The sequence below is a fragment of the Physcomitrium patens genome, chromosome 19 (genome assembly GCF_059467195.1).
Source record: "Physcomitrium patens ecotype Gransden chromosome 19, ASM5946719v1, whole genome shotgun sequence".
Classification (NCBI taxonomy): Eukaryota; Viridiplantae; Streptophyta; class Bryopsida; order Funariales; family Funariaceae; genus Physcomitrium; species Physcomitrium patens.
The window spans coordinates 3249820-3385805 of NC_143428.1; the positions used below are offsets into that span (position 1 = coordinate 3249820).

General features: G+C 35.1%; 16 protein-coding genes, 2 long non-coding RNA genes and 1 other non-coding gene across 59 annotated transcripts; 9 read left to right on the plus strand and 10 right to left on the minus strand.

Moving 5' to 3' along the window:
* The first annotated feature begins 15312 nt into the window (after window positions 1–15312).
* On the plus strand, window positions 15313–19590 carry LOC112295736 (NEDD8-activating enzyme E1 catalytic subunit). The gene is made up of 9 exons (XM_024547640.3): window positions 15313–15649; window positions 16595–16758; window positions 17184–17386; window positions 17713–17945; window positions 18160–18222; window positions 18480–18536; window positions 18646–18767; window positions 19005–19122; window positions 19228–19590. Exons 1-9 carry the CDS (start codon window positions 15500–15502, stop codon window positions 19501–19503), a joined length of 1386 nt encoding a protein of 461 aa, XP_024403408.1. The 5' UTR covers window positions 15313–15499; the 3' UTR covers window positions 19504–19590.
* Window positions 19591–22146: 2556 nt separating this feature from the next.
* LOC141044480 (uncharacterized) lies at window positions 22147–23865 on the plus strand. 2 transcript variants are annotated; one of them, XM_090244781.1, is made up of 3 exons: window positions 22147–22233; window positions 22363–22872; window positions 23031–23865. In XM_090244781.1, the coding sequence occupies exons 2-3, from the start codon at window positions 22713–22715 to the stop codon at window positions 23645–23647; spliced, it is 777 nt and encodes a 258-aa protein (XP_090100907.1). In that variant the 5' UTR covers window positions 22147–22233; window positions 22363–22712; the 3' UTR covers window positions 23648–23865. The 2 variants fall into 2 exon arrangements, with proteins under 2 accessions (XP_090100907.1, XP_073384968.1); XM_073528867.2 differs by lacking the exon at window positions 22147–22233 and having other exon boundaries at window positions 22295–22872.
* Window positions 23866–23953: 88 nt separating this feature from the next.
* On the plus strand, window positions 23954–26625 carry LOC141044481 (homeobox protein knotted-1-like 2). Its single transcript, XM_073528868.2, has 4 exons — window positions 23954–24177; window positions 24446–24569; window positions 25702–26012; window positions 26319–26625. The coding sequence occupies exons 1-4, from the start codon at window positions 24079–24081 to the stop codon at window positions 26505–26507; spliced, it is 723 nt and encodes a 240-aa protein (XP_073384969.1). The 5' UTR covers window positions 23954–24078; the 3' UTR covers window positions 26508–26625.
* Window positions 24265–30148, minus strand: LOC141044482 (uncharacterized). 12 transcript variants are annotated; one of them, XR_012216038.2, is made up of 7 exons: window positions 28910–30148; window positions 28381–28660; window positions 27624–27707; window positions 26817–27424; window positions 26337–26597; window positions 24998–26079; window positions 24265–24870 (listed from the first exon to the last, which is right to left on the minus strand). It is a non-coding gene; the product is annotated as an uncharacterized LOC141044482 (long non-coding RNA). The 12 variants fall into 12 exon arrangements; XR_016498669.1 differs by having other exon boundaries at window positions 26817–27390; window positions 27585–27707; window positions 28381–28737; XR_016498668.1 differs by having other exon boundaries at window positions 27585–27707; window positions 28381–28737.
* Window positions 30149–34503: 4355 nt separating this feature from the next.
* On the plus strand, window positions 34504–37456 carry LOC112295786 (guanylyl cyclase 1). The gene is made up of 9 exons (XM_024547732.3): window positions 34504–35211; window positions 35375–35499; window positions 35883–35994; window positions 36188–36262; window positions 36366–36454; window positions 36653–36714; window positions 36817–36889; window positions 36994–37069; window positions 37256–37456. The coding sequence occupies exons 1-9, from the start codon at window positions 34999–35001 to the stop codon at window positions 37334–37336; spliced, it is 906 nt and encodes a 301-aa protein (XP_024403500.1). The 5' UTR covers window positions 34504–34998; the 3' UTR covers window positions 37337–37456.
* Window positions 37457–37617: 161 nt separating this feature from the next.
* TRNAR-UCU (transfer RNA arginine (anticodon UCU)) lies at window positions 37618–37690 on the plus strand. The gene has a single exon. It is a non-coding gene; the product is annotated as a tRNA-Arg (tRNA).
* Window positions 37691–38666: 976 nt separating this feature from the next.
* Window positions 38667–41878, plus strand: LOC112295782 (uncharacterized). 2 transcript variants are annotated; one of them, XM_090244849.1, is made up of 4 exons: window positions 38789–38899; window positions 39033–39132; window positions 39335–39943; window positions 40176–41878. In XM_090244849.1, exons 3-4 carry the CDS (start codon window positions 39710–39712, stop codon window positions 41331–41333), a joined length of 1392 nt encoding a protein of 463 aa, XP_090100975.1. In that variant the 5' UTR covers window positions 38789–38899; window positions 39033–39132; window positions 39335–39709; the 3' UTR covers window positions 41334–41878. The 2 variants fall into 2 exon arrangements, with proteins under 2 accessions (XP_024403495.1, XP_090100975.1); XM_024547727.3 differs by lacking the exon at window positions 39033–39132 and having other exon boundaries at window positions 38667–38899.
* Window positions 41879–42553: 675 nt separating this feature from the next.
* On the minus strand, window positions 42554–44605 carry LOC112295783 (uncharacterized). 2 transcript variants are annotated; one of them, XM_073540922.2, is made up of 2 exons: window positions 44356–44480; window positions 42554–43922 (listed from the first exon to the last, which is right to left on the minus strand). In XM_073540922.2, the coding sequence occupies exon 2, from the start codon at window positions 43848–43850 to the stop codon at window positions 42915–42917; it is 936 nt and encodes a 311-aa protein (XP_073397023.1). In that variant the 5' UTR covers window positions 43851–43922; window positions 44356–44480; the 3' UTR covers window positions 42554–42914. The 2 variants fall into 2 exon arrangements, with proteins under 2 accessions (XP_073397023.1, XP_073397022.1); XM_073540921.2 differs by having other exon boundaries at window positions 42554–44605.
* Window position 44606: 1 nt separating this feature from the next.
* LOC112295784 (RING-box protein 1a) lies at window positions 44607–46518 on the plus strand. Its single transcript, XM_024547730.2, has 6 exons — window positions 44607–44842; window positions 44990–45303; window positions 45527–45577; window positions 45761–45820; window positions 45953–46024; window positions 46157–46518. The coding sequence occupies exons 2-6, from the start codon at window positions 45144–45146 to the stop codon at window positions 46192–46194; spliced, it is 381 nt and encodes a 126-aa protein (XP_024403498.1). The 5' UTR covers window positions 44607–44842; window positions 44990–45143; the 3' UTR covers window positions 46195–46518.
* Window positions 46224–52079, minus strand: LOC112295780 (uncharacterized). Of its 2 annotated transcripts, none has more exons than XM_024547725.3 (15): window positions 51841–52079; window positions 51251–51407; window positions 50736–50954; window positions 50475–50586; window positions 50244–50352; window positions 50054–50111; window positions 49696–49764; window positions 49167–49274; window positions 48806–48898; window positions 48510–48614; window positions 47929–48135; window positions 47529–47623; window positions 47273–47363; window positions 46960–47139; window positions 46224–46583 (listed from the first exon to the last, which is right to left on the minus strand). In XM_024547725.3, the coding sequence occupies exons 1-15, from the start codon at window positions 52059–52061 to the stop codon at window positions 46494–46496; spliced, it is 1914 nt and encodes a 637-aa protein (XP_024403493.1). In that variant the 5' UTR covers window positions 52062–52079; the 3' UTR covers window positions 46224–46493. The 2 variants fall into 2 exon arrangements, 1 of the variants encoding a protein (XP_024403493.1); XR_016498726.1 differs by having other exon boundaries at window positions 46348–46583; window positions 47516–47623.
* Window positions 52080–56017: 3938 nt separating this feature from the next.
* On the minus strand, window positions 56018–59596 carry LOC112295836 (uncharacterized). Of its 9 annotated transcripts, none has more exons than XM_024547832.3 (7): window positions 58646–58788; window positions 58329–58498; window positions 57840–58136; window positions 57513–57638; window positions 57137–57367; window positions 56748–56947; window positions 56018–56251 (listed from the first exon to the last, which is right to left on the minus strand). In XM_024547832.3, exons 2-6 carry the CDS (start codon window positions 58401–58403, stop codon window positions 56753–56755), a joined length of 924 nt encoding a protein of 307 aa, XP_024403600.1. In that variant the 5' UTR covers window positions 58404–58498; window positions 58646–58788; the 3' UTR covers window positions 56018–56251; window positions 56748–56752. The 9 variants fall into 9 exon arrangements, with proteins under 9 accessions (XP_024403600.1, XP_024403599.1, XP_024403602.1 ...); XM_024547831.3 differs by having other exon boundaries at window positions 56018–56260; XM_024547834.3 differs by lacking the exon at window positions 56018–56251 and having other exon boundaries at window positions 56461–56947; window positions 57840–57914; window positions 58029–58136.
* Window positions 59597–61428: 1832 nt separating this feature from the next.
* On the minus strand, window positions 61429–63133 carry LOC112272675 (ATP synthase subunit gamma, mitochondrial). Its single transcript, XM_024500672.2, has 2 exons — window positions 63004–63133; window positions 61429–62860 (listed from the first exon to the last, which is right to left on the minus strand). Exon 2 carries the CDS (start codon window positions 62822–62824, stop codon window positions 61838–61840), a length of 987 nt encoding a protein of 328 aa, XP_024356440.1. The 5' UTR covers window positions 62825–62860; window positions 63004–63133; the 3' UTR covers window positions 61429–61837.
* Window positions 63134–63415: 282 nt separating this feature from the next.
* Window positions 63416–66511, minus strand: LOC112272676 (plant intracellular Ras-group-related LRR protein 7). Its single transcript, XM_024500673.3, has 9 exons — window positions 66006–66511; window positions 65769–65838; window positions 65542–65588; window positions 65254–65362; window positions 64951–65036; window positions 64567–64657; window positions 64341–64426; window positions 64137–64223; window positions 63416–63891 (listed from the first exon to the last, which is right to left on the minus strand). Exons 1-9 carry the CDS (start codon window positions 66105–66107, stop codon window positions 63766–63768), a joined length of 804 nt encoding a protein of 267 aa, XP_024356441.1. The 5' UTR covers window positions 66108–66511; the 3' UTR covers window positions 63416–63765.
* A 4729-nt stretch (window positions 66512–71240) lies between these two features.
* On the minus strand, window positions 71241–76161 carry LOC112272674 (uncharacterized). Of its 8 annotated transcripts, none has more exons than XM_073528947.2 (11): window positions 76139–76161; window positions 75368–75580; window positions 74623–74788; window positions 74118–74318; window positions 73715–73817; window positions 73344–73423; window positions 73016–73096; window positions 72492–72583; window positions 72242–72353; window positions 71958–72083; window positions 71241–71762 (listed from the first exon to the last, which is right to left on the minus strand). In XM_073528947.2, exons 2-11 carry the CDS (start codon window positions 75511–75513, stop codon window positions 71652–71654), a joined length of 1218 nt encoding a protein of 405 aa, XP_073385048.1. In that variant the 5' UTR covers window positions 75514–75580; window positions 76139–76161; the 3' UTR covers window positions 71241–71651. The 8 variants fall into 8 exon arrangements, with proteins under 8 accessions (XP_073385048.1, XP_073385047.1, XP_090100977.1 ...); XM_073528946.2 differs by having other exon boundaries at window positions 76032–76152; XM_090244851.1 differs by lacking the exon at window positions 76139–76161 and adding an exon at window positions 75850–76072 and having other exon boundaries at window positions 73016–73093.
* Window positions 76162–76201: 40 nt separating this feature from the next.
* LOC112272677 (cell number regulator 8) lies at window positions 76202–78446 on the plus strand. Of its 3 annotated transcripts, none has more exons than XM_024500676.3 (4): window positions 76202–76321; window positions 77021–77295; window positions 77717–77919; window positions 78033–78446. In XM_024500676.3, the coding sequence occupies exons 2-4, from the start codon at window positions 77040–77042 to the stop codon at window positions 78243–78245; spliced, it is 672 nt and encodes a 223-aa protein (XP_024356444.1). In that variant the 5' UTR covers window positions 76202–76321; window positions 77021–77039; the 3' UTR covers window positions 78246–78446. The 3 variants fall into 3 exon arrangements, with proteins under 3 accessions (XP_024356444.1, XP_024356443.1, XP_024356442.1); XM_024500675.3 differs by lacking the exon at window positions 76202–76321 and adding an exon at window positions 76411–76519; XM_024500674.3 differs by lacking the exon at window positions 76202–76321 and adding an exon at window positions 76687–76838.
* Window positions 78447–78490: 44 nt separating this feature from the next.
* Window positions 78491–79915, minus strand: LOC112272679 (uncharacterized). Of its 2 annotated transcripts, XR_016498728.1 has the most exons (3): window positions 79704–79915; window positions 79149–79600; window positions 78491–78991 (listed from the first exon to the last, which is right to left on the minus strand). It is a non-coding gene; the product is annotated as an uncharacterized LOC112272679 (long non-coding RNA). The 2 variants fall into 2 exon arrangements; XR_016498727.1 differs by having other exon boundaries at window positions 78491–79600.
* Window positions 79916–80070: 155 nt separating this feature from the next.
* Window positions 80071–83259, plus strand: LOC112272678 (uncharacterized). Of its 4 annotated transcripts, none has more exons than XM_024500680.3 (8): window positions 80071–80269; window positions 80995–81200; window positions 81341–81404; window positions 81729–81806; window positions 81931–82007; window positions 82489–82555; window positions 82691–82798; window positions 83002–83259. In XM_024500680.3, the coding sequence occupies exons 2-8, from the start codon at window positions 81124–81126 to the stop codon at window positions 83029–83031; spliced, it is 501 nt and encodes a 166-aa protein (XP_024356448.1). In that variant the 5' UTR covers window positions 80071–80269; window positions 80995–81123; the 3' UTR covers window positions 83032–83259. The 4 variants fall into 4 exon arrangements, with proteins under 4 accessions (XP_024356448.1, XP_090100986.1, XP_024356445.1 ...); XM_090244860.1 differs by having other exon boundaries at window positions 80995–81195; XM_024500677.3 differs by having other exon boundaries at window positions 80995–81083.
* Window positions 83260–86520: 3261 nt separating this feature from the next.
* Window positions 86521–88764, minus strand: LOC112295725 (tetraspanin-8). Of its 5 annotated transcripts, none has more exons than XM_090244856.1 (3): window positions 88562–88764; window positions 87535–88358; window positions 86521–87266 (listed from the first exon to the last, which is right to left on the minus strand). In XM_090244856.1, exons 2-3 carry the CDS (start codon window positions 88027–88029, stop codon window positions 86952–86954), a joined length of 810 nt encoding a protein of 269 aa, XP_090100982.1. In that variant the 5' UTR covers window positions 88030–88358; window positions 88562–88764; the 3' UTR covers window positions 86521–86951. The 5 variants fall into 5 exon arrangements, with proteins under 5 accessions (XP_090100982.1, XP_090100984.1, XP_024403383.1 ...); XM_090244858.1 differs by having other exon boundaries at window positions 88614–88763; XM_024547615.3 differs by having other exon boundaries at window positions 88557–88763.
* Window positions 88765–93402: 4638 nt separating this feature from the next.
* On the minus strand, window positions 93403–98941 carry LOC112272772 (sucrose synthase 3). Its single transcript, XM_024500867.3, has 14 exons — window positions 98562–98941; window positions 98025–98145; window positions 97751–97905; window positions 97298–97490; window positions 97033–97151; window positions 96530–96746; window positions 96260–96355; window positions 95942–96115; window positions 95641–95757; window positions 95336–95502; window positions 94973–95197; window positions 94102–94665; window positions 93835–93973; window positions 93403–93636 (listed from the first exon to the last, which is right to left on the minus strand). The coding sequence occupies exons 1-14, from the start codon at window positions 98663–98665 to the stop codon at window positions 93490–93492; spliced, it is 2538 nt and encodes an 845-aa protein (XP_024356635.1). The 5' UTR covers window positions 98666–98941; the 3' UTR covers window positions 93403–93489.
* Between the last annotated feature and the right edge of the window lie 37045 nt (window positions 98942–135986).

Consider the following 135986-nt stretch of genomic DNA (forward strand, 5'->3'; position numbering starts at 1 on the left):
GATTGGATTCTCGAAATTGGATCCAATTGGCTCTTCAAACCCGTCGTGTGAATTGGTCCTTCTCATCCTGCTAACTCCCGTTATTAGAATCGAATGGAGCATTTCAGTATGCCCCGGCTGACTGTAACGGGGTGACTGAACCTGACCACTCAGTATTTGCGCTGGAGTTGGTCGATGCTCCCAATATTCGAGGTAACTGAATATTAATAAAATTCCCCTTCTTTTTTTCTTTTTTTTTTTATTTTCACTGTATACTTGTGTTACAACACGACACCTGGTACATCTGTAGAACAATCTGGTCCTGATTTTTTCTAATTATTAATGTGCCTCGGCCCCAATCATTCTTAGCTTTGGCTTGATAAAGCCAAGGTTTGCCCAATAAAATGGGATACGATAACGTAGAACTCTGTAATCGAAATACAATATAATCGATTTTGTATGTCAATCTCACGATTATAGTGGCAATATTGCGTAAGATTTCCATTGACTTTACCCGACTATGATCTGTCATTCGCAAGACCAATGTCGTAGGTAGTAATTGCTTTAGATGCAAGTCCTCCATTGTATCCGCATTCATTAAATTCATACTGGAGCCACCATCGACTTGTACCCCTAGAATTAAAATGCCATTGATTGATACATCGATTGTTGGTGCTCCCGGATGTGGGTTTAAGCTAACTTCATGAATTTCTTTAGTGCGGGATCTTTGTCGTATTAATGCTAAATTCAATGTAGATCGACATTCAGGTGCTATAGCCAAAACTTGCTTCATTGTAATTGAAGGCTGAATAACATCCAAATCCCTCAGAATGTCGTAGGGTTCCATATTGAGAGTAATTCCCATTGCTCTTTTACGTTTTATTGGTTTCAATTTTACTCCATATGGCAGCAATTCCTTCGTGGCGATTGGAATTGCCGTTGATAACTTCGCCAACTTGTCTACCACTAAAGGTTCCTTTAATGCATAAGATCTTTTATTGGGCTGTACAAGTATTGGTACTTGGTCAGTTGGAATCGATCTTGATGGTCTTGGCAAATTGGCACGTGGGACCAAATTGGGTTCCTTAGTCTGTTGAGGTCTCAATATTGGGATACGTCTCAATACTGATATTGGTTTGTTTAGCCCCGTGGACGGCGCTACTTGCTCTCCTGCAATTGGTTCATCCATGTCCTGAATTGGATTCTTGTCTTTTTGTTGGCCTCTAGTAAGCACTACGTTCACCACCTCGACACGATGTACTGGTGAGTCTCGTTGAACAGGGCCTTTGTCCTCCGTCGGTTGGCTTGTTTGCATTTGTTGGTCTTGATTATTATAATTAAAGGGCGCATTGCACTGCTGATAAGTGTAACCAGACTGCTTACAATTTCAACATATTGGAGCATAATCATCACTGGCCCTTAAATTAGGACATTCACTCGCATAATGTCCGATTTGTCTGCAATGATAGCAACAAAGTGGTCTCCTGCCAACTCCTTCAGGGATAATGGATGTCTCTACTGGTATATAACGGCTAGGTCTATTCCATGTCGGATGAGTAAAGGATCTTGGTTGACCCATTGTTACTGTAGAGTCTGGCATTGGCTTTGTTATGGCTGGATATTGATGGTATCCTGGTTGGTTCATTGCCAATCTGTGAGTATTGGATACACCTTCTTGGTGAAATTCAGAGTTGAGGAAATTAGAATAATTCATGTTTTGTTTATTCGCTCGATTTCCATTCCAACCAAACCTATTATTCGTCTGTACTTGATTGACGTCCCACGAAGTTAGTTGAGTCATTATCTGATTACCGAGTTGTTATTGCTTCCGTAAATTCCAATAGTTGGTGGTAATATGCTTGCCTCCGCAATAGGTACATTGTACAGTCATTTGGGGTGGTGAAGGACATTCTGTTACTAAATGACCTTGCCCCTTACAATTGCTGTATTAGACATTGGGACACATATTGGTTGGTTTATGCTTTTTTTCTTTATCCTTGGCCAGATTCATAGCCAATTCATCCATTTTTTTCATCAATGTTAACAACAATGACTCATTGGGATCCCTTGATATCAATGCATTTGGTAATTCCTTGGTAGGTATTGATTTCTGATACACGGAATAAGGCGCATACAAGTGTGATGATGATGGTGGTACAGTTTGCAATAGAACGGCATTCACTATTCCCTGTGGAATTGTACCATAATCATTCCTTCCTAGATAACTTCCCGATGTGTCATTCTAATTTGTCATTTGATAACCTCCTTGAGATGGAATCATCGTGGCTCCAACTGTTAAGTTCTGGTCATAGTGACATTCCTCCCATACTTTTGCTTGCTCAAGAGATGATGCAATGGTGGCTGATTGGGCCTCCTTTACAAACATTTTCAATTCTGGTGGGTGTAGTCTATTAACCAATATGGACAATACAAATGATTCCGGCATTTGGTTATTTGGCCATTTTCAAAGTATATCCACTACACGACCATAATATGACTGTACTACTTCTCTTGGTACCATTTTGCTGTTCATTAATTTTTCTCTAAGACGTTCTTCAAAACCAATTGGTCGAAAATGGGCTAAAAATGTATTTTTCAATGCCTCCCAATTGATAAATTGTCCCATAGGTTGGCGGTTATACCACTCAAATGTTGTGTCTTTCAATGTCGCTGGCAGCCATCTCAGCCAAATGTCTTCTGTTTTTCCATTATTGGCTATATACGCTGTCAAGAATTGAGACAAATATTGATCTGGATCCGCACTTGGCAAATCTCGAAAAGTAGGTAATGGCGTGATGCTAGTCTTCGATCGCCCACTGCACCCATTTGAACTACAATCAAAACTGCTGGTCCTTCGGACGTCATTAAAGATGCCGGTGTTCCGCTCAATTTCTTATTAAAATTAAAATTGTCTTCCACAAAAGTCTTTTTCGAACTTCTAGGCCTTCTCGATTGACTATTATTATCCCCAAATAATTTTACTAGTTGAATATGAGGTGAAAACAACAGATTTTGATATACTCTGAATTGGTCTTTATTGGCAAGTAATTTATGCCAATCTTCAGAACCAATCTTGTTAGGATCGGATGTATTTCTAATTGAGAAGATACCCAGTGGAGTACCTAATTCCTCTGTACCTTCCTCGTTTTCCATTAACAGCTTCGAGAGGTTTGCTGGACTATTAGCAGCGCTCCTTGCAAGTGCTCTTGGCAATTTCTTTAATGGTATGTATTTCTGAAATATTAGAGGTCGATCGTCTTCTGGGTACAATCAAATATGCTGACAGGCATGCAACCACGGCTTAATCCAACTTTGCTGATGCTTCTTTTTTAATTTGCGATCTCGCTCATTACGCAATAAATTTCTTGCTTGCGATTGCTCTGTTCTTTCCTTTGATTGCTTTATTCTCTTTGTTGTTAAATTCTCATTCTTAATAACCATACTCTTTCATTATTTCTACTGAGTTTACTTCCTAATCTCCTTTACTGCTTTGACAGTTAATTCCTAACACTCAATAATGTTGTCAATCCACAGCAGCAGTGCCAAAATGTGATTGGTCATTTTACTTATTCCGGAAGAAACCTCCCAGCATAAACCCGTATAAGGGGAATGACCATGTATATGAGCTCCAATTATTAGGGTCACGCAATTAACCGCTACTGCTGAATGCTTACCATACTGAAGTACACTTAACTTTTCCTCCTACTGTCTACTCTCTCATACCAATACAATAACATCCACGACAATGATTTTAGTATCCTGTGTAATTCACGAAGACACAAGCATATTCCAAACCCTGGAACGAACAACTTCCAATCCACATAATCTAATCAAGACAATTCCTTCGATTACAATTCCTCTCCACTAAACTTACAACCTTGCAATAAATAGTGACTAGAAACTTCTATACGTCCTCAATCTTTCACAATAATTGATAAACAGTGATCCATAAATAACTTCGTAAATCAAACATTAATTCATTAAATTGATTCTCTTCACTAGAATCAACACTAACACAAAAGAAACAAGAAAACTAATAAGAAGAGATAGCACCAAGCTTATCCTCGATTCAGTACTATCGCAGTCTAGTATTTTCTTCCCCTCTCTCATCTTCCTTATACTACCCCGAGATACCAACTCCTATACTACAGATGATAACTACTTTTCCTGACTATTCATCCATTCTACCTGCTGAACCACCTTTTCAGCAGTTATCTATCTCTGTTTATACTATACACTAGGTATCTACATTCTGAAAATAACTACTTATTCTACAGTCATGTTACAACATGACAATGGACAAATTAACTCATATGAGAATATTGAGATGTCTTTCCAACTGACCTATCTAGTGGCATGTTTCATGATTGACGTGCCTCCTTTCAAATAGAATTATTGCTTACAGTCAAGCTACCAAGTCCATCAATTTATTACCTAGTACTAAAAGAACTTGAAAATCTTCAAAAGATATTGGACAAATTCTTGGAAAAAAGGCCTTATTTGAAAAAACACATTACTATAGAGAGCACTTGTATTCTTTGCATCCAAAAAAGATGGTCGACTTCACCTTTGCATCCAAAAAAGATGGTCGACTTCACCTTTGCATCAACTATCAAGGCTTCAATAAGCAGATTGTTAAGAATGTGTGAGTGAAAATTTTCACTCTTCAACCTGAGTTACAAGATGGCATCAATTAAGAGTTACTTGTAATTAGTGGCATGAAGTGAAATAAGCAAATAATAAGAACAAAAGAAGAACAACCACATAGCAATTGAAATAAATGACATGAAGTAATTACAACATTCAAAACTAAGTTACAGTTTGTTTACTATATTTTCATCCAATAAAAAGTAAAACTGAAAAATAAAAAATATATTTTTAGATAGGTAATTTTATTATCTTTCCAATGACGTAAGAAACATATAAATCCAAATTGTTATGAGTAAGTTATGAAGTTTTAAAGATATAAAGTAAATAATTAAAAAGTGAAGTGAAAATATTTTACCTCAAAAGTAATTTGCTTATAGATCGACGCTTCGAGCCTCACCAAGGCTCACATGTAGTATATAAGGGTGTCTAAGAAAAGCTACGAGGCCTTAGTCTTATCCTCCTAAATACCTTCAAGATGCTACAACTCATATGGGACTTGTGCACCCCCCTTCTTACAAGGACTATACTAGCTATTGATTATCTTATTTTCTACTAGAAGGACCAATATTTTTATAATTTTGACCTCATCATGATGTTCAAAAATACTCAATTAACGTAGGAACCTTACGTGGCCTTCAAATTTTGCTCCATTTCTTCATAAAGACTCTCAAAGTGGTAAAACTCATTTTATTAAGATCTTGAAATTGCTCTAAAAATTCCTAAAAAACTCTAAATAAATTCTAATTTAAATTTTAAAAATTCTAATTTTTTTTAATAATACTAATATCCATTTGATGATTTTTTGTAATAATAAAAATTAATTTAAATCCACTATAAATCTTATTTTTTATATCAATAACTAAAATGACATGAAGTTCTTTCTCATGCTTCTACTAACTACTAACATTTATAGTTTCTATAAGTAGTACATATAGATAAAAGACCAATATAAATATTAGTCTTAATAAATAATCCTTAATATTCAACAATGAAATAAAAATACTAAATCAACAAGGATAATTACCTCCAAGACTTACCAAGACTCCATTTCCACTACTATCATTTTAATTTTCTATTTCTCTAAGGATTTCTACACTACTTACTATATATTGTGATTTAAAGCATTCTAAATACATATTTTTATCCAAAAAAATAAGTGAGTCAATTTGATGACTCATAGAATGCATATCCACTTCCAAGCATAGATGATCTTCTTGACCAACTTTGAGGTAGGACCATCTTTAGTAAATTGGATCTTTGAAGAGACTATTGGCAAATACCTATTATAAGAGAGGATGTAGAAAAGACAACATTTTATATCCGCTATGGATATTTTGCATGATTGGTTTTACCTTTTGGCTTCACCAATGCTCTAGCATCTTTCATGGATCACATAAACAAATTATTTTATGACCTGTTGAACAAATATGTAGTCGTCTTCATTCATGATATCCTTGTATATAGTAAAATCTTTGAAGTGCATGAGTAATACCTACAAGAAGTGTTATATTGGCTATAAGATAGTCATTTTTATTATAAGTAATCAAAATATGAACTTTAGAAGTCAGAAGTACTCTTTTTGGAGCATGTGGTGTCCTCCAAAGGCATGCATATGGAAAAAAATAAGATGAAAGTAATGGAAGATTGGCCAACTTTCAAGGATATTTTTGAAGTCTATTCATTTTTAGGCTTTTCTGGATATTATTGCCATTTTGTTTGGCAATTTGCTCACATTATTGCCTCATTGATAAACCTATTAGAAAAAAGTACCTTCATTTGAATGAAAATTAGAACAACAAAGTGTCTTTGATAGATTGAAGGAGGCACTCATTATTGCTCCAATATTATAACCATATGATTCTAATTTTCTTTGTATGCTTTATATTGATGCTTTTAACTTTGCTATTGAAGTGGTCCTTCAACAAAACTTTGATAGGAGCCTTCAACTTGTGGCATATAAATTATGCAAGCTCAAAAGGATATGGCATAATTACTTTGCATGTAATTGAGAGCAATTAGAAATTTTATACACCACAAAGGTGTAGCAATACTATCTGTTGGAGAAGTTAGTTATTGTTCAGACTGACTATCAACCCTCGCTGTATGATTTGCATCTCAAATATATGAAATCACAACATCATTCTTGAGAAGAATACTTACAATTTTTTGATATCCAACTTGAGTACAAGCAAGGGCGACAACATATTGTACCAAATAGCTTATTGCAGAGACGAAACTTGAAAGACAAATTAAAAGATAAGGCAAAAGTTGCTACCATTAGTAATATCATTTCAAATCTAATTAAAGAGACAGAATGAAAGGAAGCTATGCATTGAGATGTTTATTTCAAGATGATTAGTAATCAATTGAAGGTAGGTAATATATAGTATCAAGATTACAATCTTAATAATAGATTATTTCATTTCAAGAAGCAAATTTATATATCCAACAATGCTATATTCTGGTATAGTAATACATAAAGTCTTGCTTAAGAATGCTCCGAGCACCTAGCTAATGAAAGTAGAATGAAAATTGCAACAACAAAATCCTGATTCTAATAGAATACTAACAATGCCAAATAAGCTTTAATCAAATTCAGAGAAACCTCAAAGGAATTCCAAAGAAACAATAAGAAATCTTAAAGAAATATTAGAATAATTACAAACATATCTCAAATACATCTCAATTCAATCTTAATTTAATCCTAGTTGAAATCTTATTGGACTTCATTCAAACTTTAGGCCAAAAACTAACTAAATCTTTAACCTTAAATCAAATCCTGATCAAATCTAAACCAAACCTTAAACCCTAAATCAAACCCTTAACTCTAAACTAAATCCTAAATCCTAAATCAAATCCTAACCAAACCCTAGTCCTAAATCAAATCCTAATTAAGCCCTAAATTCTAAATCCTAAACTAAATCCTAATCCTAAATCAAACCCTAACCAAATCCTAACCCTAAATCAAATCCTAACCAAATCTTAGTAATTTCTACAATAAAATTAAACCTCAATAACTAATGAATGAACCATTGATCTTAAGTCAAATTTTGCATACTTCTTAAAAACTAAGTTGAAAACAAGTAAAATTTTTTTTTAAAAGGATCGAAATTACCAAATAGAGAATAACCTCAAAAACGTGCTCAGGTATTGGCCGGTTTCCTTCTCTTCCTTCTCTTCCCAAAGCCAATATCTCTCTTTTTCACCATTCGATTGATCTTAAAATTTCTATGTATATAGAAAAACAAGTCTAATATCCTCTCCCATAAATTTCACTCCAATCCAACTAATAGATTGCAAGAAATCTTAAAAAACCCTCACTAGACCTAAAATTCTACTTTCTAAGACCTTGACTCACTTAAACCTCAATAACCCTCAATTCAACTATTAGATCAAGCTCAAATTCACAACATATTTTGAAAACAACTATAACCATTAACCTACAAAATTTCATTTATAGATCTATTACAAAACTCTTGAAATTATCCAAAATGTAAACCCTATTTTATTTCACAAAATTCAAGTCATCCAAAACAAACCTTGACTTTGTAAAGCTCTTACAAAGTCAATACAGATCCAAATCATCCAAAACTAATGCTCATTAAAACCCTATTAAGTTTTTTCTCTAATCCCACTCTTCAATCTTCAAAAGAATCCTTGAGTTGCCATAGGTACTCGGTTTTGTGCCTCAGGGTCTGATTTTGACCCAGGTTGATAACCGGCCCTCCTTGAGTATCAATATGTAGTTTTTTTAAGTAATTTTTGCTAAAATTTACTCTTAACTTCCTCCTAAAGATGTTTGTATCATTTAATTTTCCAATCTACCTTATTTTGTCTTATTTTTGGCCCTACAAAGTAAGTAGAAGCTATTTTTCTAAAAGGGCAGCATTACTATTGAAAGTTATATTACCTTCCTATCTTTTATCCATATTTTTCTATTTTTTCTTTTAACTTGGCTTTTCTATAATAAGATCATTATTATTATCTTTTACCATATGGTCATATTACAACATGACACCAGATGTGCATACTTCAAGAGAAACATGATATTCCAATATTTGGATATCTTGAACAAGAAAGGACTCTAGAATGGATTTCAAGGACATGATTGTGGGCACGTTTGGATTGTCATGTTTGAACCTTTGTATGTTGTCGTGATGTAACATGGCTAACAAGTGAAAGGATGAAGAAAATATCATGTTTTGAGGATCTCACTTCAAAAATATTATAGCAAATTATCTTGGAAAAATAGATATTAGTCAAAGGGTAGAAAAATTAAAGGTGCTAATGCTGCCTTTTTACAAATTATGCTTCTATTTACTTTGTAAGGCCATAAATAAGACAAAACAAGGTAAATTAGAAAAATAAAGGATATAAGCATATGTAGGGAGGAGTTAGGAGTACAAATTAGTAAAAATTATTTCAAGAAGACGAAAGTTGATACCCGAAGAGGACCAGTTATAAACCTGGGTCGAAATCAGACCCCGAGGCACAAAACCACACTCTAACGGCGACTCAAGGGTTCTTTGGAAGATCGGAGAGCCGAATTAGAGAGAAGACTTGTGGAGGGATTTTTGAGAGGTGATTTCGTATGGTTTGGATTAGTATTGGATTTTTGAGGGATTTTCAAAGCAAATGATGTTCTCTGTGAATTCAGATCTTTGAGAAATAAAACCGGTTTACAAATGTTTGGATTTCGTGTCTTTTGTTGTATTTTTACAAGTGAAAATTTAGAGACTTATTGATATGCTTGTTGTAAATGTGTGTAAGAGATTTGAGGTCAATCGAATGGCTAGATCAATACATATGAAGGTTTTTGTGGACTAAGGTCTCGAGATTTAGGGTTTTAAGGACCAATAAGGTTTTCTTAGATATCTAGCAATCTCCGTATTGGATTGGAGAGATTTTTGGTTTTATCACTAAAAGACTTGATTTTCTATATATAAATAAAATTTGGAAGCAATCGAATGGTGGAAAAGGGAGATATCAGTGCTGGAAGTTGGCATCAAGATTGGAGAAGGAGAGACCAGCCGACATCTGAGCGGAATTTTGAGGTCATCGACTAATTGGTAAGTGCAATTTTCTTCAAAATTTGTGTGCTAGTTTCTAACTTAAATTCCAAGAAGTGTACAAATTTTGAATGAGAATCAACAGTTCAATCTTTAGTTATTTAATTTTCAAATCTGTGATTAGGGTTTGGTTTGGATTAGGATTCGATTAGGGTTTAAAATTAGGGTTTGGTTAGGATTTGGTTTAGGATTTAGGATTTTTTAGGATTAAGGTATGGTTTAGGATTTGGTTTAGGATTTAGGATTTAGAATTTGGTTTGGGATTTGATTTAGGATTTAGGATTTAGATTAGGATTTGGATTAGGGTTTAGGATTTGGTTTAGGATTTGATTAAGAATTGATTTAAGGTTTAAGATTTGATTAAGGTTTGATTAGGGTTTAGTTTAGGATTTAGGATTTGTCTAGGATTTTATTAAGGTTGGATTAGGATTAGGGTTTGGTTAGAATTTAAGATTCTATTAGATTTTTGTTAGGATTTGACTAAGTTTTCTTTAATATTCTTTTATATTTCTTTAGGATTTCCTTGTGTTTCTTTTATAACTTCAATAAAATTTAATTGAGCTTGCTTAATGTTTGATTATGATTATTAATGTTTAATTGTAAATTCTTTATAATCCTATTGGATTGTTAAAACCTTTTGTTACAATTTTTTTTTACCTTCGACAGCCAGATGCTCGGTGCATTCTCAAGCAAGACTTCACGTAATACAACAATGCTCCTATAAGTCATGTTAACATAATAAAGCATGCAACGCAGTGTCTCATAGACTATTGTATCCAATTCTACTTATGGTATGTTGAAAGCAGAAGACTATGGATCTCATTGTGTGTTTGCCACAGATGCCTCATAATCATACTGCGATTGCCAATTTTGTAGATCGACTCTCAAAATAACTTTATTTAGATGTGGTGCACTCAAATATTGATGCCCCAACGCTTGTATAGGTCTTTCTTAATACTATCTTTTGTCACTATAGATTATCTCATGTCATTATTTTAGATCAAATTCCATGCTTCATGAAAAGTTTTTGTCAAACATTGTTCAAGCTACTAGGCACATGACTTATCATATTTATAACCTTCCATCCTCAAACAAATGGGCAAACAAAGTATATAAATCAAACCTTGGAAGATATGTTGTAGGCATTTGTGGTGGTTCATCATAATGATTAGAATGAATACTTGTCGACCTTGGAATTTGCTTATAATGATAGTATTCAAGCAAGTATCAATCATTTATCATTTTTTTAAAATATTAGTCAACAATTGATTATGCCAATAATTCTCTATTGTCTCATTGACACTAACAACCTAACCATGGAAGAATTTATATAATGGCTTATAACGACCTTACAAGAGGCATGACATTGCCTCCTTATCACAGAAAATTGATAGAAGCAATATCCAAATAACCACCAGTAATACAAGATCTTTCGAGAATGTGATCAAGTGTTACTCTCTAATGCCAGCTTGCCACTTGCTACATTAACAAAAATCTATAAACTAATACCTTAATGGCTTGGACCTTTTCACAATTCTGTAGTGATTTTTTATATCGCGTACCGCCTTGAGCTTCCGCCACATATTCAGATCCATCTAGTGTACCATGTTTCACAATTGAAGGAATTTCATATTGAGCCAAAAAGCTTTTTGGATCGACACTAATCACTACTACCACCAGTTGTAGTTGATGACCAATAAGAATATAAAGTAGACAACATTTTGGAGTGTGACTACATTTGCCATGGTAGCGGATATCGACAACTTTAGTACAAAGTTCTTTGAAAATGTTATCTCATTCATGATGGAACAAAGGAACCTATACAAAACTTCACCCATTGCCAAGAGACAATTCGGAGATACCATTGGGAGCAAAATGAGGACGTTTCGCATTAGTGGAAAGAGATTAACTGTAACATGGTATTCATAAGATATTTGTATTATTGACACATAAAAATAGATAGTTAAAACCATGGAAGTTTCTAGAATTGGAGTTAGGTTAGTGGACTAGGTAAGATCTACCATAGAACATTTTAAAAAGAATTTAGGGTAGTTATTTAAGTGGAGCCCAGCATGAAACCTTCTTGAAAAAACTTATGATGGTTATCTAGGTGGGATCTATCATAGAATTTTCTAGAATGAATTTAAATCAATTATTAAAGTGAGATCCACCACCTATGAACATTCTAGAAAGTCCAAGGTGGTAGAATAAAGTATAAATAGGACTGACCAAGGCCTTTTGAGGCATTTGGTGAAGTATGGCTTTGGACCCTTTCTCTTAATACAATTGAATTTTATATCTTTTTATTTTATTTTATTCTATTTTAATTTTGATAGCTCAATTTTGTCTTCCATGTTCCATTCTATTAAGTTCTATTAAGTTTTATTTTGGTCCAATTTGTTATACCTTATGATGAGATTTTATGTTATTGTAGATTAAAAAGATCTTCGACACTAGAAATAGATCAGTCTTGTTTCATGTCCCAAGTATTCTTTAATGCTACTTTTTCATCTTTCTAGAAAGTGACTCCTTATTCTACCATATTATTAAATTCATTGCAATCCATGTTAGTATGAAAAATATAATCACACCAAATGCATCTTTGTATATATTTTTATTTAAATATAGCCTTCAAATTTTTTGTAGAAGTCTTTTTTTCAAGTCTTACCAATTTGATTTGAAGATCTTATATACCACATATAATCTCTTCAACTCCCATATCTTCTTTCTTTGATATAAATATTGGAGATTGAATAATAGGCATTATTAGTTATGTTGTATGAACTTGAGTTTTAGGTACTTGTATTACTCTTAGAATATTAATCATATCCTTCTTCTTCTTTCATTTTATAAGGAAATCTATATCATCTTCAATATTTTTCCACTTCATTGTCAATCCTTCATCTTCTTCTTTGTCTTCACAAAGCAATTCCAATTTTTCTAATAATTCTCTATCAATTGCTTGAAGAAATAACTCAACCTTATTTGGCTTCAATATTAACTTCTCTACCTTGAACTTCCATAAAAATATCTCCCATGAACTCCCATAATGCTTTATAATTGATATAATATGTTTTTGTATCTTTGATATCATAATAAGTTCAAATATCTCAATAATCTTCTTTTTAGAAATGTTGTCATGATGTAAAATGGCTAATAGTTGAAAGGATGAAGAAAATATCATATTTTTTTAAGATCTTATTTCAAATATATTGTAACAAATTAACTTGGAAAAATAGATTATAGTCAAGGGGTAGAAAAATTAAAGGTGCTAATACTGCCTTTTTTACAAAATAGGCTTCTATTCACTTTGTATGACCACAAATAGAGTTAAATAAGGTAGATTAGAAAAATAAACAATGTAGGCACTTTTAGAAAGAAGTTAAGAGTAGTTTGTAGCAAAAATTACCTTAGAAATCCAAGAGTTAATATCCAGAGATGACTAGTTATGAACCTAGGTTGAAATCAAATCCCATGGGACAAAATTGAGCTGGTATGGTAGTTCAAGGATTCTTTTGGAGATGGGAGACTAAAATTTGGGAACAAACTTGATAAGGTTTCTTTGAGCATTGATTTTGAGTGATTTGAGTGTATATTGACTTTGTAAGACCTTTGCAAAGTGAGGGTTTGTTTTGGATGACTCTGGATTTGTGAAATAAAATAGATGATACTTTTTGGACAATTTTGTAAGTCTGGTAGTAGATCTACAAGTGAAATTTTAAAGATTTATAGATATATATGTGCTCAAAATATACTATAAGTTTGAGCTTGATTGGAGGGTTGAATTGACAATTATTGAATTTCAAGTAGATTGAGATCTTGAAAATTGAGCTTTGAGAGGCAATTAGAGTTTCTAAGATCTTTAGCAATCTACCTTTCGAAGCATTGTTTTTGAGTTGCATTTTGACTTCCATATAAAGGCCTTATGAAGGCGCCTTTAGAGCATTGATTTTGAGTGATTATGAGCACTGAACAGTGTTCCCTCCCGAAGATAATAGCACTTTTGTTGGACCTAACAAATTGACCTATGGACATTAAATTGTGTTTGAGACTTGGAACATAAAAAATATTTTGAAGTTTATTGATGTCACAAGAATTACTAGGCAAAGCTACATCTCCCTGTCCTTTAACAGTGTGCTTGTGTCCATCAGTAGTTGCAACATTAATATGTTGTGAAGGTCGTTCTAAGGATGTGAACTGATCTATGTCACTCGAAAAATGTTTCAAGGCACTACTATGAATGACCCAGTCACTTTCGGAGTAAGAAGCTAGAAATAAAACCTTAAGAGCATTCTTGATTTCCTTTGGAGAGGGTATGTAGGACTCACCCGTGAAATGTTCAAGGAGATGAGCTTGAGTTTTGTAACGGCTACCTTCTGGCAGTGTTGTTATAGTCGGCTCTAGACAGTTCCGAGCCAAATGTCCTTGCTTTCGACACCTATGGCACTAAATGTCCTTTGTCCTCCTCAAGGTATTGAAGCGCTCATAGTGTCGAGGGCGATTGAAGATCCTTTGACGGTGCTGACCACAAATGGCATTCCTGATGCAGAACACCAACACTTCTTCATGAGGATCTGATTTGAGATTTGAGGCGCACTTCAGTTTCTTCCATATGAAGGCGAGTAGAGAGGCTGGACAATGTGTGAGGTTTTCTCTCATTTCGAACGATACGAATTAGTGTTTCAAATTTAGGTGGTAAGACCTTGAGAATCTTGTGAATGATCATTATCACCTCTGTTTGAACTCTAATCAATATGACTCGAAAATTACCTGGCATCCTCAAGGTCCCCACAACAATTATATAATCCCCACCAACGATCACTCCCTGCGCAAACCGTCAATTACGTGCCTCGTCGCGTCTCACAAGAACGTATATCCAAAGGAAGCCAGAAGGTCAACTCCTACAACACACCCATGTCAATTCCAGACACAAATACAGCGACTCAAGAGCTGAAGTATCTGAAACTCGGCGAGAAGCTTTATGTGCGCGCCGTTGATCATTCTCGCTCCATCACGAGGTTCTCTCTTCCGCTCTAACCTTCAGTTCTCAGAGGTCAGTCGGTCGGTCGTACACTTCCAACGGCCGAACAAGTGATGCGCAGAATAAACTAATCCAGCTGGTGACGATGGAAAGGTAGGAAAAGGATTAGCGTGAACATGAGCTGCTGATCCATTTTAATAGAAGAGAGCTGGTTCTGAGGAAGGTTTTTGGGTCATTTTCAAAGAGCACTTGGGAAACAGTCAACATAAACAAAATCCAGCTACAAATTACCACATCACGTGCACACATTCACGACAAATTTTCACCCACTTTCATATTTTTAGTTTTACAGCTCTGTGACCAGAGCATGCTTCCCATCGTGACAATTCTTAGCTTTACGACCAGTCATATTTTGCTGCATTTCCTCAAAATGACTTCGAATTCTTGTGACTTGTCCCTTACGGCAAGACGAAAATCCACCCTAGTAGCACATATTGTGTATTGTAATATAAATGAGCGTAGAAAAGTCTTCACGAACAGAAAGAACATAAGAATCAACCAGGCTTCGTGGTTGAGCGATGCTCGCGCTTGAAGCTGGTTCCCACGCAAATCTTCACACCAGATTATGTTCACTCGCGAAAGATTTTCTGCAAGGGATCTAAACTAAGGCGAGATGTTGAATGGGTGTGAGATGCATTTGGAATGGGAGAATCGGACGAGAGAGAGAGCGAGAGAAAGAGAGCGAGATAGTGAGAGTGGAGGGGAGGATGGAATGAACGAGTGGAGGATGGGGTGAAGATGGTGGTGGAGGGGACTTCATATGGGTGCCGCAGCAGACTCACAAGCGCTGGGTCTTGCCAAGCTCACCATGGCCGACTCGCTCGGTGGTTCTTCTCGTTGGGTTGATCTCGATCGCCTCCTGGTGCGCCCTGGCAACCTCGTCGGACCGGGCTTCGAGCCCGGCCCTGAGGTAATTCCTCTTCTTTTTTGGCTCACCAATTTCAGCTCATTGTGGTTGTATCTGGACAGTTTCGTGTATGACTGTAGTGATTGGGTGGATTGTATTGGCGATCTACTTATAGTTTGTAGAGTAGAGCATTATTCATGATTTTGAAAAAAAGAAAAAAGGTAACAAAAATTTTGAAATATGATTTGTAAGATTTGACCTGATTTTGAGTATTGAGTGATTGCGTTGAGTTTAGAAGAGCCCTTGTACTGGGTTGTTGTGGTCGCTGAAGATTCTTATAAGTATGTGGTCGAAGCTCGCATGTGTGCGAGTAGCATGTAGGTGTTGTCTTCGTGAATGCATGGATTGTTGCTGATCGTTGTGATGGGAGGTGATGGAAAATGGATTTGATTCAGAGCATCATCATCAGCTTGTTTGTAAGCGGATTGGGATGCTAGTAACAATCAAGGTCTTTAATGGATCGCTTTAGAGTATGTTTGAATCGTTGATGCCGTGACAAGTAAGGAATTCCGAGTGAGCATATGTCACTGCAGATAAAGTTCGTGTTTAAGGCTACACGATTATATCAACATTCTTGGTTTTCGAGTCCGTTAGTAGGGTAGAGAATATTGCTGTCTTCTTGTATTCTGGCTTGTTTTTTGAGTTCTTACGAATTAGGGTTGTGTTTATGTGGCAATGAGTGGCAAATCGTCGTCAAAACCGTCCATTCTACATCGCATTTTTTACTTGAGTGTACTGGAGTTTCTTAATGTTGATCTGAAAATGCACCCTCATGTGTTAACAATGAGCGTGTGTATCCTGTGTTTTGACTTTCTGAGCTGGAAGTGGACTTAAAGGACGGGCACTGAAACAACTTTGTTTTTCGTCGAAGAAGTAGGCATATGCTAACTTGTGACCTGGTCAGTGTTATCCTGGTTATAAGCTCTACCTGGTTTTGGTGGGTTGCAGCTACTCGAGTCGCTGCAGAATGATTTTCGAGTGCTGGTGATTGGAGCGGGGGGTCTGGGATGCGAGCTTCTCAAAGACCTTGCTCTGTCAGGGTTTGGTCTCATTCATGTCATTGATATGGACACTATCGACGTGTCCAACCTCAATCGACAATTTCTTTTTAGGTCTGCGCTCTCTCCAATAAATTTAGGATATTTATTCGTGAGCTCAGCTCATCTAGTTTTCACACAATATTTTATTTGAGGATTTTACGTTTTCTTGACTAGCTGTTTAGGGCTTTAGTGTCATTTAATGTTGGGGTTGGTTGAGCATCGAGATGGGTCCTAAATTTGATTTTGTGAAAATACTACTTCAATGATTCTTTTCCTTTTGTTGACAAAGTGGCTTCTTCACGCCGAATTGCCGAAGAAGCGATTTTCTCGTAGGTGCCTTTCTGTCTTGGAATTCACAGATTTGGGGTGTATGACATTGACAAAAATAAGTTGTGCTCACTGTTTGACCACCTAATTTACAACAATCTCGTATTTATGTTACCATAATTTTAATAAGGAAGCTTTCATCAACCTAAACCTCACTGTTTTCTATGCAGAATTCAAGATGTTGGGAAACCAAAAGCTGAGGTAGCTGCTGCAAGGGTGATGCAAAGAGTGAAAGGTGTTACAGTGGTTCCTCATTTTTGCAGAATAGAGGAGAAAGATGTTTCATTCTATCAAGACTTTCAAATCATCGTCTTGGGCCTGGACTCCATTGAAGCTCGAAGCTACATCAACTCTGTTGTCTGTGGATTTTTAGGTCAGTTGGATAATATTTTACTCCACAGGGATTGGATATTTTTATGTCATTGAACAGTATTTCTCAAGTTTGTATACTTGTAAATTATGTCCAGTTTATATGTACTTGAACATAGTATTGATACTTATATCATAACCCCTTCTCAGACCTGGTTTGTGCATTCTTCTGCTCCCAATGTGGTGTGGGGTGGCAGGGCAGTTCTTTTGAAAGTTTTACCCTCTTTCCACATGCAATTTGAAGCTATAGTTTAGCGACTAGATCTCTGTATTTGTATTGCTGTTAATTTACTGATGTCTGTATGTGTGCTCTTTCCTGGGATTTCGAAGTTTATGAAGAAGATGGTTCTCCAGACATGACCACTATTAAGCCTCTGGTGGATGGTGGCACTGAAGGGTTCAGAGGCCATGCCCGTGTCATTTATCCTGGGCTGACACCTTGTTTCCATTGTTCTCTTTGGCTATTTCCTCCTCAAGTCACGTTTCCACTCTGCACTTTAGCTGAGACTCCTCGATCACCAGCTCATTGCATCGAGTACGCCCATCTCATTCAATGGGGTCAGGTAGACCAGTTGAACTCAAAGTTTACTTTTACTCTATTTATTGTTTTTATTTTGGTTTGGAATATAGCATCCGGTTTGACATAAAAAAATTACTAATCTGGCTTTCTTACATGAAAGGAATGCGCTTGCATTGTATCTGATAAAGAAAGTGCTACGCTAGAATGACCTGCATTGTGCACCATAGAATTTCTAATATATGTTATAGTAATTGCAGGAACGACAAGGAGAGACGTTTGATGCAGATAACCCTGAGCATATGAAATGGATCTATGATCAGGTGTGATTATCTTTTTGCTTGGGATTGCAACGATGGTCGTAACGATGTTATGGTGAATTTGAATAAGATAACACGCACGCCTTGTTATATTGCTGTAATTTTCTACGATGGAATTTAGCAATCAGTTTTAACTCAAGTACTCTCTATTCAAGTCTATTTTTGGGGACAAAAAACTTGTTTCTAGTCAGAATTTTTTATTTTATTTTAAGAGTTGTATTTAGCTTTTCATTAACGACTTCTGAGACATCTGGTCGTAGGCTTTGAAGCGGGGAGCACAATTCAACATAAGTGGAATAACATATTCTCTTACTCAGGTCTGTAGTCTCCATCCACAACTTCTTTAGCTACATGTTTACTGAGGCTTGAAAGAACATTCTGAACAAGCTACCTGCGTTCTCAAGGCTTGTTTATGTCTTATACCAGGGAGTCGTGAAAAATATCGTGCCTGCTATTGCTTCGACAAATGCTATAGTAGCGGCTACATGTGCTTTGGAAATCCTCAAGATAGCTACCATGTTCAGCACAGGCATGGACGTGTACATGCAGTACGTATCTTCTTCCTGATGCATTGCCTCCGACAGTTATTAAAAAGAATATTGGTTCTGAAACTGTTTTTGTAGATGAATTTTTCTGATGCGAGATGTCTCACTTGTTCCTAGTGATAGGGACAAGTTAATTCTTGCCCTCTGCAAGGACATTTATCTGCAGTAAGCTCTGCGCTGAACTTGGCTCCAAACTTTCACTGTTGAAGAGAACTGTCATTACAGCTTATTGACCTGCAGGTATACGGGGACAGAAGGAATTTACATGCGGACCGTGCCGCACGATAAAGATCCCAACTGCACCATGTGCAGCGCAGGAGTTCCTGTCGACGTTGACAATACCATTACGTTGCAAAAGGTATTGTTCTTTTTCTAAGATTATTGTTAAGTAAAGTATTGATGGTCGATACGTGGATTTGTTCCCCGTATCTTCTCCATTCTGAACATGTTTCAACTTTCGCAGTTCATCGATCAACTCCTGAAGGATTCGAGATTCAAGCTGAAATTGTCAAAGCCAAGTGTGTCATATCATGGCACCAACCTCTACATGCAGGCACCTCCTGTTTTGGAGGAAATGACCCGACCAAATTTGCAGCTGCCTCTTCTTGGCCTTATGGATGGCAACACATCTGGGGTGTTAAATATCAATGACAGAAGATTAACTGGAGTTTTGCGAGTGCGTGTCACATTTAAGGAGGGGCCGGATTCAGTAGACATGGATACAGTTGGAGGGGTTTGATGTACCTTCTACAACCCCTTGAATCAACTTTGCTGAGTGTAAATTCTTTGCTCTTTCATGATATTTCCATGCTTTTTGTTGCACGACTATTATTGGGCTACGAGTGCAACATATATATTTGAGGTGGACTTGCTAAAATTGGATATTGAATCTGCTAAAATTGTTTTCCACCAATACTAAGGTGAAGTTTGAGTTATAAACTAGAAGTGGGTACAGACACTGTAGGACTGTCTTCATAAGATCTTTAAATTGGGGTGTTACATGTATACAATTGTTTGAGTATTTATAGTTAGTAAATTTTGTTTTTCCAGAAGACTTGAATCATGTGGTTTAATTTTTATGTCAATGGAATTGTCTGGGAACATGTAGAATGAAAAACGAATGAATTTGGAAATGAACTCATTGCTAAGAAATAAACATTGCGATAAATGAACTGAACATTCAAAAAAAGATGAAAACAAAGTTGAACATTGAAATAAAGGTCAATTGTACTTGCTTTAGTATAGTTTATGTATTAAACATAAGTTAAGTTAATCTTAACGGATAAAAAGTGATGTAATTTCACTAATACATAATACATGTTGCATATAGCTTATAAATCAATCTTTACAAATTTACATCCATTATTTTGAGTAGCTTTGAATTAATAAAATTTGTAGAACTCTCTTTAAAATTACGTTTGACTCAAAAAAATAAAAAACACCCAATTTCAACAATTTATTTTGGATTTTGAAATTGCAAATTAGTATTAAAAATACACTTTGACAAAGACTGATTATTCTTATTTATCAATGTTTTGTTAAAACTACCATCAAGTATATTTTAAAGTTTTTTTAATAAAAAATTTACAGAAAAGATTTGAAATCAATATAACTGAACAGTAAGTAGCAATATTCAACAGTTAGATAAACCAAATCAGATTTGTATTGAACAATTAAAAAAAAAAACAAAAAAAAAAAAATCATGAAGAAGATTATACTATATGTTATATTTTTAGAATGACATTTACACTATAGAATTTCATGACAAGTTAATATTACATATTGACCATAATTTGCATAACACTATAATAAAAGCCCTTTATTAGAAAAGAATTTAAAATCATTCAAATAGAAGAGAATTAGAATTTAGATTTGGATGTAAAAAGTGGTATGTGAAGTCTAAGAAAATAATTTTTGAAGGCCTTAAAGATTATAAATAAATAAATAAATAAATAAATTCAAAAAATCTAAATATTAAATAACATGAACTTATAGTATATAATTTTTAATGTATTTTTTTTGAATATATGTATTATCAATCAAGAATCACACAACATCTACTCTTATGAGATTCCTTTTAATGCCATTTCATTTACAAATCCATCTTGCAGATTCATATTTTAATATTCTTCCAAACATTTCTCACAATTTCAATAATAATAAGTAAAAACACCATTTATTCATGTATATCTTATATACTTAAGTAATTATGCCCCGTATCAGTCTATTTCCATGATGATATTATAGAAAGTTTACCTTTGTTTCCATATTGATCATATATATTTCTTTGATGATATATGTTTTTATCCATATATTTGTTTCATGTTTTTAAATAGTTGCATTTCATATTTCCTTCCTGTATCATTTGTACAGTTTTATGCATTTTCTATTTCATGTATGTATGCATATATGTGTATATTTATATATAGTTCCCTTTTGAGTAGTGCTAATGAAATATGTTAGTGTAATTCTTGGTTACATTGTTTGCACAGTGATTCATATTACATATTATTATACAACAATAACTTTCTCTAACACATTGAAGTGATGGCCTCTAATCCTAGTATATATCCATATACATATATATATATATATATATAGATGTATAAACACACACACACATATAAAATCAACCAAAAGTTAAGGATGAATTTGTGCACAGTAACAATCATCCTAATGCTGATCGAAAACACCTCATGGCAACTCGATTCAGTTTCGGACACCGTCTATCCATAAATTGATGTGTATGAATCAACACACACACACACACAGAGACATTCAAATACACATAAACATGAATAAAAGCAAGGGGGTCATCGTCATGTAGAGAAGAGTGAACGCACAGGCAAATTAAGAGATCAGAGCAAACATGACAACAGCGGAGTTCAACTTCAAAACATTAATGCCACGACTAACCAAGCTCAGCAGATCCGCACACCAACACTGCAAACACAAAGCTGGATGGAGGAGGAGTGGATTGGATTCTAAACAAGGAGAACCCGAAGCTGAGCAGCAAGATGAAGGGAGGGAGGATTGCTCATCATCGGCAACGCACTGTCCCAGCAGGGCAGAGATTAATACGCTGGGGGAGGTGGACTCGACGTGATTGTGAAGCTTGAGGGCCTGATTTGCTTCACTTGGGGGCATTGAATGGAAATGGGGGCTCCCTGTCTCCTGGCTGTAAGTTTGATGCGATGGGGAAGACATCGGCAACCATAACAATAATTGCATTTTCCCCTTCTTTTTTTTTCTTTTTTTTCTTTTTTTTTTTCAATGTGTTTGTTAGACCCACTGATTCGAGACGAGGCCGATTACACACTAGACGTGTCCGACTGGAGGTCGTGGTGCAACTGCAAGCAGATTCTTCACTGGAAATCACTGCAGGTTCACACCTACTTAGTGAACACCGCCGCCGCTTGTTATTCCAGTCCCTGAACTTGGCCGTCGTATGCATTGTGTGCTAGTTGAGGTGAACATGCTCATGTTGTTAAGAAAACGATATGTATGATATTATCTGCAGTGGTGTTGTTTTGTTTTGTTTTGTTCTGATTTTTTGTTTTTTTCATCTGAGCTGGAAGTATGTGTGAGTTGCGGACAGGTTGCGCACCGGTTTCTCTATAGAGAGCTGTCAGTTATGAACTCGGAGAAGTTAGTCAGTCGTCGAAGCAATGCAGATCGGCAGCAGCATCTGTTATAAAACTTGTGGAAGTGTGAGGTTGTGACTCAACGTTGCAGGTCGGAGGAACAGAAACGGCTCTGGATCTAGATTGCTGTATTGTTGAGACTGGGATCTTTGGGTATCTGACCTCCCGGTCGAATGAGATCAGAAACAGTATTATGTGATCTTTCAACCATTTCTAGATATATGTACTGGCTCCATCCTGTTTGACGTGACTAGCTATCTATCCAGGTTATAGAGTTGATCGCCTGTGTTGGACTTGAAACATCATGGGAGGGAAGGAGGAAGAGTACTGTCTGGGCAAGCTGGAGACCATGCCAGATAATGAGAATGACAGTCCCTTTCCCGAGGGTTCCCATATAGGCTCTTTGAGAGATTTCTGGAGGGCATCTAGCGGAATTTCCAACCAGAATGATCGACTCCTGCAAGGTGTGTTCGCCGAGATATCTGACAAGTTTTGCAACAATATCTGCAAGTGATGATCACAGAATTGTCACATTTCGATGCGCATCAGTATTGCCATCTGGTTTCTTTCGAATTTCCCTTTATGATCACACCAAAAAGTTTGCTTCATTCTGTTGTGCTAGATACGCATGAACCGGGACATGGTGGGCATCGTTTCGTCCGCTTCAGCCGTCTCGAGGAGAATCCACGACTCGAGTCTTACATTGCGTCGACTGGAGAGCTAGCGGGCTGGGTGGAGAAGTCTGCTTCTGTGGAAGCAACCCGGTCCAGTTTGCAATTATCTCAATCCCAGGCGTTCTTCGAGCAGTATTCTACTCAGTACCCACAGTCGGACATATCCTCAAGCTCGCAAGCTGACATATCTGCTCATGACTACTTGAACATTTTCAAAGGCACACATGCCCAAGCAAAGGCCGATATGAAGCCCAGAATCACTCAGTTTATGATTCCTGTCCAAAACCAACTTGAGGCGGGGAGCTATTTGTTACCTCATATGGCACACGACGACAGCAACAACTTTTCAACTTCCAGTAATATAGGGCGGGCCACGCAATCTCTGTGTACCATGCACCAAGACATGGAGACACTCAGGCAGGTCCCCAAATCTAATGACCTCTTGATAGCCATCACAGCTTCTGCGGCAGCTGCCGTTAACCAGGAACGTGGGTCGGGGTCCGAGACTGGGCAACATGATCGTGACGACGATGAGAAGAACAAAGCTACCGATCGGGCAAGTTGATCGAAAGATTCTTACAAAATGGGTCATTCCGTAGTACAGAAGTGCGCTGCTCTCAAACAGTTGATGTTACACGGTTAGGTGTGTTAAGAGAATCGCACCAGTTATCCAGACCATGAAATTTCTTTTGTGTTTCACAGGGTAAATTACCCGAAAATGAGGAAGAACAGCTGCTCAGGGATGCCATCGTTGACCATCCTCTCTATCCAGAGTTAGTCGTCGCACACATCAGTATCTTCAAGGCCCGTCCTCGACTCTCTGTTCAATCTTTTGACTGATTCATTGTACCCTTCAGCCTTCATCTGAAATTCCTTACGCTGATGAGTGATACTCAGCGAGCCCTTTAAATTTGCAACCTGAGGGAAATTGTTGTTTTGGTTGGTAATTCACTGCAGATTGGTGCGCCGAAAGGTCTTCTTATCAAACTAGACGAGATGGAGAAGAAGTTCCAACGATTCCAATACGGAGAATCATCTTGGAACGTCTTACATGTTACGAAATTTGGCCAGGATCCTTCACTTGATTTCTTCATGGTATTTTCGTGATCCTAAACTCAGCGTTATCAGAACTCGTCCATTTTGACATTTTGACATTATCACATTTTGATGTTTCGCGGAATGCCAAACAGAATAGGTGTTGCTCTGGAAGCATTTTGTTGAGTTTCCACATGAACTGGTGCAATACAGCGTTGGCATGAATTTTTTGTGTTGGGAACTTGTCAATGTTCATGGCAGCCGCAATTGATTTTCTCTCGGTTTCACTTTGCTCACATTAGTGGTATTCCAACTGTTTTTACCACAGAGATCGTACATAGACTTGCTAACAAAATTTCGAGAGGATTTGGAGAACCCTTACAACAAATTCGCGCAGTATAAGGATAAGGTTACCAAGGATTTGGAAGATCTTTGCGGCCACTATATTGAAAGTAAGTCTCTCTCTTGTTCCTGCTCATCACAAAATATTGTGTTACCTAGTCCCAATTCTCCGCAGCCTTTACCTTCTTTACAAACTTAACGCAAGGGTTCTTCTAAATTAGCGATAGTACCGTCTCGGGTCCTCAGCGTTGCAGTTCGTGTGCCGTCCTCCTTGGAAATGAGGCTATCTGGCCTATTTGACTGTCCCCTGAAAGTCCTGCGGTACAGAACATGGGAAAATTCCCAAGTCTGTTGAACCTGACTGGAACAGTGACAACCGCATCTAGCATCCCCATCAGTCCTCTTCTTTTCCTGCAGTGTGGCGGAAGATAATTCAGACTTCCATGTAGGTCTCTGTAAAGATCTTTACATCAGTTGAGAGTATCAACGCTATTGATTTGAGTAGAATTGAAATGTTTCAATCAGACAAGATGGGTACCTGAGCATACTGCTAGGAGAATTAACTTGATAAGCACAGCGGATGGGAGTTAAAGCTCATTCTGTACTGTAACTCATCACTTCATCACTTGACGTGAAAGATGTACGTCTATTAGACTGGAGATAGAGAGATATCAGAATTGCTGTCAGTCCTGATGTCAGAATGACCGAAAGTACTACCACACCTCTAATCTATCAGGAACCATTCCCTTAATCCAAGAATTGGTTTAAGAATTAAAAAAAAAAAAAAAAACACACGTTTCTTTGTTTGTATTAGTACGTGTTTGCAAACTACGAACAGTTACAAAGATCCCAGAATTTTCTTATTGCTTTTCAGCGCCACATTAGGGGGGATATCGAAAACCGAGGGATCTAGCTAAGAAAGGCACAGTGCACCAAAGGCGGAGTTCATTGGGCTGCGGTGAGAGCATTCAGATTTTACAAAACTCCACGTGATTCTGAAGTGGAATCTGTTCCCCTCTCAAGAGTTCCTTCCGCGATATTGGCATATTAGTACATCAATTCATGCTTACATATGTTCATATATCTAATCAATACTCCACACTCTCAAGCAGACATGGTTCCTCGCGTTAACCATCCGCTTGACCAGGACACGGGCTATTAATTATGGAAACAAAACCCAGATTAACTATACGGGTTGTATTATGTTTAGAATGAACTGACTCGAAGTCTGGAAATGTGCAGCTACACCGGATGAGGAAGATAACTTCGGGTCTGATATTGGCACCAAAGATATGTCACAAGACCTCAATGATCTGGAGATACTGGGTGAGGAGAACCTGATGTATACTGCAGACATAGACGAGAGCATAGTAATCGATCCTGACGCAGCGGACGAAGAACTCAAGAAAATGCTGAGGTTGAAATACGGTAAGCACATTGCAGGTCTAAAAGCTGAGTTTAACCGTGTGCGCAAGAAAGGGAAGCTGCCCACCAATGCTCGTCAGATCTTGAAGGACTGGTTTAGCCGTCATTCTTACTGGCCTTATCCTTCGGTACGCTCATATTCTACTTGTACACTCCCCTTCTCATTGTAAAGTTGGGACCTCACTGATGAAATGTCTGAACAAAATGACCATACATCTATCAGTAGAAGTTGCATTAATGTGGTGGTTAACGCCATGCATTCACCTGGAAACTAACACCCCCTGAACGACTCCCTGTGAACAATGTGTGACTGCAAACGATGCAAAGCCATTCAATATTTGTTTTCAAAGAGAATTAATAAATATAAATATGATAGATGGACATTGTTCCCCATGCCGCTCCGATTTTTAACCTCTGAAGCTCATTCTGGGCAGGAAATGGAAAAAGCATACCTGCAGCGACTCTGTGGCTTAAATTTGAAGCAAATCAACAACTGGTTCATCAATGAGCGCAAGCGACACTGGAGCTGCGAGGGTAAATGTATGTACCCCAACACAAAGTTTTACCCCCGCGATGGCCACGTCGATCCCAACAATCATGGTGAGGGTTATCTGGAGCAGTAAGAGCTGACGTAAATATACCCCTGGTTGACACAACCCATGGGTGTCGAAGTGCAAGTAAAGTCCCACTTGATACGTCATTTTGAAATCTTCCTGTATAAAATTATACACGTCAAAGAAGTCCATTAGCGGTTCCTGAGGTCTGTCACGTCCTGAAGACAAGTACATGCCTTCTAGAGGTAACTAGCATCAGACTGGAAAAAGTCAGGAACATCAATTGCAGATCTTTGTGATCAACTTCTTTCGCATGCAAACTAAGTGCCATGTGCATGAGCTATCCTCGCATTACTAATGGGTGAATCCGTATATTACCTACTCTTGAGCATGCAATTGGTCAAATCAGCATTACTGCCTGAGACGGCATTTGCATGCACATCTGCTCAATATCCCCGTAGACGTTCGTCCACCAGAATCATGACCTTTTGCCAAGTTATTGAATCCAAAGAATTGTACTTGCAACAGAAACATCTTCATCAACTTCAAGTGAAGAATATTACATCATACTGGTTGTTACCGAATTGAAACCAATACTTGGACAAGTATGAAACTTGAAATCCGCAACATGTACATGCTGTAAAGACTTGAGAGATGTCTGACTGGGAAAGACCATGCCTAAAAAGGGTAATACAATATTCATCAGTCAGGCTGTTCTATTTAGGAGGTCGCTCAGCGCAATCAAGCATCTTCGATAGTTACATTCCACACCAACATTGCAAAATTAAATCCTAACATTCTGAGTCTTCAAAAGGTTCCTAAATATTCAAGAAGCTTGAGCTTTGGCAGCAATCTTCTGTCAGTTTTTTTCCTTTTGCTTAAAAGAATTCATGTGTGCCTTCAAAACAGTTGCATACGAAGCTTGAAACCTCTAGTGGTCCTTGGCCGTGAGCTGCAAACATGAAATCGAACCTCAAACATACATCCTACAAGGACATGAAAACTCGACCATCAGTTGTTGTCAAGAGATAGCAATACTCTTATGAATCACCAAACAGAGAAAGAAACAGTAGGCACCAAATCATCAAGCATTTTCAGTCACAATCAAGAAGAAAGTGAACTCTGGTGCAGAACGAGAGAACTTACAGAACAGCAAAGCTTTCTCTTGCCATTTGCAGCACGTACCTAACGTCAGTATTCTCTAAGGCTTCAGACGTCTGGGCATGTTTTTCTTCAATAGTTTTACTTCTCTTCTGCCACTGAGAACAGCTGCAACAACGACAGAGAAAAAATGAGGTAACTATCATCAGACAAAAGGGTACAAGAATCCTCAAGAAGATTATAGGTACGTCAAAATCATAACTAACTAAGCAAAAACAAATCTAGCCTGTAACAAAAACCTAACTGAGCTACAAGAAGACATGCACATCGTCTAAGTGTGACGCATACAGTGCCCGACTTTTCGTGTGCTCGTATAGTTTAGTTAGCTCGTTCAAGAAGGGATCTAATTCTAAAAGAACCTGCATCAATGTACGCATAAGTACAAAGGTTCTCAAGAAGTCTGCGGACAATTAAATCAGAGCAAAAACAATTCTGCACGGGCTAATCGGGAGCTATCCTCATAACTTAATTATCAGATACTTCATTCTTCAGACAAAAACATCGTTCCGATCGTTGACCATGTTCCACAAATGCAAAACCATTCAAAACCAAACCTTAATTTATTGATGACGATAGAAACCACTTATCTCTACTGTCCCCTGCGCCACCATAGCTATGCTAAAGAATGAAACTAAGAAAACCAGGATAGACGCGAAAGCGTAATCGCCCATCGTTGCATACCCGCATGTGATGATTCAACTCAACCAGAACCTAGAATCACTTAAGGCATCCAAGGGGATTCAGATGGGTTATATGCAGGAGAAAGAAAGACGAGACATACCATTATTGTAACTCATTGGTGAGGCGACTGGTCTCCCCTGCTGCTGCAAGCAATTGCGAAGTCGAATGCGAAAACTCCCATCTACAAGCTCGCTTCCCTGTCCATCAAAGAAGACGAAACGTGGTTCCGTTCTTTTTCTCGATCGACGACGTCAACTTCTCAAACCCCACAACAACTTTCTCTATGTTGCAATCGCAGGGTTCACAACCCACAACTGGTATCCGCAAATGTATACCGCATTATCCCTTTCGATTAAGTGATTCACGGCTGTGAACTGCTGCTGTTGCATCAAAACCTCGACATACCAATCGGGTCTGGATTTAACTTCGGAAGATCGATTTTCAATATCACTTGGATCTACAAAATAGGTAAAGCTTTCGTAAATGTAAACGGACGTTTCAAAGCATGTTTTGCAAGTTTTGCTTATAATGTTGACAATGTGAATTGGGAAAACTCTGCGTTGCAAAGTGGGGTATCCACGCGACGCAATTTTGCAAACTATTCCACATCCAGATGCAGGACAATGTACCATGGTTGGTTTCAAGCCCTGCACTCCTTTGGATTCCGAGAAATACGTGTCGTAGTTTAGCGCCACTCTTGTAAACTTTTAGCAAGTGGATACAGTTGTTGATTAATTTTCTTCAATTGCACTGTGAAACCTAGGATTCTACTGCTATCTATGCCCGCAGCAGGCTGATTGCCAGCGCTTCAGTCCTCTACTCAAGGTACCAATGCCATTTTTGATCCTTGTCCTATAATATTGCAGATATTGCAGATATTGCAGAAGTTGTTCCTCTCCGGAGGTACCATCCCTAATCTTGCAAATTCGTTCTACTTTCAAGGTCAGAGGAAGATTGGTAGTCATCGTTTTGCGTGGAGGAAAACCTCATTCTAATCCAAAGCAATCATACTTGGGTCTACTCTGGAGTTGCTCCGATGAAGACATTAGCAGCTGCAGGCAATGTTGCGATGCTCCACATTAAACCCTGAACCCTAAAGAGAATGCTTTTAGGGCTAACATCCTTCGACATTCCTCTATGTAGATGTCATGGATCGATTTCGAAACAGTTCCCGATATCACCAATCAGTTTGGGCTTTCTTGTGGAAAAACAGACCTAATTTCCCCTATTCCACATGCAATCAAAATATTTTCAAGGTGCACAGAATGCGGAAAGTTGCCGAATTTTGTTCGAAGTCAGGTCTTCTCTCTTGTTACATTGTTGTTTTTATTGTTACAAAATGTTGGTACCTAGTTGGGTTGTTTTGTTGGTACGAAAGGGGACTCTGGAGTTTTGTATGAGTAGCAGCAGAGTAGTTGTGAAGCTGTTTTCTTGTGCAAACTTCGGAAGATATGATGCTTATCCAGTGATTTGTACAGTTCTGGGATGGGTACTGTACAAACTCAACCTGGATTCACAGTACATTTTTCATGGTTGTTGAATGCTGTGCTCCATTGAATCATTGAAGTGGTGGAAAAATGTTGTGCAAAAGCAACACAGAGTTGAGGCGGATTTGAAGTGGTGACGGTAGAGAATTGTTCCATGGTGATAAATTAATAACCTTTGATTTTTAATAGTTAATTGATTGTCATTGACTTCTATTAATAGAGGCCGGGCATGGCCACATATTGCCATGGTAGAAGCGAGCAACCTTTCATTTCTATACCATCTTCAACTCACCACCTCAAACAATTAATAATCTTTCATAATTAATATTTTTTCATATAAAAAGATAATAATTAGTGGAAGAACACTAACTATATTATAATAATAATAATAATAATAATAATAAAATTTTAAGAATATGTAAAAATTTAAAAAAAAAAAAAAAAAAAAAAAACTAAGAAAACCTTGTTTATTTGCATTTACTCCTGATTTTGTTTAAAGTAAATCTAATTATAGAAGTCACAATAATTTATTATCCTTATTGTTGTGGTTCTTTTAATTCAGTGGTGTTGTATTTTCAGTGATTTAAGTAAAAATCAGAAGAATTTCACATGTTTGGAAAAAGCATAAAATTTGGATTGTATTTAAACTAATTATAATATATGAAACATAATATTCTCATATTTATCAGGAAATCTTGAAATAAGAAAGTTTTTTAAATGCATTATTTACATGAGGGATATGGTACCTAATAAAGTAATGTTATGTAAATTTCTTACAAGAAGAATAATAAATTATTGTGAATTATTGTGAATATTAATTCCTCACAATAATTATCATGAGAACAATAATTTCTCGTTTTTATTCTTATTTTCTTAGAATAATATATTTTTCACTATAAAATAATGTTCTCAAAATATAAGAAACTTTAAAATGTGGTCTTTAATGAATAATGTTGTGAAAATTCAGGCACTTTTGTTTTTGCACAACATCAATGTCATTTTCAAAAAATACTATTTTTAACAGTTCAATAATAATATCAAAACATTGATCTTTAGAAAAAGATGTTTAAATTTTGTATATTTTGTATATTTTTTTAAACATATTTATCAAAAAAGACTCATCGTCATCTCTTTTTAATATTATAATATTGGAAAAGTGGTCGTGCTTTTAATATGAGAGTTTAACAGAAAGATTTAAAATTGGTGACCTTAAAAAAAATATGTTAGAATGTTGGTTTGTTTCAAAAGAAATTAAAGATTTACTTTATATGCAACAATATTACATAACATCATGTTTAAACAACCATCTATGGATTTATCTTGTGTTGGTATCTATGTAAGTAATTTTTTTGAAAACACCTTTGCTTTATTTTTGAACCATTTAAATCATCTTAACTTCCCTGTAAACATAACATATGATTTTTTTGGAAAATTATAAACATTTAAACTTGATCTTTTATAGTACAATTTCTTTTTTCTTTTTTCTTTTTTCTTTTTCTTTTCTTACAAAACTTTATTTATGATACTTGAAATTTCTGAACTTTAGACAACTTAACACAAAAAATATTAACTTAAAAACGAAAAAAGAAAAGACGAAATTGTTTTAAGTTTAAAATTGCTAAAGTTTATTTTTAAAACATTATATGAAATTGTTTCGGTTTCAGTTTTCATAGGTAAAACATATTTTCCTGAAACAAAATCCCATTCCTTAAGATGTTAAAAACGTTTGACATTAAGTTAAAAAAATAAATAATAAAAAAGTAGTTGCCTATTTATGTTTTAAATATTACTAAATACTATTATTTCAAACTCATGTAAAACTTAATGCAAAAATGTCTTATTTAATGTGGTTTTAAAAGTGTCCCAAGTAATTATTTTGTTGTGATTTACTTGTCACATAAATATTGATTAAATATTTCCTTGTTCTATTGTAATTAATTTATTAAAACATTGGGAATCTCTTGAGGAATTATACAACTTTGCTCTTTCAAGTTATCACCACTTTTGGTGACCCTTAGCTTTTCACCTATGCATTGAAAAGAAAATTTTAATTAATATAGAAATTATACTACAATACAAAAAAAAAAAAAAAAAAAAAAAACAAACAAACAAACAAAAAATAATAATAATAATAAATATAATATAATAATCATGTGGATATTTTTGACCAGAATGTTCCAAGTTCCAATCATTATTTTTGAACACCTCATTTATTCTAACTTTAGGATGTTGTTGACACTTTTTGAAGGAAGGTGTCAAAAAGACATTTTGGATTTTTCATTCTTTAAATATTTAGTGCATTGAACATATTCATTGCAGTGTCTTCCAGTAGTCTCACCTTACATAAAAACAGAACAAACATTATTAATCTTTGTTGTATGAAATACACAATCTTATATTTTGAATATACACTTACATTTCAACATGTAAAATTAATTCATTTTTTTATTTACAATGAATAAATAAATCATGATTAAGTATTATCACAACATTTGTCTATTTTTTTAGCCATGAAATTTTACAATTTCGTGGGCACAATCCCTCCCCAACTCATCTTACAAAGATCCCTTAGTACCCACTTTTACACTCTAAAACTAACATGGTACATTCGATGAATACCATGCCTTATTAAAATGAAATCAAGTTAATTATGAGATTAAGCATGCAACTACACAACTATCAAGTAATAGTGTAATATGCCAAATGTAAATTGTATACTGACTTAAAATCCAGCAACACAAAGTGCACATTAAACTTTAATTAATGGTTAAGAAATGTAGCCTAGACTCATGGAGACGCGTTCACACCCGGAACTAACCCAAATGCGTTCACACGAGGGGCTCACCCAAAACCGTTCACATGACAAATTCAACCTAATGTGTTCACACTGTGGCCTCATCAAGATTTGTTCACACCTAATGCTTGATAGTTGTGTTTTTCGAGTCCTAATGCTGCATATAATGCAACATTCATGGCTCACATTGCAACATTGTTAACATTGTCTTGTGCAGCATGCAACCTCTTCTACGGCAATCCCGTTTGATTCCTTCTTGCAGTTAGTTTGCACTTCTATTCTTCGTCGTCGAAAGCATATTCCTCATGTTGTCTTCTCCTCTTCGTGGTTGTATTTTCTGGTTGTAGCCTTGTTGATCTTCGTGGTTATGTTAGTCACATATGGTAGTCGCCTGTGGTGGTGGTGTTCTTTCTCGCTGTCTTTTCGGTTGTGCTCGCCATGCCAGTCTCCTTGTATTGCGCTACTCCTCTTGGTTGTGGTGGTAATATTGCTAATGATCTTCGTGGTCGTGTTCGACACATTGACCTTCTTGTACAAGGTCTTGTTGCTCATGTTGGCGGCACAAGTCTTCTTGCTTGTATTCAAAACTGTATTCTTCTTGTTTATGTAAGAAGGACTAGATTTCTTGATTGTGGCTGTATTCTTGTATGTGGCCTTTTTTCTTGTGTTGGCCGAGCTTGTCTACTTGCTTTTAATCTTCTTGCTCAGATTTGCTCGTCATCGTTTTTATTGAATTTGTTGTGCGTTGTACTTGCTTGTTGTTGTCGTCTCTGTATGTTGCATTTACTATAATGTTAAATACCTTTCTAGTGTTCTTTTAATTAATTTCTATCTTCTACTGTTCATTTGATTCTTCTACGAGATCTATACTGATATATATATATATATATATATATATAAACACATCTGGTTTTAAATCTTCATATGTATATAATAAAGAACATGCACTTAGAATATGAAAGCGGCCTCTACTGGCAAAAATTACAACGCTGGTGTAATTATTTCGTAAGATTATCATTTAAAATTGTTATTAATTTTACATGTGGTACTTGAAAATCTTTTCTACCAATCCTCTTAAGATCATTTTTTTACATGTAGTGGCTGAAATTGGTGAAATATTTTTGTATGCTGAAACTAATTTATAACAATTTTGGATAAACTTTGCATCTTAGAAGGTTATTTATTAGATAAAATAGATTATATTACTCTATTTTTTTTTAAAATGTACTAAAGCTACAATTCATTAGTATATTAACTTAGAGCAAATTTATATTTATCTTCATGCATTTATTTCTTTAAAAAAAGACTTAGCATTGAATATTGACTTTAAAATGAATTTAATTCAATGCCAATAGCATGGATTTTTGCTAGTTATATATAAAAGTGAACAATAAGAAATGGAACCAGTATAGACTTTACATCAAGTAATGAACAAATGATATTTCTAATTCTGATTCAAAAAAAATAATTTCAAAGATTTATTAAAAAAATATAAAATTCATGTTATATCATGACATTTTATGTACCAACCAACTACTGCTTAGTACATATATATATATATATATATATATATTATTTTTTGGGAGATTAATTGTTAGGGGGGCAAATATATATAGATAGATACTCATACACAATTGTTCTATTTCATCTTGTATCCAATGAATTCTTTTGATAGGATTTCTTTTATCAAAATATTACTAATAAATGTATATATATATATATATATATATATATACATACTTTAGAATAAATGTATATACATACACACAATACTTTAGAAGAGCTTCATGTTGAGAATTTATCACCGCGAGATTCAAATGGAATAGGAATCCACGGGTGCAGGATGAGACTGCACAGCCACCGGTGCCCGCGGAGAAAGAGCCATCCTCCACCGTGGTGATGGGCATCGACCCGGAGCCACGAAGAAAGTCAGCCAGGAAGAACAGGGGAAGATGAAGAAAGGAGAATCGGAAGAGGAAGGAGATTCGAAAGAAGCAGAAGAAGAATGCGCAATGGCACGAGAAGAAGAAGAAGAAGAAGAAGAAGCAGAAGCAGCAGCTGCAAGATTGCGCCCTTGATGCTGAAGGAGTTCAGAATCAGGCCCCCACACCTACCACCCCAACCCCAATCTGCCTCCATCATCACGCGCCGCCTACGAATGCCGCACACGCTTGCTGCTGCTGCTCGTGCACCATGCTTGCTGCGAGCGGCAATCTGTTCTAGGGTCGTGGCGTATCCAGTGCAGCAGCAGGCAGTTGGCGTGCGTGTAGTCATGTATGCCAGCTTCTGAGCCGGAGCAGGAAGGGTTTGGAGGCATAATTTGAGGGGTTGCGAAGCGTGTTGCATTTTGAGATATTGTGAGGAATTTGGGTGGAGAGGAGGGGTTGCTGAGATAGATTAGTTGTGGGTTTCCCTCCTCGGCCCTGAGTTTGCATCCATGGAGATCGCCGTGGCGGGGCGGGCTACCCGAGTTAGGCCGCCTCGCCCAGCGCCTGAAACCAACGGGCTTTCTAGCAGCAGCCAAAGTGTGAGCCATAGTGGAAGTAGTGGGTGGGTTGCGGCGTCGCTTATTGAATCTAACGTGTGGAGTACGCCGCCGACGCCATTGATGGACCTCAGTACGCCTGTTCCTCGCACCCGCTCCATTCAGGTTAGGGTCTATGTTGGTGTTGGTTTTGCAAAATACTGGGCTCATATATATATATATATATATATGATCATATATATATATATATAAGGGATCATAAGAAGAAGTTGTGTAGGGATTGTACGTGAAAGTGCAAGAGATGCGTACTGAGAGGTGGTATCCACAGGTTCCACATGTGCGGCAGCTTTGCAACTGGGACTGCGGGTTGGCATGTGTCTTGATGGTGTTGAAATTCTTGGGTATTCAGGGCTGTGATCTCAAATATTTGAGCCAACTGTGTCAAACCACGAGGTATGGCTCTTGAATCTCGAGAACTAATCATTATAATGGACAAGGCATCAGTACAAAGAACTTAAGTCTTGGAGAGATGCGAATAAAATGTTTTTTTTTTTTTTTTTTTTTTTTTTTTTGTAGGCGCAATAACCCTTGCATTCTTGTATGTTTACAGCACAAATTGTTTGGACACGTCAGAATTAGATTGACGACTGAGAGTGACAATCGCATTGATACTTGCTTCCTCGATTGTTTTTTTATTTTTTTATTCTTTTTATTATTTATTATTATTATTATTTTGCCTAATGGGATGTGCAATGGCTCTGCTGGATTCTCCTCAGAAACTCGTGTGTATGTTAGTGGGTAGAAGCTGTTTAATATTCATTTCTGCTATGGTACAGCATATGGACAGTGGACCTAGCTCACTTGTTGCGGCATTTTAAGGTTGATGTGGCGTTTCTAACTGTCACAATCGGAGCCAATCCTAGTTTTGCAGTTGAAACCTTTTACCAAGTAATTTGCCTTACTTTTTTGACATCTCAAAGCACTTCCATAAGGATGCGATGCAAATTCTATTCGCTGTATTTATGTGGGAGGTTAGTATTGTGCTCAAATGAGAGCACTTGTACATTAACTGATTTTGTTTGTGGGCAGTGTGATGTGGTTTTGACATGATAGTGGATGTATCGTGCATCCGTGGATGCAGGGAAATATGGAAGAAGATGGTGAGCGCGTCAATATGCTTTTTGCGAAGGCTCCCCAAGTTGGCATCCGAGTGCAGGTACACAAATTTGTTGATTCTCCTGCATGGCACGTAATGGATGTGTGCAAATTTTTTTGTGCGTCTTCACATTCTGATTTACTACGTTCTCTCTTTGGTGCAGTGGAGATCAATAACCGGTGAAGAACTTTCACTGATGATTTTGTCCGGTGGATTTTTGGCCATTGCTTTAGTTGACAAGCGCAAGCTTAGGTACTTGTCATGGTCGACTTTCCTTATTTGGATTTAAAATTGCTTTAAATAGTATGATAAGAAGCATGTTACGGGCAGTTGAGTTTTTGTAGAAACTATAGCGGTGTTTGATGCACAAGATTGTTGAAGGAATGCGAGGTGATGTACCCATAAATACAACTTGAGTTTATGTGGTTGATTTGGTTCGTGTTTATGCAGTCACCCATGGTTGGACGAGCTTTGCCTTGCTGACTGCTGTGGTCTCAACACAGGATACACCGGTGAGATACTCTTAAGGTATCTTGCGATGCTTTGGTTTATCTCGTAACATCTAGTGGTATCTCACAACAAAACGATTTTTAATGTCAACGTTGATGCTGTAGGTCATTACGTTGTGATATGTGGATATGACATGGATGCGGATGAGTTTGAAATACGAGATCCAGCAAGCGGCAGGTAATTTCCACCCCTTCTCCAGACATTCCATCCTTGATCTTTTCCCGACAACAACGTAGTCAAGCTTTTGATTTGTTTCTGATCGAATTTTCTTTTCTGTACAGCACGAGTGAGCGAATTTCATTGGATGCACTAGATGAAGCTCGCAAAGCCTTTGGCACAGACGAAGATATTCTTTTGGTATATGCATCTATTCTTCTGTCACCTCTTATTTGGTAACGCAAACAAGGAAATGTGTTATTTGTCGCTCCACCAGCTTGGATAAGACCACGAAAATTAGCTTTTTTTTTTTTTTTTTTTTTTTTTTTTTTGAAAGGGGTACAAAATCACATCCTGATTATATAGTGTGTATTTTCTCCTATGCAGATATCACTCAACAAGCCTGAGCGAGATTCTCATGCAGCAGCAGGGAAGCTTTCCGTGAATTGTTCCGAGAAAATCTTGTAGCATTCGTAAAAATCTGGATCTGCAATGTAGAAAGTCTAATAACTCCCAATTCCCTCAATAGAGCTGTATTTCATCCATGTATTTTATTTTTCCTCAAAATAGAGTACGTTTTGAAAGGTCTTTGGTTGTTGGTAATGTACGATTAAACTTAAACCGTAACACAAATGGGCAATTAAAACGAAAGACAACGATTTAGCCGTCACAAAAAAAATATCGCAATCTGGAACTACCAGATATGTCTCTATTCAAAAACTAAAGTAGATACTACCTGAACATGGGTTGCTCCCGTGGCCTAATGGATAAGGCATCTGACTTCTAATCAGGGGATTGTGGGTTCGAGTCCCACCGGGAGTGCGTTTTGTTTTTTAACTCCCACAGGATTGTCCGATGAGGTTTGGTTTCTTCGGCTTGGTCATGTTGGAAAGCTTTGCTCCGTTAACGTTAGTCGTTGTGTTTCGTTTCATTTATTGTATTTAATGTCATGGTTTCTAATTCAAACCAAAATTACAGTGATTCAGATAGGTCATCCAAAAAATTACTACGATTGGCTTTCTGTAACAATTATCATTTAAATGATTTGTTAAAAAAACAATTAAAAATATATTGATTGTATTTTAAACATTCTATAGAAATCATGCAATAAAATAGATAAACTAAGTAATGATCTAATTTTTCATTTTTGCACACATTTGTGTTTTTGGGCAGAATGAGAAAACAAGAAGTTCATCAATTATATTTAGTACGATTGTATTGATTATTTCGGATAACCTCTAATTCTTGTGGCTGCAATGCAATTTACAAAGTTACACTAACTTATTCCGCACACCACAAAAAAGAGTCTTTCTAAAACAAAACCCATAATCTTCTCATTGGAGGAATTATTTGAACACGACCATTCCTTAATCCAAAGGTGTAGGAAAAAATAGGAAAAAACAAAGAAAAAGAAAGGAGAAAAAAAAACCCCATTCTACTTCTCATCAAGAAGGGACTTCAATAAGGAAATACAGATAAGAATTTTCAAATACGTTACGACTACTATTACACAATACATACGATTATACTACCCGATACGCTATACAAAAGCGATTGGTACGAGGCGTTGCCAAGCTGGCGAGCCATCAGTGGGGCTAGGCGCGGAGCTGGACAAGTTTAGAACCCTAGGTGGCAATCCTAGTCAGCAGAGTCACCCGGGGATGCCAAATCCGGCAGCGCAGATGATCGAGCGGCTTCAGCTCTCTCTACTCGCTCGCTAGTACTGTTGCTCGATCTCGCACAGCTCGCCACGGATGCGGAAACTCGGATCCAGGACAAGATGGGGACTCCCACAACAAGACGAAGCTGGAATTCCGCAACCGGGGATCGCAGCCTGGCACTGATTCGGCACCCTGCGATGTTGCTGGCGTCATCTGTGGAGGCTTGCAATAGGGTAAACCTCAGCGCAGAGGGACGGAGAATCGTATAGTAGCTGCTGGAGGTGGTGGGAGTCCGACAATTCGCAGCAGAGCATGCACGAATGGCAGTGGTCTGTGGCAGTGATGGCGCCCTCCGTCTGACAAGCTGGTGGTGAGCGCACATTGCACTATGGAAGCATTACGTTGGGTTGTTCCGCTGGTGTGGGTAACCTTGTACTAGGAGACTGGGATGGGCATATTGTGGGTTCCATCTGAGCGGGACTTGTGGTTTTTGATGCTGCTAGAGATTTGTTTGCACGCCAGCCGTAGGGTTTTTGTCGAGTGTGCAGTGGTGGGAGTTACCCCTTGGGGTAGAATTATTGCGGTAGCTTGCAACAACGGACGGTGAGTTGCTGGAGTTTAGTATCTCGTGGTAGTGATTAGTTGCAAATTGACAATGGGATTCTTTTGAGTGGACAGCAGAGCCTGATCATGGTTTCGGTTGGAGTGGGATGTTCAGCTTCAACGTTCAACTCGCACACTCTTCTGATCTGTCGTGGTTGTGTCCGAATTATGACCCTGTGCTTCTTGTTTCTGTCTGCTTCAGGGGTTTGAGAATCTGAAGTGGTAGTAGAGTTGGTGTGATCGTTTATCTATTATCAGCGGAAATGTGCCAGCAGGGAGCAACAGGAGGATGAAAGCAGTGACTGGTTGAATTGCACTTCTGCATGAAAATTGTCGCTCCATAATTTGGATACATTTTGAATTGGGTTTGACTTCTTGCTGAGAGGTTGCATACAGGTTTTGGGTTTAACACATTGGGAAGAAGGTACTAAGGATGCCGTCTACTTGCAAGACTTTGGCATTGCCATCTCACTTACAGTTGCTCGTAGAAATGCCACTACCATGAGAAATTACAGCTTTCACTTGAAAAAGGTACTGAGTAGAGGTTGTGAAGGACTTTCAACAGAGCTGCATTCCTATGCATGCTTTTGTCATCAGCAAGCAATTTGAAGATCGGAGAAGGGTAGGGAAAAGGCTCCCTGTCTTTGAAACATCATTCACAATGGGTTCTGGAAGCCAACAATCGGGAGTTAAGCATTCCAGGGGAGTGCGGGGTTTATTGTTAATGGTGATGGTGTTTGTCACCATCACCCAAAGCTTAATGCATGTTCAGGCTATTACTCATCCTGGAGATATTGAAGTTCTGAAAGAGGTAAGATCCACTCCATGCGACATCCTGTGAAATTCATCCGATCATTCAAGCTGAAAGATTTGAAGTTTGTATCTTAGTTCCTTCTTGAGAGGACACGAACATTGAGAAGAGTGAAGTACCTGATGCTACAAGCGCAGTTTTGCATCTCCGCAGCATCCATCACTACGTGGATATAGTGCAATGTAAGACACATGAGTTATATGGATACTGAAACCGTGTTTGTTTTGATCAGGTGAAGATGGCGCTGAATGCATCCTCCATTATGAACGCCTCATGCATGGGCTCATGGGACTTTGCTTTTGATCCCTGCGAAGCTCGGGCAAGTGCCCATTTTACCTGCGGGATAGATTGTAGCCTACCCGTGTCCGGCGTTTCTCGCATCATAGGGATTCGTCTCGAAACTGGCGCTGGGTACACGGGCCTCCTCTCACCTGCTGTGGGCAACCTCACTGCTCTTCAACGGCTCATAGTCTCTGGAAACAACCTCCACGGTCCCATTCCCGACACTTTAGGCAATTGCATGGAGTTGTTTCAACTGGACCTTTCAAAGAACGCGTTCAGTGGGCAATTGCCAGCATCTTTAGGCCTCCTTTCCACTCTCTCTTTCTTCTCGGTTGCCAATAACTACTTGGAAGGGCCCATCCCAGATTCTTTCAACCAGATGAAGAATTTGACCTACATGTACTTGGACAACAATCGTCTGATGGGAAGCATCCCATCTCTTGCAGGGATGTCCACTCTCTCCTTCCTTGACGCAAGCAACAACAACCTTACCGGCTCCTTGCCTTCCGTTCCCCCTCAACTCTCTTTGCTCTCATTGCGCAAAAATCAATTGACTGGCCCCCTTCCCCTAAGCTTGAAGAATTTAACCTTTCTTCAGGTCCTAGATGTGCGGGAGAATAAGCTCAACGGTTCTGTATTCTCGTTCCTCTTCAGCATGCCGAATTTGCAACAGATGAACTTATCTTACAACCAGTTCACGGATGTGGAGCCTTACAATATGTCGACGGGGGAGAAAAGTGAGCTTTTGTCCATGGATTTGAGCTTCAACGAGATTGGGGGAACGTTACCCGAGTTTCTAGCGGAGATGCAGAAGCTCATGGTTCTTGCTCTGCGGTCAAACCTGTTCACGGGGTCCATTCCTTACTCCTATGCGCTCAAAGTGGCGGACCCACCCAATGGAACGGTTCGATTGGGGCAGCTGTACATGGACGACAATTATCTGACTGGGAGTATTCCGTCTCCTCTTCTGAATCTGACCTTACCTGATTTCCGTGCTAATTTTGTGAGGAACTGCCTAGAAAGTTGCCCGGACACTCTCTCTTTCTGCCAAGGGGCCACTCAAAAGACTCCAGCGGAATGTAATGTACCGATTGTGTTGCCAGGCTGATCATTCGAATCCACTCGTTCCGTTTCTGTTTTCAACACCCAAGAACTGGGGCGAGTATGATTTTGTTTATTTATTTATTTTTTTTGTCTTGTAGAGGATTACATTTGAACAGACAGGCTGCAGATGGTGCGTGTGTATATAGGTTAGTAAGGCAGACAGTGGAATATTAGATGTTGGTGACGCATACAATACCAGTATTCCACATTTGTGCACAGTTTTCAAATCGCACCACATTGAGATTGGCTTTGTACGCAGATTTATCTTTACAGATACCTCGAGATTGTATGCGATAGCATGTACATCTAAGTCGTGATATTGCAAGGCGGTGCTTGTGAAACTCTACTGGTAAAGTGGAGCTATCTTCTGTCCAAAGATCTGGCATGGATCTAGACTTGCTCTGAGTATCATGCAAATTTCACTAGCAGGGCAGTCCTAACAGTAACTTATGTGGACTCCAATGGAAAGCAAAATGTGCCCGGCCCTTGTGTAGCAGCATATTCTGTCATTCTATAATCCTAATATTCTGGCCTACTTGTCTTGATTCATATTCAACATCTCGAGTGTAATTAGAGTCATGGGTTGTGGGTACTATAGGAGGTGTCAAGGAGGAGAATGGGTGAGTGAATGACAAAGAATTGAGAAGTCAATGAGAGTGCCAACATAAAAATCAATAAAGAATATAATTTGTTAAGAGATATTAGCAAAATTGAGCATAATTTTTGGAGAATTTTAATTGAGGACATCAAGATTGGGTCCAAAAGAAAGGATCTTCTTATTTATAAGTTAGCAAAATTAATATTAAAAGGCATCAATATTAAAGTGATTAGTTTCCTTTCAAAGGTAATGTTTTATTTTGAAATATTACATTGTATGTTTATTTGAGCTACATATATTATCCTAGGATTACTTTTATCATTTTTGAACTATATATTTTTGAACATATATTTTCTAAATTTAAGAGTTCAAGAATTGGATGAATATTTGATTTAAATACTTTTCTTTAATTTATGATTTAGAAACTATTTCTTTGTAATCAATTATCTCTGTTTTAATAAAAAGATTGTTAAAGGATTTTAATAAGTCTTTGATTCATGATTTAACTACTAGTTTATATAGCATTTATGCTAATATTTTCTCTCTCGTTTTCTTTTTATAATGTCTAGAATTAAAATATTTTCATAATGACACCAGGATTATGCGCACAAATTTAGTCAAGAAAAGATGCTAAATTTGAATTTCTATAAATCGCACCTGGTATCGTCCTTGTGCTCTATATGTACAATATCATTAACCAGTACCAGCTGCTCAATAAAGCCAACGTACATGCTTGCTTCTTGGTGATTTAACAACCTGCATCCGAGTCAATGCAAAAGCAACCCCCAAGGAACAATGAAGATCTATGGTTTTGGAAAAGGGGTCAGTAACATCAAAAATGGAATCGAGAGTTAACCTTGCAACCCCCTCGAGGTTAATAATAATGATAATAGTAATAAAATCAGAAACCAGAACTTTAGGGCTAAGACACAAAAGCCTAAAACCCTGGGAGGATTTCACTTCAATCGCTGATTGACTGCCAAGCAGCTAACGACTTCGAAGATTCAAAGACGATAATCCCTCGATCTCCTTCACCAGAAGCTCTTTCTCCTCATCAAACTGCTCATCTTCTTTGTCAATATGGAAATTGTCCAGAAACCTCAGCAGCTTCTCACGGTTCTTGGCGAGTATACTGACGATCTGAGGCGGTTTCTGTGGATTTGCAACGAAAACTTTGAATACGTGGAACGCAGATGCCTGGATGTTTTTGCTAGGATCTGTTATCAATGTCATCATCACTCGCAGGTTTCGAACATCAGAAATGTATAGCATCATAATTGCGGAGTTTGAGCGCTCCAACAAAATGTCGCTGAGAAGCTTTAAAGATTGCCGCCTCGTAACATAATTCGTAGACCGAAGCAATTTGTCGAAGTTGGCGAAGAAAGAAGCGTAGCGAGAGGACAAATATGCCACCACCACTGGATTATGTCTGGTAAGGAGCTCCTTGAATGTAGCGAAGGCGTCTGATGCGACATCGAAGTTAGGAGTCTCCACAAACTTGAAAAACATCTCGAAGCTCACAGACTCCAGCATGTATTTCGCCAGGGTCACATACCTGGCGCACTCCCGCAGCATAGTACCACAATTCAGAGCAACTTCTTTGTTTTCGTAGCACAAAACTAGGTAGTCCAGGAGCTCGGTGTGACTTTCCAGATACTCAAGTCCGCATTGTGTAGCACCGACTTTCTGCCTCAACACTGCACCCCAAATGTGTACGCAATCCTTGCGCGCTTCCCAATCCATTGTCGGAATCTTCTGCACAATGAGCTCTAGGACATCAATCTTGCATATCTCCTGAATGACCTCGGCAACAACCTCAGCATTGGGCTCCGTATCGCTATCCCCCAAAAGCAGATCCTTCATCGCCTTGAGATTCTTGTCCACCTCCTCCATCGATTTCTCCAGGAGTCGTGTGTCGCCCATTGTCTTCGTGTCAAGTGACGACAACGATTCTTTCACCTGCCGCACTAGCTCGGCGGGTGTCTTGGGCTTCAACTGTTTGAAGAAAGAAAACGACATAGCTGAAGAATTGTACTAACTAACTGAAAGAAGTGCTAATCCCGCAATTTATAGAACATAACGGCTCCACCGTTGCTCTCGTGAGAGAACACGGCGACCTCAACCACACCGAGGATTTCAACCCTTAAGAGCTCTTTCCAAGACAACGAAACTCCCATTCCCATACCTAGAAACAGAGCTACACTATCATACTCAAACGAACAACGGAAGCACAAGATGTCCCACTTCCAGAACTTTCGCAATCCCAGAAACCAAATAACATTCGGAATTCTAACATCACAACGAAACACACAAAAGCAATCAAAACCACCTGATCAAGCATGCGCCGACTTTAGCATCGATCCAAGGATCAGCAAAAATGAACTCAACAACTTCCAGAATGCTGCACAATCGGACAGGCAACACTCACACAACTTTATGAGCGGAGGACACATCCAACTTTTGGCAATCCGATGAATAGAACCCCGTTCGTCAGAACCCAACTATCGAACGACCCATACACATCATGAGAATCTCGAAAACAAGGAAACGAAGGAACGTCGTGTCTGAGGCCCGCATCCGAAAGAAGGCGCGACGCCTTCCTTGGAAACGGATGAACAGACACTGCGAAATGCCGTCGTCGAAGGTCATTGCGTGTGTGCCCGAGGTTTGACGTCTCCCATCCAATAGAAACTTTGATGTTGTTCCATTTCCACTTAGCCTTTGTTGTCGTCACCCAGCTTTCCCTTGACCCTTCACTTCAGTTATTTAAATATAGATCTCCAGATGTATTGTAGTTGTCTGCGCATCCTGCTCGCTCACTTAAGATTTATCTGTTCATATATTTCCACCAGTCTGTAAACTGTTGGCTAATTGACTTCTCGGTCTGCATAAAGTCTGAGAACTATGCTTCTACGGTAAGTTCCAAAGAATTCTGACCCTTTTTCTGTTCCTGAAGTTTACCGGTTTTCTCGAAGTATCTTATAGCGTTGCCGCAGCACCGAATTATTTGTATGAACTTCTTGCCTCTTATCGCTCGTGTAATTACGGTTTTTTATGTGAAGATTTGAGTTGGGGGCTCACGAAGAGCGAAGCGAAGGCCGCTCACTCAATTCAGTCGCAGCACACTGGGATCAATTTCGATCTCTCGCGACGAGTTTGGTGCGGTGGGTAACCTAGACTTACTAGCTTGCAGAATAGCAGTCTTTTGTAACGACCATGCCCGATCGAAGTCGTAAGATGGCCGGCACTGACACCGACACGTTGACGGTGCCATCCGGCGAGGGATTGAGCGCGGGTGCTAGTTCGAGTGCGGTGACCAAGCGGGCTAAGCGGTTTGAGATCAAGAAGTGGAATGCGGTTGCACTTTGGGCTTGGGGTAAGTGATTTGTTTCTTGTCGCCAGTATTGCGTGCTTTTTGTAAATTGGTTCTGGGATAGCCAAAGTTTTTAGTGAGGAGAGGGAACAAGGATTTCGATGAGTTTGGGTCGTGGTCACAATTTGGAATGTCGGTAGAAATAGGTACGTCTGGCTGCGTTGGATTTCTAGGGACTAGAAGTGACGTGTGGTCGACTGGATGGTGTTGTTCGTTTTGTTTGCAGATATCGTCGTGGATAATTGCGCTATTTGCCGTAATCACATCATGGACCTATGTAAGTTTTTTGCACTCAAATTGCCATGATTTTCCCTCCGGTGCACTTGAGTTTTCCTGCATCTCAATAGCTTAGTGTTTTATTTGATAAATAAAATTATTTTGTTTGTAGATAGGATCCTGGATTTCTTTGTTACAATCGTCTGTTTCGGCCGTTCTAATGGTCTGGCCACTTATTTTGCAGGTATTGAGTGCCAAGCAAACCAAGCAAGTGCCACCAGTGAGGAATGCACTGTAGCGTGGGGTATGCATCTCTTTTCTTACTGAATGTACTGTCAGTGGAGTGCTTTTCTGGCATGTTTCCAGAGAGTCAATCGAATGTTTTTTTGTGTTATTCCTTACATCCTATGCGACTCATAATCTGTGTAATTGGCAGGCGTTTGCAATCATGCATTCCATTTCCATTGTATTAGCAGGTGGCTAAAGACCAGACAAGTTTGCCCTCTGGGTAAGCTACTAAACCTTGTAATGCTGTGATTTGTACCTGGCCTTGATCAACAGTTTGTGCCTGTTTTGTTACGGACTCTGATTCAAGTGATCATGTTATTGATATTCGCCCTGGCGACCTCGTTGTATGCAGACAACAGTGAATGGGAGTTCCAGAAGTATGGACGTTGAAGCCTGGACCTTGTGTACATTCTCGTGAATAATGAAAACGATGACACCCTCAAGTTTTCAGAATTTCCGAACTTCTGTGTCACAAGCGTGATTTGGTCCTAATTTGGGACCGTTCAATTTCAGATCTGTCACTAGCAGGAGGTGACTGGTATATACTAGGCAAAGAAAGATTCTTTTCTCTGTGTTCATAAATGTTGAGGATAAACACAAATTAAATTCCATCCATGCTCTGTATCGACCCAGAACTGAGTAGTACAAAATTGAATCCCTGTCTAGCATCCATGCCCGACAGAGGACTTCTATTGAGACTTCATCACAGGAAAAGCGATGACATCCCGAATGCTTGCACTGTCTGTCAAAAGCATCACCAGGCGGTCGATTCCGATTCCCTGCACAACACCCAAACAATACCACAGTACTAGTTCAGATGAAAGACTCATTTTGTATTTGGTGATTTACCGTTGGATCTGACAGCACCCAATCTTCCAACAGAAAGTTCCACAGTCCTGAGGCAAATATCTCATTTTCGACGGTCAATCAAAATTTGATACAAGTGCATGGCCTAGTGTTTATAACCAGACTCCACTTGTCCGGTTGCTTACCACTTCCGTCTCCTAAGAATTTAAAGCTGGTCCAGACTCCGGCTGGTTAGTTAAGCACTAAATTAACCAGTTAACACGTCCCCAATCAACGAACCACAACAGGAATATAAGTAATGCAGAAGATGCACCGAACTGTGTAAACTTATATTGGAAATATGCTCACCATTCCAGCAGTCGGAGGCATTCCGTATTCCAACGCAGTTACGAAGTCCTCGTCCATGCCAACCTCATACGCGTCATTTATAGCGCTCGTAAGTGCAGTGTCGCCCTTAGCCTTTGCAGCCTCAGCAGCAGCGGCCATTGCAGCATTGTGCGTTCGCACTTGTGCTTCGAATCGCGACCTCTGCACAATCGGAAAAATATCATACGATTAAGTGCCAGATCACATTTCCTGCGACAAAAGATTCTAAAACATACACGTAAAGCAGTCAGGATTCGTTTTTAAAACCACTTCAATACATCGTTATTAAGCGTACCTGCTCAATGGGATCCGTCAACTCTGAAAACGCATTAGCCATTTCCCGACCATATACAAAAAGCTCAAACCTTTCAACAAGCCCAGGTTTACTGCACAACCCAGATGTACCACATAATTCACCGTCAGATGCGAAAGCAGGCAAACCTATTCCGTCATCCCTGCTTTCAAAGTATTTGAAATTCAACGTGATTGAATGATAATCCGCACCATTTAAACCTATAGAGCCTAGTTTGGGCCACACCTGATATGCATACCTTCTATGTGGTTTAGCCAGCGGTGAAATTTCTACGGGATGGTCCATCACAAACGTTGGCTGTATTAAAGTCTTTTCCACTACCATCTCAAACACCTGCGTAAGGGACGTTACCAAGGGGTCAGTTGAAAACAAAACAGATACAACAAAAAGCGCAGGAGATCAGATTAGGACGGTCTCAACAAGAAGTCACATCTTTTTCTATGTTTCTATTTGCCAGTGGAAAATTCTGAGACAGAAAACGCTGTTGTGTCCGAACCTTCACTCTACTACTCAACATATTTGCAGGTTTTCATTTACATCCTACTTCCTTCTATTAGAAACTTGAAATTACGAAGTGCAAGTACCACTGAGTGGGACAAAAGAGCGACATGAGAATGTTCCAGATAGGCAGCTATTACCTCATTGACGAGATGGCCTATTGAAGGGGCCTTTAAGATGGTCCCAGTGTCATGCCTCTCAATGTGACCTGCAAAGAAACTCACGGCTGCATTTTTTGCTGCCTCTATGTCATCACCAAAGCTAGCGAAGTTAATGCCAGTGACCTCCTCTACCAGTGAATGCATACTTGCCCGCTTCCATGGCCTTTGCAGAGAAATTTCTGTGCCCTGCACTGACCAATTACAGATGTCTTAGGATGAAGGATAGCTAGGGTTCTGGCTACCTACAATAGTCGTCTAAGAACAACTACTATGAAAATTTTCCTCTGAATGATTTGCGGTTAACTCCGCGATTCTAGGCTGTAAAGAAAAAGCTTGAATTCTTAATTTTTTTCAACGAGCATAGGCAGGACAGAAGAGACTACTTCCAATTCTTTACTTCTAAAGATGCTATTCTAAAAGGCTCGGTGTAAAAGTCAACATAGTTCAGTTGTAATCCTCGCAGCATCAAGGATCTCCACCACCTCATAAAAAGCTTGATGACAAATCTCCTGTAGTAAAGACGATAAAATAAACTAAATTGAACATATAATAAAGCAAACCTGGTAAGTAAGGGAAAGGCTGCCATTGACTGTTAGTGCGCATTTTTCAACGATCTCCTCAGCAAGGTTCATCATGTCATCATAGTCGGCATACGCTTGATATAGCTGCAAGTAATAGAAACGTTGGATGAAACATATACGTTTCCAAGTTTGTAAAAACACTTCTAAGATATCGAATCTTCTTATAAAATTTCATATATATATATCACCATTACAGTTGTAATTCCACAGCTAGTACCGAACTTGAGTTATAAAAGCCAGAGAAGGTATCCCAAATAATTTTGACCCTTGAGTACCTCAATAGATGTGAACTCGGGATTGTGACGTGTTGAAATGCCCTCGTTTCGGAAAATTCGGCCAATTTCATACACCCTCTCAAAACCTCCCACCTGCAGGGTACCGCATGTACATCAAACTACAAACTTTTCCAGCTCTCTATCGACATGCCCTTAGCAATGATAGCGAAAAAAATTTAGAGTTCATATTTCTTAATAAAATATAGACGGTCATCGTAACAACAAGCCCCTTAATCAGTCACATAGGGTTATTATATGATTAATCTGGAAGCCGGAGGTGAAACCAACAGTTGACCCTGGATTGCTAAATATGTATCCACCAGTAGCGTCTACAGGAATCCATACACTTTTCGCAACTTACCACCATGCGCTTTAGATGAAGTTCGGTGGCTATGCGGAGATACATATCCTGTCCTAAAGCATTGTGATGAGTCACAAAAGGCCTTGCATCAGCTCCACCAGCTTCTCCCTGTTTATATCCCATGCAAACCCATAACTCCAATTCGGTAAAGCCGATTCGGTGCTCTTCTTAAATCCTAATAACATAGATCATATTTGAAGGATCGAAAATAGATGAAAGTAGAAGAAGGGGTTTGAGTATCGAGTAAGCCTCCACTTTGCGCACATGAAGGTTGGGCATGATGTGCATATACGTGATTTCATCAAACAATGCATTTCGCTCTGAACTAACACACACTTGAATAGACACGCTTTCCTAATTGGCATAGAAACAACCAGATGATTCCAGAGCTGATGAAGATGATGGATAAGTTGCCTATCTGGCTCTGCTCTACGATTTGCTACTATGGAAAAGAATGACATAATATAACAAGCTAAAAGCATGAAATTGTCAAATACTATGTTCAGGTGCATGTTTTTGAAGTAAATACCTGAAGAACTGGAGTTTCGATTTCCAGGTATCCGAGACTTTCCATGTGTCTTCGTATCTCTGAGATGATCTATCCTCACGCAAACCATATCAAGCCACAGACAGTTTAATCAAAATACTCTTTTGCGAGAATTGAGCAAAATATTTAACTAAATTGATAATGACGAAAACTCTTGTCAATATGGAAATTCTCCTTAACGAGAGCATGACACCAACAGAGAGTTGCTCAAAACTGATTTGACTTGGTTTCATGATCTGAAAAGCAGGGGACTACCATGATACATGCTGTGTAAGCCAACAATGCTCCAAATTATGGAGTTATAGAATGCGATGACAAAGTAAAAGTTCATTGTCCTGACCTTAGCCCGATCACGGAATACAGTGGCAACATCTGGATTCATAATCATGTCCACATACCTGCCACTCACACCGACACGTCAATAAAGAAAAAGAAAAAAAAAAAAAAAAATCACGTACTTTAAACGGACAAAAAGCCCATTTCGAATCAAGTGCGATGACTGATACGTGCGAGTCAAGTGAAGAACCTACCGCTGGCGATACCGCTTCTCAACATCAGTAAGTCCGTGCCATTTGTCGGGTAGAGGGAGTAAAGACTTGGTGAGGATAGAAAGCTCTCCAACAAGCACAGACAGCTCTCCTGAAAAATAAAGAACACTAGTTGCTTAAAGATTTTACCACTAATACACTATCACATGAGTTACCCTAAAGAACCAACTGGACCCACATTAACTACAAAAATAGCCCACCAAAACTGCTAACCTTTCTCCGTCCTCTTCATTGTGCCCTTGGCACCAATGAAGTCACCAATATCCATTAAAGTCTTCAATTGGTCAAAGGCTTCGTCGGTTAGTTTCGCTTTCTCACAATACAACTGCCAATATCATCCAGTCCAGAGCCGGGATTAAGTTAGCCATGATCGAATAGTTATGTACATAAGCATAATGACATCCATATCCGTATCAGAAAAAATACGATCTCTACTTTATCTTGTAGTATCTGCAGATAATAATGGCGTCAAACCTGAATGTCTCCTGAATCATCTCGCATCGTGAGGAAGGCAAGCTTTCCAAACACTCGCCGAGCAATGATGCGACCTGCTACGGCCACATGGTCCTTCTCTTCGTTAGCTTCTGTTGCACTGGGTAAGTCCACATACTGTTTTTGGAGCTCAGCAGCTGTGTGCGTCCTGTCCCATGTATAGCCATACGGTTCAAATCCTCCCGCCCTAAGATCTTCAACCTAAAACAGCCCAAAGAAGGGATACACATGGCAACACGTGAGATGAAACTTAAATAAGAACCTCCACGCGATTCATTCTGTTACCATGGACAAGTAGGGATCGACCGAAATCATAGAACTATCGCCGGATTTGAATATGATCGATGACTAATGTGTCCCACAAACGGAAAGAACTTTTCTAGCCAAAAGCACATTACAGACGCAAAAACCCCACCGAAATGCTCAGCAATGTGAAATTAAAGAGCAGCGCTCAATCCATTTATCCAATGCTCACGTGAAAGCAAAAGATGATGCACCTTCTTCAAGCGGAGAGTGCGAATGTCCTCCCTGGAAGATGTGCTATCTACTTCAGCGCTTTTCTTCCTCCTGCCCCCTTCTGAGACCCTTGGGTTCCTTGAGTTCTTAGACTCCGGTTTCTCAGACGTTTGTGGCGCTGAGGATGAAGCATTGCACCTGCAGTCATACCCAGAAGAAGAATTAACAACCCACCTCCACCTTCTACAGTATACTATACAATTGCAGGTGAAAATTCTCAACACCGCCCACAGGAACCATCCAGGTCACCTGGCCATAAGTGATTTAAACCAAACACATTACTCGTCACGGAATTGACCATGGAAACAGAATGAATCAGTCATGATTACACTCAGAGGTTTCACACACAACCACAATTCTCTCAAATGTCGGCACCCACAAGGATTCACGACAACCACCAGAAACCCAATTACGCCAAACACGAATTCCACAAAAAGCTAAAACCCACGCGAGATTCAATGCGCCTCTCATTCAACAAAAAACCAACCAAGATTCATCGATCAAAACCCTGCAGAAACCTCTACATGAACATCATTGGGATGGTTAATATAATAGTAGCTTCATTGCTCACCTAATAGAGTGCAACAAGCTTCTCTCGCATCGCCTGAAGCCAGGAAACCTAGCAACATGGCTCACTCTAGCCAACATGGCCAGCGGCGACTTCACACTCTTGTGAGAAAAGAAAAGATTGGGGGGTTGAAGGAAGTGCGCGGCAGTTGAAAGAAAAGATAAAGAAGGAGATGACAAGCATGCAGATGATTTTGCGAAACAAATGTGGCGCCCCAGCGCCATCGCTCGCGGATTGCTTGCAAAGGAAGGAGCACTTGGAGCTCGCAGCGCGTGAGCCTTCTTCCTCCAGCGAGACAAGACAGGCAAGAGTGGGCCGGGTGAGGTTTCCTTGGTATTTCCATTCACCCGGCCCACTTTATAGCGAGGCTTTTGTTTTAAAGGGGATTCATGTAGAGCTGATTAAACCCCGTCCCCCATCTTTTTGTTAAAATTGAAGGTAGTTTGATTGGGAGGAGGTGGACTCACATATGCCTTGCATTCTTGGCAATAGTGACCTTGACATTTGTATTGATAAATTTAGGTGTGTGTATGATATTTTGGTTGATAGATTAAATTTAAATAAAACCTACAGCCAATGCTAAATTAACAAATTTATCAATACAAATATATTTAAACTTGTTATGGTCATTTTGGTGTGAGGAAATGCCCCCTCTTAGGTGGTATTTGTGGATGCATGGGAAGTGAAGAGTTTCCCAAACCAATGAATTTCGTATTTTTATCTTTGTATGTGTGTGTTTTTTTAAAAGCTTCATTTCCACATGAATTCTTGTCATGGTTGATGCATAAAAATTGATTTTAGGATTGATCATTGGTAATCATTGTTAGGATTATTTTGCTCAAAATTTCCAAGTCTATTAAAATATATTTATTTTAGCAATAATATTCATGATATGCAACATCATACAATTAAATATAATATAAAATATTAAGTCCTAAATAATGACCTTAATATTTCTACATGACAAGCAAAAGATATAAATGTTTTTATTCAATGCAATTATGTCCAACATCAAAGTTATTTACATATGTACAACTATGTGATACAACCAAAGACAAGACTGTAATCAAAATTTCATTTACATAATGTTCCTAAAGCTTTAGAATATCCTATAACCAATGGATTGAGTAAACTTTTCCAAAGTTTATCAAAGGTCTACTTTTAGTAGAAAAAGGATACCAAGGTAGACATTAGAAAATAATCTCTTGTGTTCAAAACTGTAATTCAAACCCTAAAGTTTAATTTCAAAGTTTCAAAGCATAAGTTACTACAAAAAGCAGCAAGCAAATTCACAATACAATCAACTTAGATAAGATACGAGACATATATTAGGTGAAGATATTTAGACTAAGCATAAAAATCAATTATAAACCCTAGTTTTATATTAGGAAAACCTGATGAACATCCAAATGAAGAAGATTAATTGAAAAAAATAAATTAACAAAGAGCTTTTCTTGTTGACTCATATGCCAGACAGCAATCTGCATTTGCAAGAACACTTCATGTCATTGTTGGATCAAACCCTAAATAGAGTCCTTTCACTCCTTTGGCAGCAAAAGTCTTTCTAAGCGGAGCATTGGTGCCTTTGTACTTGGGGGTTCTAATTATTGTCTACTTGAATGATACTCTTGATAACGTCCATTGGGTAGACAGATATTCAGAACATAGAAATATATATATATATATATATATATCTTTTATTCATCTCATATATATATATATATATATATTTATTCATGAAACCTGCATAAATATTTTTTTTAAAATTAAATATATGCAAGTTTATATCATTGGATATTGATATCAAGGAAATCATCAAAAATTAATAATCCGTATTTTTTTGTTATTTTATTTATTTACACTTTGTATTCAATGTATAAAGAAGCAATAAATATAAACATTGTTTTTAAAATACTTAAAAAGTACTAAAATTGCTCTCAATGAATTTTGTAATTTTTTTTAAAATAAAATAAAACTCAAATTTACCTACAATAATAAAAAAAATATTTAAAAATATATATATATTTTTAATATTTAAAAAATATCTTTGAATTATTTGATTTGGTTTAAAAAATTATTGAAATTTGGCTTATTTGTTGCTAACCTAAGATACTATTGTAAGATTTTTAATAAAAAAAAAAAAAAAAATACATAAAATTTTCATTATTCAAATTATCTTTCTCTTTTTCACCTTTTTATTTATTTCTTTTAATTTTTTTTAATATTTTCTTCTTTTCATATTAAAAGCAAGGAACTAGCAAATTTTTACCTTTAGATTTTTTTTTAAAATCACTAAATTACATATACTTCCAAAAAAAAAATTAATATGTAAATTTTAATTGCATTGTACTTGAAAGAAATTGAACATTGTAATAATTACTACAATAAAGGCAAATTAAGTGACTACAATGAGTAAGTGGTTGTAGACACACAAAGGAATTTAAAGATGAGACAAATTTTATATATCAATTATAAGTATATATATAATTTTTTTTAATACATACTCTGTATCATAAAATATAAATTTTATTTAAATAAAATATAAATAATTAAGTTAAAAAATTATATTAAAAACCATTTATTATATAATAATTCAAAAAATATTTATATATGTTTATGTTTTGTTAAATATTATTTTATGTTTTAAGTAATTTAATTAATATATAATTAAAATAAAATCTAAAACTTTAACTTTATTACATAAGTATTTCTAATGGATAGTTATTATTTTTAAAGTATTATAATATCAATAAATTCATTACAAGATCAATCAATTTTATTGTAAATGTAATAATCATCTCATTTGCTATTAGTTCGAAATCAAATATAATATTACCTCTTGTAAGTTTTAGGATTAGTTCATCTCTCGAAACATAACCTATAGGAGGTTAAAACTTACTAGGTTTAGCCAAAATCATGAATCTGCTCAAGTGTCCACTTGTTGCTAGCCTAGTGCTTTTCCTCCTATATGACCAACACTTGCATACTCCATATAATGTTGTGCTTTACAAATGTCCAATGACTGTTGATCTACAAGTATAGGGATGCAAAACTTTTGATCTCATAGAGGGCTCTTGTAGAGTGGACCAAAATCGAGTTTAAGTTTGCAAAAGCACTCTCACAAGTTGCTATTAGAAAAATTCTATAGAAATTCAAACCATTGCTCAACAAAAAATTGTTGGCTATAAGAAGGAAATCGCAGGGATCACCATTGTATTCAAAGCCAATGCCAACGGAACCCACAAATTGCCATTGATTTTTTATCAGCCATGCCTAAAAGCTCTGCTGCTTCAATTGTTGCACAAGCAAACAAATAGTTTTTTTTTTTTTTTTTTTTTTTTTATTATTATCAATCCAATAAGAAAGCATAGATGACCAAGGTTTTTTTTCCTACGAAGGTTCAAAAATCTTGACAAAGAGATGGGAAGGGCACGCGGGTGGATCTTGCTCCTTGTAGACAATGCACTATTGTATATTATAAATGACCAAATTTCTCCAAAAATGGATATTTGTGTGCTTTTTCCAAATGTAACTTCAAAGATCCAACCAATAGATGTTGGAATCATTGCAGCATTCAAGCAACACTATCAATGCTTCCATATGTGGACAATCAAAATGAGATTAAGATACAATTGTGGTAGTCACTTATAGCTTAGGCAAAACTATCTCCAAAAATAATATAAAATTGTTTCCAACATTTTAGATTGTTTGAGTAGACATCCAAAGTTGATAGACAATCAAAGAAAATGGTGCACATATTGAGCTTGGTGATTGCAAAATTGTTGAGTTTGTCTGTCATCAATAAGCAGAAGGAGGTGAAGGTATTAACAACACCTTCAAAGAAGACTGTGTACTAGCGTTATTTATATGCAAGGAAAAGCTATAGAGCCTTTTTGTGGTTATTTCCATGTTGGACATTGGAGATGTAGGTAAAGAAACTATCTACAAGACTCTTTGCAACATTCAAAAGAAGTTGTATACAAAAGTCCTTGAATAGACCATGTTAGATTCTTCGCTAAGCTAAATTCTCTACTATTTACACCCTCTTCAAAGTTATAGCCTTCTAGTTTTTCCCTCCTTGGCCATAACTGATAACTTATGAGAATTATAACTTCACTATAGTGTAACCAAGTCAGTTCAATTTATCAAAACTTATCACCGGTTATAACATACTGAAAGGTAACTTAAAAGAAATAATACTATATATTTCTTTGTACAAAAAATACATTAATTATCACATATTAAATTAACATGTGTAAAAACACATTTGCAAAAGGGTCATCATTGAGAAAAGATAATATTCTCATGAGAATACTGGAAAATTCTTCCTGCAAATTCGAAGTATTGGAGGGCATCCTTTGAGGATTGGCTAGGGTGATGTCAATGCCAAGTCTTGTGCACAATATTTTTACACCTGTGTATGCTATCAAGACGAATCACAGCATCTCTGAGAGCTACTATACCAAGATTATGATCTATTGTTCCACACAGAAGAAATACGAGGAAAAACAAAAAAGCAAAAAACAAAAACAAAATAAAAGAAAAAACAAAACAAAACAAAACAAAAAACAAACAAACAAAGAAAAACAAAGAAAAACATATCAGACAAAAAAAGCAGAAAAATAAAAATGAACCTGTCACTCAAAAACACTATCATCCCTTTAGCTGTGTCAGATGATTGAATGCAGTAAAACCAGTTTCACTAGGTGAATGTAAAGCATGTCCTTGCCCAGTGGTACTACTTCCGAAGAACTAAGGCAGCTTTGAAGCTCTGAACAAGGATTTCATGATTAGAGTTGTTCCTTCATCGTCAACTCTGAAATGTCTCCAAATACTGCTTCCTCTACATACATGCAACCATTGTTGCAACTGCACCTGGCCAAATTTAATTTAGACCAAGAAGCTTGTACCTGGTCTAGAAACCTTGCAGGTGGGTTCGAGGGAAGCAAGGAACGTTGGGGTAGAGTGTATCATCACTCAAAGCATCGTCATCAACCACAAGGTCCTTCGGCAACAGCCCGAATTCAAGTTCGGGTTTATCTGCTTGTTTATCCTCCCATTTTCGCAACTGCAGCAAGGAAGGGTGAAGTACTTTGGGCTTTGGTACTACCTGCATTCATTCCAGAAGACGATTCATGGTGTGCATCATCCAGAACTGAGAAAGGCGGAGGAGGGAATGCTGAAGAGTTCAGTCTTCAATAGTCAAACAGGCGACCATGACTGGGTTCAAAGTCTCAGTTCAGGAAGAGCCTAGCCAGAGAATTTTCAAGTAATGGTGAGTAAAAGTAGACCAACTCACATAGAGCACTGGTCTCTCGTAATTGACAAGGGTGGGGCAATCAAGGAAGAGGACTTGTAGCTTTTTCGAATCGTACAATCCTGTCAGAGTTGTGAGCTGTTGACTCCATACCATAAGGCTGGATAGCTCGAGGCAATTGTCAATAACAAGGCTCTGTAAATTGCGAGCTTCTATCAATGCCTTCGTGAGGGATTTTGAGCGACTTAGAGATAGCCACTCCAGCGATGTGCACTGTCCCACAAATACATCTGATAAGACATGAGAAACCCGACACAGTAAACCATTGTTCACACACTTGTGCGGTAGATGAAGTTGGAAACATCAGGTTCAATAGTTATTCTGAAAATTCGAAAACTATTCGTGCAAAGAGCAGTACCTGTATTAGGACAAACTCTAGAGCATCCATGCAACCAATGTCGAGACGTTTCAATCCCGTGAGAATCTCATATGGTGATAACACAAATCTCTTTAAGAGATAAGCTCCTCGTATACAGAAAAATTCCTGGAACCCGTTCTTGAACCAAGTTAGATGTCCTATGACTTTTAAATGATATTTTCCAACCAAAGAGAGGGTTAGACTATTCATTGCAGAAAATGGCTTTTCTAGAATACTTGGTCAAACAAAATAGCGTTCTCAAGAGAAACAGTAAATCACAAACAAAAATATGTCATTACACACGAGCATACCATTAGGGGCACTGACCAGGTTAGGTCGTGGGATGCTAAATAGCTCTTTTAAGAAATCCTCTGCAAGAGTCTTGCTCCATATCATGTCTAACTGCAGGCACTTGGGGATTAGAGACACGGCTGCTTGCAGAAGAGTTCGGTGCTTATATTTGCTCTTGTACACATAAGAAACGGTAGCAAAAATATGTAGCAAGATTTGCCAGACCTCTTTGACAGCTGCAAGAAATTCTATTCGAATGACACCAAACTTTGGCGATAACGCGGAACTTGGCATCGACTCATATGGTCTACTCCAAGTTCCCCACCGTACAGTCTGTTGTCAACCACCAACGTGATTAATATACGATCAAGGATTACTGAAAAGAACAGGATTGAGGGAATGGTTACTGAGTTGAGCACATAGTTATATCAGCACTCATAAATAGCAGCAGCTACCCTTTAGATCTTTGAGAATAAAATCCAGCTGACAAGCTCAGATAAAGCATGCAGTCGGAATGTCCCATACCTTCGCCCAACCAGGGTCAGGCTTCCGTTTTTTTCCTTTTGCTTTCTTCCCCTTCCCTTTCTTTTTGGGACCCATCTCCTTTGGAACCTTTTCAGTTACACCCTTGTAGAAACGCTATGACCAGTTCAAGCCATGGTAAGGCCATAGCCAGCTCGGGCAAACTCTTCGCACTGCATATGGTTCCACATCAAGGCACTACGAATCAGCATCTCGGGAATGAAGGATGAGATCTATACCATAATTATCTTGGAAAACGAAATTGACTGCAGCTAATTGGTATGAAAATTAATGAATTGAATCGCTTCATCTCCACTGACTCTAGAATTTCGAAGGAAAATTGTCATCCATTGCTGGAATTAGTTCACAGCACTCCGAGGCGTAATTTTTAGGTCTGATGTGATCTGTTTTATGTAACAGTTTCCCAGCTGCTAACGCTTCATTTCTCTCAACGTGCCATTCACAGCGTCTGCCTGCCAATTGAAAGATTCAAAGATTACCTCAAGGGCCAACTTCACTCCTATCGGTTTCAAAATTTTCAAAGTTTCTCATGCACCAACAGTCGAAATCGTAACGCAAACAATATGGCTAATTTCGTGGCTATGGCGTGGAGGACTTTTAGTTCACCCAAAAGGTTTAGAGCTACTGTTATTTCGAACTACTACTCGAACCTCAAGCAGGTCATCAGTCTGATAGCTAGGTCTGCATGATTTCCCTCCATCCATTGCAGAAAATCACAACACAACTTCTCGTCAAACGCAACTACATCAATGTAGGATCTAAAGCAAAAATTTCACTCACACCTATACCGGATGTGCAGCTCTAAACACAATTTCCCAAGAACCCAACAACTTAAACCTTCCTTACAAATTTCCCACTCTCTTGAACTGCAACTCTGGCCCTGGTCGACGTCCAACGAATTCTCCCTAACCAAGTAGAATCGACTGCAAGGCAAGGTTGAAATGAAGAATACACACGAGTAACCAACAGCGAGAGATTGCCAGAGCACAGCGCAGCGAAAGTATTTGCGACGCTGAGCTTCCACGAGGAAGTCCTCCAGATACAACGACTAGACAGATGGGGAAGTAGCGGAGGAGGGGGAGGAGGCGGAGATTGTGTAGCCTGGTGTAATACATTGATAGAAAGCCCCAGAAATCCTAGAGCTCCGGGAGATGGAGAGTGTTGCATTCGGTTACGACGCATCGCGATGGTTGAGATCAGCGCAAAGCGCCGCGATGAAGCCAAACGTCGAGGCTCAAGCGATGGTGATGGGACTCTCTCAACCAACCGAAACCGAGAACCATGCTTCGAAGTTTCGAACTCGCGTGGTTTGCCACTAAAATTTGGATAAAGAAAATGTGAAAAATCAATCAAATTTTCACTTTGGGAATGATGGTTATAGCAGAAATAAAAATAAATAAATAAATAAAAAAATCCCACTATCTATATAATAAGGAAATTTATATATAAATATAAGACAAAGAGATAAAGAAGCCTTCTCATTGGCTAAAATCAAAGAAATTGTTAACCAGCATAAAATCTTACATAACCAATAGAAAGACCTCAAGTTTATTATTTGTAAACAACTTTCAGCTAATTGCACAGTGGCACAAGTTTTGCCCAATGGCACAAGTTTCCACTAGTCTTATAATAAAAAGATTTGAAGTTGTTTCACCAATTTCAAAATAACTTGTGATTTTATGTGATTATGGGTGATTTACTTGTGTTTAAGTGTATTAGTAATATGAAATCAAAATTCATGATTTTGTAATCACTCATATTTTTTAGAGAACGTCCATAGGTGTCATATGTTTAACATAAATTAACGTTTTAGTTTTACACCTTATGTGTTAAATTTAATACAAAAAGTCTGAAATAAATTTTACATTTTTTTAAAATTTACAATGTAACTCAATGAACAGTTTTCGACATAATTTTATTAAAGATTTTTTACAGATTTTTTTATGGCTTTTATATATAGCTTTTTGAGAATGTATTTTTAGTAATTTTTAGTAATTTAAAAAATGCTATGTTGCTACCTTGCCACTACATACTTTTATATAATATTATTTGATTTTTTATTCAAATGGATGGATTAAGTAGCAATCATCAAGGAACACTCGACTGATTAAAAAGTTAAAAACGTAAATTTTTCTTTTTTTAATAACATCTATAATAATACTGTTATGTTTGACATTTTTGAGAGAATTCAGTTTATTATTGTAGCATATTTTAGTTACAACCTTAGTTACTAAAAAAAATTAAAAGAAAGTTACTTTTTTGTATATATATGTACATATTGAGAATTCAATTGATATTATCTATATTTTAAATTTTTGTTAAACAAAGTTTTTGTTGCTTTAATCTACAGTACCACTATACATCTCTTCTTAATATTCTAAAAGTACAAGTTTTCATAAACATGATTTTTCTAAAAACCAGTTGCTAAAAAAATGATGTTACAAACAATGAATTTGAATAAGTTGAAAACCTGCTACAACTTTGTAAAACCTTATAAAAGCTTCTAGTAACTTTTGATACAAGCATTTAGAAATATGTTACAATTTTAGATAAGAAATCAAATTGTTGATTTTTTAATTTAAAAAAACTTCTTCGAAGCTTGCTTAGTGATACCAAAACCCAAGTAAGAATCGATTTGTTTCATGAATCTATGCATTGCATTACGAGGTTTCGATTCTGTAAAACACCTCAGTAAAGCACCGAAGTTGGAACAAACAAACTTGACTCCACTGGGCCATCAAAAATCAGAGTAGAAAAGCTGCTGTGATAGCGCATGCTCAGCTTTATCCAGGAATAGCAGGTGCCGAGTAAAAGAAGTAGAAGCAGCAGCAGCAGAAGAAGTAGAAGCAGAAGAAGTAAAAAAAGAAAAATAGGAGCGCAAAAACACACATGTGATAAGGCAATGCTCACACTCAACGTGGCAAAAACGAAGCACAAAAGTGTCGGTGAAGACAGCTTGGCTCGACATTCTTGCAGTTTTCGAGCTGTGACAGTAGATCACATCTCCTTCACAGTGATTCTCGAGTGTTGTTAGTGTAGCATCAACAAACATCTGATCTGAAAAAGCGGCTGAAACTACAGCTTCAAGTGGAAACGCTGAGGCGTGACTCTATGCACAACCAGATTAGAAAACATCAGTTCCATCGACACAGAAGGATAGCAACCCCGTAGAAGGGGTTCACCTTGTTCATGGGTTCAGCTTGCAAGAACAAATGACCCAACAGAGCAAATCCAGGCCGTCGAGCTATCTGTCAAAAGCAACAGGTAATTTTTTTTTTCTATTGTGCTGCTAATGAGATCACAGTGCCACGCGACAGCTCTCAGACCTGACTGATTCTACCTGAAAACTGTAAAATGAAAGAACAACATGATAAAAACCTCTGATCTTGTTGCCGAAAATAGGGGTGAGTTGCCGATTCTTGCCATAAACCACACTGATTGCAGCCAACGACGTGAAGGATGCTCACTCTCTTTCGCTCACTCTCGCTGAGTTAGCCTTCCAAAGCAGCGGCTCCGGAGATAATCTCGATGAGCTCGGTGGTGATGGCGGTCTGCCGTGATCTGTTGTAACTGAGCGTGAGTCGAGAAAGCACATCACCAGCGTTACGAGTGGAGTTGTCCATGGCCGACATACGAGCACCCAACTCACTCGTGGCATTCTCCAGCATGGCATTGTAAATCACCGACGCCATTTGAAACTCCGCCAAATTCATGAGCATGTCGCTAGGGATTTCGTCTCCCTCGAATTCATACGAGTTCAGGTTGCAAACTTTCTGTCCTTCTTCAGTTTCGAGCGTGGCCGTGGACAGGATGGTGGCGACGGTGGGCATAAAGGACACAGCCGACTCGAACTTGTTGAACACCAAGTGAAGGGCGTCGTATTTGTTGTCCTTGAGGATCGCATCCGAAATCATGGCGCACTGCGTGAAGCTGATGCCCTCTTTCTGCGTCTCCGTGAAGAAAGATGAGAAATGATTGCTGTACTCCCGCTGTAACTGCGCCTTGCCCTTATCCCCGATCAGCACGAACTTGGTCTCGTTCGACTCCGCCGCCAATTTGTTCATCTTGAACAATGTTCGGGAGTATTTCGCCGACGTGGAGTTGATGCCGCCGCACAGACCCTTGTCAGAGGCCAACACGACCACCAGCTTCTTCGGGGAAGTGATCGACGGCTCGTCGCCGAGGAGCGCTGTGAATGGCTGCCACATGCCGCGCGACTTCTCAGCCTTGACCTGCATCGTCCAGAGCTTGGACGCTGCCACCATCTTCATTGCCATGGTAATCTTCTTGATGTTGTTCACTGATTTCATGCGGGCTCGCACAATCTGGTTGGACACGCAACGAGCCCCAAACGGCGTAAGGTCCTTGCGCTCCAGTGCCACAGACCAGCCCCGTGTCGGCACAGAACCCACATGACCCTTTCTTTCCAACAACCGGCGCACCGCGAAACTTGACAATGATCCGGCTCTTGTCGCCATCGCTGCCGCTCCCTGATCTGCGTCTGAGCTCGCTGCCTCTATTGGCAATGCAGCCGAAAAGTTAGGGTCCATGTGAAAAAACTCGGCAACAGACACGCATATTTACATGCAGCGCATGCAAACGTTAACGTAACTGTACACGGCAGTCATCTTTATACATGTAGACGTACGAAACAAACCTTAAATTGTTTCAAGTTTAGCTGCCCGGCTTGTGAGACACTGTGTTGGTCAAGACCTGGTCATCACCCTGCCCACCTTTGAAATTTGCAGCCCTCGGAGTGGATTCGATCATTTCTTCCTCAATAATGCAGACCGCGGTTTATCAAAACCTGAATCAGATCCATACTTGAGAAGGTGATGAAACAATAATACTTGCTGTGATAAAGGTGGAGAAATGAGTGATAGCCGTTGCAAACCACAACTGAAGTGGACTTGGACTGAAAATTATATTTAATGCATGGAACTGTAAAGTAGAAGATGAGAGTAACCAAGGATAGTTCAGAAGTGGACATCGTGTAATGGTTTGCAGCGTACCAGTGAAGTACGTGGAAATTGAATTCATGCAAAGGTGGGGAATGAAACACCAGTAAAGAGGATAAAACTAAAGAGTGGCATTAAAAACTTAGTACATAGATGACTGCTGCAAATTGTGGTACTGCTTAACCGGTCTCAGTATTATGCTCGAGTTGAGCAAAGAACAAGCTAACGCAAGGACTTCCTCTTCGCGAAGTACAGTCTCTCCCTTATTACAAAAATTTGTTTCCAACCTCTCTACTTGCTCAAAAGGGAGGAAACTCAAAAGCATGACCAGTGAGGAAAACATCGGCGAACTGTTCCATTCAGTAGGTAACAAATTTTACCACAGAATACCTGCTTTCTCTTCTATTCAGCATTTCTCTCTCGAAAGTAATGTAATTTTTCTTCAAATGAAGAAATTGAAATCACTTGGCTCCAGAAGGAATATCCACTCCTTCGTCAAAACCACGAGAGTCTAGAATTACATTGGCATCAATTTGCTTGTCATACTTCCGTCTCCTTCTCTGCTCGTACCCTTCAAAGCCTTCCATCTTCAGAGGACATGGCACCACACACATCGAAGGCACGGTTCGTCAAAGCCATGAAGAATCCCACATGGACATGCAAAAAGTGCTGAAAAGTTTGGGAGCTTCTATATTTTGAGTAACCATTTTGAGTAAACCTCAATAATCACCCGAACTTTTCATTTGTAATCCAGTGGTAATGCCCGACAGTCTGCGTGAATAATACATAACTAAGTGTTCTAAAACTTTGAACTAGATAGGGAGTTACTGACCTGATGCAATTGATCAGCAGGTATGAGTGTATCATGCAGCATCAGGGTTTGGAGAGCTGTGCAGTCTCGAAGTAGAAACGGAGGAAGCTGTTTAAGTCACAGTCGAATATTAACTTCAAGATTTGTATAGAATTCTGAAACATCAATATGCAATAGTTTCACATGGACCCAAGCTGGCATTGAAAGGTTAAGACGAGAAGAAACCTGCTTTAATTTTTGGTTACTCAAAATGAGAGTTTTCAAATGCGATAAGCTGCCCAAAGGGTCTGGCAGCTCCTGCAGCATGTTATCTGGCACAATAGAATATTGTCAGATTCTGGTTCTCACAGACGTCATAATTGTGAACTACGAGAACTTTTCTACAGAGCATTTTATGACACACAGAAGTTCTAATGGGATTGTCACGTCCTAGGGGGGTTTTGTGATGTACCGTTCGCAATAAGTTCTTCTAAAGACTTGCAGTTGCCAATGGACTCAGGAAGTGTTTCCAGGCTGTTTTTGCTCACATCCAACTGTATCAGCTGGGGCCAAAGAAACCAAGAAGATTAGATACCGAAACGATAACGATGACGATACAGAACCTTAATGAATCCGTCATTTCCTGCCGAAATTCTAGGCATCAACGATGGCCCACGCCAAAAACACCTGCAGAACGACCCTGCCGAGCTCCTGAGAAGCGCATATGCAACACCAGGTATTGTGCTGGAGGATATTAAAGGGTTCAGTTTGGACGTACCACAATCCACAACGTCTGAAACTACCACGAAAATACAATGCAGGATTTTAGGAATAAGATATGATGTTTGAACTGTACATTGGAGAGGTTTCCGATGGTGGAGGGCAACGACTTCAGGTTGTTGCCAGATACTGAAAAACGCTCGAGCCGCTGTAGTAGTCCGACTGCGCACATGGTGCTGAGGTTAAGGGCATAACTTGTAAAAGAAAAAGAAAAAGAAAAGCATGTTAAAGCAAATTCCTATAGCTTACAAAATGAAACATGGCTTCTTTCATGGTTCCCCTAAGAAAACATCATTTAGTCGTGTATTCAAACTATACGGCATACAAGATGAAACAGTCAAAATAAGACGAAAAAGATGCAACAATTTTAGGATATGACCTTCTTCCGGAAGCAGGCTAAGGCGGTTTGAATCAAGTAACAGAACTTTGAGCGATCGAAGTTTACCGACTGTCAACGGCAACCTCTCCAACAAATTCTCCACCAAAATCTATACATATCCATATAAGAGGAAAGTGTACACCACAACTTATGCTGGAAGCAAATCAATTTGTTTTAAAGAATATTCAAAAACACTGAGGAACAACATGATACAGCAACCCCAAATGTTACATGGCAATCTAGATAATCCCCCTCTGCAAATATATTTGACAGGAAAGGAAGTCTTACCAATCTTTGAAGGTTGACAAAATTCTCAATCTCCTCTGGAATAGAACCTGTCATACATAACAGCAGAAAGCTTTATAACAACCTAGTAACACGAGATAGGTGGAACCCGACGCAGCGACGAGAAGGCTTCGAGATGCAATTCCATGTTTGTTAATGCACAGCTTCACAAATACCACAAACTTTCAGTAAAATCTCAGAACGAAGAACAATTGGAAGAACAAACCAACCCAATTTGTTGTGAGTAGCATCCAACGTCCGCACAGAAGCAGCGATGCTAACCACGTCCACAGGCAGCTCCTACAAAACCAAACAACATCCGATCATACCTCAGAGCTAAAATTCAACACCCTGGTCACAATTCTGAATCGCGGAACCTTTTCAAAAGGTAAGAGCTCCCAAACCACCCATTCTCACAATCGCAGGTCGAGAAAAATAAATAGATAAAAAAAGGAGAAATTGGGTACCTTGAGCTTAGAATCGCGAAGAGCAACAATGCCAGTGCTTCGCCATCGGGTAGCTCGGTCGTCTTTGCTCAATCCGCCAGGTTTGGCCTGGCAGCACCCCATTGATTCGACCCCAATTCAACAAGAAACCAAATCAAGCAACCCAGAGTGACAAATTCTCTGGTAATGGGCCAGATTCGAGTCGTGCCCACCTTCAGAAATAACTAGATCCACCTGTTCTTGAAAGCTAGAATCTGATCAAACCCTAAACATAGAATAGACGTAAGCCAAGCAGACACGACTTCGGCGATTTCAGCATGACTTGTGTTTCGATCTCGGCGTAGATGAGAGATATGGGAATCCACCACAGGCTTGGTGGCTACTACAACTGCCGATCGGGATATCAGAATCAGAACCCACGCACACTTTCGATCCGTGGATCGATCGATTAGTTGCTTTCCGGATGTTGCAAAAGCTGCGTCGCGACGCCGAAAACGTAAGCGACGTCGGTACCGACAAACCTTTGTTCTCATATGTGCAGTGTGAAGGTAGTGTGATTATTGTAATATTGTTGATATATTCTGTTGTTGTTGTGTACGTAAATTTATTTAATTATTATGAATTTGATTAATCAACCATCGTATAGTAATGTGCGCAATTTTTATTTTTTTTCAAATTGGATTGTGGACGACATTTGTTACGACAATGGTAAGAGTTATATATATATATATATATATATATATATATATTACAAAATTAAACGCTTGTTAAAATTTTATTTTATTTTAAAACCTGGAAAAGAATTGTAAAGGTTTTGGTATACTTACTAGTTGGATATATATATATAAATATATAGTTTTTTTTTTTTTTTTTTTTTTTTTTTTTTAATTCAAGAAATTGAGTTGTTTGTTAAAATATTCATATTAAGATGATGGTTATGGTAGTGACATTTAGAATTTTTGTATTGTAGCTAATTTGTTAGATAATTAAAGATTATTAGAAAAGTCTAAATCAAAATGTTTTTTCTCTAAAAGTAAAATAATAAAATTAGGCATTAAAATTGTATGTCTCAACAAATATTATATTGCATTGTTTTATAAATATTGTACTTAAACAAGTTATTAAGCTATTTTTGTGCTATTTTTGTGAATTCACATGCATTTGTATGTTTTAAGCGCCATAATGTATTTGCAAATATATAAGGGAATCGACCATAAGAATTTGACTAAATCTATAATATTTGGTATGGAGAAGATTGTTTCATCTATATAAATATAACCAAGTAATGTTTTTGTCTTCTTTCCATGCTCATGTTAGATCATTTGCTTAGGTACAAAAGTATTTCTAACAAGGATTTTAGTACATTATTCCAATAGTTTTTAAATTCTCTTTAGGCACATTTTATAATTGGTGTATATTATTGCAATAGAGATTTTAAAAGAATTGGTGTGATTTTGTAAAGAAGGTGGTTTAAGTAATATTTTGATACATAATGCTAACAAAAGTATCATTATGCATTACAAAAATAGATTCATATATATCTTCTTTGCTTTGTCGAATTTGGTTTTTTATACCAACACAAATAATTTGGCAAAGATGAAATATTACATGACAAAATAATATCACAAATCACAAATATTAATTCAAATGCTTGATATATCAAGGACATGAACCACAAAAAAATTCTAAAAATAATAATACAATTTTATATAACCAGAAGAGAGAAAGTAAACAACTAAAAGATAGATATAGAATTGAAATTAGAATGGCTATTACCAAATGCAAAAAGACTAGGAAGTCTTAAACTAAGATAGTATACAAGAAAGACATTGATTAGAGTGAAGAAGGCTCATTCTTGCCTCTATATATACTATCCATTAAATAATTATGTGGCAATTTCCTATAAGCTATATGACTCATGTCCAACTTGTAAGACATGTGTCTAATTTTTAGGATATGTTTTTGATATGTGACCAACTTATTGGCTAAATTGTCAAATTATTAATTACTTATAAATAGGTGTAAAGTCTATAAAGCTTCTAAAAAGCTTTCTAACAAGATATCAATAATTTAGCCTACTTCTACTTACTTCTACTTAGCTCTATGTATTTAAGTAAATATACTAGTGAATATAGCTATGTATTACATGATGCACCAAATGTTAAAAGAGATAAATAAAAATAATTAATAATATTATTTTTAAAATTAGAAATTAATTTATTTTACTTAGAAATTATTTAGTACATTATAGTCTTTGCTCTCTCTCTCTCTCTCTCTCTCTCTCTCTCTCTCTCTCTCTATATATATATATATATATATATATATGTGAATTTTTAAAATTTCAAGATGATATTTTAAATCAATCTATATTTGGCTAAAGCCATGTATTGAATCAAAAGTCAATTAAATGCTATTCAATTGATAATTTGTTTAATTTTTTTGTATAAAATTTTTTAGACAATTAAAATTTATATATATTTTTAAAATATAAAAATAAAATTTAAATTTCATATATTAAGTCAAAATATAGGTAATAAATTAATTTAAAAATAATATACACAAAATAGTTATGATAAAATAAAATATATATATTAGGATTTTAATATAAAAAAATAAATTCTTGTGATTACTATAAAATTTATATGCAAAAATATATATATATATATATATATATATATATATATATATATATATTCATAAAATAATTAAAGTATTTTATTTTTTATTTAAGATATTGCAAATGCCACCATAGTGATTATTGTTGCTACTAAATTTATTCTTATTAAAATTTTGATTATTATATTAAAAATTAAATTTGCTTCATATATAAATTTAAAAAATAAATATCAAAAATATTGAGGGATTTTTTTATAGAAAAAAAAAAACTAAAGAAATATCTTGAGTGGATAGTGTGGTATAGTGGTAGTAGCAAAAACTATGGTGGCATTACCAACACCCTTCATTTATTGTGAACTTTATTTTTATTGTTTATTATATACATTCTTAATTATCTATTAATTGAATTATACTTGGAATAAGTTTTTTAACATCTTTATTTTTTTTACTAATTTATAATGCTAGTTATATAATTAAATAAAAAATAAATTATACTTATTTCATTTTTTAAAAATAAATTTTGTATTGAAAAGAAGTACTTTTAAGATTATTTTTATTTTCTACCATGATAGATTATATTAAAATAAAAATAAGAAAACCTTAAATGATTATAATTAGTTGTATATTTTAGTACTAAATATAATTAAAAAATAAATCTCATTGTGTTTTATGTGAAAAACATCTTAGGAAAGAAAACATATAAAATAGAAATAACATTCTTAAATGTTCATTGTGTCAACATGTAATTAATCTCCTCGTATTTTTTAAAATCACATACTACATATTTTATTTGATGCCTATTTTAATATAATTATCTTTGGATTATTGCAAAAGCATATTCAAACATCATTTCTGTAGTAAAAGAGTAAAAGGAAATAAATTCAGTAACAAAATTGTTGAATACAAGTATATAATATATGAGATGTTGAACAATATAATTATAAACAAATTATACCAATAAAAATAATAAATAATATAAATCAATAAAAAATACTTTGTTAAGTATACTAAAGAATTAGTGATAAAAAATTTTATAAAAAATAATGTCCTTGCTATAAAGCAATCCACTGAAAATCTTTATCTTAAAGTATATAGTAAGATGTACAACCTTGAAAATTAATAATAATTATATTTTAGTAGAAAATTTAGGATTTGGTAGAGAGTTTTATTACTTATTAGATCACAATTTATTTTCAAAACAAGATTATTATGATGCATATTGAAAATTTTATATTTTATATTTTTTGGCTTTTTTAAAGTTTTTTTATAATAGCTTTAGACTTATGTAACTAGTAAATATTATAATCAATATTAATAAGTGGAGTGACTTTTTCTTTCCATATATTGATTGCATACCTTTATGCCATATGAGCCAAATAAACATAGCCTCTTTATATGAATGTCATTGAGCCCAAATCTCACCCTAACTAAATTAAAAATATGGTCTCATAACATGCTCCACTTTTGTGATGTATTTGGAGGGATGTAGTTCTTTTGTAGAAGTTTTTTTTCAGTTTAGTAAAATATAATTTAGACTATTTGATTTCTAAGCTAGAATCTAATCACTAAATTGTTTCAAAATCTTCATTAAAGTATTTATATTATTACTATATTCTTTGATTGTAATTGAAAAATCATTTCCATGTTTATTAATCACTTATGGATTAAAACTTCATAAGATGTTAATTCCTTGGATTACATTGTTTGTGACAACTTTTTGAATAGTGGTTTAAAATATCTCCTACTAGAATAAATAGATATGGAGCTAATAGACACCTTTGTCTTGTCTTTCTTTCTAACACAAAAAATTTTGCAAGAATTCTATTAATGTTGATTGTTATACTAGCATTCTTAAAGAATATTTTATTCATATGACAGAAGGTATTGTTAAAACCAAATGCTTTAAATAAAAATTTCTATAAGATTTTATCATACACTTTTAAAAAATCAATTTTCAAAAACAAAGCATATTGGTTTGATTCTTTTGTCTAACTCATTATTTCTTATGTGACCAACACACATTATCAAGAATAAAACATTGAAAAAGGAAAGTTATTTAGTCAAGACAAATATTTTCCAAGTCTATAGGGTCTTCAAATGAAGTTCCACATTAAATTTTTGGTTTTATAACAATAGAACAAGAACAATACATTTTAACAACAATAAAAAATTCTTTGACACTACTATGGCCCACTTAGCTCCAACAAACCCTTGCCCTTAAAGCGTGTTCATGTACCTATACATTAATGAAAAAATTCTTTTCCACATTGAAAGCAATTGTTTGATTGCAGAACTTTGAAGATTTAAAGGCTGCTTATAATAGTTTAATTTTTGTTGGTATGTATGAATTCTCTATTGATGAAACAGAGAGCTATCAAAATACATGTGTAGATATTTGAGTTCTTAGAAAACATTTTAAGATTATGTGTTTTTTTATTTACTGAATAACCCAAATCAATGGTGGATTTGAGAAACCTAATGAGACAGCTACGATCCCACTAAACCAGCTGAGAATTAACAAATTCAATTTCTGAATATTGCCAAGCGGACCATACGTCATCTAAATGAATTACCAAAGTAAGTAGAATACTCTAAGAAAGCATGCAGCGATTGAGTGCACAAAATTGGCACACATGAAAGTAGCTAGTAAAATCATCAAAACTTGATTGTAATCCTTTCAGCCATGAAAAGCTATTCCTCGCAAGGTCCCACTAATTCTTAGGAAAGGCATAAACCTCAGCTTCACGCTGCACACTAGATCTAGAGAGCTCACTGTTTGCAGAAGTAGTTGGCGTGACATACATCTCATCAACTGTTCAGGGGTTTACATCGCGAAAAAAATGCGATGTTAACAACGCTGGCTAGAAATATGTGCCCAAACGTCGGAGGTAGTCACTCATGTACATGTAAACCTAGGCAGTAATCGCAAGCAACATGTCTGGTTGAGAAAAATAACATGATAGCACATAAGTCTGCTCCAAGAACATGAAGTTGTCGTTGCTGGTGGCATTCATGTAGCTAAATGGCCGATTCATTCCCACGAGGTATGTTTCAGTGTAGAAACCGCACTCCTCTATCCACAATCTTCTGCAGAGCCACAATTGCTTGGTCCAGAGTCTCCACAGCCTTAACTTCGTCAAATGACATACGTCTTACGTTGAACTACATTTAGCATCAAAACACAGTAATGAGTAAATGCAATAAATGCTACGATAGTGTGGAATAGCTACAAACACGACTAAGCCATGCGGGTAGCTCAAATAGTGTTTAAATAGGCCAAGAAAAAATACTGTTTGAAAACAACACGACTTGCACCAGATATTTTAAAGCCAATTGCTAGATGAGGAAAACAATTACCTGTGCACCTTGCCGGACACGAACGTCGACACCTTTGCTGTCTATTGAAATCAAAGCAGCATCATCAACCTCTGATTCTACGGCTAAAAGCTCCCTAATCTTCTTTGAAAATCTTAAATTGAGTTCCTGCAGTAGCAGACAAGACCCAAGAATATAACATTAAATTTAATCGGGAGCTGGGGCATGAATTATTCTAACCATTTATTTTGTTATCATATCGTGAACTGTATCGAGAGCCAACTTTAATACAAAAACGTTGAGTTCCGGAAGACCAGATAGCAGACCTGTAATGTTTTCTCTGCCCCATTGACTGCAATAAGATCAGGTCGAGCCAAGTCGTATTCCTCCACATCTACCCATTGGACAGTACCAAATCCTCCCACAAAGTAGATATCACTGCACTCCAACACATCATAAGTCAAATTTCTTTCAATTCATCTCCCTGTGTTAGAAAACCTTCCCAACGGATCCAGAAAACCTAGCAGACCTAGACTACTGCACGCTGACGACATAACTGGACAAGAGCGAGAATACCTTATGTTTTCCATGCGATAAAAAGTAAAATTACTCCACTGTTGGGATGCTCCTTGCTGATGCTTTGCACGGTAATATTTATGTGCAAGCTCCTGCAAGACACGGAATGTCATTCTGATCAGGTACAGCCAATTAAATTGACAGGGGCCAGTTCAAATATTCCCCTCCTAAAGCACGAGGATCTTGCAGGAAACAAAGGGCAAGCGAGATAGTCCTGAGTCAACACCTCGAATTCTATAATATGCTGCTAAAGCTGGTTTGTGAAGTTCTTTGTTTCGAAAACATGCTAAGCGAATGCTATCAGAAAATCTAGGAGTCTTTGATTTATGAGTCATGACGTTGTAACCAATAACACTAAGGATAACAACTACCAAATAAACAGGTCTGCGATATCACATGACCTGCGTATAAGTATTGATTAAAATATGGGAGTTGTTTTTGACCTCAATCATTGCTTTAACCTGTGTTCTAACAAGAAATATCCATACTTATCTGTGCGTAATAGAGCTAGCACATTCGCACACCTGCTGTTCAGGAGGAAGAGGATACACATCTCCAAATATTGTAACCCTTGCATTTGCGAGTCCACTCCATCCTGGAATCTGCTAACATTTGCAATTGTGAAACCGAAATCAATCAAAAAGGTTGAAACTGACAGATAGGTAACTCATGGAGAACCAATCTGTCATTTAAATTTTCATTGCGGTGGTATGAAGGCAAGAAGCTGATTGGTCGCTCTGTAGTACATTTAGTACACAAACGAGCAATACACCTTCCACAATTGAAGGAAAGCAAAGGTCAGAATTAATGGAGGATAAGCATAAAACTGTGAGAAATGCTGAAGTGATGTACCTGAACTACCAGAGTGCACCTTGGATCTGCTAGCAGATTTCTTGTGTGGATTGCTAACGGTGATAATGAGAAGATTGGATCTGGAGAAGAATTGCCAAAAAAGTTGAACAGTTTAGAAAAAACCCAAGCTTCACAAGCACAAACTAAATGTAGAAAAAAAAGAAGAAGACGCAAACCATGAGTTACAAACAGATAACGAAGTCAGGATTTGCTACAACAGTGAATTAAATGAGTTGATACATGTGCATTTTAGAGCTTATTCTGAATGAAATCTTTTGGAGTTAAAAAAAAAAAAAAAAAAAAAAAAAAAATAGGAGCGTTGCTCAGCCTCCACTTCTAAGCATGATATAACGAGGGAGTTTGAACCGTACGTCCACGGTTATCCGTTGCAAAGTCCACCAGTGAACCAAAGGGATAACCTCGCCGACGATGGTGCATACGTGACATGACTGTACACAGATGTGCGAAACGAGCCTGCATCATTGATTGCTTTCGGTTAAACTTGCCGAAACCTCCCAGGACTTGTATGATCAATAGGTTAAAACTCAATCTCTACAGCAAACGCTAGTAAAAACCGAAAAATAAAAGAAAAGAAAGTCGTTCCTTGTTTACATGAAGCCTAAAATTATGTGCAAGAAGCACTATACAACAATTTTAAGTATTTCTCAAATGCAAGCAAAATCATCAAAACTTATTTAAATGTGATATCAGACGCTTGAGGTTCGTTAATCCACTGATACTAATATTCATCACAAGTTTGATCAACACTCATACCTGTTCAATGAGATTGCGTACAGCAATTGCAGGATGAGGAAGCCCATGTGAAGATGTCGCACTCTGCACACCACCAGAGATAGGTGTTCGAAACAGACCTGCCCGACTGCCACTTGAATTCGATGCCCCAGCTGTTGTCACCAGTGGATTCACAGCCCCCTTCGTGCCTCCAGACTTATCGAGATCTACACTACTAACTTCCTGGGAGAAAAGGCATTCCAATGTAAAACGTAATACGACTAATTTCTCAAAAGAAAATCTCTCCAATCAGAGACTCGTTATTACAGCCCTACGACAAATAAAAAGGAAATTCTCTCTATGCAAAAAGGTAAACATAAAAGAATCTATCGAAAAGACACCACATTGTAGGGCAAACAATGAGATGATCTTGTGATGATAGAGAAATGAAAAAAATGACTTGTACAGGCATTTGATCTAATGACAAAATGCCTCAATACAACTACGGACAACGCAGGCTATGGACTGCGAACTGGGCTTTGTTTACCTCTGGATGAAAAGAACTTCCATTCTTCTCAACACTAGGCTTCGAGGAGGAAAGACCATCTCCTGAAGGTCCATCTTGTTTTGGACCTGCCCTAGCCACATGGAGAGCAGTAGATCGTTTCAAGAACCCACATTTATCGTCTAATCTCCTCGACCAACTCCGTCCTCTGTATAAGTCACAAAAGATCTTACCACTCGTTATTATATTTACCAAACAGTAATGGTCACACAGTATGCTACTAGTGGCCACCTCAATTCTGAAGTCTACTAGCTGGATCCCCTACAATTACACACCCTCTTGCGAAACCCTTCACGAACTAGACATAGATGTAATTTCCTATTGCAGCCTCTATCACAATGTCAAAATTAAAACAAAGGCCAGTTCCGAGAACTGTGAAGTTTCACTGGAATGTATTTCATGAGTTGTAAACCATGTCACTGATAAGCACGAATTGCGAAACAAAATACTGAAGATTCACGTCAGTGAAACGATAAGTTAATCACAACTCCATGCGAAAGGATTGTGTCGTGATTTAGAAGTCCTCTAAAATCCAAAACCCTCAGAGATTACAATGGAAAATATAATCATAATTACCACTACCACTAGTCCAAGAGAATACTCTCCCAACTCTCATAGGAGTAGCAACTGAGAAAAAATCCAGGGCATCGTAACGTGTAAGTAATGAAATCCAGAACAGAAGTGCGGAAGTGACTGAAGAAAGGCTGAATACGAAGGAGGCCTTTACCTGCAACCAGCTTTCAGCACACTACCCTCTTCTGGCCCACTGTGGAAGAGTTTGGTCCGAGAAGAAACGCATTCGACACGACCATATTCTTTGCAAGGATTAACCAAAGCGAAAGTGCTCAGCCTGGCTGTCTGTGTTACGTCCATGACAAAATCTCAAATTCTTCCAACCTCTCTCACATGACAATCGAAACAATGCAACCAAAACACGAGCCTGCACACTCCACCAAAAGAAAATTCAGCTCCAAAAACTCAGGAGAACCCGCATTAACCACAAAACATCGATAAACCCTAAACATTAACAGGGCCGAATTTTCTCCGGACCTACACATGTAAAACCATAAATCTTCAGCTAAGCCCTACATTGCAAACTTCTTATTCTCAATTACGTTGTAGTCATCTAAATTAGCACCTTAAATCTTCAGCTCAAAACCCCAAGCCCGACCTCAAACCAGGATCCAGAGTTGCTACTAAAATTCTGACCTAATGTCAGGAAAAGGATGTCAATGTTGCTGCGAACGCACCAACGGCAAAAAGCAGCGCTGTAGATGAAGATATCTGACTGACACCCTATATTCCAGTAATAACGATTCGTCGCTAGAATTAGAAATGTCTTGAACACCCTTAGATACGGAAAAACTAGGAATTCAGGGCTTAACAATTACCATGTGAAAAGTAAACGAAGTTAAAAACGGCTTTGTTTGTTAGCCCGAAAAGACAACGCCTCACGTAAATATGGTATGCGCGTAAAGTAAGAAATCAGAAAGCTGACCTAATTTGACGCCTTCGGATGAAGACGATAACCGGCAGAAGCTGTATCTATATTCGGACTTTGATTTGGTAATTGGGTCACCGGGTAGAAGGTGGGCAAGATCACCGGTGGAAGCTTCCTAATCCATGAGGTGCCCACCCGCCCAGTTGGTTAAGCGCGTTCGCGACCACGCCGACAAGACGAGTGAGTTTTGTCTTGCCCGTGTCTCAACCGCGCACGTCTCTTCTATTATTCTTCCTTCGCGGTTATGTTGTGATTCTCCCTCTCACGATCGATCCACTTTTCGTGGCTTCCACCTACGTTTTCTTATTGTTCTGACGTTGTTTCCTTTTCGCGAGAGTTAAGCTTTTGCTGATTTTGATCTTGTGGGGTTTGGTTCTGGTGAGTACTCTCTTTGTTTTTTTCCGGATTTTTTGTTTTTAATTTTTGTCCGTACCACGTTTCTTTGTTCTGGTTCCTGCCGGCGATGATGAACGTGCATCAAGCCGGTTCGGCTTCTTCTAAATAATCCAGTTCTGTTGCCGCTTTGTTCCGTGTTTCATTTGTGTGTACTTTCATTGTCGTTGAAGGATTTGGGGAATTAAGTTATTTCGCTGCAATATTTGGTAGCAAGTGTTATTCTTGCTGAGGAATTCCAGATCTAGTTTTGTTTTCGACTAACCTTCTCATGTGGCTTGGCTGGGTTCTTGTCTTAGAAAATGTAACTGAAAGAACCTTATTCTGGTAGTTTTCTTAATTAAATTAATTTGGTGTTGAGATTTTGTCTAGAACAGTGTGAATTTGCAAGGTCGCGACAGGTTCAAACTTCGTGGTCTTCCAATTGTTATTTGAATTCGAGCTGTTCTGTATTTGAAATTCTCATGTCTCCATCAATTTCTGTAGGTTATACAAGGGGTTGAAGATGAACACCGTGGAGGAGCAGGTTCTAGCAGAGCAAGAAGCTTTGCTTGCAGAATGCAAGTTTTATGAGGGGGAGAAGGAACCGGAGACAAAGGATGCGAAACTAGACCATTATGAACCCGCAGTTGTCGATGGGGTACCTGTTGGTCCTCCTTCAACTGTCCTAGGAGCTCCAGTCCCCCGCTCCCCTTGGTCTACTAGCCTTTTGAGCTGCTTTGGAAGTTTCGATGAGCACTTTACCAGTGATCTTCAAGTTTGTAAGTATTTTACTCCATATTTTTCATTGACGTAATGCCTCACTATACAATCTGTGTGATAACTGCACAAGTTGGAATGGCATAATGGCGTATTTTTTACTTCATATCATTTTTTAGGGTTTGAGTGGTTATATTCATAGTTGCAACTTTCATTAATGAAGCCTACAATTAATTCGTCAACTTTGTTTCTTAATATCATATATGACTTCTGTGGAGCTTTCAATGCTTATTTGTTTACGAAAATGGAGTAATGTTTATCATTGGAGCTTTGCCACTGCAATTTTAGAAAATGAAAACACAATAGTGTGCGCATCGTCAGTGATCATTCCAGATTTCAGTCGATGGGACATGGGACAGTAATCAACCAGTCCGTTTGCACAGTGTCCTTCTTCGCTAATGAAAGTGCAACGATGATGTGCAGGTGTCATGGGAACTTTTGCACCATGTGTGCTGTATGGCAGCAATATGGAGCGTCTGTATCCAGGAGAAGAAGGTATTTCTAGGCACCACTGCCTGATGTACAGCTACCTTTACATCATGGGAGCCAACTTACTTAACCTGAATCTAGCCCCTTGTATCTCAGTTGGATCACGCGTTGCACTTCGCCGGAAGTATAATTTGGAGGTATGGGCTACTTAAGATTTCAGTGTTGGCTGAATGACATAGAGTTGTTGCTACGAGGTTGGAAGTGAATTGTTACTGAGGAACTCACTTCTGTGCTGATGTTGCTGTTGCAGGGTAGCGGGGATTGCTGCTTCACTGAGTCAGGTGATGAGGAGAGCAGGGAAGGGTTCAACACATTCTGTGATGTATTCTCCCACTTCGTGTGTCATTCTTGTGCTTTGTGTCAAGAGGGACGGGAATTGCGACGGCGCACTCGTTACCCATATTACCAGCCATACATGCCCATGACACCCCCGATGGAACAGAGCATGAGTCCCCAGATGTGAAGGGGTTTTGTTCCTCGTGAGCTCTGAGATATGTGTGCTTGTATTGTTCATAAAAGGAGGATTCTTTTCTAGTAGCAGATTTTATATTATCTTAGCTGGAATAGTGAAGAGGAATATTCGTCACTCCAAAGCAGAGCTTTATATCTTGTACATTTATGATTGAAACAGTAATCAAAATACATTATTGTGAGTTAGCGAGGACACCAATCGCAAAAGCATGCAGAATTGAGGCATATTCAACGTCGTTTGGACTGTAACTGTTTTTTCCAGGTTCATTCAGTACCAACCCTGTATGCTTACACTAACCTTCTCTTGCAAGAAGAGCTATCAAGGTATCGAAAGTAGCTAGGTCTGGCATGCATCGAATCTTTCATCTCTGCCGCTGCACTGCAAAGTCTAGCCAATCGAAGTGCAGAGTGAAGTTATACACATGTTACAATTTTACTAGGGCAACTTACACTATGGAATTCATTGAGAGCATGTACAACTTCGTTGTGGATCCTGCTTGCCCGTATACATCTAATCATGAATTGTGAGTTTTCTTACCCAGTGTACAATTTGTCGCCGTCATCTCAAGGAACAGCTCCTTGGCTTCTTCACATCAAGATCCACTTGCGCAAGAAGTAATTGCGGTGTCATATTTGTTAACATCTGGTCGAATTCCTTGAACCTTCATCTCTTCAAGAAGCTTGAAGATGTTACCCCCACACACCTACCCTTCTAAATACCAGATCCCGATTTTTCATCTGCTCGAAAAACCACAGGATATCCATAGATTCCGGTTCAGGGATAGTGCAGTAATAAGAAAAGTATAAGCTAAAGGATATCTCATGAATATATTTCTCCCCTCTGGCTTTCAAATGATCGCGATAAAGCTGTAAGTTCACGCCATAAAATCCTCACCATGACTGCAACTGTTGCACTGTCCAGCTGCATATTCGCCCTCGGTCTCATCCAATTAAAAACCTCGAGTGCATTATTCAGTTGCACCTCTCTTCCTAACCCCTTCATTGCCAACAGAATCTCACTCGAAGAGAGAGTGAACTACCCTGCTGTCAAAAACCACATACACAATCATCATTTGACAGCACTGCACTCTTTCTCAGGAACTCCGCTTCATTCTTGGGAAACAGGCTATCCCAAGGTTGCCTCCGCCTGAAATGTCTCTTCCCGACAAGCCTCCGCCCTTTCCCTATACCACCACCACAATTACTCCAATCCTCCCGCTTAGTCTCTACCACTACCATTCCCACTCTCACTCTTCCATCCAGTACCCGTCTTCCATCCCACTCTCCTCATCCATCTCTTTTCTTTACCTCCGCCTCCGAATCCGCCCTCCCAACACCGGCTCTGTCCTGGCCAACAAACTCCCATTCTCAGTTCATCTCGACGAAACAGTCTTCATCAAAACTGACATCAGTGCAATCCTCGTCTCCAAAGCTAGCTCTCTTACCACACCTGGTGGCCAACATGGCAGACACAACAATGGCGCTCTCGTAAACGCGAGACTGGCGGCAGGGGCTATAAGCTTTCACCGACGGGCTATGGCGAACGGTGCCAATAAAACACGGACAAAAACACAACAAAACATCCTCGAAACGAATAAGAAAACAAATTCCAATAGATTGCCGATAACCCCGAAATAGGTACACCATCTTAAGACCTCAATTTGTCCACTTGGAGTGTACTCATTGGCTTAACTACTTTCCTCCTAAAACCAGATATCGTTTCATGTCCTCATACTAGAAGATCTGAAAAGAGGACCTGGTCGGAAACCAAGAACTTTATGGCACTTCGGCGACGTTGGCTAGTTATAGCGGGAGTTGCTGTCGATCGACACTTGCGGGATTTTGAGTAGATTCACGTAGATAGTTGAGCGGATCGGAGCGGATAGGAGAGGAGAGGAGAGAGTGGAGTTGGTTACGATTTGTGTGGTTTCTGGTTGAGGAGCAATGATAGGGGTTGGCAGGGCGAAGCAGAACTTGAATGTGGTTGACAGGCCCCTCGGGAAGGGCAAATCTGAGGTGAGTTTGTAGCGGATTTGTGCAAATGATTTGGATCAGCTTGGCTCTGGTGTTATTGAAATCCAGAAGAAGTTTTGGCAGGTAGTTCATCGAGCGGGCAGTAGATCCACTCTAGTCGAAATTTTCTTTTCTACTGTTTGGAAGTGCCCTAAGTTTCGCCATGTTCCGGTGGAGCTAGACAGTGTCAGTGTTCTTCAGTGAATTACTGGTTGAAGGATGTTTCTTTGTAGTGTTATCTCCAGTTTAGATAGTGTCCTTGGGCTTCTTCTGTACGGGCTGTTATCAAAGTTGATGTGAAGACATGAAGTGGCAAGGAAACTATCTTTTAATGTATCGTAGGTCTTTATCAAGAATTGAGACCTCAGCGTTCTCAGTTGTCTCTCCCTTCAAATTTTGTTCATCGAAAGCAGGCTTTGGCCACTTTAATGATTTTGAATAGTTTGAAATGCCCTAAATATTATGGAACTTCCTATTTTGAATGGTTATCATCAACTATGCTATAGAGAATGGTGTCATTTCCATGTGAGGCCGTCAGCGTCTGAAGTAGACATCGTGTAGTTTGAATGGTAGAGCACACTGGGAGGTCTAGTTGGTAAATTTGAGAAGGTATGCGGATGCTAGTTGCTCTGGTCTCTCTGTTCAGGCTTGCCTGGATGTGAGTGTCTTCATACGCAATTGAGCAATACGTTCCTGTTTGCTCACCTATCCCTGTGTTTCCCGTGCAGGTAAGCCTCAGTGCGTTTGCATTCTTGTTTTCAGAGCTGGTGCAGTACAACCAAGGAAAAGTTGAAAATATTGCAGAATTGGAACACAGGTCATCTTTCGCTGCGGCTTTCTGCCTTAGAATCTGTTGAATGATGTCATTCCACGCAGTATCTCGTAGATTTGCACATGGAAGGCTGTTCAAGCAGATTTGTTCGCAAGCTGTATGGTAACACGGCATATCTGTTTTTTATTATTTTCTTATCGTTTTGGTGGGATTTTTTCGTGTAAAAATTGGTCTCTTTCAACCATGGCTTTACATTTATGTGCCCACCTAATTTCTTGTCCTTTTGGAACCTTGACAAGCAGGTTGGAAGAGGCTGGATTCGGAGTTGGTATCCGTATGCTTGAGTTGCTGTGCCACAGAGATAAGGTATGTATTGGAGTTAAGCTAATATGCACTTCTACAGCTTTTCAGGTCACCTGGTAGGGGCTACAATGTTTTATATGAATGCCGTTCACAGATGCTGATTGCACTTGATACAATTGCGTAGCTGTGATATTGATAGAATTTTTGGTATGCTGTTGAAATACGAACGACTATTCGTTGCCGGTGTTCGAATTCAAACAGAATAAATGTTTGTATCCAATTACCTACACGCACTCTCTAGCTGCTAACTTCATGCTTTATGGCTAAGAACGAGGGATTCTTCTAGAACTGTATGTCTGACCACCCAAATGTGCAATGAGATTGCAGGCTAACAGGAGGGAGACGAGAGTTCTAGGCATCCTTTCATTCGTTCACAGCACAGTTTGGAAATCTCTTTTTGGGAAGGTTTTTAACTTGGCCCTTACGATCGAGCCTCTGATAGTTTGGTGTCTCAAGTTTTCTCACATGTAATTGACTCGCACTAATGTCATTTCATTTTGTTTCATTTTATATTTTGTATTACACTCAGGTGGCAGATTCTTTAGAAAAGGGCACGGAACATGAAGATGAGTACATGATCAGTGAGAAGGAGCTTCTTGTTAACAGGTATGTCTTTCCCTTTTTCCCTTGATAGGCTGGGATGTCGATGTTTAGAATTGATGCCTCAATTTGTTTTGCGTTAAGGAAACGAAGTGAATGCAGATTTCCTTATTAGAATCCTGTGCATGAAGAGTATTACGAGTTAAGCACCACTTATTCGAATATAGCAGTGTGATTTTTGACCTTGCACAATATTCTCCAATTTGAAATCGCCTAGCAAATTTACTTTTGAATCTGAAAAAAATGTATCTCAATATTCTGTTTGCACAGAGGCATCCTCAAAAAATAAAAATGAAAATAAAAATAATACAATCCAAAACGTTTGAAGAGAGCTAATTATATGGGAATTTAATATCTCAAGTATCGAGTTTTATTATGAGAACCATCAATACATGTGGCCTATGCTTGCAACCCTGCCAAATGATATGTATGTTGTATTGGATTATTGATACACTAGTGGTTGATTTTTCCTATCTGGTTGAACCAGGTTTGTTTCAGTTCCAGGAGGTATGGGAGGTTTCAATTGTGGCACATTTGTAGCGGGTATTGTGAAGGTGATTGTCTCTCTAATTTGTTCCTTTCCACTTTTGGAGCTTCATCGCTGTCAACAAGCCTGTATATGATTTACCTGATGCCATATATTTTAGTCCTATTTATTTACCTTAACTTTTACACAATGTGCCTGCCAGGGAGTGTTGGATGGAGCTGGCTTTCCTGCAAGAGTAACAGCTCATTTTGTTGCCGTGGAGGGCCAAGCGCGGCCCCGCACAACTATATTAATAAAATTTGCTGAAGAGGTTCGTCTTAATTCGCAATTCGTACTAACTAATATTGTTGGATTTCCTACTCGCACTACTTCCGTTGTTGGAGGAGCCAATGTGGGCTGTAGGAGGGGTTAGTCTTGTAGTGTGTGGCCCTTGTTTTCTTACAAGATCGTTGATGGATTGCATGTATTGGTTGATGTTTTCATATGTTGATCATTCGTGGTATCCATGTCCAGGTTGTGCAGCGAGATGCCCGTCTTGCCTGAAGGCAACATCTGGGAGCTTCGTCAAGCCTTTGAATATTTATGATTAAATAGCATTGGTCTTAATTGAACGGAATTTTTTTTGCTTGAGATTTGATACTCAATACTTAAAAAGCTTTTCTCTAGCGCTGATTTTCTTAGTTCCTAGGGAGCTGCTACGTATTTGAGTGAAGCCTCAATCTGCTCTATATCATTAAAAAGGGCTGAACAGGCTCAACGTTCAATCTTTTATACCATAATGTGCTTGCGTAATTTTGAAGTGGGCGTATTTTGTTTAGCTTCAGTGCGCATCTCTGAACATTAGAAACTGCGCCATTTCTAACTTAGCAACGTGTATGAAACTAAGATATTTTCTTTAGAAATAGACTAGGTATTGGTCATATGAAGATAAAGTCTTCATGATATTAGGAGCTCAGTTCGCTTTTTTAACTGTTATCATTTCTTGACTTCTTCATGAAAATGGAATTGAGCGACTGATCCTGTAGTATCCATCGACGTCTTCAATTTCCGCTGCACCGATTACATGCTGAGTCCATAACAAGGTTCTAGCGACCCACACGCTGAAGCCTTGTAGATAGTCTCCCTTTGTGTCGCGCGTGTCTATAATAACTTTCAGTCGGTAGTTGTACATCACACTATCGTAGGATATTGACTCTTTCCTTGCTGCCAATCGTGTGATGGAAGGTCGCGTACTGTGGGTGGAAGTCGGTAGAGGATGAACTTAAGAGTGGCAAGTGAGCAAGACCACGAATTCGATTTTGCCTTGGAATTCTTGTACAATAGTGCAGGTATCAGGCATGATTGCACAGGAATTCTTGCTCATCTCTCAAGACGTCGAACAGGTCGTAGTATTGAAGTATAGCTGGAACTACAAGATTGTTCGGAATCAAAGGACACACTCTGAACAAGGTTCATTATCCAGATAACTTATATGTTTGTAACCCTATTGAGGATAGATTACCTTCATGGTCTTATTTCTGCGATATGCCAGATTCAACTGGGGTTGATTTACCTAAAAGAATGATAGGAACAACACTCTTGAATGGTTCTATGCTTTGCTTTAAGTTAGTAGTTTTGTGGTAACAATCTAAAATGATATGCTTGTTAACTCAATTGTTATTCAGTAAATGCACAATTATCAATTGTTGTATCAAAATAATAATAATAATAATAATAATAAGTTTTTTATCTTTGGGTCTTACAAAAGGTATATGCTAAAGAATATTTTACAAAAATAATACTAACTTTAATAGTACAATTGTCACTAAAGTAATTATTAATGTCATTGAGTTTTGAATCTTAAAAAAAGTAACAAAAAGAAAAAAGAATAATAATAGTTAAAAGTTAAAAATCAAAAAAAAAGGAGAAATGTTTTAAATCTAATAACATTATTATTCAAATTTTTTGCAAAAAGGTAACATTAGTTATAAATACTTGTGGAATAATCATTTGTTTTAAATTCTTCATTTCATTTTTTTTTTCTCTTCCAAAGAGTTTTGATGTATTTTGGGACTAAGTTATTTTCTTTTGAAGCTTCTTTATGGAATTTATATTAAAAAAAAATAAATATATAACAACTTTTATTGCAAGTCTTATTAAAAAGACTATTATATAAATTCTCTTTATAGTGATTTTAAAGATTATATATTGTTTAATGTATTTAAAGTATATATTAGGGGCAATTATATATTATTAAATAAATATATGATTAAGATTAAATATTGATTAGCATGGCTAAATCAATAAATTAAAAAATCAAATATATAATTTTATTTTAAAACAAGTAGTTTAGTAATTTTGATTACTTTCTATTCTAATGTCAAATTTTCTTTTATAATAAAAAATATTTCAATTGTATCTTTTTATGCCCCTAATATATACTTTAAATACATTAAAATTATTTTTAATATTTTATACATGGTAATTTAATAATCTTAATACTTTTTAGATAAATTTAATTGCAAAATTGATATCTTTTGTAATAGTTCGAAACAATCTATCTATTTTTAAAATTTTGAATTAGGCAATGATTTAAATTTTATTTTTTTTAGAAAATAGCTTTAAAGTGATTCATCTTAACATACCAAAAAGGTAAAAAATAAAAAATATAATGTCAATTTTATCACTAATATGTAGTAAATAGCAAAAAATAAGATTATATTAGTCTTATCTATAATTATCTTATTATATTCTTTTTATAAAGATTAATTTTAATAGATTTTTTTTTTATGGTTATCTACATATTCAAAGAATTCAAAACCTTTTTATAATTTGAACTTGCAATTTGATATTAAGACATTTGAGTATTAAATCCTTTGATTTGGATGATCTTTATTAAAATAATGATTATATATTTTTTATTCTTAATAATTGGGTTAACCTTAACTTTATACATTTTCAAAATTTTACAATTTTTGAAGTAAAAAATAATTACCTTCATTCTCTTGATAAATTGTAATACTACTACATTTCTATTATTTGACCATATTTATAGCAGATGAACAAAATTTAATACACAATTTCTATAATTATTAATATCATTTTTACTAAATAATTGTAATTGCTAAGCCCTTGTTTGACTTGATTAGATATATATTATCACTCCAATACTTTTTTGATGATTCTAATTTTTTGGTATTTCTAATTTTTCTACCATCCCATGAAATGAATAAATATATATATATATATATATATATCTATATGAATGAATGAAGAGAAACTACCCATGTTACTTCTATGTATTATTCATAAAAAGTTCTTCAAAAAAAATCTTCAAAGAAATTGCATTAAATCATTGCATAGGTGTTGAGAAAGAAGCCATGACTCCGTTTTCGTCACAATTGCCTGTATACACAAAAGTTGCACCAATTTCAAAGCCACACCGAATAGTACTTTTCCTTTGTGTAATGAATGGTGATGTTGGAGGTTGGCCTCTTTTTAATACCCTACTCCACATGTGATCACTGGAATAGTGATATTAGATGTTGAAACTAGTTAATAACCACGACACCACAGGAAACAGAGATTTATTCGCCTATTGATAATGAAAGTTAATTAGCTAACGCTGCAAATCAATAATTTCAACCTGCGGATTACATTCATGTGCTCATGCTGCATTGTTGCTGGAACCTTGGGAATTACACTTCCACCGTCCACACTTGAATTGGGTCATAGAAATGAACATTTCACCATCATATTCAATTCGAGAATCCTACTAGATGCTATCAATCATGCACATCCTGCCACAGTCTTTCTATCAGACCTGTGATGACCTCACCACCATGGCTGCTTTAGAGCAAAGAATTATAGACTCAGTGCCACTTTGTGAAATAGCTTGAATAAGAAACAAAAAACAAAAGAAACAAAAAAAAAAAAAAGACACTGACTCTGACGGTCTTACAGATCGATACGAGATTGTCAACAGGAGTTACGGTTTCTCCCCACACAAGAAATTACGAAGACACATATAGTATATTCTTCAAAGGCTGCGACTGAAGAGAGTAAAATAGGTTTAGATTAAGTTGACATCCTATAGGAAGCTCAGGATTGAACTGTTGAGATAACGGTTTCACCTACCGCTTCAAACATTACACTTTCGAACCTTCTACACTAGCTCGTTATGAGAAGCACTTTCAAGAATAATTTTGACTGTGCCGTCTCTATGTATATCACAGAACAGAACAGATCATAACAGCTGGCATAACCAAACGGAGGTCATGCTCCACTGAAAGTAATTGGAAAGCTATCCGTTGGGAAAACAAACTGAGCTCATGCATGACAATCTCATGTGGTAGCTTTCGCCTTCGAGCCGCGTCTCAAAATGAAACATTGTTGTCTTCAGCTTGACTGTGAGCCACCATGTCGTGTGATAGTCGGTGACTTGGCTATTAATTGAAGCAAGTAGAAAGCCGTGGTGCTTGAAACTAGGCATACCCATACCTGTACTTGTGATTGGCCCGCTCTCTGCGAGAAGCTTTCAGAGCACAGCACCCACATGAATAAACGAAAATAATGAACACCAGCACAATAATGTTCACCACGGCGACCCTACGCCAGTTGGACTTCACGTTCTGCAGCACCCCAGCTCGACAAGTACTGCAGTCGAAACATAGCTTGGTTTGGATGTTGCTCCATTGTCCACAGTCAATGTTGCTAACGGTTGATGGTGGTTTGCCAACCCAGGTCGTGGCGTTATCGAAGGTGAACCCACATTCTGTTGGTGGCTTACAGCATCCAGACTGTACATACAGGAACAATGAGACCCAACACACAAGTTACTCACAATCAAATATCCGAAAAACTTCGGAACTGCCATACTGTAGTTCACGACATCAGAAAGTCTTCCCGTACCCCAGTCCACAAGCAGAACGTGAGTACAGTATATAGGTTGTCCAGGTGACACTCAAGACGAAGAGCTACAAACAACTTCTGGAAATAAGCAATTCAGATGAAAGGTTGCCACCGCGTCTACTCAAAATTCGACGATCGGCGCAATTGGAGACAAACCTCGAGAGGAGTGAGGGGCGCCTTGCTGAAGCTGGCAGCCGACGTATACTTGGTAAGGTCGCTGCACACCTTGCCATCTACTAGGCAGCTCTTAATTTTGGACCAATACTTTGGGTTGTCCACCCGCTTCTGCAACCAATTGGAGTAATCCCCAAGCCTGTACTCCTTATAACCTTTCCCGGACACAGTTTTCCCCGCCCCAGAATTGGTGACGACGAATGCGAAAATCGTGAAGACGAAGAGTAGCAAAATGAGGAGAAACATGATGAACAGGTAAGAATACATCAAAACCCTGTTCCCGCACCAAGACCCAATCAAGCCCGAGAGCGACAACACAAGCACAAATACTCCGAGCACAATAATCGGCCATTGCAGGAACCGCACGCACTCCGTGTCGCCCTTCTTCGCCAACCACACCCCGAAAGCAATTATCGGCAACGACAATATCATTGAGAGGAAGTTCAGCACGATCATCACCACATTACTGAACGCCATTTTCGCACCGCCGCAGCCGCAGCCAAAACCCTCCCCTCGCAACGCGACTCCCTCCTACTGAATCCTCTCCTCTGTCTTTGTCACTCTCTTCTCGAAAATGCCTAAAACAATAAATTTAAACAAAAAACAAAAATGTGCAATCACGTGTATAGTTGCTTAATCTCGCGGGTACGTCTCACAACCCAAGCGCACCTCCCCAACTCAAAGAGAATTCAGCATCATTCTAAAGGTGTAGCCAACTAAGCCCTTCGACCCCACTTCAAGATGAAAAAACCGCGGCAACCACAGCGAAGGATTCGTTTTCCTGACGAACTTGACGCCGCATTCTCCTGGCGATCATAAACTATTTCAAAATCACTCGCTGATCAGTTCTGTTATGCGGATCATGATCATAGTAGACAATTAACGCAAAAACAAAAAAAAACAAAAACAAAAACAAAAACAACAACACACCAAAAACAACCAAAAACAAAAACAAAAACAAAAGAAACGGGGAAGAACAACACAAATAAAGCCTCGCCCCTCACATTACATTCGAAAATTCTGATTCCTAGCTCGCACGCTCGCCGCAAAACGCTGGCCACCTGAATTGAACGCTGGGAGCGACCCGTCCGGCCAGGAATCCACGCACGTATGCTTGCAACGTTACTGGGTTCCGATCATTCCGCCCCTGTCTCTCTTGTCCTGCGGCGGCGACGATGAAGGCCTCCTTCCTCCGGTGCCCGCTTTTCGAACGGGCACCCCCCCTCGACCTCGTTGCCATCCAGACTGTTTAAACCCCCCTCCCCCCTCCCCGAGGCTCTCGTAGCCGTTCATCTTCGCTGACCATCGGACGGTTCCCGCTCCTGTGGGCTATTGATGGCAACGGATGCTTAATTTGAATCCGCAGCGGATTTGTTTCTTATTTATTTATTGAGGGAGTAGTTGTGCCCTGCCATGGATGAACGTGTCGCGGGCCAACCGAACCGAACCGATCGTGTTTTCTTCATCCATCCTCATTCATCTACTTTTCTAATGTGACAACTGGTGTTTTGTTTCATTATAATTGTAATCAAGACACGTGGTTGTGTGGTGTTATTGTGTGTGGAGTGAGCTTTGGAGATTATTAATTTTATGTTTAAAACCCTCCCTAATTGTTGTATATTGACTCATGTACAACATTGTTCAGGAGATTCATACTGTAATAAAATACAGTAGAATTGAATATTTTCTTCTTTATACATCAAATTAGCTTATGATTATAAATATTTGAAATTCAATTTTCAACTTGTCTGTAAAACTTACATGCAAATATTATGATCGAAAGTAGCAATAAAACATAATGGATAGAGGAACATACTTTCAAATTTTTATGACCTCACAATATTGTAATACATAAAAGAAATAATGGTATAAGAATACATTTTCTTTTGTCTACCACTACTATTAGTTACAAATGAATCTTTTAGTTTGTATAACCATTGTACTTTAACATCCTTTTGAGAATAGATGCAGGGTAAAAAAAAAAAAAAAAAAAAAAAACAAAAACAAAAAAAAAAAACAAAACACAAAGATGATTGTGAATGCAATAGATTTATAAAAAAATTAAAAAGTAAACTCAAATTCTATATAAAATATGTTAGTAAAAAAGAATTAATTTTGAAAATTTCTTATAATATTTGATTATAAGCAACATTATTTTAAATTAGGAGATCAAAAGTCTAATGCCACTAGTGTAACATATAAATTTTTGAAACAATATTCTTATTCTGAATTTAACTAATAATTTTTATTAATGCACTTTAGCACTTTTCATAACATTTGTGTTTAGACTAATCTTAAACCATCATTCAAAACCTACAAAATGAGATTTAAAATCCTATGAATGACAAAAATCCAATATTTTTTGTTTAATGTTTTGATATTAATTTGAAATTATATTTAAAGTAAGTAAAAATAAAAAATACATTCTTATAATCAAGAATTAATTATAATCATAAAATTGGTTTTAAGACCTACCTTAATTAAGAAGGATTAGGTTTTCTATTAAAATAATATTAATAATTATACTAATAATTATTAAAATTTATATCAATTTAAAATTTATATCATTGGTTTGATTTTTATTACACCATGACTATTAATGACATTATTTATGTGTTAGATAAAATGATTAATATATAATCACTATTAGATTAACAAATACCTAATGATAAATTATTCAAAATTGATGATTATCAACAAATTAATTATTATTATTTATAAAAAATAAATGCTCTTGCTATTCTTTTGCCTAATTTTTGTTGTTCTTTTATCTCTACTAGTAGATAAAATCTTCGACTTGATATATTAAGTAGATAATATCTTTATTAAAAAAAATTCAAGTAAATTTTTTAGATGCAAATTATATATTTAGACTCTTATAGATGTGCTATATAGACATTAAAACTTATCTTAAAAGTTTTTTATTTTTAAGAAGTTGCATTCGAAGTAGAGTACATCTTTGTGCTTAGATCAAAAACCTTATAGTTTTTAGGAAGGTTCTATAAGAACTTCTTTGTAGCTAATGTATAAAGAGAAAAGACAAAGATTATATTCATTCATGTTAATATTTTTCTTTTATTGTAATATTTTTCTAAATTTATTTATTTATATATATTTTATAACTTCAATAATATAAGATTGTATATGTTTTTTAAAAGTTCTATCAAGATACATGTCTTTGAAAATTTGACAAGTTTACAAACTTATTATAATTTTTTTATATTTAAAAAGTAAGTAGATTATTCTACTTCTTAAAAAATATTATTGTATTTCAAAGGTTGCAAATGGTTTATCTTTAAATTATATATATATTTAAATTAATATTTTTTTAGAGAAAGTGGACTATAATTCTTTTTGAAGTTTTTTATTTAATATTAAAGGTTGTATATTACCTTCTTTTAATTTAAATTATGTATTAGTTAAGTATTACTTATTTTAAATTTAGATAAATTTAGCTATAAAAAAATAAACTATGGATATTACACTTGGAAGAAGTGATAATATATTTGTACCTATTGCATATCATCTTGAATTTTTAATATTCTTCAAGTAGAAATTTTATGTATTAAAAATCTTGATTTAAGAAGTAATACTACTACATCTATTGAAGAAATTAACAATAAGGTTCAATATTTACATCAAAAGAATTTGAAATTAAAAAAATTACATACAAATAAACTAACTTTACAAGCAAATTTAGAAGGTCTTGCTACCACAAGTATAAAAGAGTCAAAAATCAACATGCCAAAGAAGTTTGATGGATTAAGATAAAGAAATTTAAAGATTTTTGTAATAAGTTAAGTTGTCTTATAATTACATTTTATTTTATTTATTTTATTTTTTTTATTCTAATTGTATCACTCAAGTAGGATTTGTAAAAACACTCATATCTAAAAGTACTCTTTTTTAGTTTGCATCTTTGTTAGAGAAGGATTCATGACTTTTATATAATTTAAACTCATTTTTGAAGGTGTGTTTTTTTTGCATTTAGAGAGAGAAGTTTTAGAAAAAAACTCTTGTCTTTATAGTAAAGATTTCACATAGTTGCTATTTGTGCTTGAAAATTCTAACATCTCATTTGTTATATAAATTGGAACAAGAAAATTTCTTATTAATTAATTTTGATATGGCTTTGAAGAAAATGCCAAAGATTTACTATTGAGAATGTCAAAAGTATAACTATTAGAAAAAATTATTACTAAGCAATTAATTACTAAGAAAAATTGATTCTTTAAGAGGCACCAAGAACATAGATTTGATTGGTAAAGGATAAATATTCTAAATTTAGTACAAATCTAACAAACTATCTCAATATCTATTTATTAGAGCTCAAATATTTATAAAAATTGCAAGAAAATGAGAATTACTTTAGCTCCTATTTTATATTGCTCATACTTTTTCAATTGTTTTTTTTTTTTTTTTTTTTTTTTTTTTTTTTTATATAGAAATAGATGCATTAGAATTGGAATTGGTGTAGTTCTATTACAAATAGATACAAATAATATACTTCATTGTATTACTTTTCATTCAAGAAAATTTGTAAAGTCCAAGATTAATTGAAGATTGATGACATAATATTTTGTACTTATGAATTTATTTCAAGTATGGTCTCACTATCTAGAAGGCATTTTTCATCCAATCTTAGTTTATATCAATGATAAAAATCTTAAGTATTTCTTATCAATATGCTTATATATTCTAAAAGATTAAGCACTACATGACTTTCCAAAATTATGATATTTTAAATACAACAAAACTTTAGAGGTTATTTAAAGAGATTTTTGGTGGCTTTAAAGCTAGAAAGTTTTCAAAGCATTTATCCAATTTTATAACACTTCTTTTCAAAGAACAACTCTACATCATCATCTCTATGAACTTTATATAGAAAATAACAAAGTTTTATATAACAATGAAAATATAACTAAAGAAAGTTTAAAAACAACAAAACCTAATGCAAATGTTATAAGAAAATGACTTATATTCTAAATTAGTGATAAGATATGGTTTCAAAAATATAATATTAACTTAAAAGTATTAAATTTATAATTAATAAAGAGTTTCATTTTTTAAAATATTAAAAAGATACATTCAATCTTTATGAGCACAAATTTAGTATAATATAGAATAGTCTTGTTAAATTTCAAGTGATGCAATTTAAAACTTTAATTATAAATAAGTATATTTTTGCAAAAAAAATCTTTTACTTGTAAGAAATAAATATACTAGATTAAAATAAAATAATAAAAGAATTAATTTTAATATATAAAACCACTAGATTTTAATAAATTATAACATTGATAATAGTCTTAATTTGATTCTTTAGTATATTACTTGAAAGACTAAAAATTTAAGATTAGAAAACCATCTAATTTAGATTATTTTAAGAAAATAATTATGATAAAACTTGTCAGTAAAATGATCAAAATATTTAAAAAAAAAATTATTGATAGAATTTACAAACCAGGTTACTAAAAGATTTTTTTTTTTTTTGGAAGATTTGACTTCCAAACTTAACAGTGAGATTTGTAAAAAGCTAAAATAATCTAAAATAGTCTAAAAGCCTACATTCAAGAAAAAAAAGGTATTTTAAATATAAGTAGGTAAATAGAACCTTCTTAAATCTTCAAAATATATTGTACCATATATTCTAACAAATTTCAATATGAATAAGTTGTGAATTTAAAAAAGAAGATTCTTTAGATTAAAAAACAAAACAAAGCAAAGTTATTGCTTTCAACAATAATTGCTGGTGTATCATATTGTTTCACAAGTTAAATGATTTAAAATCTATAACATGTTTCAAACAAGATCTAAGTCATCAACTGTGATGTTGGCGTTCAAACCATGCACTTCAACCAAACCCCAAAACATATATTACATCCTTCTGTGCAAAGCATACAGATAGCTTTTATGACGAACTGTTTAATTACACTGCGATTATGTATGACCAGTAACAGCTTTCCGTGCTTCGACTGCTGTTGCTGCTTCACCAACAATTGCCCCTACGCCAGGACCCAACTGAGCTTTCTTCTCAACTTTTTCTAGAACATCCTCATCATCCTTTGAAAGCGGTACTGTTCTTGCCTGCAAAGAGAGAGACGCAGCAAATTAAATAAATGACTACAAGAGCGTTAGACAAGCGGTCTTGATTCTCATGCCATATAAGTAACGACGACCAGTTCATGCAATATGTAGCACTAACTGGTATGGTTTTTACGTCGCCCACACATATGACAGAATGCATTTTCTGGATTTATAATAAGGGAACAAGTCCATTCGTACCAATTCACGGAACTTCAAGATGTAAAACATCTCCAAATATCTCCGAGCTTCCTGCCTGTGCAATTTTGAAACATACTTCCAGAATCCGTACACCGCAGACAGTGTCATAAGCCGCTCGGCATATATCTTCCAAGTGTAGCTGCACCAACATATAAATCATCAGTTTCTCAGATAATAGATTAATTTGGCAGCATAGAAAATGTATGGTAAATGACTCGTGGGTTAATCTTCCACGTAGCAAAAGAAAAAGGAATTAATTTGACCCACCTGGAATATATGCGTTGTAATCCAGCTTCAGAAACTTTATTCCAAAGTCCAGGCTCATTTTTACATTTCTCGAAGAAAGCAACGATCTGTTCAGCAGCTTCATCAGGATAATAAGGATCGATATGATACCCAGAAATCCCATGCTCAATAATCTCAGCTGGGCCTCCATGACTCGTTGCAAAGGTGGGAAGTCCACTTGTCATAGCTTCGACCACTGTCAGACCGAAACCTTCATAAAGTGCAGGCTGTACAAAAGCTCCTTGAGAATCTGCAATGTAACGGTACAACTCTCCATTTCGAATTCTATTTGTCTGTGATCGGATCCATCTGAAGTTATTTTCAAGCTTGTACCGCTTGATGAGATTGTGCATCTTCTCAATCTCTCTAACTTCTTCCCGGTCCTTCGACTTTGAAGGATTGATTTCGCCTCCAACAATTACCAAATGTACAAATTCTTTTAGTTTCTGGTTCTTTCCGTACATCTCTACTAACCCTGTGAGGTTCTTTACTCTGTCGAGTCGAGCCATGGAAAAGAGAATGGGCTTTTCCTTGTCAATCAACCCACTGTAAAACAACCACCAAAATAAGTCAGTCGCTTAAATTTGACGATATGAAGCATCTAAACATCTAGGCTAACACTGTAACCCACAAGGGACTGGAATGCATGATTACATGTAGCAACACTTATTATCTACACCCGTCAAAAATTTACGTATTAGGTTTACAAAAAGTACAAGTCTCAAGATTTTTGGGAGAAAACTACTATTACTGTCGTTTCTTCGATGACTTTCATACAGAAGGACGATTAAAGATACGAGTCAGTCCCTTGGTGATTCAAGAACTGCACATGCTACCCGCTTTCGTGACTTACATATGCTCATCCGTCTGTTCAGGGCTATAAAGGAGCTCCTCAATAGATTCCTGTAGACTTGTCAAGCGACGTTCTTTGTCTGCGAATGGATAGTAGATGTTCATATCTGCTCCTGGGGACACAATGTTGAATTTGGGATCAAAGACGTCTATGCCATTCACGACTCGATACAACCCTGGCATTGTGAATGCCTGATGGCTTTCATACTGTCCCACGGTATCAGCACTGCAAAACAAGGAAAAAAAAATCAGACAAATAAATTCATGCAGGCCACTACTTCTCAGCTGGTTCCGACAAGCAAATTCTACTGAACAGCATCAAGCTCCTTAGATACACAATGTTCAACTTGTAGTATCATTGCACCTTCCGGCAATCTCTTGATAGGTGCTAGTGATGATGAAGTCCGCACTATTCATCGCAATGAGATCAGCAGTGAACTGGCATGAAAAGTGATACTTCTCTTCAAAGTCCTTCCAATAAATGTCCGAGTCCGGATACTTTGTCTTCTCCAACGCATGTGCAATAATACACTGCAAGACAACGAAGGTGATGATGTCGATAGGGGTTATTTAACAACCCTCTTCACTGATTGGATATAGTGACAAATAGAGAAGCAACTAAACACTCAAGTAGAACCATATCTATCTTGGAAATATTAGTTGACAAACCTGAGTTACATCAAGGTAGTGAGAAAGAAGCGTCGCGACCAGGTTACCATCGCTGTAATTACCAATAATCAGATCAGGCCGCCCTTGGAGCTCCCCAAGGACTTCCCTGGCCGCGTCCTGAACACACAGAAATTCACTTGTCACTCATATTCTTCATGGATGCCATGCAGGGAAAAGCATTAACATTGCTTGAATGAAAAAAGAGCAGCATGCTGACAATAAATGAAAACAGGCGTTGCAAGGTTCTCTAACAACTAGTTTCCAGAGATTGCTGACCATCATAACCGAAATCTCGTCTTACCTGAGCATAGTTTTCCAAGTAGGGGTAAACATCAAAACGAGAAATCCAGTTCTTCAGGATGTTGCCTTCGTGTTGGAAAGGAACACGTAGAATCCTCGAATGCTGAGTGCCTGAAACCTTTTCGATACGCTGGTTGACGGTAGTCCCATTAGCATTAGGAATCAATCGTGTGAGCTGTCGAAATTTGCCGAACACCCGAATTATTATTTTTGCAGCCACATGAATCAGACGATCTGAAGATTCTACCATCTACTTGGAAAAGAAAAGAAGTATAGCAAAACTGAAAACTCTTAGTGTTCGGGTGAGTGTTGAACATACAATAACAATTTGCGGCTTGAAATCCAACCCTTGAAGCTGAAGATTTTCCAACATTTGATTTTCCAGAGCTCTCACTTGATCCAATATGTAAACAACCTGCACTCCATGCCCACAATATGTAAAGCTTCAATCATATAATCATTCAATAAAACTGCAACATTATTTTCCCTTCAATACCCATATTACGCCACATTATGCTACGAAGAAACATGAAGAAACCCAGAAGTAGCGAGATAATCCCTAAAATAGAGCTGTAAATGTGGTTGATACCTGACCACCAGTATCAGGCAAGCCAAGAACACCTGCTTGACCAAAGTAACCATGAGGAGAAACAATGCAAACGGTGAAAATCATAGGAATTCTGGCTAAGAACTTTTCTAGTGTGTCTGGGTCAGGAGCCTGGAGCAGATCTAGTAACAACTTCAAGGTTTGCAGCACACGCCCTGCTGTATTTCCCCAACCTTTTTCCAAACCTAACTCTTGTAACCTGCAATAATAAACGTTCAGATTCAAAACTCACTTTTGAAGGTGCTCGTCCTGGTGCTTAAAGGTGTCCACTAACCACAAGTACCAATTGTATGGTGCATCACTGCCGTCAACAACTCTTATCACAACACCAAAGCAGATCATGCCTCCCAAAAAAGGTCCCAAAAAAGCTATGGTACGACTAACATGGATCATGCCTAAATATCACAAAAGTAGTGAAGAATATGAAAGTATGTTTATATCTGCCTACAATGGGCATCTTTCCTGTGTTAAGTAGGACGACGTACCTGTGTGCAAAGCTGGAAAATGGAGTATCCTCTGGGAGTTTTGATAGGGCCTCTTCAGCTCTAACTAACTGAGGACGAAACCTAGAAAAAGTTGCAATCCGCTCATTGAGCATCAGCGTCTGCTTCCACATAATGTCCATATGTCAGAAAAACGCGGTCATGCACACAGTACTCAACGCATTAAGCCCTCTGCTGGCCATTTCGCATGCTTTCAAGACGTATTTCAAAAAATAATCAACAGCAAGGCAAATAAATATCCCAGTACCTCTCCTCGATAAGTATGGAGGCGAAGGAATTGAAACAAAGGCTCCATGCTCTCTGGATTTTGAAAGAGTTTAGAAGATAAGTGGCGATTCAAAAACTGTACACCATGTCCAATGGATGATGGTCTTGTCATGCGCGGAAAGTGCGCATTGAAGGGCTCAAAATCCAACTCCAGCACATATAGATCAATTGAACTGCATTTCCGGGAAATAATCAATACGGCTATTCAATACTAATCGCCTTTGCAATGGATAGTGACCAGAGAAAGAGAGAAAAAAAATAGAAAATAAAAAAATAAATTATACTTAATATTTACTATCAGAAAGACTTCATATCAGAAATTCTTTTAACAGTACCTGACCTATTAGTTCAAAGACTATGTGACTATTACTTTGATGAAGGTTGAAAGTGTCTTGTGAAGATCAAGATAACAAAGGATGGTTTAGAGAATTACTCAGAGCCAAGGCTAAGCTGTTCTTTGAAACCCAAGTATTCGGACACGCTAAGCTCTTCCACAATGAGCTCCTCCACATTGATGCGCACATACTCCCAGATTCCAGGCCTTGGACGCACGGCAAATCCAACCCAAGGTGGCGACACCATGGCTTCCTGAAATATCGAAAAATTTGCCAGTGAGTTAAAAGCTATATAAAGACAGTCCACGGTTCATTTCTTATCAGAATCTTATTAAAATTAACTGGAGTTTTCAAGATTTATGAAAATTATACCTGGCAATTCTGAAGAAGCTTTCCAATAGCAGTGTCTTGAATATGGGCAGCATCGTGCACAGCAGCCAGTTGATCTTGCAAATGATGCGGTTGAAGAATTGAACGACCTTGTGCCACATAGCTGGCCAGAGTCCAAACAACATATCAGATGCGTACACAACTACACACATTTTACCAGCTGCTGGACATAGAGTTTTTTTAAAAAATATTAGGAGCTGGTACTGCAAAAACTAGCACTTCTAGTAGCGATGCATGAACAAGCATCTCATCAACCTTTCGGAACAGGACACAAGTAGAGCCCGGTCTCACACAAGGTTACTCAACACAGAACTACAACTCAAAAAACATTTGCAAAATCCGTTCAGCGAGACTCGATCATAGCCACACAGAAAGTCCATTGGCACAGGTCAACCATGGCAACCTCTCCAAAACAACGTTTCAGCACATAGAAAAAAGCTACATCACAACCAATTCGCACACACACAAACAAAAAAAGTAAAAAGTAAAAGAAAAAAGCAACAACTGCTATATTATTACCCTTGCAGAAGGTGGAGCAGCTCATTGCGATGCTCTTGCAAAGAGCTCTCCACTCGCTCCTTGAGGCTCGTAAGACGCCGAAGCGTCGGCCGTGGCTGCGACATGTTGCGATCGAACCTTAAAAAACACTCCCGAGAGGCGATCTCCGATTCCCACAATAATCAACCTGCAGGGCCGACTCAATTGAACAGCCTAACAGCCTTAATTCCAAAAATCCTAACCGGATGAGGTCCAAAAAACTCGCTACAAAACCCGTAAACCGTTCCGAAAATATCCACAATACCACAAACAAGCGACAATAACAATGGAAAATTCACGTATCTATACTAATCGTGACGGGTGAAGGTGAGCCCTCCCTAGCCAACACGTCGAACAACCCCCTCACTCTGCCTTGTAGGTAGGTGGCGATTCCGTTTGGTGAGTAGACTCCCGATCGACCTGGTGACCTGGTACCTCGTGGCTCCATCCTGGTGTGCCGTTCCGTGTGCAATGTCACAGCTGAGACGTGGTGATTCCAGTCGGAATCTGCGCGTGACATGGTGTTTCTCTGCTGCGTTGGACATGGACGTGATTCCAGTTGGAATCTACACGTGACGTGGTGTTTCTCCGCTGCGTTGGACGTCCTTTTCGTCTCTCTAATTTCTTAATCTGGTGGTGATTGATTGGTGTGCAGAACGTTGTAGTTCAAAGTGGGACCTAAAAGTCCATTAAAGAGATGTAAAGAAGAGACGTAAGGTAAACAACTCAATTCCCATCACTTAAGCATTTTAGGCTATCTGTTGTATGGGTATGATAAATTAAAAAAATTCCTTAAATTGAAAAATAGAATTTAGGAAGATTCCACGTTTTTTCATATCTTTTTGTCCACAAAAATTTAGAGTGAGTTTTTTAGCTGAAGATTCTGTTTCATATACACTTGTCATATAGGTTAACCTAATTCCAACCAATGGTTGATTACAAAGAAGAGAATGCTTGATTCCAACCAATTTTTTTTGAGTTGGCATGAAATTAGCTAATAGCACCGTAGAGTTGAGACAAAATATGCACTAAATAATGTGCAACAACAAGGTATTAGAACTAATCAATGAATCATGTCAAATTGATTAGAAATAGACTACCTTATTTGGTAAAAATAAAAGGATGGTTGAGAATGCATTATCTATTTTAAATATTGAGATAGGAACAAGAGTTCTCAACTTCTTGAGATTACTTAATAACCCCAAAAAGCCTCTAGAAGAGCTAATGAATAAATATTACTATAGCAATAATTAAGAATGAGAACAAACATCCAATAACCTTTTTTATATTCATCACCAAGTTTTAAACTTCACAACTCTGCATTGACAATGAATACTTTTAGGTGGATACAAGATTTCATACTAATAAATAAGTTCTAGGATTTCCTATCTATTCTATTTTTGAATATCTAATTTTTTCAATTAGTATTGGTTCTAACTAAGGACATTTGTAGGACCTGATTTTGTGGATACTAATATAGGCCATCATGTTACTACTTCATTTTATTTTTAGATTGTTCTTATCCTTTGTTGAACATCAAGTCTTCAATATACTTCTTAACAGTAAACTGCTAGCGATTATGGATGAGCATATAAAAAACATATATATATATATATATATATATATATATATATATATATATATATATATATATATATATATATATATATATATATATATATATATATATATATATATATATATATATTTTTGCGGTTAATATGTCCAATCAAGAAGAAGCTTTAGCTAATTGAATTAGTATGTATTATATTGTCTAAAGATGATATTATACAAGGATCTCCACATCTTTAATTGAATACAATAAGTCAGTGAAGGATTTTATTAGTGTATAATTTGAGGATTTTAAAAGCAAGATAAAGGCAACGATCTATCTATAAGACTAATATTTAGACTAATAGTAGGTTGAATCTATAAGATTAAAGGACATAGGATGTAATATTCTAGTGTCTAAATTTTAAATTATTCTACTTCTTCTATTGACTTAAGATTTAGTGTACTTTTGCATCTTTTAAATTCAATTCTTCTAAATGCCTTCAAAAACATTTCTATTAGTTGACTAATGATTGAAATAAAATCTACTTGGACTTTAATTTTATCTTAGTTTTTTTTAATAAAATGTTAGTCTATTTCAAAATGTTTACTTATGTCATGGAATATGAGGTTCTTTATAATTTTTATGACATTCTAACTACCTTAATGAATCATAATCGGCTTACTATCATCAAATCCTAGCTCTTGAACTAACTTTCTCAGCCATACTACTTCACAAGTATTATTAGTTCAATACTCTATTTTGTATAAAGATCTATTAGATTTATTTATTTATTTATTTATTTTAATTTCATAATATATAGTTTTTTTAAAACTAAAACAAGTATCTAATGATTGAAGTTTTTTCATCAAGAATGTTATTATAATTGGCATTAAAAAAGCCTGACAACATGATATCTTCTTTTCTTAGAAATCATAGTCACAATAAGAGGTATTTCTATAGATATTCTGAAATAAAAGCTCATGTGGTTCATGCAGATAAATACTTATTAAAGATGTTATAGATCCAATATCAAAGCAAATCTTTGTACAATAATATTATTGTTTTGCAAACTCTTACTAAAATATCTTATTCACCATGCGTGTATCTATTTCTTGTGGCAATTTGATTGATTCCAAGAAAAATACATGTGATGGAGGACATTTAAGTATAGAATATTTATCAAATATAGGATTGACATAATCTATTTGATAGAAAAGTATATCATTTCTTATTTAAAGAACTTCAATACCTAAAAAATTTGTCATTAGATTGAGGTGTGTTATTTCATAAAAGATATTAAGTTGTTTCTTAAGTTTGACAATACTAGAAGTATTTGAGTTGATTATTGATAGATTGTCAATATACAATATCAAAACTACAATGAACTTGCCTTCTTGTTTGTAATATATATTTGAATTTGAAATTATTTTTCTTATTTCTTAGTTCTTTAGGTTTGTATCAATTTTGATATACCATTTATAGGGATTTTATTATAATTCATATAATAAATAATTTAATATATATATATTAGATGTATTATAGTGGATTTTTCATATCCCAAAGTTTTTTCTATGTACACATCATCTTTTAGCTTCTCATTTAAAAAGGTTGTAGCAATATCTATATCTTCAATTTTTTACTTATGATGTGCAATTAGCATTACAATGGTCTACATAGATTTCTATCTAATTGTTGGTACAAAGGTTTCTTGATAATACACTTTTTATTGCTATTAGAAGCTTTTAACCACAATGCTTGCTTTATATCTTATTAATTATTGATATCAAGTTTTAACTTATATATCCACATAGTTGTAGTTAGTTTGAATTATAATGGATACTTGACAAGTATTTATATATGGATATGCTTGATAGAATTGAGCTAAAAATTTATTGTCTTTTTTTATCAAAGATTCATAATAATTTGTTCAAATGATACTTGTTCACTACCATTTCTTATTGCTTCAACAAAAGAATATACATTGTCAAGTCAAGTATAATCTTTGTATGATTTTGGTGGTTGTTTAAAGCACTATGATCTTTGTAATTTTAATTCTAATTGGTTGATCAAAGCTATTATCAAGGACATAAATCTGAAAGGAAAGAAATTTTAATATATTCTTGTGTCACTTTAAAAGACTAAAAAATCACTCAAAGATGGTAATATATTGAATTGAAATGACTACTATAAAAGAAAAGAATAGAAAAGGCTTCATTCTTACCTCCATATACAATATCTAATTAAGAACTATATAGCAATGTTCTAAAAGCCCTCCAATACATGTTGACTTTATTAGACACATGTCTTAACTTGTAAGATAAGTTTTTTATATGTGTACTATATAATTAACTTATTCTACAAGCTATTAATATATGTAATATGTAGTTAAATTGTTGAACAAGTTTTTAACCTATCAATCAACTATGAACATGTGTAAAGTCAAAATCATATTTATGAAGCTTCTAAGAAGCTCTTTTAGAAGATGTTATGAAATTAATTTATTTTTATCTATTTCTACCTAATTATATAGATAATTATTGGAATAAATATTTTTATTTGTCATATTATCTCTTCTTCTAGAGACAAATTCTATAAGAAGCAGTCATCATTTTTTATAGATCTTACTTTTCTTCATTTTGGTTTTTATGGATATTGTTGATGAAAAAGCCTCAACTTTCTTTGTTGCATTTACAAAAAAATTATTAGCTCCTATGTCCATTTACTAATATCATATTTGTGTCAATGAATAAGATATTTTAAACTATTTTGGTGCCATCTTGAATCTAAGACTTCTTCTACCTTGAATTCTTGATTATTATCTACTTCTAGAGGAAGAGGTAGCATTTATTTTCTTTTAATGTCAAAATAAAAAGCTTCCTCATGAAAACATAAGGTCTTTCATTATAAGTAGGTTACAAAAAGATTTAATATTATTCCAAATGAATTCAAATATAAAAGAACAACTCAAAGACTAAGTACAATCTATAGATTAATTTCTTTCTTATACTAAAATGTATCTAATTCCTAACTTTTATCTCAAATTTAAAATCCTCGTCACTAAAATACCTATAACTTATTTATTACTAATTCAATTTAGATGAAATTTAGCTCATTGAATTTAACTCAAGCTATAAATTTCAAATTATTAAAGTCAATAAACAAGGTTCAGAGAAAATGAGAACCAAACCAAAGAAAACAATTGGCTGCTTACTATAGCTATAACCTTTAAAACTTCTATTCATAAACTAGCTTGGAGCTTTCTTGTTACAATTTTTTCTTGTATGCAATGGCTTATTAGAAAGCTAACAATATATTATTACATTTCTTAAAATTTCACAATAAAAAGATAAAAATCCAAGAAATGGCATAAATAACCTCAAACTAATCTTTAATCTCATTGTTCAAAAACTCAAAAGATCCGCCACCTATAAATTTGCATGTATCTTCCTTGTCATAGCTCTTCTTCTTACATGCTAAGATTCATTGAAAAATTAACAATGAAATCTAGCTCTTTTTAAAATTTTATCATAAAAAGATAAAAATTCAAAAAATGGTATAGAAAACCTTGAATCAATCTTGAATCTCATCACCCAAAAACTTCCACAATCCTCCATATACAAATTTTCATGTATTTCAATTGTCATAGTTCTTCTTCTTATATGCTGAGACTTATTGGAAAGCTAACAAATGAGATCTATCTTCTTTCAAAATCTCAATACAAAAAGATGAAAATTTAGTATTTGGCTTTGAAAATTTCAAACCAATCTTGAAACTTGCCACCTTAAAAATTGCAGCAAGACCCGACTCTAGCAAAAAAAAAAAAAAAAAAAAAAAAAAAAAATCCTTTGATATCAAACATCATTATTATAAACTTCTTCTAATACCTATGTTGAACCACTATAAAGTTGGGTATCTATCCTAAAAGACAATACCTTTAAAGCTTAAATACTTTGTTTAAAGTAATAATTTTATATTTAAAATTTCATTCAAATTTATAAATATATTAGTATTATATTCCTCCTCTTCTACAAATAAAACTAATTACCATCTAAATATCTTTGATGCATTTAAATTAAACACATCATGACACTCACTCCCTCTAAACATACATATATTTTAGTATGTGCTAAAGAATTAGACCACAATACCTCCATCATTAGAATCAAAGTCATTGTGCGTGTTAGGGACATAGTCCTTAGAACCTTCTAGAGACAAGTTTCTAGAACCTTCTAGAGACAAGCTTCTAGAACCTTCTAGAGACAAGCTTCTAGAACCTTCTAGAAGCAAGTCTCTGGAACCTTCTAGAAGCTTCTTAGTTGGTAGAAATTGCTTGAGAAGCTTCCTAAATAGGAGTATATATTGGGATCGAGGCTGAAGAGTTCTTCAGTCTCGACAACACATCTCTTGGAGCTCTAGCTCACCTCTCTGGTGTTGTTCTTGTATTCATCTGATTAATCTAGTTCTTACCAATTCTTCTTGAACTTCTTGGTAGATATCAAGTGTGTATTCTGTGTCCGTGACAGTTTGTCGAGACTTCACTCACCTCAGATATCAGAGCTAGTTTCTTCTTTGTTAGAGTGTGGATTACCCCTCTGCTTGGAAGTGTACTAGCACTTTAGAGGTTGCGGATTACCCTCCTCTAAACTGATACTTCTTTTGTTACAATATTGGAGTCTTATTCTTCTTGGAGAGAGTGGATTACCCCTTTTCTTGAAGCTCTTAAAGCATTTTAGAGGTTGCGGAGTACCCTCCTCTAAACCAATATTATCTTCTTGTAGAGTCATTTCTGTCCTTTTCTTAGAATGGTCGGGGGCCAAGACATTAGTATGACGAAAAGTTCAGAGTCCAAGTTAGATGCTATCATGAATGCCCTCGCTACGTTATCGCAAAGAACTGCAGAGATTAAAGGAGTCGTGGCAAGGCTTCATAATGATGGAGCATCTGGGATGGCACAATCTAGATTACACCAGCCTCAAACTTCTATACTTGGAGAAGCAACTTTGCCTCAGGTTTGACAAGCACCGTTGGTTCTACAACGTAAGGAACCCCGAGTTAGCCTTTCGGACAAGTTCGATCGTACACGTTCCAAGTTTTGAGGATTCGTCAATCAAATCAGGTTGATAACAGTTTTACAGCCCGAACGCTATCCAACGGAGGAGTCACGTGTTGGGCTTGTTGGAACCTTACTTACAAGACAAACTCTATCATGGTTTGCTCCTTTGTTTGAGAAACGATCGGCCATACTAAACAACTTTGAAACCTTTTTGGAGGCATTTGCGGAAGCATTTGGTGAACACGACAAGGTTCGATGGGCTACAACAAAGATCTGGTCACTATGACAAGGGATGCGTTCTACATCAGTCTATGCATCGAACTTTAGGTAATTAGCATGCGACATCAATTGGGACGAAGAAGCATTGATGAGTCAATTCTATTGAGGTTTAAGGGACGATATGAAGGATTTGCTGTTAACTCTTCCTGATCCGCAAATGCTCAACGAAGCTATTAGTCAAGCTGTGAAGAGCGATAACCGCCTATTCCAACGTCGCCAAGACCAACGTTCAAGACAACATACGGTTTGCCACACCCCAACTATGTCAGCAAGCAGCGTGAATTTACATTCAGAGGTAGAAGACATGCAAATTGATGCGGTACGTGACAAATCTCTTACTCTAGAAGAAAAAAAACGGCGTATGGAGGAAGGTCTATGCTTGTATTGCGATGAAGAAGGCCACAAAGTTGGAAACTGCCCCAAGAAGCAAAATCGACGTATTATCAAGACTAGGGGTGCGTTTATTCAAAAAAATGAGGATGCCCAGCCACAATAGGAACCGTGCGGCTGGACAATGAAATATCGCAACAACAACCAGGTTCCTTTCTTTCCGCTCAACCTGCCCTTTGTTTCACAATTCCTTTGCTTATTGGCCCTGAGAAACTGAGAACCTTAGCATTATTAGATTCAGGAGCATTTGCTTGTTTTTTAGACGAAGAATTTGCAAAGCGTCATAAGATCCCTTTAGTACAAAAATCCAAACTTGTTCACGTTGAGGTCATAGATGGACGACCTTTATTGTCTGGTAGTGTCACCCATGTATCAAAACCTATAGAAGTGACGTTTAAGGACCATAGTAGTCATATTATTTTCAATATTATTAGAACCCCATCAAATCCTATTATTCTTGGTCTTTCCTGGTTGGAAAAGCATAACCCATCCATAGATTGGAAGTTGCGAAAGATGACCTTTCCTACAAAACCACCCAAGAGCAAGCCTAGTAGAAAACCCCGAATAGAGAAATCCTTATTTATTGGAGCAAAAGCATTTATGAGATTGTCCAAGGGAGGCACATCGTTTGTCATTTATGCGGCTCCAACTACCGGGGAGAAGATCTCGACAGCAAGTATACCAGAGCAATATAAGGATTTTAAAGACGTATTTCAAAAGAAAAATGCCGACATGCTACCAGAACACAGACCATATGATTGCGCTATAGACTTACAGGAAGGAGCACAATCGCCTTTTGGCCCAATCTACAATCTATCGCAGATGGAGTTGGCGGAGTTGCGGAAGTACATCGACGAGAATCTAGCCAAGAACTTCATCCGTCATTCAAAATCGTCAGCTGGAGCACCCATCTTATTTGTGAAGAAGAAAGATGGCTCATTGCAGATGTGCGTGGACTATCGAGGCCTCAACAAGATAACAAAGAAGAATCGTTACCTGTTATCCTTGATTTCTGGTCTCTTAGAACAACTTGGACGTGCAAGGATCTTTACAAAAATTGATCTAAGGGGAGCTTACAACCTCGTACGAATCAAGGAAGGAGATGAGTGAAAGACAGCGTTCCGTACAAGGTATGGCCATTTTGAATATAATGTCATGCCCTTTGGTCTTACCAATGCTCCAGCGGTCTTTCAACATATGATGAATGACATTTTTCGAGAGTACCTTGACAATTTTGTTGTCATCTATTTGGATGATATTTTGATATTCTCCAAAAATGAGGAAGTGCATGAAAAATACGTTCGTTTGGTATTGGAGAAACTACGCGAGCGAGGACTATATGCCAAGTTGGAGAAGTGTTTATTTCACCAAATAGAGATGGAGTTTTTGGAGTTCGTTGCGACTACGGAAGGCTTGAAGATGGACCGCAAGAAGGTGGAAGCAATCGTGTCCTGGGAGGTTCCGAAGACGGTTAGAGATGTACAATGCTTTCTTGGTTTTGCCAACTTCTATCGGATCTTTATCAAGAATTACTCTCAAGTTGCTGCTCCTCTCACTCGGTTGACATGCAAGGATAAGTTGGAATGGGGACCTCTAGCAGAGAAGGCGTTTCAAAACCTGAAGACCGCATTTACTACAGCTCCAATCTTGATACATCCAGACTTTACAAAGGCCTTATATTTAGAAACTGATGCTTCGGATTTTGCTTTGGGAGCTGTACTTTCACAAATGGGAGAAGATAAGAAGCTCCATCTGGTTGCATTCTATTCTCGAAAGTTCTCTGCTGCTGAAATCAATTATGAGATCCACGATAAGGAACTTCTTGCTATAGTGGATTCTTTCCAAGAATGGCGTCACTTTCTTGAAGGAGCTGCACATTCAGTGACCGTATACACAGATCACAAGAATTTGGAGTATTTCATGTCGGCTCGAGTTCTAAATCGATGTCAAGCTCGATGGAGTATGTTGCTATCTAGGTTTGATTTTATTATCACTTATCGACCTGAAAAGTAGCAAGGACTATCTGATGCCTTATCGAGGAGATCGTATCTTGTACCAAAGGCTGGAGAAGCAGCGTTTGATCAACAATGTATGACATTGTTGAAGCCAGAGCAATTTCAGCTTTGCACTACTATTATGCTAATTGATGCTGACTTCCTGAATCAGGTACGTGCCGTAACCATTGAAGATTCAGTAGCCATTGATATTAAGCAGCATGCCAATGACGACAAGTTCAAGGTGGAGGGAGAACTTTTATACTTTGAAGAGCGGGTATATATCCCAAAAGGACCAGCACGACTCCGAGTTCTTCAATCTCGCCACGATTTTCCAGTTGCGAGACATTTTGGATTCAACAAGACCTTGGAGCTTATTTCTCAAGATTTTTGGTGGCCCCAAATGTGGAAGGATGTGAAAGATTTTGTCCTCTCTTGTGACAACTGTTCAAGATCCAAGAATCCTCGGCATCGCCCTTATGGACTCCTACAGCCATTGCCGATTCCATGTCGACCATAGTCTTCAATTTCCATGGACTTCATCACGGACCTGCCATCATCGAACTCATTTGACAACATCTTTGTCGTGGTAGATCGGCTTACAAAAATGGCACACTTTATCCCTTGCAAGAAGACATCATCAAGTGAAGTCACAACAAGGCTCTTTCTCGATAATGTGTATCGATATCATGGACTATCAGATGATATCGTATTAGATCGAGGAACCCAGTTCATATCAAAGTTTTGGAGATCTCTCTTTGAGATACTGAAGGTGGATATCAAGCTTTCTTTGGCTTTTCATCCTCAAACTGATGGTCAAACGGAACGGGTCAACCAAGTCTTGGAACAATACTTACGATGCAGCATCAACTATCAGCAAGACGATTGGACCACATATCTGTCGCTAGCCGAGTTTGCATATAACAACACCGTCCATGCGTCGACTCAATACACACCATTCTTTTCCAACTATGGGTATCATCCAAAGCTTGATTTATTGAGTCCATCAACAAATAACAATCCAGCAGCTGAAGGATTTGCGAAACAACTATCAGAGCTTCAAAATACGTTGAAGCTTCAATTACAATCCGCTCAAGAATCCTACAAGGCGCCTGTAGATAGATTTCGGAATCAAGCACCTACTTTCAAAATTGGAGATAAAGCATGGCTTCTTCGACGGAATATCAAGACCTAGCGACTATGTGATAAGTTGGACTATCGAAGATTGGGACCATTTATCATCCAAAAGTAAATCAATCCAGTGGTGTACCGTCTGGAATTACCGGCTTCTATGAAGGTACATCCAGTCTTTCATGTTTCTTTGTTGGAGCCTTATCGAGAGTCATCTTTTCTTGGAAGAGTGCAATGTCCGCCACCTAGTATTGACATCGAGAACCACGAGGAATACGAGGTTGAAAAGGTGCTGGATTCTTGGCGAAGGTGGAGCAAGTTGGAGTATCTTGTTCATTGGTGCGGCTACGACATTAATGAGCGAACGTGAGAGCCAGCTGAAAATCTCACCAATGCGCCGCAAAAGGTACAGGAGTTTCATCAACAACATCCTCATAAACCTAAGTCGGTTTGACAATAGCTTCTTTCTGAAGCTTGCTCACCCAAGAATATAAGAAAGGGAGAGAGCACCACCAAAATTCGTAGTTGATGTAGTTATTTTCTCCAAGATAAAATAAATTTTTTTTCAGTAGCCATAGTTTGGTCTTCTGATATAGATAGCCAAGAGATAGATACTATGCCACTCAGATTATCTCAACCAACTAGTTCACGAAGGCGACCCCGAGATGAAGAACCACCTGCACCACGATGACGACGGAGGATACCAAGTAACCGATTACTGGTGATTGTATTTGAGTCCGAGCCTGCTTACGATGGTCAACCAGAAGGCATATTTGCAGGACAATTTCACAATGAAGACACGAAAGTTCATGCTTGGTCAGAAGTTGAAGGAGTGGGCCACTACCATTGGCTTCAAGGGCTGATGAACCACTTACCTCGTGAACAACAGTTGGAGTTCATAGCAGACGTTATGTGACAGATCTTCATTTTCTTGCATTGGTACTGATTGACAACAACATTGCTTCTCAGAGACCTCGAAGCTAAAGGAGGGGGTGATGTTAGGGACATAGTCCTTGGAACCTTCTAGAGACAAGTTTCTAGAACCTTCTAGAGACAAGCTTCTAGAACCTTCTAGAGACAAGCTTCTAGAACCTTCTAGAGAAAAGCTTCTAGAATCTTCTAGAAGCAAGTCTCTAGAACCTTCTAGAAGCAAGTCTCTAGAACCTTCTAGAAGCTTCTTAGTTGGTAGAAGTTGCTTGAGAAGCTTCCTAAATAAGAGTATATATTGGGATCGAGGCTGAAGAGTTCTTCAGTCTCGACAACACATCTCTTGGAGCTCTAGCTCACCTCTTTGGTGTTGTTCTTGTATTCATCTGATTAATCTAGTTCTTGCGAGTTGCTCTTGAACTTCTTGGTAGATATCAAGTCTGTATTCTGTGTCCGTGATAGTGAGCCATATTGCTTTTGAACTATTAATCAAAATATAGAAGCTCAAAAGCCTCTAAATCCTCCATTCAATTTATTCCATCTTATTACTTGAAGACTTAAATTTATTTTCTTGCAATCCTAGTCTTTAATGGTTTCATCTAACTCTCAAAGAAAATAAGTGGCATTATTATGTACTTCAACCACTACATAGGGTCTAAACCAACGTCGTGCAAACTTATAAAGAATAGAATATTGGTGCATAAAAATACTATCATAAATCAAAATCCAATCACCTTCTTTAATTGGCTTAGGCCTCAATTGATAAGTTTTATCAAACCTCTCTTTATTATTCAACCTTTTCTTTTTAAGCCTCTCCATATCAACTTGATGATTTTTGGGTAATTATTTTAATTGGTAAATTCAAAACTCCAACAATCTCTTCCAATAAATACCATCTTCTTAAGACAAAAACAACCAATAAAAAATAGAGTATTCTGTAGATATTAAGGATTTTTATTCTAACATCAATTCTATTGGCATATAACTAGTAACTATGCTATGAGTAGTCCTATGTACCTATAAAATAAATGACAAAAGCTTAAGCTACAACCTTGATTGACTCCTACATACTTTGATCAAAGCTTGAATGATTGGAAGGTACTCTTTCTCATTCTTACCATTGACTTTGAAATTGTAGAATGTCGTCAATTTTAATTATACTCTATATTTTGTAAAGAAGTCATGTGCATCTATCTTATCAAGCTCACCTCACTCTACTCTCATCCTCTCAATGCTCCTATAGCAATATATAATATCTTTCAAAATAAATCAACATACTACTTCTATAGACTTTGGTTTCAATGCCCTTTCTTCTATATAATTAGAAAATTTATTTTTTACCAAAACTAAATACGTTATGTCTCAAAGCCTCATTGGCATAGCAGCAAAATCCATCATCCATTGAAAATGAATGGTAAGTAGATAGGTGGGGCATAAACCATCTCTACACCTCACCTTGGATTGTAATTGGCAGTCTTTGCATGAGCTCACAAATTCTTTTATATCTTTGTATATATCCTTTTATTAATAGTATTTTTTTTTATTTTTATATAAGTAGTCCAAACTCCTCTATGTTCAATGTATAATGTATCATGAAACTCACTTAATATCTTATGTTTGATTTTCAAATCATCCACCATTCTCAATGGCACATCATCTCTCTTCTTTGGCCTCTTCTATAAGAATCCATCACATAAAAGATAATTATAGGAGTGGTGCCTAATATCCTTAAAGATCTTATCTAATCAATCTTCATGCCTCTTCATTTTACTCAAATATAAGCCAATGTCTTTCAACCTCTCTTCATATAAATCAATTTTTGAGGGTAAAACCTCATTACTTTGATCTCTTCTACTTACAGAAAATGCAAAGTCTTGGGCCAAGTCTCAATCTTTCTTTTATGTAAGTATTTTCTTTTCTCTTGAATACCTAGTCCTACACAATATATCCACCACCAAGTTCTTTTTGTCTATAACATGCTTCAAAATAGAATTTAGAGACTTAATGAAAGAAATCTATTTAAACATAATAATATTTGGTATAGTACAATTGAAAATCATTCTAAGAAAAGGTAATTAATTAGTTTCTAATATCATATAAATATCTATTAAGTAATTTCTTTTAATTTTTAATGCAATAAGTGCACCTCAAAGCTCTCTTTGTACTTATGAATAAGCTCTTTGTCTCTTAATAAGAATCCTTACTTCAAACCTAATTGCAAACCAATTATCTTCTTTATTAATTTATTTAATAACCTATTCAATGGCTATAAAATTCGTATCAAATATCAATATTATTGATCTTTCATAATTATAATCACTTGTTTTAATACTAGTGGTGATTTCAAAACCACCTTTAATTCATCCATGGAGAATTCTTCCTCTTCACATCATGCAAACTTCTTTTTTTTCAATAATTAATACAAAGGCTCTGCAATATGAGCATAATGGAGAATCTGTAAATGATAAAATATACAAGCACCTAAAAATCTTCTTACTTCAATGGTGCTCCTATATGCCTTTGTCCTTACTATGATGTCTACTTTATTTGAATTTGGTTTCCTTCCATAGCTTTTGTGTAAATGCTCAACAACCATAATTTCTTTACATTCAAATGTCGACTTTTCAAAGAATAAAGTAAAATTTATCTTCTCAAGTCTCTTCAAAATGCAATCCACATCTTCAATTTTTTTATTTTATTAATATATGGCATCCATCTTCTTTCAAAGTCAAATCTTTAGCCTTCTCCTTGGAACCCTTGATTGAAACATCATTTAAAAAGGATATAGTTTTTTTTGGCATAAATTCTCTTAAAATTTGATTCATTGTATTTTGCATATGAGCCATCAAATTAGTTGTACCTTATAGCAAAGTATTTATGCGCACTAGACTCATATGAGTCTTTATAGGAGTTAGGTCTCTATTTTCTTTTATTAATTGAAATTGATCATAATCCAAGTATAAATCTCCACTAGAATAAATGGCATGCCCTACAAAAGCTTTCCATATTTTATCTATTTTTAGTTTAAATCTTGTATTTTTAATAGTTATCTTATTGATTAATTACATATCTTCAATCAATCTAAGTATCCTAGTCTTCTTTGGCATGGTGAACCATCGATTATAGTAAGGTGCAATAGATGGTTTAAAGATGCCCATCTTGACCTTTTCCTTCAACAAATCAATCAACTTAAGAAGGAAAGTTGTAGATATTAGAATAGGCTTCAAGTCCTAAGATACATGAAGAACAATAAAAATAACCATAGGTACTAGTATATTAAGATCCATACAACCAATTTCTTTGGATGAAAAGGCAAAAGCCTTATTATGTTTGGAGAGAATTTTTAAAAACTTCTCCTTCTCCACTTCGGTCAAAAAATTATTTCTTCTAATCTTCAACTTGCTCAAAGATTCTTTAATAAACTTGTCATTAATTCTTCTTGAATCCTTCAATTTTGGCTCTATAGTAGCTTATTTGATGTGTTTTTTGATATTTTGAAGCAATTAGATTGCCAAGGGCTTTATCTTCTTGGCAATAGTCTTATACTTAGTAAGCATCATAGCCTCTTATAATATCATATGATTATCAATTATTCCAAGTCTTCTTGAAATCTTTAAAATCTTCTCATATATCTGCCTTGAGTAAAGCTTTATAAGAATATTAGTTCTACCTCTATCCATATGCAAAGCCAATCCTTCAAAAATCTTTACATAATTATCTTAAAATCCTTCTTCTTCAATAACACTTAAAATATAGTCACTACTTGAAATCACATCTAATCTTTTTAATTTTTTTTTCATATTTTTTTATTCAATTTTTATACACGTGACTCAAGTTTCTAGCCTTTTGAAATCTCAAAATTCTTGAAGTTGTTAAATCTAAAAATCCATATTCAAAATTAACTATATTAGGAAGCGTATAGATAAAAGATTCATGAACCAATCTTATTCTGAAAAATTACATCAATTTTTTTCCATCATAGTTCCTAATCCTTGCATAATGAGAACCATCATCTAAGACTTTAGTTTCCATCCTTGTAGCCTTGATATAGGGTTACCTTAAAATCACAAGATAAGTAATAGAGTTTTATATAGAGAAATTTTACTCTACTTCTATATTTTCAATCTTTATTCTAAATTTAAAACATGTTCCATACAAAGCACTTCAATCATTATCGGTGACTCTCAATACCTATCCATGGTTAACATCAATGGACCATTTTCCATCTCATAAACCTTCCATGATATAATATTGATCTCTGATCCATAATCAACAAGTACCAAAATATGTTCTTTAAGATTTCTAAGCCTCACTTGAGCCTCTGTAGTAGTTCTAGGCCAAAGAAATTATGCAAATTAAGCACCTATCTTCTCATCTTCAAACCTCCCATAAAAAGTACAATTAGATATATTTATGTCTTTTCTATTCTCCATCTCTTTGCCGATTCTTACCTTCCTTGATTTTTGCCTCTATCATGACCTTAAGTAGTCACTTCCTTCTTTCTTTTAAGTTGCATCTCTTTAAATATAAGTGTACAAAGTTAAAAGAAGACTTAGCCTATCTCTTTATCTTTTTTTTCAATCAAATAGAAATCCAATGCCTTCACCATAACCACCTCCATCATCATTTTTCTCTTTCTCTTCAAGATATTAATGATAAGTTCATAGAAGTCCTTCTTTGATATGTTAAGTGACTCTTTCAAAGTGAATTCAATTTTTGTATCAAAAATCTTCTCCTCCAAAATTTCCTTCATATCAATAGAGCTTTAAATATCTAATTGAAGCTTATAAAAAAGGTCCTTATCTTTAAGCTTATTTAAACCTTCCTATTTTTTTTGTTTTTCTCTTCTCTCTTAAGCTCTAATTCCACTTTTTAGTTGAGATAAAGACTTTACTTGAGTTTATAGATAGAAAAGTGTTTTTTTTTCTTGAGTAGATTTTTTAACTTTTGATAGCCTCTTCTTGTTGGAGAACTCCACAAAATCATCCTTTGAGAGAACCTAATCATCTTCTCTTCTACAATGGCATATTGATCCTCCAAATTCTTATTACCATTTAAAAAAGCTTTAATGCTAATAGCTTCAATCGGGTCATTTCAACATGTTGCCTTCTTATTGGTTTTTGTCCATCTAATCATAACCTCTTTTAGTAGCCTCAAGGTAGCTACTATGCTTCTAGTCTCTACTTCAATGATATAAGACTCAATCTTTTTTATATATAACCTATTTGATCTTTCTATATAATCTTTTATTAGCTACTTTATACTTCTTCTTTTGAAATTGAGTTTCAATGGTTGCTCTACAGTATTAAGCTTCACTCTACCTTCTTTGAAGAAGATAACTTTTTTTTTCAAGTCTTCATTATAATCAGAGTAATTTTTTTTTTCATACTGAAGACTATCATAATATATACACTTCTTAACAAATTCCTTTGATTCCTCAAATGCATGCAAAGAAGTATCTCTTTGACTTTCCTTTAATTCACTCTTCTTCACTTTTAATTCTCTCATGCCTTTAACCACCTCTTTAAAAGTATCTTTAGAGAAAATCTTACATGTTTCTTGGATTGGAATAGATGAAATGAGGCTTAATGGAGTGATTAGCATCATAGGTGGTAGAGCTTCATGCCTCAAAGTTCTTCTTTTTGTCTTCATTTGTTATTGCTTAGTCACTAATAATATTGCATCTTCTACTCTCTCTCAAATATTAGTTAAATCTTCCTAGGTGGACTTCTTAGCCAAGAGTACAAAGAGCATATCTCTTAGTCCTTCATTTGTTGCTTACAAAAAGAGCTCAGTCTTCCTTTCATTCAATAAAAGTCTCTTTCTGAAGGTGAAAGCTAAAAGAATTTTCTTTCAAATTTCCTAAGTAATTTATTGGAAGCCATAGACCTCCTCAATTGTTTCTCAATCTACTCCAAAAATGACCTCTTCGTGACTGTATCAAAATCCTCATCATAAAATTTATTTCTCAATATCTTCTCAAAGTCACTCCAAGCCTCTAAATCATCTCCATATAAATCCTTCACCTTCTTAATTTCAAGAATACATATCAATTCAAAACTGAGAATATAATGAGACTCAAAGACTTGATATACTTTTATTTTTTCTATATATACTTAGAAAAACTTACTACTATTTTTTCCATCAAACCTTCCATCATTGTTGATCATGCCTTGCAATATCTTAGTTACATCCTTTTTGCTTGCTTCTATCATTTGTTGTGTGTCAATGAACATATTTAAAACCAAAAGAAAAACATTGGTACTTGCTCTTCTAATACCACTTATACTAGCACTTCTAAAATCATCCATCTTCTTTAAATGTCAAAAATCTCTAATTGCCTTCTTTAAATTCTTCAATACTTCTTCATACTCCAAGCTTGTACCTCAGCTCCATAACTCCATTATGCTCTACTTATACTTCCAAATATCTTAAAGATGCTTTCAATAGAAGCACCAAATTGATATCAAGAAGGTAAATCTCTTTAAGAGAATATATCTTTAAATATAGGTAGATTACAAGAAGATACAATGTTGTTCCAAATGAATTCAAATATAAAAAGGCAACTCAAAGATTAAGTATAATTTATAGATTAATTTCTTTGTTATAGTAAGATGCACCTAACTCCTAACTCTAATTTCAAATTTAAAATCCCTCTTATTAAAATACCTAAAATTCACTTATTACTAACTCAAATTAAGTAAAATTTATTAAACTTAATTCAAGCTACAAACTTCAAATTTTTAAATTTAATAAATAAGTTTTTAAAAAAATGAGAGCCAAACCAAGGAAAAAGTTGGCTTCTTTCTATAGTCATAGTCCTAAAAACTCTCATTTATAAATTAGCTTGGATCCCTCTTATTACAATTTCTTTCCTTACATGTAATGGCTTATTGAAAAGCTAAAAATATAATATCATATTTATCTAAATTTCACAATAAAAAGATAAAAATCTACAAAATGGCATAGAAAACTCAAATTGGTCTTGAATCTTATTGCTTGAAAATTCTACAAACCCTCCACCCTCAAATTTGTATGTATCTTCCTCATCACAACTCTTTTTCTTACATATTAAAGCTTGTTGAAAAGCTAACAATGAGAACTAGCTTCTTTTAAAATCTCAATATAAAAAGATTAAAATTCAATAAATAGCCTTAAAAACCTCAAATTAGTCTTGAAACTTGGTTTTTCAATATTATAGCAACCTCTTTTCTACAAGTTTGCTTGTATCTCCCTTGGCACATCACTTCTTCTTACATCCTAAGACTCATTGAAAAGCTAACAATGAGATCTAGCTTTTCTCAAAATCTAAATACAAAATGATAAAAATTCAATAATTGGCCTTACAAACCTTGAACCATTCTTAAAACTTGCCACATCAAAAATTGCAACAAGCCTCTTCTACAAAATCTAATTTTAGTAAAAAAAATTCCTTTAATGTTTAAAATTTCTATCTTAATTTTTTCTTAATACCTATCTTGAACTACCATAGAGTTGGATGTGTATCTTTAAAGACAATACCTTCAAAGCTTATATAATCTATTTAAGGTACCAATTTCATATTCTAAATTCCATTGAAATTTGTAAATATATTAGCATTATATTCTTACTTCTTTAGAAGTAAAATTAATTATCTTCTAAATATCTTTGATGCACTTAAATTAAGAGTATCACAATACTAAAGATATTCATCATCATATATGAATGAAGAAGAGAGATGTATAATATATGATGGATCTCTATAGACTTTGATAGATATAATCAATAATCAACAAGATTGACTTCTTCACAAATAGAAAAAGATCAAGCCTATAACAGTCCAACTTGTCTTAAAAATGAATAAGCTTGATGTTGCAACAAAGTAATCATACCTTATCACTGATATTGAATTATGGTTGTTCCTTGCAATAGGCATCCATTTTGATTTATTATTGTTCTTGAGCTCTTTTCAATTGTACCTTCATTGTTGCATATAGCTCTGATAAATAATTTACAAAATCTTTTGCTATAGGATTGTCAACTTTTGAGAATTCAAAAATATTAAATTATAGATGATAACTATAATTATAAAAAAAGATATATGTTGAATAAAAAATTATATTGAAATATTGTATACAAAATTTTTCAATAGCAAAAGATTTGCTTAATTATCTTGATGATAGTTGATGGTACATCTTAAAGACTACTCCAAAACTTAATTCATTTATTCTATTTGTCCATCAGTTTGAGGATGAAAAGCCAAAGAAAATTTTATATCCATCTTTAGAATCTTAAAAAAGGTTTTATAAAATCTTGATACAAATTGAGTCCCTTTATCTGATATAATATCTTTAAGTAGTCCATAATAGCAATAGATACTGTCAAAAAAAAAAACTTACTTATTTTTTCATTTGTAATAGATTTTATAGATAGTATATAATTTTTCTTATTAGTAAAATAATCTACTATCTTAAATATAGAATCATATGAACTTGAGACTTGAAGATCCATAATAAAATCCATAGAAACAAATGAATATAGTTATTGTGAAATAGGTAATGGCTAAAGGAGTCCATAAGGTCAATAATGAAGAATTTTGAATCTTAAAAAAATATCACAAAATTGTACAAAACCTTTGACTATCTTTCATATTTGAAGCCACCAAAAATATCTTGATATTAGCTCCAAACTCTTATTGTAACCAAAATATCCAACTACTAAAAAGTCATGATGAGTTTAAAAAATATATAATTATACTTCACCTTCTGAAATGAATAATTATTCTTCAAAATAGAGTAGATTATTCTTGAATACAAACTTAGAAGTATCATGAGTCTTTGAAGAATTATTTGTAATATCACGAATAAGAGAATTAGAAGACATACTTAATTGAACTTGCTTGATAAAGGTTGAATCAACAATTAATGTTGATTTTATTCCTTGGAGATGACAATGTACTAAATTTAAGAGAATCATTCTTTATTTATCAAAAATAGTATCTCTTTCTTTAATATAAGATAAGAATATTTAAAAAAAGTATCTCTCAAATTTTTTTATTTTTTAAGTTGATAAGTAAACTTGAAATCAAATCTTCATAAAGACATGCTTCAACAAGCTTAGCAATGATTCAAAACATGTATTGATATGAAGTATTTAAGATTCTTATAATCTATATATATGGTGACTAGTTTCAAGATGCCTTCTAAATAATGATGCCATTCTTAAAATGAATCTACAATTGCAAAAAATTCTTGATCATGGATTTCATAATTAATCATAAGTGCTAAAAATTTCCTAGAATAAAAAGAAACTAAGTGGAGCTTGTCATTGTCTCCCATTTGTGACAAAATAACATGTATAATAAAATCTAATGTATTTTTTTCTATGAAGAATGCTTTAGAAAATTTAATGCAATTTAAAATTGGTATAAAAATAAATATTATTTTTTAAGGCTTTAAAAGATGCTTTAGCTTCTTTGCTCCATTTAAATTTATCTTTACATATTAAACATGTAAGATGAGCCGCAATTTGAAAAAAATTCTTGATAAAGATTTTGTAATAATTAGTAAATTTCAAAAAATTATTATAAATATTTTATTATTTTTAAAAATTTTCAATCTATCAATAGACCTTTTTTGGAAATGATAAATGCTAGGAAGTCAACTTGAGTAATGTGGAATACATACTTTTCTGTCTTAGCATATAATCCTATATTTTAAAGTTTTTTTAATACATAAAAAATATGAAATTTACATTCTTTTATATACTAAGAATAGATTAAAATATCATCTAAATAATAGACAACAAAATCATTAAAAAACTCATGAAAAATAACATTCATAAAATATTAAAAAATAGGTCATATATTTAAGAATCCAAAAGACATAACATTATATTTGAAATATTCATACATAATTCAAAAAGTAGTCTTTCATTCATCTCTCTTTTTGATGTAGACCTGATTGTATACTCCTAATAGATCTATTTTAATATAGATTTTTGTTTAATTGAGTTGATCAAAAGTCCTGAAATCAAAGATAAGAAATATCTATTTTTGATGATAATCATATCAAGTCCTTGATAGTCTACGTACATCCATAAAGATCCATCTTTTTTCTTCACAAATAAGATAAGAGCTCTTGCTTAAGATTTTAAATAGTATATGAATTTTTTAGCAAATTTTTTATTAATATATTAATTTAGTGCAATCAATTCATTTTTCAATAAGTTGTAGATTGGTTCAAATGGTGGTTGAGCTCATTATAAATCAATTCAACAATCATAAGGTCGATGCTTTAAAAGAATATCTACATTTTTTTTCAAAAATGTCCTTAAAATCTTGATACCAGCTAGGAATTTTATTTGATATCTTTTCACCATCAAAAATGGGCATGGCATATATAACAAAAAATGACCTTTTTTTTGCCACATGCATGAAAGTTCTTGCATCTATTAATAAGGATTTATATGTACTAAACTTATATATTTCAACTTCACTAACAAAATTTTGGATTAAATTACTATAAAAATTAAGATTATAAGAAATCTAATCTATTTCAGAATTATATTTTTTTAACCACAATAAACATAAAATAACCAAATTTAAGGAAGATCTTATCACATTAAATATTGCTATGCTATTATGATCTTTAATTATTATATTTAAATGAACAATCTTATAGATAACATCTCTAAAATATAAAGAATGACTATCTATGACTTTTATATATACAAGTTTAGTTTTTTTAATTAAAAATATTTTTTATTTTTTAATAAAGACTTTGTCTATAAAATAGGCTAAGATTCTTGAATCTAATAATCTAATAGGCAAAGACTTTATAATTTTTAGATCCTAAATATACATCTATTATAAAATAAAGTGAGGGATTTGAAGAAAAAAATAGGACCTTTACTAGATATTACACATGATTCTAATTGCATGGTGCTTATTTTATATTTGGAGGAACTTATTTTTTGATAGTCTTTTTTGGCAATCACTCTCTTTATTTTGTGATTGTGTTGTTTTATAGGATAATATTGAGCAATATGCTTAACTTTTCTATAATATAAGTATAAATCTTCTTAACAATATGAAATTTTTCCTATTGTGTAAGGAATCTAAAACGTATTGTATCAATTTATATTAATTTCAGCCTTCATGAATAAATTGTTGAAAATTTGAGAGCTACCATCATTATTTGATTTATTCTTCTTTAATCAAGTCTTTATTTTTTATGCCTTCAAATAATTAATTGTTGCATACAATGGCTTGAGTAATAAATTATTTCAAAGATTTTGCTTTCAACATTATCAATAATAGATCTTTGACATTATCTTTCAATTCATATCAAAATTGATTGATAAGAACTTTGTTATTTGAATCTATGTCGAAATGAAGGTTTTAGAATTTAGCAGCATCTATAGTGGCTGACTGTGATTCTTATTATAAAATTAAAAAATTGATCTTTGTAATTCTTTTTTGATCAATTTTTCTAAATATGACTATAAACACTTCTAAAAATTATTCAAATCATAAAGGATTCATAAATATTTTTCTATCAAAGGTGTAAACTAAGAAAGAGTTTTTTTAGATGAAAATACATGTATAAATCCAACTTGAATAAATCCATCAAGATATTAGGAGGAATGTAACTTTAGATAGAACTTGATTTGTTGCAAAAATTCTCAAAATTTTAATCTTATTCCATCAATCTTCTTGGGCATACTAATCCTTATCCATGTCATACTGATAGAAACAAAACTTCCTAAATTTGATTATAAGGTCAATCTACTTGCTTTCTTCAATTACACAACTTCTTGATGTAGACTCGAAAATTCTTCCAGAGGCAAAGGATTAGTGATTTTGTGGTTGGTACTAGTAATGCATAAAATTTCCATCTTAAGAATATTGAGAAGTTTATAAAAATCTAAAATAATTACAAATCTACTTTTATTTTTATTAAATATAGTATCTAAAATTATTTTTTTATTTTAAATAACTTAAAAAATCTATAAGTTAAATTAAAAGAAGACAATCTATAACTTCTTATATCAAATGAAAATTTCATCAAAGACAAGTAATATATTTTTTTTAAGAAAAAAAATCAATGCTAAAAAATTAAATAATTTTTTTATAAATAGGTAAATTGCAATCTTTAAAATACAACAATAGAAGTAGAATAATCCACTCACTTTTTAAACAAGATAAGAACAATGAGTTAACACTCTTTTCAAACTATCAAGGACATAAATTTCAAAATAAAAAAACCTCAATATACTCTTGTGTCATTTGAAAAGACTAAAAAATCATTCAAAGATGGTAATATATTGAACTAGAATAGCTATTTCTAAAGGTAAGATTAGAAAGTCTTGAAACAAGATTAAGGACTAGAATGACATTAATAAGAGTAAAGAAGGCTTTACTCTTGCTTTCATATATATTATTCAACTATGAGCTATATGGCAATGTTCTATAGGACTTTCAATACATATTGACTTTACTAGTCACATGTCTTAGCTTGCAAGGTAAGTTTTTCGTATGTGTGCCACATAATTAACTTATTCTACAAGCTATGAACATGTGTGGTATGTGGTTAACTTGTTGGAAAATCTTTTAACCTATCAATCAGACTACAAATATATATAAAGTCAAAATTACATCTATAAAGCTTCTAAGAAGCTTTTCTAAAAGATATTATGAAATTAATCTATATTTATTTACTTCTATGTAATCATATAAGTAATTATTAGAATAATATATATATTATCATATTATGATTTGGCTATCATATGAAAATATTGTGTTTATATATTTGATATATAATTTACTAAATAATATGCTAACAGTCATATTAGTGGATTTTAATTGATTATAGAATTTAATTAGATTATTATTTTTAAAAGAAGGCATTTAAAAAAACTACTATTAGAATTTATATAATTTTATTTTATTTTGATAGTTTTTTTTAAGATGAATTTTGGTTGATAGTAACTTTTACATATTTAAAGTCACCTTTCTAGACATTGGTGATCCTTGAAGTATTATTTTATTTTCTTTATTTGATATTTAGGACATATATTATATAAATCTTATTAGAAAAAAGGTTGGAGAGGAGTCTTAGTAGCAAAAAAAAAAGTTAAGACATCCATATGGATGAATGGAGATAGATGATAAAAATCTCCATTCTTATTGGCCAAAAAGCATATCTAATGGACTTTAAGGAGGCTTTCCAAGGTCTTATTAGAGATTAAGATTACTCTTTTGAGGTCATTTGAACTTTGGAGGCTAGAGTTAGCAAGTTTAGGATTTAGGCTATAGTTTTGGTAAAATTTTGTATGATTTGGACTTTATTTGAAAGAGATATGGTGTCAAGGACATAAATTGGAAGAAGATGTATAAACTTGAAAAATCTATGTTAAAAGAAAGTGACAAGATAGCAATAAAGTAATATGTATATTAAAAAAAAAACTAGAATGGCTATTGCCAAAAGATAAAGAAACTAGAGACTCTTAAATCTAAACTAAAAGTAAGAAAAGAATTGATAAGAATGAAGAAGGCTTCATTCTTACCTCTATATATACTATCTAACTAAGAGCTATGTGGCAATATTCTATAGGACCTCTAATATGTGTTGACTTTGTAGAACACATGCCTTAGCTTATAAGATAAGTTTTCTACATGTAGACTACATAGTTACCTTGTTCTTTAAGCTACCAACATGTATGGCACATGATCAACTTTTTGACCACGTTTTTAATCTAAAAAGTCAATTAAAGATACTTATAAAGTCAAAGTAGCATCTATGAAGCTTATAAAAAGCTTGTATAGAATATATTATGGAATTAATCTATATTTATTTATTTTTATCTAAATCATATAAATAATTATTGATTTACATATGTAGATCGCCCTATTATTTGGTCATTATTGAAGCCTTCGTAACTTCTTTCAAATAAAAAATTTGAAACATCATCAAGAATTGTTCCTATCTCTAATTAAATCATCAAGCATTGAGGGTCTCTTCAAAGATTGTGATATCAAACATGTTATATCTTGCTATCTATTCAAGAAAAGACATGTCGTTCTAAAGGATCTTTATCTTGATTTTGTTGTCTTGAAGGTTGTGACAATCACAATGACTTGTATAGTAAGTCCGTAAATAAAAGCTCTTGAGTTAAAGCTATTGTTAGTTTTTCATCTCTTTAGCGTCACAAATACACAAAAGCTACAAAAAAAAAATAGAAAGTTGATTGTAATCTTCTTTAGACCTTGTTTCTTTTATAACAAAGACTTATTATTCTTCATCTCGATTTAGATGGATGTCATTGATAAAAAGCCTCCACTATCTTTGCTACATTTGCAAGATTCTTTATTGGCTCCTATGTGAATTTACTAATATCATATATGTGCCAATGGATAAGATATTTTAATTTATTTCAGCACTACCTTGAGTCTAGAACTTCTTCCACTTCGAACTCTTTATTATTATCTATTTCTATAGGTGGAGGTAGAGCTTGTCTTCTTCTTGGTATATTCATAATATTATATGATTCAAGAAGAGACACATACAAAATAGGATGGATCTTCATTGCCTCTGGTAGATATAATCAATAAGAAGCTGAATTGATTTGTCGACAAATAGGAAAAGGTCCAAGCCTACAATAGTACAACTTATTACAAGGACAAAAAGTCTTCATATTATGATGAAGCAACCATACCTTATCACCTACATTGAATTGAGGTTGTTCTTTTTGATAGACATCCACGTTGATCTTTTGTTGTTCTTAAGCTTCCTTTAATTGCACCTTCATTATTACATGTAGCTATGACAAATAATTTTCAAAACCTTCTACCATAGGATTATTAATTTTTAAAAATTCAAAAGTATCAAGTCATAGATAGTAACTATAATTGGCAAAAAAAAGTGTTTATTATGTAGAAAAATGCATTGTATTATTATAAGCAAACTTTACCAATGACAAGAAGATTCTTTAATCGTCTTATCGATAATTGATAATACACCTTAAGTATTGCTTCAAAACTTGGTTTATGCACTCTATTTGTCTATTAGTTTGAGAATGAAAGGCCAAAAAAAGCTTTATGTCCATCTTTAAAATCTTAAAAAAAATTCTCCACAAACTTGATACAAATTGAGTCTTCCTATGTAATATAATATCTTTCAAAAATCCATAGTATTGATAGATATTGTCAAGGAAAAGCTTGATAATTTCTTCACTTGTGATAGATTTTATGCACGGTATAAAATGTATCATTTTGGTAAAACAATCTACTATCACAAATATAAAATTATACAATCCTGAGATTAAAAGATCCATTATAAAATCTATAGAAAAACAAGACCATGGTTTTTCTAGAATAGGTAATGGTTGAAGAAGTCCATAAGGTTGATGCTGAGAAGTTTTTGACCTTGAATAAATGTCACGTGATTGAATAAAGTCTTTTATAGCCTTCCACATTTATTGCCACCAAAAATTTGTAGATATTAGCTCCAAAGTCTTATTGTATCTAAAATATCTTGCTGTTGGAAAGTCATGGTGTGTTTCAAGAACACATAAATGTGCTTCTCTTTTTGGTACATATAGGCATCTTTTGAAATAAAGTAGGTTGTTTTTGAACTCAAACTTATAAATATCACAAAACTTAGAAGAAATATTCTTGATATCATGAACAAGAGGATCAAAGGATATATTTGATTGAATTTGTTTGAAAAAAGTTAAATTAGTAGTCAATGTTGATGTCACTGCTCAAAGATGAAATTATTTTGGCTTCAATAAAATTATCCTTTTTTGATCAAAAGTTACATCTCCTTCTTTGGGTGCAAAATAAGAACATCAAGAAAAGGTATCAGACAAATCTTATTATTTTTCTAGCTGATAAGTGATATTGAACTCAAATCTTGATAAAGACATGCTCCAACAAGCCTAATAATGATTCAAAACATGAGTTGATAAGAAATACTTGAGGTTCTTATGTTCCGTATATATGGTGATTGGACTAGAAGCGCCTTCTAGATAATGATGTCATTCTTAAAAAGAATCTATAATTACAAGAAGCTCTTTGTCATAGATTTTATAGTTAATCTCTGCTTCTAAAAATTTCCTAGAATGAAAAGCTATTGTGTGAAGTTTATCATCTTTTTCCATTTGTGATAATACAACATCCAAAGCAAAATCTACTACGTCTGTTTCCATAATGAATGCCTTAAAAAAATCAACGTGATATAAGATTGGTGTAGAAACAAAGGTTGTCTTTAAAGCTTCAAATATTACTTCCGCTTCTTGATTTCATTGAATTTTGTCTTTACAAGTCAAACGTGTAAGTGTAGCTGAAATTTGAAAAAAATCCTTGATAAAGATCTGATAGTAATTGACAAATTCCAAAAAATATTGGACATCTTGGACCATTTTGACAACTTTCTATCCATAATAGTTTGAACTTTTTTAGGATCCATCATAAGTTTATTTTTTGAAATGACATAATTTAAAAAGTCAACTTGAGTAATGTAGAATATACACTTTTTTATCTTGGCATAGAATCTCACATCTCTTAATTTTTGTAACATGTAATAAATATGAAGTTTATATTCTTCTATATTCTTAAAATAGATGAAGATATTTTTTAGATAATAGATAATAAGATCATCCAAAAATTCTCAAAAAACATCATTCATAAAATTCTAAAAAGCTATTGGTACATTTGTAGGTCCAAAAGGCATGACATTATATTCAAAATGTCTATACTTGGTTCGAAATGTAGTCTTTCATTCATCTCTTTCTTTGATGCATACCAAACTGTATACTCTTCATAGATCTATTTTTATATAGATCTTAGCTTAATTCAATTGATCAAGAAGTCCAAATATTAAAGGTAGTAAATACTTGTTCTTAATAGTGATCTTGTTGAGTCTTCGATAATCAACATACATCTACAATGATCCAATTTTTTTCTTCATAAATAGAAATGACGCTTGTGCTGGAGATTTGGAATAGCGTATGAAGTTCTTGGCTAAATTCTCTTTAATGTACTCCTTGAATTTAGCCAACTCATTTTGTAATAAATTATAGATTGGTCTAAATAGTAGTTGTGTTCTTTCTTGAAGGTCAATTGAGCAATCATAGGGATGATGTTCTGGAAGAATATGTACATTTTTTTTTCAAATACATCTTAAAAATCCTAATATTGGCTTAAAATACCACTTTAAGTCTCTGTGCCATTAAAAACAGGTATGGTATAAATGACACAAGGTGATCTTTTTTTTGCAACATGCAAAAAAGCTCTTGTATCTACAAACATAGATTTAATTATATTAGACTTGTAATTGTCTACTTCATTAACTACATTCTTAGTTATATTTTTTAAAAAATTAAGAATATAAAAAATTTAATTTACTTGAGGATTGTATTTTTCTAATCACAATAAACTTAAAGTGATTGGATTAGAAGGAGGTCTAATAATAATAAATACCACAAAGCTATTATGACCATTAGTTATTATTTCTGTAGGAAGGATTTTATGAGTAACATCTCTAGAAGACAACGAGCGACTATCTATGACTTCTACATGAACAATTTTAGTTTTCTTTACTAAAGATATGTTAAGTCTTTTAACAAGGAGAGGGTTCTAAGGAGAGAATAGAACCTTCATTAGGTATTGTATAAGGTTCCACCGCACCGTTTCTATTGTAGTTGATTAAACTCATTTTTTGATATATTATCTTCTTTGACATTTGTATTCATCATTTTATAAGTGTATTGCTTCTTTGGATAATGTTGAGCAATGTGCTTAGATTCTCTACAATGTAAGCACAATCCTTCCTAATGGCAACGAATCTTTTCTTGCTCAATAAGAGGTTTACCTTCACATCTCTAATTTTTATCTTCGCATCAAGACAAGTTCCATAAAGATCTCCTTGTGTATTATTTGCTACCTAAATCATCCAACCATAGCCAATATCAATGGGTCACCTCCCACATTTGTAAATTTCTTTTGACATAATATTAATTTTAGATCTATGGTCAATAAGAGCAATTAATGGATCTACCAAGTCTTCCATTTTTACTAAAATTTCTATGGTGGCTCTAGTTCAATGTCCTTTGGTATAGTGTCTAGGGTTCTTGTCATCATCCTTATATTCATTCAAATCAAATTGTATCTTTCAATTGGTACAACATTTTGTTAATTCTTATTCTTCTTCTTCAGTCAAGATTGTATCCAAAGCATTAGATACAACAAATTCTCTTGTCAATTGCCTCTTTTGCTAAATGGTGTCATTGATGACATCATGAAATTCTTTTTTTGAAATGTCCAAAATTTCTTAAAAAGTAAATTCAATTTTGGCATTTAACATCCTTTCTTCAAATACTCTTTTCAGATTTATAGCTGCTTCAATATCTGATTGTATCTTATAAGTAACAGGCTTATTTTTCCATTTACCTTTACTAGCTTCTATTTTTTCTTTCCATTTCTCCTTTGATAGTGGTGCTTTTCCAGGGTGTGATGTTGATTACCCAGCCTTGGATAGTCTATTAGCATGTGGTATAGGTACCTCTTTATTTTAAGTTGTTTCTGCATGCATTTGAGATCTCTTCTTATTAATTGATTCTTCAAGTTCTTCTTTTATCTCATTTCTATCCCTTTTTATTTCTATCAAAGCTTCATGGTGGAATTTTTCTAAATAAGCATGTACAAACATAGTATCTATAAGATCATTCTATCCTATGGCATTTACGATTACCATACAAATATTAAGTAATTCTTGCCTTGTTGTTTTCTTTTTTAATTCATGCTCTTAATAGCATGATTTCATAGATCCCACACATCTACATACTTATCAAAAATATTCTCCTTTCTTACAACCTCAATACCATAGGCAATGGCATTCTTTAATTCCATAGCCTACTCAAATAAATATTCTTCTAAAATCTATTGCATCGTTTCCTCTCCAAAACTGGTTTTGAAAAACTCACCTATATCTCGTAATGTAATTTTTCCATTTTTCCATAAAATTACTCCTTGTTGCAAAATATCAGTAAAATCTCTACATTCCTTACAAGGATGCTCAATACTATTACACCAAATATATCTCTATATATCCTTACTTTGATGTAGGTTTGAACTTAGATGTTTTTTCTTTCTTTTCTAGCTTTGCCAATTTGATTTGTATGTCTTTTATTCCTTTCATTAATTCTTTAATTGCATCTTTTTGTAATGCAACTGTAGATATAGCAATTATAGTAGTAGATATTAATATAGCGGATTCTAGTAGTTGCTTACAAGATATTGTAATTGATGGAGGTTAAGTTTTTTACCTTATCACCACCTTATCTCTCCAATATTCTCTTTTAGCAAGTATATCCATTGCTTCAAAGACTTTCTTTCAATCAGTGATGAGTCCATTGTCTTCTATATTATCCTCCAATAATAACTCCAACTCCTTTTGTAATTTATTATTGGCTGATTGAAGAAATAACTCTACCTTATCATTTTCAAGTATAAGCTTTTTTATCCGAGATAACTCAAGAAATTACCTTTCAAATTCTTGAAGTAACTTTATTGCAATCAATCTCTTGTTAGATTTATTAATCCATTCCATAAATAATTTTTTCTTACCTTTTCAACATCTTCTAAAGAATACTCTTCTTTTAATTGAAAGATGAAATCTTCTCATTTTGCTCCATGAGTTTCAATAATCTCCTATATATGCTCTCATAACTCTAGTATAACTATAAGCTTGAATATTAAGATCATTTTTTTTTGGTACTTTGTTAAGCTCCATCTCCTACAAATAATATTTCAAATATTTGGAGATATTTCTACCATCAAATTGACCCAATTATCCAACAACAGATTACAAAGCTTTAGTAAGCATGACTTCTTTGCATTCCACTACTTATTGTTCTTGCATAAACATAGCAAATGCTTGAAACATTTAGTTTGTGGTAGGATCAAGTTGCAACAATGATGCTCTAGTATAACTCCTATTGTCATCTCCTTGTTCTCCTATCATAATATAAAGCCAAAAATTACTCCTTAAAAATTCTCTACCCCAGATGTTTCACATTAGATTCACCAAGTCTATCATATTGTGTGGTTTTTTTATCTAAGAATATATCAGGTACTTAGTTGTAGAGAGTTTAATTTTAACTTATTGTCCAAGCTCCAATAAGTTATTTAACTTTTTAAGTAGAAAATAATTAAATACTATAATATCAAAGAGATATTGTACTAATAAAATCTTTTATATTTAAGAAGGTTTGTACATAAAGCTTTCTAAAATATCTAGGAATTTTCTAACATTCTTAATTATATCAAATCATAACTAATTATTTGCTCATAAGTTAGATTTTCAATAATTCCAAAAAGAATCTATAATCTCCTCTCAAAAACTCATCTTTATATCAAAATTTAACTATAGCTCCATATATCCATCTTCAACATATACGTAAAGTCTTGACTTCAAAAAAAACATCTCTACTTTGTATAAAATACTTAATTTATAATAAAATCCCTTCAAATTATATTTTTCTCGCAAAGGTTTTCTTCTTTCTAAATTTTAGAAATTCATATCTCTTGATCCATCTGTTTAATTTTTGTCAAACTTATAAATAATATAGAATTTATTCTTAAGCATTACTAAAAAAAATTCAACCATAAATTTTCTACTAATTGTCTGACATCTTAAAAATCCTAGCAAGTGCTTCAAATCTTAATACACAAGCACCTAAGTACTATTTTCTTCATATTTTACAAATCCAAAATCTAAATGTCACAAAATTTATACATAAAGTTTATTAACATGATTACACACATTCTTGAAAATTTTGAATCAAAATCTCATCAAATTGCTCAAGATATAGCTCAAAACACAACTACTAGTGAATCAAGTCACTTACTACCCTTAGATTTGCAAGCACTGATTTTAACCTCTAATATCTCCTTCATTGCAACTTGAAATCCATCAAATAATATACCAAAATTGTAGTCTTAAAAGTGCTCTCTTCAACTCTAATTGCCAATCCTATGTTACTTTCGTTACATATGTGTTTTATCCAAAAGAATGATAGTAGGTACAAAATTGATACCTCGACTTTGAGCACTTATATCTCTTTCATAAAAACTCCAATTAACTTAAAATTTTCACCAAAATCATAGCCAAAAACCTAAAATTATTGATCTAAGCCTCTAAATGCTTGAATGGCTCAAAAGTATAATCCTAATTCCTAATATGGCCTCTTTGACCAATAGGAATGGAGATTTATATCATCCATCTCCATTCATTCATATGGATGTCCTAACTATCTTTTTTGCTACCAAAACCTTTCTCCAATTCTTTTCTTTACAAAATTTATACAATATATGATCTAAGTACCATATAAAAGAAACAAAATAAGACTTTAAGGGTCACCAATATCTAACAAAGGTGACTCTAAATATTTAAAGGTTACTACTAATAAGATCAACTTCAAAGTCACTATGAAAAGAAAATATAGTTATATGAATTATAATATAAGTCCTTTTAAATTATCTCTTTTTGAGGTAGTAATCTATTCACATCCTTTAATCAAAAAAAATCTACTAATATGGCTTTCACCATGTTATCTAGTATATTGTATATTAAATATATAAACACATTATTTTTACATGGTAGCTGAACCAAAACACAACATTGAGGACCACTTGTCCAACTTTCAAATTGAAATTTGAAAACTCGATTGTCACTTTTTATAGCAAAGTCAATTGCTTGACTCAATGTTTGAGGATCAAATAAGTTGAGCATCAATTTCTTTACCTCATATTGTAATCCATAGAAAAATTGGCTAATAAGTACAGCATCATCCTATTTGATATCAATTGCAAGTTTTCAAAATTTTGAAGTATATAATGTTATGGATTGATTGTCTTGTTATAAAATATAGATCTTGTTGGTTGCAATATGAGTTGTATTATGTTCTCCGTACATGGATCAAAACTTTGCTAAAAAAGCCTCCAAATTATTTAATATTGAATCTTGTTGTTCAAGAAAAGATAACCATGATAATGCTGAACTTAAAAGAAGTATACTAATGAATCTAACTTGTGATCATAGAGTTGCATAGCTTTGGGTTTGAAATTCAAGTTGTACTTAATTGATAAATCTTCAAAACTTAGATCTTATATCATCAAACTTCTCAAGCAAGATAACTCTTGATTCTCTAGAACTGGAAGGATGTTCCACTGTATGAAAAGAAACATGATTAGATGCAGATGTTGAAGCAGCTCCAATTATATCTATATCATCACTTCCTACCATTCTTGTTGCTCATTGTGGTGGTAAAATAAGTTAATGTATTGCAAGCATTAACTTCTTCAACTATTCTTACATTTGTGCCATTGCAGTTTTCATTTTAAGAAGCTTTGCCATGATAATACTTAGAAAATAAATATCTAATATTGCTCAAGATAAATAGAAGAGGGGACTTGAGAACAAAAAAAATACTAAAAATAATATTAGTTTAGAAGAGGATAATCTGTAACTTCTAATATGTATTTGTCTTATCAAGAAAAAAGAATAATCTACTCTTAATCAAGAAAAGACAAAGCTCTAATATTCTAAGTATACTCTTGTCAATCTATCAAGGATATGAATTGAAAGAAGATGCATAAACCTAAAAAATTTGTATTAAAAGAAAAGTGACAAAATAGCAATAAAATAGTATGTATATTAAAAAGAAACTAGAATGGCTATGGTCAAAAGATAAAAAGACTAGATATTCTTAAATTTAGACTAATAATAAGAAAAGAGTTGAGAAGAGTAAAGAAAGCTTCATTCTTACCTCTATATATACTATCTAACTAAGAGCTATGTGGCAATGTATTATAGGACCTCTAATATGTATTGATTTTGCAAGACACATGCCTTAACTTACAAGACAAGTTTTCTACATGTGAACTATATAGTTAGCTTGTTTTTCAAGCTATCAACATGTGTGATACATAGCCAACTTGTTGACCACTTTTCTAACCTAAAAAGTAAATTAAAGACACCTATAAAGTCAAAATAGCATCTATGAAGCTTCTAAGAAGCCTATATAGAAGATATTATGGAATTAATCTAATTTTATCTATTTTTATTTAAATCATATAAATAATTATTGATTTACATGTGTAAGTCTATGACATATGGATACTAAAATTTAAAGTGATGATTTTGTACCTACTACTACTCTTTTGAACAAAATACACATATACAAAAAGCAATGAAGGATTGGCAATAGAAATTAAAAAGAAAATTTTTTTGACTACATTTTTTGTATATGGCTTAATGAAATCCAAATTGCAAAGAAGGAGATATTGGAAGTTGAAGTCACTACTTCAAATCTAAGGGTAGTAAGTGACATGATTCACTTATGGTTGTATTTTGAACTATTTCTTGAACAATTTAACAAGTTTTTGACTCAAAATTTCTAAAAATTTATATAATCATGTTATTAAATTTTATGTATAAATTTTGTGGTATTTAAATTTTGGATTTTCAAGATATAAAAAAATAGTACTCAAATGCTTATAGATTAGGATTTAAAGCATCTTCTAGGATTTCTAAGATGCCAAAAGATTGGTAGTGAATTTAAGGTTTATTTTTTTTGTGGTAAAGCTTAAGAGCAAGTGCTATACTATCTAAAAATTTGAAAGAAATTGAATTGTAGAATCAAGAGATATGAAGTTTTAAAATTTGGAAAGAAGATATTTTTGTGGAAAAAATATGTTTTGAGGGATTTTGCTACAATTTAGGTATTTTATATGAAGTAAAGAATTTTTGAGAGCCAAGACTTTATATATAAGTTAAAGGTAGAATAAATCACTTATTAAATTTTATTCAATAAGTTAAAACTAAATTCTCCATAGTTAGATATTTCGTATATTTCTAGATTACAAATCATGCCATACAATACCATTATAACTATCAATAATATTAGTTGATTTAAAGAGTATTGTCGATAAATAGTAAATAGAGTTGAGTTGATAACTATAGGATTTAATAATAATGACTTCAAATTGTTATATGCTGTGCGTGTTTTAGTTAAGTGAGAAGGTATTACTCTAGTTGTTGAAGAATATGATATTAGTAGAATCATTTATGGCTCACTTTTAGAAAGAAATAGTTATAAGAATTGAATATTATTAATTGGTTTAATGAAGATTTTGTTGAATAGTAGTGTTTGTAAGATTCCTACATCTTTGAAGATGATGACTCTTTATTATAATAAATCATAGCACTTATAGTTTTTTGTTTTATTATTTAATTTTAAAAGTATATATTTCTAAGATTGATGCTTTATCTTTCTTTTCTTGATTTTAAAATGCACACATACACTTATATTCTAAAAATATATAACTTTGATAGATTATATTTTATTTTTAAGAATTTTTTTAAAATTAGTTCAAGTCTTTGCTTGGATGATCTAAAATTCAAAAAAATGCATATTGCATAAATTTTTTTGAATAGATTTCAATCTACCAAGAGAATCCTAATTATTTCTATAATTGATTTGTTATAGTACTTAGCAATACCATTATAATGCAAGATATATGGTTTTATAAAATAATACCTAATACCATAACTTTTTTAGTTTTCATCAAACTCTCTAAACATGAATTATTTGCTATTATCTGATTTAAGGATTATAATTTTTTCTTTTGATATATTTTTTATTTTTTGATGGAAGATTTTAAAACATTTTAGACTCTCATTTTTATGATGTAATAAGTAGATCTATGTTTCTTTCGAATAAATATATACAAAGATTAAGAAATCTAAAGCTCTATTAATTTATTTTATTTTTAATAGACTACAAACATCTATTTAAATTAATTTTAGAACCTGCTTGATTTTTATCATTCTTACTTTGGTAATTTTTATTTTTATATATATTTTTTTATATACCTTGGACAAAGATCATTATTCATTATCAATTTCAAAAATCCTTCTATAATTGTCAATTCTATCATTTTATGTAATCTTTGATAATAATAGTGTTAGAATCTTTTATACCAAAGTATTTTTTGGATCAAATGACTATTTATATATAAAAACATCTTTGCACATCTTTTGATAGTATCACCAACTAGCTTAAAAAGACCATTTTCTTTCTTTCTTATAGCTTGTATAAAAATTATTCCGATTAATTTTTTTATGAAATATTCATAATCTTTGAATTCTAAATTTATTTTTTTATCTATTAAAAATCCTATAAAAAAACAAGTTTTTATAAATATTTAGTAAATAAAGAATATGGGTGATTTTTTTAATTTCTCTTAATAGAAGTTAAATGGCTCCATTGTCAACTCCAATTTCACCATAGATGTGGCCATCTATTGATTTAATTTTTGGACTTCAATTATATTGAAAGAAAGAAAAGATTGACTTATTTCTAATAGCACAATAAGAAACTTTCAAGTTCAAAAATCATGATGTTGTTGATATCTTTGTTCCACGATGTTTACCTCAGCAAGACATGCATCAATGATTTGTAATGATGTGATTTCTTCCTTAATTTGATTCTTCTCAAAAATACCAAGATGATCTCATCATTCTCATAAAATTCTTTAATGTTGTTAATCTATCTACTTGAGTTCTTTCTTTAGTGATCTTTCAATTGAAGCTCCAAATTCTTCATGCAGTCTATCATTTTTTTATATTCACTCTCAATGTTGTCAATTTTAAATTAATTATTTCTATGATTATAGCAATCTTTTTTAGCTTAACAATGTTATCAATCAATTCTTTAGTATTGATTTTGGTAGTTATAATAATTTTAACTTCTTAAATTGAATCTATGATCTCAATCATATTGCTAATCATATTATTAATTATAGCCTCTATTATAATATTCAATGTTGTCTTAATAGCAATTTTGATAAAAATTCAACCGTCTTCCTTAGTTTTGAATATCCCATGATTGAAGAATCTTTATGCATTATTATTTCATTGATATATAATTAACACTTCACCTTCTTTCTTGTCATGCTAATCCATCTTTTTTGTCATTTGTTTTACTAAAAGTGTCAATTCCATCTCAATATAAGTTGTTAGTTTCTTTAA

Bases quoted from the DNA above. Each gene is read 5' to 3' on its own strand.
- LOC141044481 (XM_073528868.2), top strand. From the start codon at position 24,079: ATGGAGAAGAAGTTCCAACGATTCCAATACGGAGAATCATCTTGGAAC. The intron at 24,178-24,445 runs GTATTTTCGTGA...TTTTTACCACAG, and splicing joins CTTCACTTGATTTCTTCATG to AGATCGTACATAGACTTGCT. The intron at 26,013-26,318 runs GTACGCTCATAT...CATTCTGGGCAG, and splicing joins CTTACTGGCCTTATCCTTCG to GAAATGGAAAAAGCATACCT.
- LOC112272674 (XM_073528947.2), bottom strand. From the start codon at position 75,513: ATGGACGTAACACAGACAGCCAGGCTGAGCACTTTCGCTTTGGTTAAT. The intron at 73,818-74,117 runs GTATGAGTGTTG...TCAATGATGCAG, and splicing joins TACGCAATCTCATTGAACAG to GCTCGTTTCGCACATCTGTG. The intron at 73,424-73,714 runs GTACGGTTCAAA...ATTCTTCTCCAG, and splicing joins TGCAACGGATAACCGTGGAC to ATCCAATCTTCTCATTATCA.
- LOC112295782 (XM_024547727.3), top strand. From the start codon at position 39,710: ATGCATGCTTTTGTCATCAGCAAGCAATTTGAAGATCGGAGAAGGGTA. The intron at 39,944-40,175 runs GTAAGATCCACT...TGTTTTGATCAG, and splicing joins ATATTGAAGTTCTGAAAGAG to GTGAAGATGGCGCTGAATGC.
- LOC112272772 (XM_024500867.3), bottom strand. From the start codon at position 98,665: ATGTCGCAGCCACGGCCGACGCTTCGGCGTCTTACGAGCCTCAAGGAG. The intron at 97,491-97,750 runs GTAATTCTCTAA...CCGGAAATGCAG, and splicing joins CAGCTTAGCCTTGGCTCTGA to TTCAATTGATCTATATGTGC. The intron at 96,116-96,259 runs GTATGTTCAACA...AAATTTCGACAG, and splicing joins TCAAGCCGCAAATTGTTATT to CTCACACGATTGATTCCTAA.
- LOC112295836 (XM_024547832.3), bottom strand. From the start codon at position 58,403: ATGGGTCCCAAAAAGAAAGGGAAGGGGAAGAAAGCAAAAGGAAAAAAA. The intron at 58,137-58,328 runs GTATGGGACATT...GGTTGACAACAG, and splicing joins CTGACCCTGGTTGGGCGAAG to ACTGTACGGTGGGGAACTTG. The intron at 56,948-57,136 runs GTGAGTTGGTCT...GAATGAATGCAG, and splicing joins ACGAGAGACCAGTGCTCTAT to GTAGTACCAAAGCCCAAAGT.
- LOC112272677 (XM_024500674.3), top strand. The intron at 77,296-77,716 runs GTAAGTATTTTA...GATGATGTGCAG, and splicing joins TACCAGTGATCTTCAAGTTT to GTGTCATGGGAACTTTTGCA. The intron at 77,920-78,032 runs GTATGGGCTACT...TTGCTGTTGCAG, and splicing joins GCCGGAAGTATAATTTGGAG to GGTAGCGGGGATTGCTGCTT.
- LOC112272678 (XM_024500677.3), top strand. From the start codon at position 80,198: ATGATAGGGGTTGGCAGGGCGAAGCAGAACTTGAATGTGGTTGACAGG. The intron at 82,008-82,488 runs GTATGTCTTTCC...TGGTTGAACCAG, and splicing joins AAGGAGCTTCTTGTTAACAG to GTTTGTTTCAGTTCCAGGAG. The intron at 82,556-82,690 runs GTGATTGTCTCT...TGTGCCTGCCAG, and splicing joins TTGTAGCGGGTATTGTGAAG to GGAGTGTTGGATGGAGCTGG.
- LOC112295783 (XM_073540921.2), bottom strand. From the start codon at position 43,946: ATGTCGTTTTCTTTCTTCAAACAGTTGAAGCCCAAGACACCCGCCGAG.
- LOC112295736 (XM_024547640.3), top strand. From the start codon at position 15,500: ATGGGTGCCGCAGCAGACTCACAAGCGCTGGGTCTTGCCAAGCTCACC. The intron at 15,650-16,594 runs GTAATTCCTCTT...GGTGGGTTGCAG, and splicing joins GCTTCGAGCCCGGCCCTGAG to CTACTCGAGTCGCTGCAGAA. The intron at 18,537-18,645 runs GTCTGTAGTCTC...GTCTTATACCAG, and splicing joins TAACATATTCTCTTACTCAG to GGAGTCGTGAAAAATATCGT.
- LOC112295784 (XM_024547730.2), top strand. From the start codon at position 45,144: ATGCCCGATCGAAGTCGTAAGATGGCCGGCACTGACACCGACACGTTG. The intron at 45,304-45,526 runs GTAAGTGATTTG...TTTTGTTTGCAG, and splicing joins GGTTGCACTTTGGGCTTGGG to ATATCGTCGTGGATAATTGC. The intron at 45,821-45,952 runs GTATGCATCTCT...TGTAATTGGCAG, and splicing joins GGAATGCACTGTAGCGTGGG to GCGTTTGCAATCATGCATTC.
- LOC112272675 (XM_024500672.2), bottom strand. From the start codon at position 62,824: ATGGCGACAAGAGCCGGATCATTGTCAAGTTTCGCGGTGCGCCGGTTG.
- LOC112295786 (XM_024547732.3), top strand. From the start codon at position 34,999: ATGGAGATCGCCGTGGCGGGGCGGGCTACCCGAGTTAGGCCGCCTCGC. The intron at 36,890-36,993 runs GTAATTTCCACC...TTTTCTGTACAG, and splicing joins CGAGATCCAGCAAGCGGCAG to CACGAGTGAGCGAATTTCAT. The intron at 37,070-37,255 runs GTATATGCATCT...TCTCCTATGCAG, and splicing joins CAGACGAAGATATTCTTTTG to ATATCACTCAACAAGCCTGA.
- LOC112295780 (XM_024547725.3), bottom strand. From the start codon at position 52,061: ATGGCGCTGGGGCGCCACATTTGTTTCGCAAAATCATCTGCATGCTTG. The intron at 50,353-50,474 runs GTTAGCAGTTTT...TTTATTTTTCAG, and splicing joins AATGAAGAGGACGGAGAAAG to GAGAGCTGTCTGTGCTTGTT. The intron at 48,899-49,166 runs GTAAGTTGCGAA...GGTACCCTGCAG, and splicing joins TTCATCTAAAGCGCATGGTG to GTGGGAGGTTTTGAGAGGGT.
- LOC112295725 (XM_090244856.1), bottom strand. From the start codon at position 88,029: ATGGCGTTCAGTAATGTGGTGATGATCGTGCTGAACTTCCTCTCAATG. The intron at 87,267-87,534 runs GTTTGTCTCCAA...CTGTATGTACAG, and splicing joins CGCCCCTCACTCCTCTCGAG to TCTGGATGCTGTAAGCCACC.
- LOC141044480 (XM_090244781.1), top strand. From the start codon at position 22,713: ATGGGAGGGAAGGAGGAAGAGTACTGTCTGGGCAAGCTGGAGACCATG. The intron at 22,873-23,030 runs GTGTGTTCGCCG...CTGTTGTGCTAG, and splicing joins GAATGATCGACTCCTGCAAG to ATACGCATGAACCGGGACAT.
- LOC112272676 (XM_024500673.3), bottom strand. From the start codon at position 66,107: ATGGGGTGCTGCCAGGCCAAACCTGGCGGATTGAGCAAAGACGACCGA. The intron at 65,363-65,541 runs GTAAGACTTCCT...GGATATGTATAG, and splicing joins TTGTCAACCTTCAAAGATTG to ATTTTGGTGGAGAATTTGTT. The intron at 64,427-64,566 runs GTACATCACAAA...CTATTGTGCCAG, and splicing joins AGAAGAACTTATTGCGAACG to ATAACATGCTGCAGGAGCTG.